We start from the raw sequence: 144,179 nt of genomic DNA on the forward strand, positions 1-144,179 counted from the left end.
GAGCATATCAGGAATAATATTCCCTATAAAGCATCTGACAGATACATACTAGTGACAGTTGTGCTGAAACTCTCTTGACAAATCCGGCAGACAGCTTCCCCAATTGCATTCTTCATATCACTGCAACCAAATGCAATTTTGCTCGTCACAATCAAAACATATTAAACTTACGACAAAGTCCGAGGACACAAATCACAAGCACATATGTCAGAAAACAAAATAGGGGGTGGAAAAATGGACTAGGTAGTAGCCATAAGGTTATCCTCCAGTGGAACCCACTTTACATACAGTTACAACATACTACTAACTCTTACTGGGACAAATACAGAGGTCAATAGACTCAATCACAGTCCCTGGGATTAAAAAAATCCAGAGATCAGAAACAGGCAACTTTTTAAGGCTCATTAAGGGGCATTAATGACCCCACCCCCCCTTCACCCCCACCCCCCCGCACGCGCGCGGGGGGTGACCCTAATAATAACTTTTAGGGCTGTTAACACAGCAAGAGTAAGGATTCAGAGTTCAATGAAAAATTACTGAGGCTCACTTGGCATTAAATGAGATTAACCTGTTTTACTGAAGTATTGAACACAGAGTCAACATAATTTTTTTTCCCCCAGCCAAAGTTGGCCTGTTTTCAAATATACAACGAATAGCTGAACCATCTAGTTAGTCCAATCTAAGGTTACACCATGAACAAGAGGCAGCCCAAACCTAGCAGACTCATGGTAGTTGGGCAGCATCTGTACCCTATGGTAAAGCCCAAAAGGCCAGTGGGTCTAGGTCAACTTCATGCTTTATATGCTGGAAAAAAAAAAAAGAAGAGGGGGGGAGGGGAGAGAATGGGCAATTGCATTTATTTTCAACTTACATTCGACACTCAACACTGCTTCCATGATTGCAGAAAGGACAGCTAAAGACAGTCTCAAGTTTGTCCATCCTCTTCTTCGGAGGTGGCTTCGCCCTTGACTTCCTTTTCCCCATGTTTCCACACAAGTTTTACCTTCAGTAGCACTGGTACAACTCACACGTTATCACCATGAATGGATTATCAAATGCACAAAATTCTTCAAGAACTTTTGGAATCAGAGAGAGCAAAATTACATGGTATGGATACACATATTGCAAAAAGAAATGGACCCAGTTTTCCTTCACCCACGGTGAAAGAGGAATCCCTTCAATTTAAAGCAAACTCTCTTCCCATTTCATCATGCAATGAATCATGTGCCTCCCATGAAAGGGCACATTTGGATCCAATTCTCATTCTCAATTCTGTCAATTCAGAGCAATTATCGGAATTGCAAATCTGGTTCCAATTAAAGTTTTGAGAATTGTGTTTGGATGCACTGTTCGCGTATCCAATTATTCTCCTCTCATTTGTTTGATAACAAAACCCTCTTCCCCTTCCCCACCCCCACCCCCACCCCCATTTCCTCTTGTTTCTTATGTTTTAATGCGAAGTGACAAGACGACCTTCACTAAAGCCTTCAAAGAAGAATTGGCAGATATTGCAATCCTTGCCTCCACAGAATTACTCACTTCTATGCCTTAAAATTGGAGAATTGAGCAGAAGGCCAATTCTCATTTCTAGCCTAATTGTAAGAATTGTCATACAAAATTGGAGCCAAACATGTTTGTCAACATACCAATTCTAATTCTAGGAAAGACTTGAGAGTTATAATTGAAACCATACACACACAAATCTTGAAGGTGAATTAAAACAGCAAGTACGTTGACAAGAATCACAAAATCATATCCCTAAAATATATATCCTTTATTTTTTTTTTCCAAAGAATGCCTCCAATTGATTTCACACTCAATGCTGGTTGAGGAATCCTAACTGGCATTTCATAGACAAATCACTAGTTTCTAAAATTTAATTTGCTCAACAATCACGTGGTGGAGACGTTCTTAAAAACGATTTTATAGATAAGATTACAATGATTATTTCCAGTAATAGACAGACTATATTCCATAACTCAGTTCACATTAGACTACCAAACAAACTGAAGTACAAAACAAACTGGCTTTTGCTGTGCTGGGCAATTTTATTTTTTTTTTGTCCTTTTTGTTTATGAACCTTTAGGTTATTAAGCTAGTAGACTACCTTCTTCCATACAGTCCCAACTCTTTCTCATAAACTGACAATCTATTCCATAACTTTGACTACACATTAGCATGACATTCAGATTTTTGAGAAAGAGTTGGGACTGTTTCTAATAAATCAAAATTTTGTAAGACAATTAAAACCACGAAAAAATTACCAAGCAAAAATCTGACACAAAATCGGGCGAGGGGAAGCAAAAATTCCTACCTCCAATTATAAAGAGTTTATATGAATAGAATATTAACCACAACACTAAGATCAGCACCACAAGTTCCCAGGGTTTTTGGCAACATTGTTTTTATTTGTTATGGACACACCCAAGTACTAGATAACTTAAATACGAGAAGTTGGCAATCTGGTAATAAAGCAGAATCTTAAAGGGCTACTTACATGATAGAATAGGAAGGGAGAAATAGGGGTTAAAAATAATGACGGAGGACAAACTTGGAAGTAAACAACTAAAGAGAATCTGATTAAGAAACAAAGAGGGGTTATATTCGGAAATTAAGAAATAAGGACTTTTGAACAAAGCCACAACTTGAGGTTGAGGTTGTATCCAACCTCAAGATAGACATGGCTATAGCGGTAGTGCAGAACCCCTTCAATTCGATCCGGTGACCTCAATACATAAAATTTTAACTGTAGGTTGCTAACTGGCTATACTATGAATCCCAACCAACAATCATCCCATTAAAAAATCTGGAAATCACAAAGAAATGTCTGAAACTTATCCTAGCAGTAAGAGCAGGTTCAGACTTGGTCTCAAGTTGGATATCCCACCACAAGAGAGGATTTTGGGTCCAAGACCATACTTTGGGTAGCCGTAGGGTGATAATCCAATCCCAAAGGTTTCAGGTCAATTATGGTTTTAAGTATCTCCGATACCGATACGATACCCTCCGATACGTATCTTAAATTTAGCCGATCGATACGATACACACCGATACGATACATGAAATTTTTTAAATCCTTTCGTATCGATATATATCCTACAATACATACCGATATGCATCAATACACCACCAATACACATCAATACGATACGATATGCCTCGATACGACTTTATGAAAAATATAAAATTGAGGTAAAATGTTCGTTTCGGTATATATTGGTACGTATCAGTGAATATCAGTATGTATATATCGGCACGTATCGGTGAGTATCAGTGAGTATCGGTATGTACCGATACAGTGCGCTACGGTCATATAATGGCCAAGATGGGTAATTTTTCAGAAAAACACGAATTTTTGAAGGGTTTTTGTTCCAAAGTTGCTGTCATTCATATTTCTCTCTAACTAAAGTGGAAATCAAGGTTGAGAACAATGATTTTACATTTGTGGACAATTACAAACCTTGAATTCTTAGTACGATATCCTCAATTTAGTGTTTATGCATAATATATGTTATTAATAGCTTTTTTTAACAAATTCTTTATGCAAAAGTGTTTAAAAAAATGTTTCTTATCCATTTATGTGTCTATCTTTAGCGTATCTTAGTGTATCTCCGATACGATACGATACCCTCCGATACGTATCTTAATTTTGGTCGACCGATACTGCAACCGATACCGATACTTTAATCCTTGAGGTCAAAAAAACTTCCGCCTAGAGAATTCGAATAACTCTTTATGACTGGTATTACCGCCAGTTGCAGAACAGGAGTAAATCGAGCAATTATACAACAGAAGGGATAGAATAAAAGAAGAATATGAAGTGATAGAATAAGGAAGAGTAAAGAGAAACCAGAGGGGAATGATGGAAGCACTCGTAAGAGAACTATTTCGAGGAAGGAGATGAGAAAAAAGGAGGAAGAAGGCCACTACTTGCCGTCAAATCCGTCACACCACACTGATAATAATAACCAAAACCCAACTTCTTTTCATTCCATTCTATGACTTCCCTCGTAGTAAATGTCAATATAAAGAAAACTCTTAACATATCAATAAAATCCCAACTCAATACGGAAACATACTCAACTAGGATATAACTCAAGTAAGAAAACTACCAAATAATTCGTTCGTAATGTACCCATCTCAAGAAAATAAACTATTGCTCCTATGTATATACCAGCCTCCTTTTGACCAAAAATTGGGTTGGGCCTTTGCTTCTTGGTTTGGGTCTCCAAAGTGGGTTATTCAGGTTCAACCATTCTAATGCAACTACATCAATAAGTGAAGAACAATAAGAAACTGAACCCCATATTTTTTCTTGCTCCAGATATTTAATTGGCATATATTGTTAGTCTGGTCAGATCCTCCAAATGACAACTGCCAGAAGATTTTACAGGCACTCTTTCCTTAAAAGGGGGGGGGGGGGAGCATGTTCTCTAGATCAAATCAAATGCCTGAAACTTTAGCGAGAGCATCTACCACATCGTTACCCACTATATATTTGTGAACTATTTACCTGTCATTGACTTTACCTCTCATGATTTAGATACAAGCCCAAACCAATCATAAACTGGTATTTCAACAATACAACCTGGAACATAAACCACATGCCTGGAGGCCTAAATTCTGAATTGCACATTCTGGGAAGAAACTAACAGCATATAACTTGGAAAAAGTAAACCATTAGACCCAGACCCAGTATAGCTTGATTTCTTACCGACCAGACCAAATCCTAAAATCAAAAATCCAAAGCGTCGAACAAAAAAGGCAATACCAGAACTAACCAGACAATGTTTCATACTTCTACTCCCATATCTAAAAGAAAATATTCGGAAAATATGCAAGGATCAAATCCCTGCAGATCAGTCATAGAAGTCTCTTAACAGTCAATGTTACCGAACCAGATACTAAGTGGCACCATTTGAACCAAAAATAACAGCAGATACCACATAGAAAGTGAACTCAATCCCCAACAACAACAAAAAAAAAGGGTAAAACCTAACTTAAAAGAATCCCCGTTTGATCGTGAGGGAGAGATCAACTGAAAACTTACTCACCCACCGACAACAAACAAATAAATAAATAAATAACTTAAAATATTCCCCATTTGATCATCAGAGAGATATTAACTAAAAAATTACGTCACACAAATTCAAGACACTGGAAATATTTAAGTGCGGAACCAACTTTTAAGTAACGTTAATTTTTCTTTCACACAAACGGAACCATAATCCAACGAAACCAAAGTCTGACAATCTAGAGCAGCATCTCAAAGCACACCAAACTAAGCTTCACTACTTAAACCCTAACAAAACCCTAAAATCACTAAACCAAAAGCCAATCAGACTGAAACAGCATAAAACCAATCAAACAAGATCCGACTCCAGTATTCAAAGCAGAAATATGAAAGCAACAAACGTAGAATGCAGAAGAAACGAAAGAAAAACGTCAGCCTACGAACAACCACTTCAAACTTTCTTGATCAAATTACAGAAGCCCTGAAGCTTAAGCTCTACTCATCAACCAAACAAGAAAAATAAAAAAGATTTGAAACGATTCACATCACAGAATTACGAAATACCTTACAGAACACTCGTCACGAGTCTCCCGACTTGCTGAAACGAGTCTAGATAGGTTAAAGTTAATCGATAACCTTATATACGGGAGGGTGAGGACCGAGGACTGACGGGTACCGGTACACGCGCGTGAGGTATTGCGAGTGGTTTTTGTCCAAACCTCGATGGTGGCGCTCTCTAACGAGGTTACGAGGGATATAATTTATTCAAGAACTTCGTGTGAAACTTATGGCAGGACTATATATCTCTAGAATCCATGGATCAGAATTAGCCAGATCACCATTACATGTCATTGACAGTATTTTCCTATTTTCAAGCTAAGGAATCAATTAAGTGGTTAATCTCTATTGGAATATAATTAAAAAATTATAAATTTAAAAGAAAAAGAAAAAAATACAATATCCACTAGAATAGAATTGATTATCGAAGAATAAAAAAAAAGGGGTTTACTCGATACACAAGGTTAACGTATGTGGGAGGTTTGAGAGGTGAGAACTACAGAGTACATCTTACCCCAAGAATGTTGAGAGATTATTTCGATAGAATTGTTTATCAGAGAACAAGATGATATTCTCTTTTCAAAATAGGACACAACATCTTTACGATCATATTCAATGTATATGTAGCCTCTATTAGTATTACATGCCAACTCATGCATTTCTGTTCATGATTTGGTTCCATAGTTCCATACATAATTATCCTTATGTAATTATAGTCTATTTACTATTACGTTTGTATGTGGATAGGAGTTATTGCCACGGTGAAGTGTTTATGGTTATGCAACTTAATATAATACATGGAGTGTAGAAGTTATATCCAGTTATATAACTTGTTAAGCCCATTTAATAATCATATGTTGAATAGAAGGAAGAACTTCAAAAAAGATAAACAATTGCTTAGTTGTTGAGTAGAACTAGCTACCTGCAAAATAGGCTGAGATGTTACGGCTTCATCTGTAAAGCCAATTATCATACTTATATGTATCTCTCTTCCATCCTTTTTTTTTTTTTTTCTTTTCCCATCTAATCTCCTATTTTCTTTCCATTATACCCACATTATCAAGATCCCAAGAGAGGAATCTCTTCTGCACACATCACATAGCCTTCAGAAATTGCTTCAAGCAAAGCAGATCAATTCACCAAAGCTTCACCTTCCACAGTTCTTGAATTGTAATAAGACTAGAAACAGTAACCAATGGATAACCATTCGAATCATGATAGACAAAGCTTCCACCTTAGTTGTACTCGGGTTCAAACTAACATTACAATTGACTTTGATAAACTCAGACGGTGGAACAGTCCCACTTCGGACCATAATTCATAGGAACCGACGCGTCTTGGAGTAGAGATAGTGTACCTTGGAATTCTAGGAAAGCATGTTTGCCAAAGATGTGTTCATTCCTCACCAACCAAAAGTACGAACATATAAAGGAACAATGGGATTTTAATTGTTTTCTCATAATCTTACCATGATCATTATATATATCCCATCCTTCAATCCAACACGAGAAGCAAGGATCGCCATATATAGATGTTGAGCATCTAAAATAAACTATTGGGGAAATTAACTTGATTCATTAGATAAGAAAATAATTACAATATATGTAGGTTTAAAATTTGTACTACAGTCATTAGTTTTGATTTTGAAAAATACTTACTTAATTCCCATTGCTCATGGTCCCAAGAAAAAAACAACACTGGACTTCCTAAAATACCCCCAACACTCTAAATTCTCTCTCCATAGTTTTTAATACATATACATGTGGGACCCACCGTCACCATTCCTCCTTCCTGGGGTCGCACTGTCTCCAACCGTTGCGCTTGGTGTGTCTTGGACTGCACGATCTCCGCCAGCCAAAACATTCTATTTTGATAGCTCAACCAGAAAAAAAAAATGGATTTTATTTGGGCCAAGGACAAAATGATAAATTTGGGAAATTTTTGCCAGTTAGGGTTTTTCGGAGTTGTCCCGAGTGATTTGATGGTTCAATTTTACATTCCATATATCTTCTTAATCATACTTCTGAGTACAATCCATTGGTGTAGGAATTGAGTTCATTTTTTTACTAAAAAAAAAAAATTCAACATTTGTGAAGAAGGGAACATGCTCTTTTGAAATGGGGGGAGGGAATTCCAACAACTATTTTTGTGTCATCGTCACACAATCACACACTACTTGAATTGATTCATCAATAAATGGCATGCCAATGCTAGATGTGGAAGGTTCGGCCATAATTTGGCAAGATCAAATAGCATTAGGCTGGAGTTAGGTGGCGTTACAGGTCATTTCAAAAATACTGAGTTTACTTTCGAAAAAGAATGTAGATCTCGTCCACTTTCTAAAAATCATCATTATCGATGGGTGACAAAATTGGGTGTTTAAACTTGGTTACAAATTGAGATGAAAGAAATTATAAGTAAGGAACCATACCATGTATCGTGTACTGTTGTTTTGAGTCACATGAGCTTCGGCAAGTACCCCTATAAGACGAGCACACAATCACAAGTAATAAATATTCAAAAAAAAAAAAAAAAAATGATGATTCTAGAGAATACATGCTTCAATTTGAGTTGCATATGTTGAAGAAGGCATAGTTATAATGGACATCTCCCAAATTTAGGGATAACTCGGACATCTCCCAAACTTTGGGATTGAGGAGTGTCATGCTCGATCAATTTGAGATTTAATCTGCAAGTTTATAGGGTTTGGGGTTAAATACCCAAACCAATAGTGAATTCTGTGTGTGTGTGTGAGAGAGAGAAAGAGAGAGAGAGAGAGAGAGAGAGAGAGAGAGAGTTACACATGCGCACACATACACATAACACAGGTGGAGGATGAAGGCCATAGTGGAGGCTTGTAGCTCTACACTCACAATCTTCACCAAAAAAAGGAGAGGGGGGGGGGGGGGGGGGGGGGGGAGGGTGACACACTAGTTGGTACCTAGGAACAAGTATGATAGCTTTGTTGACAGGTGTATTATAGTATTATACGTATATCCAACCTAAATAATATTATATGATTTAATATGAAATACCTGAGATGTCAACTTCTCTCTCTCTCTCTCTCTCTCTCTCTCTAAACTCCTATCGTCACTCTCCTCTGCTACAAAGACTACAACTCTGTATACAACGTCGTTGTAGTGGTTTTATTGTTGTTGCTGCTACTTATTTTGCTTCATCAGCTTCATCTTCAACCTTATCATCCTCCTTGGCATTACCCCGATTGTCTGCTACTTCATTGTCAATCTGATAATCTCCCCATCAAATGCTTCAATAATAACCCAAACTCTTTCCCCTGAATTCGGTCCTAAGTCCTAACTCATCTCTTATCCTTTGTTTTTGTACCATCCTTATCCTCATGTACAACTTTGATCTTCATTATTTGTTTAATTAATCCAATGGTTAAGCTGTCCTTGGCCCATCAATCATTCTCTACATTATCCCCCAGTTCTCTGAAGCAGGAGACGATGATATTGAGAAAACCCAAACTTCTTTTTATCCCCTGAATCTCTGAACTCCACAATAAGGGATAGTGACACAACAGGGTTGGCGAATACTTTGTACCAAATTTGTCAGAGTATCTAACTCCCTTAATGTACCTAACATTAAAATATGAATATGAATATAACAATTTAAACTAAATTGACCAAATCCAAAGGCTAATAAACACTAGCATGCTTTAATCATGGATAACCTGCTAGCATACCCAAACCCTTGCCCAAAAAAAAAAATAATTATAATAAATTCTTTTTAGGAGATTAATACCAAACGTAGCTTTATGGTTCTTGTGTAATTCTAATTTATTTTAATTAAAAAACAATGTTCATACTTGATACCAGTCACGTACAAAAATGAAAATATGTAAGATAAATAAAAATATAAATAATAACTGTCTACTACATTAATCGGAGAAAAAAACATGTTTTATTTTATTTTATTTTCTTTCTCTTTTGATAAAGAAAACAAGTTTTTAAATGAAAAGAATTTATTAGGATGAAACACTGAAGAATCATTAGCCATGCCCCGATATTACAGCAACCATTGGATCATCTCCACCACAAGTGTAAGCTAGAGAGGTATCATTGGGAGATCCACATCACACCCTTCCCCTTCGCTGGAGAGGATCTGTGTCATGCCCATGTTCACATAGAATTGGACCGGCGACTGGGTACCTTCAAGTAATCCGAAAACCACCAAGATCATCTGATGCAATAACCCACAACACAGCATGCAACATACGACTATGGAATTAAAATTTAATAATTCAGCGAAAGACTCGTCATATATATATAAATTTCCCCACTTACTCTTGATACCCAAATTGTTATACATAGTATATTTATATATATATATATATATGTGGGTCCGCAGGCATGATAATTACATAAGAAATAATAATTTAAATGTCTAGAGCACAAAAAGGGGAATACATCAAAAGATTAAAAAAGAAGAGTTGTGTTTGAAAATAGTTACTGTTGTTCCGCAACGCAGCCCTTGCATGGGCACCTGGCATCGTGCCAAAATCCCTCTGAACTCATGAATCTCCCATTGGAGATTTGTCAGTGGGCCCCGACTCTTGTTCTTCTACTGGAAAACCTATAAAATCATCTAAAAAGGTGTGTACATAAGGGGTGAGCTCACTAGCTTAATAAATGGAAAGAAAGATACATACAAGCAATCGTATTTCAAATTATCCTACGTACATGAGATTCATTTTATGCCTATTTACCTAAGCAACAATAGTAAGTCATAGGTTACGTGCTACTCACAACCACAGTGCGTGTATGCCCTAGGTACGAGACGCATTCTCCATCCCGCAATACACCCATAAGGTTGTCAGCGAGGGCCTACTGTGAGTACTCAAAAAAGTAAATTGCAGTCAAACCACAGCAGAAAAGTAAATCGTGACCAAACCACAACTGAAAGGTAAATTGTGGCTGAACCACAACAGAAAATAAATGTAGTACACTCGGCCCTTTGAATATATCATCAAGATTTCCAACTGTCCTAATAATCAACCAGACGTACTTCTAACAATCACAGTAGTCTGTGACCGACTTTTTCCCCTAGTGATAACTAATAACCCAACAACTAACCCCTATTGGGAAGGATCATAGCACGAAGGAATGTCAATCCTAAACCATATGCTCCTATATGAGATAGTACGACTACATAATGTTTTTGTGTCCCATTCCATGGCGCACCATTGCATTTGTTTTCAAGCCGACTACGACATCTAATCTAGCAATTCATCACATGTCTAACTAATCATCATCATCCAACAATTTAATCAATGATGCTCATAATTCAAAGCAAGTAACAAGTGTTTGAAAATTTAAAGATGCAATATAACCATTTCTAATGCATCCAGCAATAAACAAGCATATGCATGAAAATGGCATGCATAAATGGAAAGATAATGTAAGAAATGAAGATGATGCCATAAACACTCCAAAATAAAATCAACGCCCTCTCCCCACTTACCTATTCTCCTACAAGAATATGCACACACGGCACGAGTAAGATCCGACATGTGAAGATGAGAGTCTCGATCCTTACATAAAAAAGGAAGCTTAGAATACGTCTGTTCTGAGACCATAAAAACGATGAAAGACATGGTCACGACCATTTAATTACGCAAAGGAGGTTGTCGATGAATTTGAGCTTGAACAGAGCTCATTGGACCACATGACTGTTAGGTCCCGATTGACACTAAGAGAGGGATGAATCAGTGTGCCAAATATTTTTTCATTTTTTAGCTGTACCCCTGATGTGGCAATCACTATTTGCACTACAATAGCACAGTCTACTGATGCTGCCCAGAGCTGTCTCATAAACCTCACATGGTAATCACTGTCATATACATACACAGTCGTATGTACATCCACACTGCACCCCCAAGTGGTCAGGTCTACCAGATGTACACACCCATTCTGCAGCCAAGCACTCCAATCCACAATACAAATACGAGCATACACATCCACAATATAAGAAATATGTGCTTCGGCCAGTTGCCTACATGCACGGAGTAATGCCCACTATCGGGCTCAGTATTTACTCAATACTAATTATAACTGCACCCACAGCCAAGGGAACAAATTCCCAGTTTTCACCAATGACATACAATGGCTAGGTCTTCATCCTAGTTTTCTCATAATGATATGAGAGGCCGCACCCACGGAAAATAGGTTTAGGTAGTTGTAACTACCAAGGAACACACAGCCCTTGTGTCTAGCACCCACTGAACACCAAAAAAAATAAAGTTGGGCTTATAACAATGCCCTATAGTGAAGCACTCATACATACAAATTTTCTCCCAAATAGACTACAACTATCACTTAGGCATTTTATCAAACATCTTGCCTACAATGATTTATAATAATAAAAATTTGGCAAAAGTGAGGTTACTTTAGCAAGGAGTAACCGTCGGAGATGCAATAATATCGATCTCCACTTGATGCGGACCATAAGCATGTTGTCTCAGTGCCGCCAATGCTTCAAGCCCGGTTGGCACTTGGGTTTCTTGAAGCAACTCGCAAGAACCAAATTCTAGATTCTTGTTCTTCTTCTTTCTTTTCTCCTTATCTTTATTTTCATGGAGCAACAATGGCATTCACATTCACACACACACACACTCCTCTCTCTCTCGCTCTCTACTTCTCCTCTTCTAGTCTTCCTTAAGCTTTAATGGGGAAATAGTATTCTCAACAAGAACCATCAAACTCCATTAATTGGATTTGAGAAAATCTCTCTTGAGAGGCATTTAAGACACACATAAAGAGAGGGAAAAACTTCTTCTCTATTTTCCTCTTCTTCTCTTCTCTTCCATTTTCTTTTTCTTTCTCTTGGCAACAACCAATAGAGCTTACTACCTTGGTTTCCAGCAGCTTCCTAAGCCTCTAATGGGGGCTATGGATGAAGTGCAAGAGGATGGAAGTCTTTCATTTAAACCCTTAGCCTTCCATGAGTTTCAACTCATTTTTTCAACCACCTCAGCAACCCATCTTCCTGATTTCTTTCCTCTAGTATGTAGAGCTCGGAGAGATGAAGAATCTCCAACTTGAATCACCCAAATCCGAGTTAAAATGAGGGAGATATGACCATTTGAAGTTAGAGCAATGAGATAGCCTGAAATAGAATCTTCGTAGGGGTGGCGTAGGCTACACCGGCGGTGCGCACAAAAGGGGCGAAATCTGACCGCAGATCTCATATAAAAGATCTTATAATTTAAGCCGTCCGATTTAACCAATGGACAATAGATCCAAACCATTAGATTTGAATCTCGATGACGTCGGCTCTGACATCGTCAAAAGTGTTGTCGACCACAGATTAGCTACATCAGCGTATATTCTGGATCTATGTCGGCTTAACCCATAAAGGAGAATCATTTATAGACCATTAGATCTGGATCTATAAGATCTACTTGATCCAGATCTAAGGGATTGGAATCTAAGCTTCGGTGATGATGCACATGCGACACACACTAGTCAATGCAATATGGTGTAGTGCCAGACCATCATATCTATTACACTCCACCAATAAGAAGCCTCGAATAAGCATCTTCAGCGCAAGCTCTTGTACGAACCGTCAGATCGGAATCTGACCGATGTGGCTCAATTTAAGCCGTGTATTAAGGATCACTCTGATTCTCTTATATACACATAAGCCCCTGCTTCTATAAACTTTAATGCCAAAAACCCCTTATCAACTCAGACCTTTAAAACCTTGAAATTACACAAAAACCCCTGAAATTTCAAAATTAAAATCCAGAAAATCCACCCAATACCGAGAGCATTTGTTGATTTTCTAGTTCGGATTTTTGAACCGGTTTTATGGAAACAGTTATAACTTTTTCATACGATATCCGATTGAGATGAAATGAAGTGCGTTGGAACTGTAACTGGACGCTCTACGACTTTCCAGAAGACTTAATCATTTGAATCAGTCATGTAAAAAGACCAAAATGCCCCTATACCTTTCTAATGATGTAACTTTCTCATACAAAATCGAAACGCGATGAAATTAGAACCGTTGGAAAGATTGGATTTTTGTTGTATTGTTACATGGAGAACACTTCCTTTAAAAAAGTCATCTTTAATGGCGTAACTGCCCTCGACTGCCACAAATGTCGTAACTTCTTCATACGGTATCAGAATGTGATGAAATCAAATGCACTGGACTAGGTAAATTACAATCTATCTTTTTCATGAAGAACCAATCTTCCCAAAATATCATTTTAATACCGAAAATGCCCCGAAGCATTAATAGGCCAATTTTTCCAGTTTTGACCCAGAAACCCGCGCCACCTATTAATGGTGTATTAAACCACTCCATGCATACCAAACAGCTCTGTTATCTCATCGGTGACACTGGATACTGTCATGTCATTATTTTCATCCACGTCATCCAAATTGGCCATGTCATCACCGCCACGTGGCCAAGTTGCCAACAAAGACAACCATAAAACAACAATCTCCCCCTTTGGAGTTGTTGGCAACCACCTCATCACTAATACACTCTAAAGCTCCGATGAGTAACTCTCTTCCCCTTTGACAATAAGTACAAAGGGTGAAACCAATGGACTCCCCCTGAGTCCAATATGGGGGTAGCAACATCAAGCAACTTGCTCCCCTCTCCTGATGCTACTAGTGCTTTGGAAGAACCACCACTCCCAGCTTCTGTCTGAGGAACTCAAACTGATCTTTGGGAAGTGGTTTAGTGAAGATATCAGCCACCTGCTCTGCTATGGGAATAAACTCCATCCTTACTTCAACTTCCATCACCTTGTCTCTTAAGAAATGATATCGGATAACAATGTGCTTCATTTTAGAATGCATCACCGGGTTCTTGGAGATATTGATAGTACTAGTATTGTCACAATATAGTGGCACTGCCTGCTCAACCTCCACACTCAAATCCTTCAACATCTGCTTCATCCACAACACTTGTGTATAACAAGATGTAGCTGCAATGTATTCTGCCTCTGCAATTGAAAGAAAGACTGACTCTTGCTTCTTACTATGTCATGCCACCAGCTGCTCCCCAAATAGAATGCACCACCACTGGTGCTCTTTCTGTCATCTACACATCCAGCCCAATCTGTATCTGAAAAAGCTAACAAACTAAAGCTCTTGACTTTTGGATACCATAACCCAAACTCACTAGTCCCTTATAGATATCTAAAAATTCTCTTCACTGCTGCCACATGTGTCTCTTTTGGTCCTGCTTGGAATCTGGCTATCATGCACACAGCTTGTAAGATGTCAGGCCTACTAGCTGTCAGATATAATAGGCTACCAATCATTGACCTATACGAGGTGTGGTCAACTGATGGAGAGTCATCCTTGCTCAACTTACACCCAGTCATCATAGGTGTACTAACTGGCTTGCAATCCTCTATGGTGAATCTCTTTAACAGCTCCCTCACATATTTGGACTGAGATATGAAGATACCTTCTTTCTTTTGACTGATTTGCAAACCCAAGAAGAATGATAGTTCACCCAATATAGACATCTCAAACTCATCTTGCATCCTCATTGCAAAATCTTTGCACAACTCATCTTTGTGACCCCCAAAGATGATATCATCTACATACACAACCACCACAAGCTGACTGCTTTCTTCAGTTCTGATGTAGAGATTACTGTCCACTAAGCCTTTCTTGAAACCCAATTTGCACAAGTAAGAGTCCAATCTGGAGTACCATGCCCTTGGAGCTTGTTTTAAACCATACAATGCCTTCTTCAATCTGCACACAAGAGTGGGGTCCTCACTCAGCTAAAACCCATTAGGTTGCTCTATGTAAACCTCCTCTTCCAAGTTTCCATTTAGAAAAGCTAATTTGACATCCATCTGATAGACCTTGAACCCCTTGTACACTGACAAAGCCAAGAACATTCTGATAGCCTCAAGTCTTGCCACTGGAGCAAAAGTTTCCTCAAAATCAATACCTTCCACTTGAGCACTCTCCCTCTTTGACTTCAGTATCAAAGAACTATAACATCTCTCTAAAGCAATCTCTCCCAGTGTGAGATACAACCATCTATAGGAGTGCCCATACGCATCTTTCCAATCCTACAGATGAGAGAGTTCAAACTACATAGGAGTGCCCATACGCATCTTCCCTATCCTATGAGTTGAAATCTCAATTACTCAACTAACCTCATATCTACTTCAACACTGCTCATCAAATAAGTGTTGCCTCAACTAGATATACATCGTCAACAACAAATTATAGTACACAACTGCTCAACTCACCAGCTTCCTGTCATAAATCTCTACATCCAGTCAACATATCATTCTCTCTGTCACTAGTGCTGAAATATTTAACTCTGTCAAAGTCAAACAATCACTATGATCACACAAAATTGCACTCTGACAACTACCACTGAGATTGATACCAACTGAATCTCTGATCCATACTAATGCATACAAAAGTTAATTATTGGTTGTCATACTCACAACTGCATACGTCTGACCATCACTGACATCTTTAACTATTTTGCCCTCTGACTGACACTGAACTGCTCATCTAGTGATTGCTCCATCAAGATACAAATACTTAAGAGAACTACACTAAGTTTTAACTGATGTCTCCAACCCAAGCACTATCACAGGAACTTTACTGTCATAATCTGAGTCTTGCTGGGGGCACTAATATCCATCTAGTGAGCTCCCCCATTCTTGTGCACCTGAGTACACCTAGTGCCTGGGAGGTGTGCCCACTCCTATACCTTGTCTAGGTGGTGTGAGGGTGGTGACTGTGACTGCACACACCTTTATGTGCTTCTCTCTCGAAACTAACTGACCATTTGCCTTAGTCCTATGCATTTGCTTCTCACCAGAAACTTTCCTACTACTTTGTTTTCCTTTCTGCTCACTTACTGTCTTTTTCAGTCTCTGTCTCTGTCCAACCAACCAAATTGTAGACCTCTCTGTTACTTTCCCAACTGATGGTCTTCCCTTTCTGAATCTTTCCTGCACAACTGTAGAACTGACATCTCCCTTTGTTTTTTAGATTCCATTTACTGATATCTCGGCCTTTTATATATCCTTCACTTTCCATACACTATACAAAGCCACTTGAGACTCACCACTAGATTGTGACTGATGCTTTTTAGACTACCTTTCATTGACTTGCCTTCTACAACCACTTCTTAACTTTCTGGTTTTAGAGATTTAATAGTCTCTCTCCTCTTGTACAAGCTGAGGGGGGAGCATTACCTTGCAATGTTTGGCCCAATATCCATGATGGTGGCATCTAAGACATTCTACTAGTTGTCTACCCAATGATGCTATGGTAATCCTCCCTCCATAGCTAGAATCTAATCTAGATATACACTATGCTCTCCTATGCCCATACCCATTGCACCTATAGCAATACCCATGAAAATATGACTGTATCATTGGTAACTGCCTATGCAAGCTGGGTGACGCATTATATCTGTTGGTGGGAGCCATTTGACTCTGCTTGAGAATCATCTGCATAGGCCTCTGATAATTGAACTTGTTGAGCCTATCATGCTCAACTGGTCTCTGCTGGTAAACTCTGTCATAACCACCAACTCTGATTATATTCCCTATTTGGACTATTTGTTCGCCTTTACCTCTACTCTTTGTATCTTGTGGACTGCCTCCACATTGTGCCTGATGTGTAGGAGATCTCATCTTACTATTGTGTCTCTTCTCTCTCTTCCTCTATCTCCTTTGAGCTCTCTTCTGTGTTTTTCCTGTAGTCTGTCTCTGTGGTCTGATCTCAACTGTCTTTATAGCTTTCCCTGATGACACACCCTGCTCTGTTGTAGAACCAGAGCTAATAATGGGTAGTCTATGATATTCTATAGACTGAGCTAGATGTCTATCCATCTCTACAACCATAGGTGGAGTGGCTGAATGTCTACTGTGCAACTCAGCCAACTCTGTTTGTAGTGAAATGATCTCTGCTTCTAATTCTTTGTTTAACTTCTTAAAATCATTTGAAATTTCATTACCTTTTTTAATCACTCGAGATTGCACATCTATTTTCTCTCTCAAGGCTAAGGTCTCTGACTCAAGCTTAGTATACACCTCACTTTGCTTTCTCAATTGATCTTCAAGAGATTTTATAACCTGAGGGTCATTTCTAGACTCCATCATCTGTGAGATACAAGAAGCATCAAGCTCTGATAATTGTACTCTCAATACGGTGACTGCCTATTCAAGGATTCTACATCTCTCATCTCTATTGATGACTTGTGTTTTAAATGTTGCAATAATGAAGTTACACTCCTTCATATGTGTTCTCAAATCAATGTTGATCTCATCCTGAGTTGTAGTAATATGTGTCTCAACACACTCAGATCCACTAGTGTAACACTCATCTGAATATCTGCTTTCAATCTCTAATGTGGACTCTAATATAGCTGGCTCACCTCCATACAGGTTGTGTAATCTCTCCCACATCACTTTAGCTGATATGCATGAACTGACTTCGACACTCACACTATCTGTTAATCCATCCAAAATGATCTCTTTAACCCTAGAGTCAATACTAGAGTCTACACTCCCATTAACCACTGCACTCCATAGATCATACCCCAATGAATCGATATGTGACTTCATCAACTTTCTCCAAAAGATAAAATCAGATCCATTAAAAATAGAAGCTCCAGAAGTGGACTTACTGAACCAAACACCTGATGCCATCTTCAACCAACCGGATCACTCTACGCTGTTTAAGCTACCTCTAGAGCCCTAGCTCTAATACCAATTGTTGGGTCCCGATTGACACTGAGAGGGGGTGTGAATCAGTGTGTCAAATATTTTTTTATTTTTCAGCTGTACCCTTGATATGACAATCACTATTTGCACTTCAATAGCACAGTCTACTGATGCTGCCTAGAGCTGCTATCTATACTATTGACCATTCTTACTGTTGCACGGAATTTACTCATATAACCTGTATTGCTGCCCAGAGCTGTCTCATAAACCTCACACGATAATTACTGTCACATACATACACAGTCGTATGCACATCCACACTGCACCACCCAGTGGTCAGGTCTACCAGATGTACACACCCATTCTGTAGCCAAGCACTCCAATCCACAATACAAATACGAGCATACACATACACAACACAAGAAATACGTGCTTCGGTCAGTTGCCTACATGCACAGAGTAATGCCCACTGTCAGGCTCAGTATTTACTCAATACTAATTATGACTGCACCCACAACCAAGGGAACAGATTCCCAGTTTCCACTAATGACATACAATGGCTAGGTCTTCACACTAGTTTTCTCATAATGATATGAGAGGCCGCACCCACGGTAAATAGGTTTAGGTAGTTGTAACTACTAAGGAACACATAGTCCTTGTGTCCAGCACCCACTGAACACCAAAAAAAATAAAGTTGGGCTTATAACAATGCCCTATAGTGAAGCACTCTTACATGTAAATTTCCCCCCAAATAGACTACAACTTTCATTTAGGCATTTTATCAAACATCTTGCCTACAATGATTTATAATAATGAAAATTTGGCAAAAGTGAGGTTACCTTGGCAAGGAATGACCGTCGGAGATGCAATAATATCGATCTCCACTTGATGCGGACCACAATCACATTGTCTCGGTACCGCCAATGCTTCAACCCCGGTTGGCACTTAGGTTTCTTGAAGCAACTCGCAAGAACCAAATTCTAGGTTCTTGTTCTTCTTCTTTATTTTCTCCTTGTCTTTGTTTTCATGGAGCAACAATGGCATTCACATTCACACACACACTCCTCTCTCTCTCGCTCTCTACTTCTCCTCTTCTAGTCTTCCTTAAGCTTTAATGGGGAAATAGTATTCTTAACAAGAAACATCAAACTCCATTAATTGGATTTGAGAAAATATCTCTTGAGAGGCATTCAAGACACACACAAAGAGAGGGAAAAACTTCTTCTCTATTTCCCTCTTCTTCTCTTCTCTTCCATTTTCTTTTTCTTTCTCTTAACAACAACCAATAGAGCTTACTACCTTGGTTTCCAACAATTTCCTAAGTCTCTAATGGGGGCTATGGATGAAGTGCAAGAGGATAGAAGTCTTTCATTCAAACCCTTAGCCTTCCATGAGCTTTAACTCATTTTTCTGACCATCTCAGTAACCCCTCTACCTGATTTCTTTCCTCTGGTGTGTAGAGCTCGGAGAGATGAAGAATCTTCAACTTGAATCACCCAAATCCGAGTTAAAATGAGGGAGATATAACCATTTGAAGTTAGAGCAATGAGATAGCCTGAAATGGAATCTTCGTAGGGGTGGCGTAGGTTACACCGGCGGTGCGCGCAACAGGGGTGAAATCTGACCGTAGATCACATATAAAAGATCTTATAATCTAAGCCGTCCGGTTAAACCAATGGACAATAGATCCAAACCATTAGATTTGAATCTCGATGACGTTATCATGACGTAGGTGTTGACATCGTCAGAAGTGTTGTCGACCACGGATTGGCTATATCAGCATATATTCCGGATCTATATCGGCTTAACCCATAAAGGAGAATCATTTATAGACTATTTGATCTGGATCTATAAGATCTACTTGATCCAAATCTAAGGGATTGGAATCTAAGCTTCGGTGATGATGCACATGCGACACACACTGGTCGATGCAATATGGTGTAGCGTCAGACCATCATATCTATTACACTCCACCAATGAGAAGCCTCGGATAAGCATCTTCAACGCAAGCTCTTATACGAATCATCAGATCGGAATCTGACCGACATGGCTTAATCTGAGCCGTGTATTAAGGATCCCTCTGATTCTCTTATATACACATAAGCCCCTGCTTCTATAAACTTTAATGCCAAAAACCCCTTATCAACTCAGACCTTTAAAACCTTGAAATTACATAAAAACCCCCAAAATTTCAAAATTAAAATCCAGAAAATCCACCCAACACCGAGAGCATCTGTTGATTTTCTAGTTTGGATTTTCAAACCGGCTTTACGGAAACACTTATAACTTTTTCATACGATATCCGATTAAGATGAAACGAAGTGTGTTAGAACTGTAACTGGACGCTCTACGACTTTCCAGAAGACTTAATCATTTGACTCAGCTATGTAAAAAGACCAAAATGTCCCTAGACCTTTCCAATGATGCAACTTTCTCATACAAAATCGGAACGCAATGAAATCAGAACCATTGGAAAGATTGGATTTTTATCGTATTGTTACATGAGAACACTTCCTTTAAAAAAGTCATCTTCAATGCCGTAACTGCCCTCGATTGCCACAAATGCCGTAACTTCTTCATATGGTATCAAAATGTGACGAAATCAAATGCACTGGACTAGGTAAATTACAATCTATCTTTTTCATGAAGAACCAATCTTCCAAAAATGTCATTTTCAATATCGAAAATGCCCCCGAGCATAAATAGGCTAATTTTTCCAGTTTTGACCTAGAAACCTGCACCACCTATTAATAATGTATTAAACCACTCCATGCATACCAAGCGGCTCTGTTATCTCATCGGTAACACTGGACACTGTCATGTCATCCTTTTCATCCACGTCACCCGAATTGGCCACGTCATCACCACCACGTGGTCAGGTTGCCAACAAGGACAACCATAAAACAACAATGACCCACCTGTGCAAATTACCCAGGTAGACAGCACTCAGACCCACACTGATGGGTGCTACTGGCGGGTCTGGGTACTAGTCGGTCCTACCCCCTGGGAGGACCCTGGGGCTCACCCAAGACCGGTGGGTGCTATCGACGGGTAGGCTGGTATATACCCTCCGATAGGAATCCGAAGCCCAGCCAAGACTGATGGGTGATACACCCACCGGTGCTACCCACCAGTGTCCAGCGGGTTCTGCTGTCTAACTTCTCTTCTTCTTCCCACCTTTTGGAAATCCAAGGGAGTTGTTTCCATCACATTTTTCACACATTTTAGACTTCATCCACCTGAACATTATATAGATCAACGTTCAAATTAAGATTTTGGGAACAAACCATACCTTTAGCTCAAGAAACCCCAAAACCTAAAATCTTTCCCCTAACTCCAAATATAACAAAAATGCTTTCAAATCTTGGTTGCTCCTCCTTCAAAACCTATAAATAAATCACATAGATTCCCTCTTAATTTTTTATTTGACCACATAAGAGGGTTTCATCAAATTCAAGGGGTTATGGCACTTACCTATCTTAAATCATAGATCTCAAGGCGCCGATCACTTTTCCGATGACGAAATGACAATGTACAACTTCAGTGACAAGGGGGAAACACTTTCCTCGACTCTTTCTTCCCTTCTCTTCCTTCTTTTCTCCCTCTTCTCTACTCCTCTCTACCAACCCTTGCTGAAATAATAAATGGGAGAGAGGAGTAAATGCTATTTATAGTTTGGGTTATAAATATCTAATAGGATGTGTTTAGTTTGACATTCTATGACCCAAATCGTATTAAAACCGCGATACTGAATGAAGTAACCAGTAATACTAGACATACATGACTTCATTATGACGAGGAACCCGAAATACGTGTGCTCACCCAAGTTTGGTTTGCTGGGGCCCACATTTCCCCTACAAGTGAGTCGCACTAGAGGGTCGCACCCACCATTGACCACCCACCTGTTGGCCAGAACATGGCCAACCTTGCTAGATTTAGGTGGAAAATGGGTCTCAATGCGTATTTCACTCCCGTCACCTGTCGTGAACCAAGTTCTCACCATCAAATATGATAACATACCTTCCCTACTCGTACATAGCCCTATGATATGGGCAAGAGCATGGCTTAGGCGTGCAAACCACATTAGGTACCGGCTCTATTTTATCCAACCACCCCACATTTGATGTCACCCTTGTTGTCATACACCATAGGGCACCCACATCAACCCTTGCCAGTTTGGACCCTGCACGACCAAACCGAATCAACTGGTCAATAAACCGAGTTTAGGGAGCAGTGCTCTACAACCTGAATCCTTATGATTGAGTCTAAAATTTGACACATGATTCAGATCATTCCCTACACTTTTAATGGTTTTATTTACCACATCACATTTTCACTTGGTGCAGTTAGGTATATAACTAGAGATACCTTCCGAAGCACATAATCCAAACAAACTTTTACCTTTTAGTGTGAACATCAAAAGAAAAAAAATGAGGGGCGGGAGAGGAGAGGTTCCTATGATTCTTTATCAAAATGCCCTTTATAATTGCCACATGGCACATCAAGTAGGGACCCCTTTATATGCTAATTTTTTGATACCGTATTGAAGTTTAATGAACATGTTCGGGAAATCCTATGAGTGATTCTTAAGAAACTATTTTTCTAGGTTAAAAAATTTGTGGCTAGTAAATATGTAATAATCAAATCTTTACAGAGGCCCAAACAAACTGCCCTAAGCAGAATTTTGAGTTCTTGTATTGTTAATTATTCTAAATGTTTAATTTTATAGGACAAATGATTAAAAAAAAAAATTTAAGTTTAGAAACAAAAAATTTGATAAAATTTCTAACATGTCATTAATCATATCCTAAATTTCACACCATTTTGTTTTATCAAAGTTGTAATTCTCTCCCTTTTTAACAAAAGAAAAAGTTATTATAAAAACTACAGAGAATACTAACACGAAAGATTGTTAGTTCATCTCCATCCATTTGTCTACTTCTGGCGGTCATAGAATTTCCACACAAAAAAAAAATTCTCTTTGGTTTTGTTTAAGCAATTATCAAGACCTTTTCGAAAAGATCAAGGAAAAAATAAAATCAAACATTGTGAATTCATATGATTTAGATGGACAATCAGACGTAACACATAATATACCATTATTGTAACACTTGGATATTCAGAAAATAATTTGAATTAATCATATACCAAATTTTGTACTCAGATTTAGCAATGAAAAAACAGAAAACTGCTACATGATTGCTACGTCCAAACACAAGCACCTATGAAATTATTACCCATCTCTTGTGAAATAAATTCTTTTTTTATAATAAATAAATCAAAATTTCCATACATGTTGATGCCCAATGTCCGCCAATGTCTACCAATAGTATATTATACCCATTGATAGTTTCATGTACCATTGTAAAAACAAACCGTACATGAGAAACCCAAGGCACCGTTTGATAATGTTTCTGCGTCTAGAAACAACAAAAACGACTTTTCACATTTTCGGAAACAAAAACAAATTTTTTGGTGTTTGATAAATCTATTTCTTGAAACGTTTTCTGCAGATATAATGCCACTAAAAAATCCAATAGTATTATCGGATGCCCAAATGGGAGAGAAGGTTCTGTTTCCTCTTTTTAAGTTTAAATAGTTGAGAGATTTATTGGGTACAACAAATTTTTTTTTCTCTCAAATTCGTTTATAGAAACGACTTATTTCATCAAAATCGTTTCTATAATTATAAATAGGCATAAATTTTGATTTATATTTCTAAAAACGGATGAAACAAAACAACTTTATCAAATATTTTTTAAGCTATTTCTTTGTTTATGGGAACAAAAAATGCAGAACGTTGTCAAATGATGATTTGAATTCACGATTGCTTGACTTCTTTTCCAGTTGAAATTTTTGTTTTTTTTTGTTGAAGATGTTATTTCTGGAGTTATTCCATCTGTAATGGCGCATTATTCATTACTACGCCAAGGCCAGGCCTTCACCTATGCCAGGTTGGGCTGGGTGGGCTTAGGTGCCATTTGATAACACTCTGGGAGAATGTTTCTGGTGTTCTTCTATTCTGCGGGAATGCAAATAGAACAGAAATATGTTTGGCACGTCCGGTTCATTTTTGTATTCCCCCGGAATGAACCAATGAAAAAGAATGACTAAAGAATACATTGCAAGAGTACCAAAAAGTTACTTTTCTATTCTTTTACAAACTTAAAAGAACAAAACCATCCAAAACCCCACAACCCCTTTTCTGCATCTCACGATCAAGAACCCCCAAATCTGTCGCTTCCCTGCAATAGGTTTTCACTCTCTCGGTCGCCACTTCCCTGCGACGGTCGCAGCTTCCCTGCAATGGTCTCTCCTCTCGGTCGCGGATTCCCTGTCTCTCTCCGTCACTGATTCCCTGTCTCTCTCTTTCGCCGCTTCCCTACCTCTCTCTCAGTCATAGGCCGGTCGCCGCTTACCTGTCTCTCTCGGTCGCCGCTTCCCTGCCTCTCACGATCGTCACTTCCCTGCAACTCTCTCGGTCGCCGCTTCCCTGCAGCAGGTATTGTCTCTCTCTCTCTCTCGCTCTCTCGCTCTCTCGCTCTCTCACAATCTCGCTCTCTCAGTCTCAAGTATCGACACACTTTCGTACTTGGAAGAGACCTCTTCCTCTACATATGTATAAACTACAGAATAAAACAAGAATTAAAGTAGCAAAACAACAAAACAGCAAAACCGAACACAATAATGCTCCTCTGATTTATATACAGGGCAGGGCCAGAAACTTCCAAATTTGAGGACCCCACTTGCCCTATGTATTGTTTCCAAAGTCTTAGCAGATGGGTCAAACCAGAGACTCTCTAGTGGTGGTGGTGGTTACTATTGTTTAATTGCACCACCCAACAGAGAGAGAGACCATGGAGGGGACAGTGAGGGGGAAAGGGATCCGGTTAGCTCAATATGACAAATTCACTATTACAAATTCCTCCCTATGTTTAATACTTTACACTGATTGAAGATGATGGAATTCATGCATTGTCAACTTCCTCACACCTCACTTGGACTACTTGATCATCAATTTCAAGCTATCTGGAAATGTTAAAAGAGTGAAAAGGATCTAAGGCCAGACAGTGTCCCTAGCTCCTTTATTGCTTCAACAATTACATGTACCAGTCATTCCTTCTTTGTTCCCTTCTTCTTCTTTTGATGATGGAGGAGCATCATCATGAAAATTCTCTCTCTCTCTCTCTAGAGTGTGAGCTCGTGTGTAGAATTTGATAAAGTAGATGAATACTCAAAAGCATGGGTGCTTTGACCTGAGGATAGAATAGCATCATAAAGTGTCTTTCACTCTTTACTCATCTATCTTTAAGGACTAATTGAACAAAATACTGTGACCTTTGGGACCTTTAGAAAAGGGTTTTCTATTAAAACATTACTCTTTTCATGATAAAAGTTTTCTTTTTCTGTCTGGTTATGGTGATCTCTGTTCTTGACTGCTCAAGTTTCGTAGTTGATTACTTTGATCGATTGTGATGGGTTTCTGAAAAATACTCATTTGAGCATATTTCATCATCTCATCTTAAGATTCTTATTTATTTATCTGTTAAATTTTATCATCAGCAAAGATTGTCTATTTATATTAATGTGGCAAGGAAGAAAAATTTCAGTGCTTAATGAGATTGATATTTTGGATGAAGGTTGGTTGTGTAAATTTCAGTGCTTAATGATATTGATATTTTGGACCTGGAAGAGGGCTTTTATTATGATTAGAGTATTCTATTTTGATGAGAATGATGGAAAGATCAATTTGAAGTTCTTGAGCATGATGTAAACAAATACTAGAAAAGACATGTATTTCTATTTTTAGGCTATAATGAGATGTGTTTCTAATTTTAGAGTAATGGCATCCACTTTCAGAGCTAATAACGAGGTGGCAAAATGGACTCAAAGAGAACAAGATTATCTCCTGAAATTAATGGTTGAACAAGTGAAAGTTGGTAATAAGAGTTCCAGCACTTTCAATAAAGGTGGGTGGAACAATATCAAGAAGGGGCTTGAGGAAAAAACTAATCGGTCATTTACGATGGTTCAATTAAGGAATAAGATGAATAAAATGCGATTTGATTACAGCGCTTTCAAGAAACTACTGGATACTATAGGTTTTGGTTGGAATTCTGTGACGAGGACATGTACAGTTGAAGATGAGAGTGTTTGGGATGTACACATCAAGGTATACTATACTTTTATATGATTTTTTAATATTCGGTGTAATTTTATCTAATAGCTAGTTTGTAAAATTTTCGGGCAAATCGTGATTGGTCAAAGTTTAGGAGGAATGGGCTACCACATTGGCCTGAACTATGTATAATTTTTGGGGATTCATATGCTAGTGGGATAGGAGGATTTGGGAATGAATCTGATTTCAGGTTTGAAGAGGAATCGAGAGGTGTTGATGATGAGGTGGATGCAGATGTAGATGTAATTCCAACTACTCCATTGGCTAATACCTTGCCAACAGGTTATTATGAAAGCCAAGATCCAGGAACTGATCGTCCTAGAGTCAACAGAAGACTTGATAGGACACCTACAAGATATAGGAAGAAGAGTAGGACAACTGGTATTGAACGCGCCATACAGACCCTAGCCGAGTCAGTAGCAAACAAGAATACTTCAACCCCTAGCTCAACTCCAATGGGTCTCACTCCAAATACCACAGATTTCAGCACTTCTACTTGTGTTAGATTATTGGAAACCATGAATGATATCCCAAGAGAGTTGCATATTAAGGCGTGCAAGAGGATATTGGTGGATCGGGAATGGAGAGAATTATTCATTACTCTCAAGGATGAAACGAAACAATTGGCTTTTGATGTGTTAGATTGATGGATGATAATCTAACCTTTTTTTTTTAATATGGATGATTGTAATGAAATACATTTAAGACCTTTTGTAGTAGGATTGATATATTTTGTTAGGTACACTTGATGTAAAAGTGTAATATGGATATTTACACTTTATGCTACTTTTCTAAATATACCAGTTAAATTTTACTATTATTGTAGCAAAAATTATGTTGGATGTCTTTTGTTTTAAATACTTATTACATCATCTGATAATTATGCATGTTGGATGATTATAGTTTTATAGATCTTTTGGTACATTTATTAGAGGATAAACATTTGTTTGATATTAATAAGTTTAAAATTTATATTGAATCAGTTATGGCAAATGTCAATAATACTCCAATAATCTCCTCTACTGACGACGATGGATAAGAATTGACTCTCGCAACATTATTGATAGTACAATATCATTATTCCAGCAATTTATACACTAGAGAACCACGCAGGGATAGTGCATTCACAGGGGCAGCATGGGTACATGAGATGTTGCATGGGCATGCAAACCACTGTTATGAAGAATTTGGGTTGGAACGACATGTGTTTTTAAATTTATGCCTACTAATGAGACATCGTGGTTGGTTACAAGATAGTCGCAAAATTAGGGTAGATGAGCAATTGGCAATGTTCATGTTCAGAATAACAGGTGTAGGTCCTACTAATAGAGCAGTTGAGGAGAGATTCCAACATTCAGGACAGACTGTCAGCTATTACTTTGGCAAAGTATTGCAAGGAGTGCTTAAGCTTTCTAAGGAGTATATCAAAGCTCCATCGTTTGATGAGATTCCTATGGAAATAATTGCAAACAACAAATGGTGGCCATATTTTAAGGTAAAATGAAAATTTTCTTTCTAATAAGTTTACATCAATTTTTAACTTATGATCATTTTTTGTTTCACATAATAGTGCTTTTGGTTGGTTTTTTGTTTTATTTTAATTAGGATTGCATTGGTGCCATAGATGGTACACATGTTACTGCTATGGTTCCCAAGGGAAAACAGATCCCATATCGAGGACGGAAGGGGATAACAACCCAAAATGTGATGTGTGCCTGCTCGTTTGACATGAAATTCACTTTTGTATATGTGGGTTGGGAAGGCAGTGCAAATGATTGTCGTGTATTCAATAGAGCCCTAGAGGATCCTACCTTGCGATTTCCTCATCCTCCCCAAGGTATATCAATTCCCAAATTATCATGTATGCAAATGATTATTGTGTATGCTTTTAATGTCTTGCTTTATCATATTGTAGGGAAGTATTACGTTGTAGACTCAGGATATGCGAGTAGGAATGGATACTTGACACCATTCAAAGGAGAGAGATATCATATACTAGATTATAATGGAGGAAGAAGACAACCCAGAAGTACTAAGGAATTGTTTAATTATAGACATTCTTCTTTAAGGAATCATATTGAGCGTTGTTTTGGGATTTTAAAATCAAGATTCCCTATTTTAAAAAACATGCCTCAATTCTCACTTAGTTACCAAAGTTATATTGTGATAGCTTATTGTGGACTTCATAATTATATTAAATCTGAACAAATAGCAGATGTACTTTTTCAACAATATGGGGAAGATGACTACTATGATCCTAATGAAGAGAGAGTCAGGGTTGTCAACGCTCACGGAGAACAAGAAGATGGTGATATTGTTAGTACTTCTACTACAATTCATTAGGGCAGTCAACGTGTACAAGGAAGACAGATGAATGAGCTAAGGATACAAATTGCAAATCAGATGGCAATAGATAATGGTTATCCCCTGATTTGATTATTTATGTAATAAAATTTCAAGACACCTATTTGCAGCTATGATTTTTATTTTGTAATTCTTATAAACTTGAATAGTAGACTTTTGTTTTCTTATTAAGATAAATGTGGAAACTCTTTATGTTTATATTTTATTATTTCTTTTAAGTAATAGTATTTTAAAAGATAATTTCATAAACAAATTATTTCCTTATTTAAGTTAAATTTGACCATAATAGCATGTTTGTAATTATTGATTTCATTGTTCAAAAGTGAATTTTTATTATTGTACTATCCAGAAATAGAAGTGTTTGTCAAACGCTATTTCTGTTCTTTTCCTGTTCTAAGGACATTTCTGAAATAGTTTTACCAAACGCTGTTTCTATTCCGCCAGAATGTCTTCACAGCATGGAATCGAAAAAGAACACTCTCCAGGAAAGTGTTATCAAACGGCCTCTTAGTGCGGCCGGTTGACAGCTCCTCCCTTGTGTAACCTGGAGCAAGGAAGTGACAGACTAACAGTGTTTTAGCTGAAGCTCCAAGCGGCCAAGCGACAACACGGGAACAGAATAAACTCGAAGCAGCTAAGCACGAACCAGAAAAATCTAATCGACATTAAGCAGAGAACTCCGCAATTGTGTTTGCTAACTACAGCATTCGTTCTAATCGAAACCCTCATTCATGGCTTCGCTCGCGTCTCCTTGTACCCAGTCTACACGTCTTCCTGTCCCTCTTCCTCTCCCTCTTCCTCAATCCGTCTCTTCGCCGAGAGATTCAATACCTTTCTCCAGACAACGCTTCAGATTACCTAGAAAATCGATATATGTGGTAGCTTGTTTGCCTCCGAAAGCTCTTCCAACGACCGAGCAGGAAATTCTTGAGGCCGTCGCTCAGACTGATGGCGAGAAAGAGAAGAGCCTTCCTGCTGTGAGATCATACGAGAACGACTTGGCTCGGTTAACTTTGATTGGGGACGTATCTTTCGAGCAAGGGTTAACTGCGGCAGCTGCTGACGGTGGCGAAGCTGCAGACGAGCACATTACTGCTGGTATGCCCACCATGGTCGTTGAGACTATATTCCCTGGTCCTTCGGAAGAGAACAGCACAGTCTCGACTAGGCTGGTAAGTTCATTTTGCGTTGTTTCATTTCTTCATGTCTTTCTTTGGCGATTCATTTGAAATACCGTAACAGTAGTGGACTACCATTGGTACTTATTTCTTCCTCTGATTTATGTCTGGTATTAGAAACGACAGACTGAAATTTATTTTACACAGGAGGAGGGAAAAGGAAGAAAATTGTTGTATACAGAAATCTTGACACCTTATTTATACATTTAATTTGTGTCTGGTATAAGAAGAAGCTGCAGTTATGAAATCTGGTTTACACTGGAAAAATGAGAAAAGAAGTAGAAAACTGTTGTTTGCAGTAATGATCGTATCAAGGAATTTTTCTTCCTTCCAGAAGGTTGGCTTTAGATGTTGAGGTGATTCTAGTTTATTGCTGCATGTTGTATCTCTTGCCTTAATTCTTTAACTCCTAGTGTTAAATTTGGATGATAATCTAACCTATTCTGTCTCATTTTGTTGAGTTGCTTGAGGTTCCTATGGTTAAAGTCATTGAGGACATGGGTCTAGATGTGTTGTGATATCATAAAGCAGTGGTTGAGACCTTGAATCAGACATGGATTCAAGAAGGGGAAAAAAATTTGAAAATCACCATTCTGGTGGGTAGCCATAGAATGTGTATGTGTTGGGTTGAGGTATGATTCCTCGATTTGGTAGAAGGATCCATTATGTCCCAAATTCTCGTTGGGTTGACAGATGAGGACCACAGGCAGAAGTCCCCCTGCCTATCTACCTGAGGAGCAATTTGACCTACAAAAAAGACACCGGTCAACGCATATGCACTTAGAACTTTTTTTCAACCCAGTGATTATACTCATTAACTTATTGTTAATTTGTTATTGGGTGGTCATTTATTGGCTTCAAAAAATCTAGAGAGTTGTGATGGATGGAATGTTGTTTTTTGTGGGTTCATTTTTGCTTTAAAGAGTATGTTGTTTGATAATTTCTTGGCAGGATTCCCACTATGTTCAGATGTCTTTTAGCCTTCTTTTGCTAACTTTTTCTGCATTACCTTTCCTAATATTTATCTCTTATGTTGGGGATATTAAAAGATCTATTCAGCATACCAAAACTCACTAGTTATAACTAGCTTAATATGTGTATTTACAGTTTTTGCCTGCACGAAAAGTCAAAGAGAAAGCCAAGAAACTGAGATATGCTCTCACCCCAGAGATATTATCCAGTAATGCATCCAAAAATATACTTGCAATGACATTTAGGCAAGTAGTCTTACGCCACATCTGGAGTTTTGAGCTGGCATTATTCAGTCCAGGAAGTGAGAGAAATATGGGGGATCTTGAGAAACCAAGAGAGGTTAGGGACTTTTTTTTTTTTATCTTTTCCTTCCCTCTTTTTTTTGGAGCTAATATATGCCACTCTAGCACTGTGTCATATAAATCTCTTAGTCTTGCAGGTACCATGGTACTGATGGTTCAATTCTCTTGTACCTTTCCTATCAGCAGGTTCCATCATTTTGCACTCTTAGTTCATCAGATGAAAGGGTTCTTTCTGTCCTTGCTGAAGCTGTTTGTATCTCTGCTCTTGAAGACACTGAGAAGGATTTCCTTGGAAAGTCTTTGGGTAGAACGTCAAACAATATCTTCCATTGGGTTCAAAATCCCAGAAGGGTTGTTTCAAAGGATTCCTCAGTTTCCATATATAGAGTGTTTCAGGATGAGATGGTAGAAAATTCTAAGAGTCTCCTAGAAAAATTTAGTGCAGTAAAGGCTAATGTCTGGGATGCAAAAATGAAGAAACAGTGGTGGACATCATCAACATATTCAAAGTTGGAAAGATTTGGAGGTGCTGAGTTCAGTGCTTGGACAAGAGAGTTTATACCTGCTTACAATCTACAAATTGATGCCAATAAATTTAAGGACGTAAAGTTTGATGGCTGGAAAAAGTCTGTCGACAATAGGTGGGAAGCTCTTTTGACCCACTCCCAGATGGTATCTCATCCTTCCTTGGATAACTAGATTTCTATCACTTTGGGCCCATTATAATATTAATTAAACATTAGGTAGGTCATGATATTTACTGTACAATTGTATCTTAGTTTTAGCACTATCTATGCAGGTAACATAAATTTATACTTTTCTGCTTGACTGCATTTGACAATTCTAAGGTTATTTGTTGATTTTCTTCCAAGTTCAACTATCATTTCAATAAATGACTATCTGGAGCAATCATTCCAAATTCAACCATGTGTTATCTTTGTATGCCAAATTTATCCAAATGAGATATCTACGTGTATAAAGTCTTGTCTCTAGAGATCTGAAAATTTTGAGTGTGTAGGGAAGTGGGTAGAACTAAGAAGTTTAAAAATATATTGTTGTACTGAAAGTGTCTAAGAAGAGGTTGAAATGGGAAAGCGCATGGTGAATTTAAGAGCTGGAATCAATGGGGAAATGAAATCTAGATTTTTTTTTAGAAACTTAAAAGTTAAATAATGTAGGCTTTGATTATTCTTTGATTGTCAGGAAAACTAAATTATAAGCGCTGGAGTTTACTTGCACCCTACCCATTACGCCACCCATTCTTCCGTAAAAAAAGGGGGGGGGGAGTTATGGATCATCCGTGTGAAGTTGCATCTTAGAAAATGCCCCTACTTTCAGGAAGATGTTGCCAATTCTGATTATTGGATAGACAAGTCAAGGTCTGGATTGGTCACGTGTCAACTTTTAGCATCAAATTCAATCATTTACTATCCCATGAAGTAGCATACCCCCTCATTATGTCCAATTGTCCATGAACCCTCTTCATAGTCCTGGATATTTTAATGGTTTGTTTTGCCCATAGGATTAAAGTAGGGTGGATGAAATGGCGAGGTGCATCGGGGGAGTTATATGACAAAAGAATGGCTATTAAACTCAGGGGAAAATTATATAGGTCGGTTATATGACTAGCTATGAAGTATGGAGCAGAATGTTGGGCAGTCAAGAAGAGTACTTTGAATAAACTGAGTGTAGCGGAGATGAGAATGTTGAAAGGTATGTGCGGCTAGACCAGCAGAGATAGGGTAAGGAATGAGCGTATTAGAAATGATTTGGGGGTTGCACAAATCCAAAACAAACTCTGTGAGAGCCGATTGAGGTGGTATGGCCATGTTCAACAGAGACCTATGGAGGCCTAGTAAGGAAGAGTGACCAGATTCATTTGGAGAGAACTAGAAAAAGTAGGGGCAGGCCAAAGATGACTATTAGGTTAACGAAGTGGTCCGAAAAGATATGCAAAGAGTAGGGCTCGACCCTAGTATGACTTCGGATAGAGTTTTGTGGAGGACAAGGACCTGTGTTGCCAACCCCCTATAGGAGATATTTCCATGATGCATCTTTCTATACTGCTTTACCTTCTTCTATTATCCTCAAATTTTTTTTTTTTAACCTCTCTTTTATGCTTCTTTACGTTCTAATTTCCATATCGTATCCCTTTTGCCGACCCCATTTAGTTGGGATAAGGTTATGATTGTCGTTGTTGTTTTGCCACCTGGCCAACTTGGATTGAGCTGAAACGTGACTGTGGACAGGGGACCTTGGGTAAATGATCAATATAGCGCCAAAAATGCAAGATCTTTTAACCAGAGAAAACCCACATCAAAGCACATGGAAAGCTGAAGTAATTATATCTGAAACTAAAGTTGGAATGCAGGGAAACAAAAGAATTAAGTTATTGATGTTAGAGTTTAGGTGAGAACTCAAATTAGCCACTGAGATTGAATCACAAACTGAAATAAAAGGAAAACAGTGAACAGTGACAGAAATAAGATTAAACAGAACCTGTGTAGACAATCAGGGGTTGGGACTTGATTACTTATTGAAATAGGACTGAAATAATAAAGGAAACAGTACCTGAGATCAATAGGCAAATATTCAAAACAACCATTCGCTATCGATTCCAAAACTGGACAAAAAGCTGCAAACAGAATTGAGGAACAGAGGGGGAGGTTTCTTATAGCAACCAATCCACAGGTCTGATGGAGTGATGGACCTGACAACTGGATTGAACCAGCCTCTGTATGGGTATAGAACTTAATGTAAGACTAGATCATAAAGGACCTAATCCCAGGCAGGATCTGAAAAAACTGGCTGAATAGGGAGAAATATGTGATCTCACAAACCGTAGCTTAGATGGAGCTGAAACTTGGAGTAGATGAAGGTCCTATATGGTTCAACAAACCCTCAAAAGATAAGACAATTCTGATGGCTGTATATAGATTTATGTTGTCGACATGAAAAAGAAACTTTATGGAAGTTCTGTAGTAGCAGTAGCTACAGGCCTTGAATGGTCTTCAAACTGATCTTCTGATGGAGCTTATGAACTTCAACAAGATTATTTTGATCACTCAAACATTCTCTCACAGCAAACAAATAAAAGGAAAAGAAAGAAAATTGATGGAGGGTTAAGAAGGGTGGAAAAGAATTAGTGAGTGGGCATGTCACCACTTTGATTTAGGCATCTCACCCAAACTGTATCCCACAGCTCAATAGCATAATCTTTTTTTGTTTAATCTTTATTTTTTTTTATTATAATCAATGGCTTTAAATAGCCTTACTTGACTTGGATATAAAGCAATAACAGAAAAGGAAACTAATGGACTGAAATAGAACTTTCTAATTTGTGTCTAACTTGCTAACCAAGCTTAACAAAATTATAAACTAATAACTAAACACAAAAAGGAAACGACTAACTTACTTGACCACTAAGCTAGTCAAATAGGAAACAAAATACTAACTAAAAAAGGAAACAAATGTTCCTGAGTTACAAAGCTTGCTTGCCAAGATAAAACAAAGAAATGAAAATAGAAACTAATATCTAATATCCTAACAAGTGCTGGCAGCATCTTTCCCAAGCCAGTTGTACTCAATATTGAACCCAAGGTACTGTTCACATGAACAGTAACAGCAGGAACTGTTCATGCGTGAACAAACATCAGGTTGGCTGAACCGATTGGAGAAAAATAAGGCTGTTTCGACGGCTGAAACTGAACCAGAATTGGGCCAGCATTGGACTATCCTTTTGACAGCTTGATGTACATCAGAACTCGATCATGGAGGCAATCAGGTGGCTGGGTTGGTCTTGGGAGTGGTGGATTGGGGAACAAGAAATTAAGAAAACTTAGATTAGAAATTAGAAACTAACAGACTCAAGACAAATGGAGTGATAACGAAGAATTGAATGGGCGTAGAACAATAGAAGAGGAACACAAACATGAAGAACCACTTAGGCGTCTCACCGCAGAGCGTCGACCAGATTAAACACCACCATCATTCTTGATCAAATGCAAGACAAGAACTCCAAAGGAGAAAAGCAGCGACAACAACAATATGGTTTTGTCAAATTGTGGCTACACATTTGAGTTGCTTTTATAATTAAACAAGGGGGGGGGGCAAGGCCATAAGTTAGGAAAGTTTCCAAGTTGTAAAGTTTATTGATGGTTACTTGGTTAAAAAGAAATATATAAATACAAAAAAAAGGAAACTTATTTTCTTTTCTTAAGAATAAGACAAACGAATCAAACGAATATTACAATGAACCATAACTTAAATTGGACCAACTTGGTTCAAACAAGTGAACCAAACCAAATTAAAAAAAATAAATAAATCAGCAGCTCTTCTTCAAAATTGTGGACTGTCTCTAGCCCTCCTAATCGTGGGGCTGCTGGAGCCTCCTCTTCTTTCGACTATAGGTCTTCAATTCTGCATCAAACTGCCCACAAAATTAGGCCCGATCAATGCTGTCACGTGGGAAATATTTTATGTTGGATGTGATTTCGTACATCACCTATGTGGGTGTCCCATAACAAGCCCCCCCACCACACCCCCAAAAAAAAAAAAAAAAAATGAAATAGTTTGGTCTGAAACATGGTTTGTTGGGAATGGCATGTGTATGACACTACATTGGATGATATAGGAGGACTCCAACTGATGGAACAAGCATCATGCTAAAGTTATCTCCTTAGCAACCACATTATGGACAAAACTCTTGAACTACTAGTAACCGATGCTGTAAATTTCGTCAAAAGGAAAATAAGAAAGTGCAGCATTCCTTTCTGAAATTTCAGAATAGCAATTCTGCTCAAAGGCTTGGACTTTGGTGCATGGAACCTTGCAGGCTGGTGGTGCTCAAAAGATTTTCTTGGGTTTGAACTTCCATTATCTTGTTCTTAATTTTTATCATACTTAAAAGTCACATAGGACCAATTCATGCTGGATTCAATGACTGAGTTGTGTGTGCAAGTGACTTTATTTCTTTATGTTTAGTTTGCAAGATTGTCACGGTTTCATCCATGGTGGAAGCAATTCCAACATATTCTGTTGCCACCTCCCAAGCCTTTTAGAGAGAGTTGGATATGGTTGAAGCACACACTTCACCTTAAGAGAGAAACTTTCTCGTGGTGATCAGTTCAACAGAAATGGACAGATACATGCGAACAAAACATTGCTAATATGAAACCACCCCCTGTTGGAGGGGTCATTCTGACTGGGGCTCAAATTAGACTTCACACGAGCAATAATCAACTTGGGAACTTTGTATGACAATCTCTCTCTCTCTCTCTGTCTCTGTCTCTCTCTCTCTTTCTCTCTTGTTGGTCAGTATATCTGTCGTGGTAGTGCTGTCATGTCGTGCTATGCTGTGCTGTTCCAGTAGTGTTGGCGAATAAGTAGTTTTTAAGGGGGAGTGCTAAAAGGGGTTCTTAAGGATTGTAGACAAAAGCAAGGGATTACCGTGGCCTGAACGAAAGTGGAGGTGGCAGGGAAAGGCGGTAAGAATGAGAAGCTAATCTTTGATTTTTTGAATGTCAAACTTTCGATAAATAATTGTTGACCTTGGTTGCAAAATGAAAACACTGAGCCTATTAGTCTTAGCCCATACTGGACACAAGGAACTGTTGCAGAACCGAACAAACATACTAGTATCATCTAGGCATTGAGGGTCCATGATAGAGCTCAGTACGTGATGGTCTTGTCTTTGTTGGATTGCCACTTACCGTGTATGTTGAGATGGATGATGTTTGGACCTTCCCCCTGAAACACTGGCCTGATTCAATATTAATGGAGACCATCAAATAATTCAATACTAGGAAGTAGGTTCGAATTTTCAGTGGGCCTATGTGGGGCAACCTGTGTCTAGTCTACAAGTCCATCTGGATAGATTTTTTCTTTGGGGGGGGGGTGAAGTTAACCGTCTAATGTTTTTAAATACTTCTTTTCCTTCTTGGTTAGTAATTTTGCTAACTAAGTCTAGTAGTAGGGTTGGTGCAGGCCGAATTCTATTTTGTGTTTGGGTTCACTTATGAGTCAGCTTGCATTAGTTTGTCATAATTGCTGTCTGGAATAGGTGCATGGCCAAGTTTTCTGGTCTTTGAAGTGTAAGCTTTCTATTTACTGTAACACAAGTTTGGCTTTCCAAAACGGCCTTCTGTAAACTTGTAATTGCAGTTCTTTTTAAACTTAATAAGTGAAATATACTAATTCATTAGTTGCTGAATTGAGAATTACTGAGTTCAATCTTGATTCTACATACTTTTTTCTCAATATTTTTTTGTGGTTTTCTGCAACAGATCTTGGTTTCCTTGGTGTTATTTATATAATACTTTAGTTTTCCAGTTGAAGTATTGGCTAATCCTAATTAAAGCTCTTAGTCTGTCAGGATATTTTAGTTTTAACTTTTTTTTTTTCAATAACTTAGCCTAATGTTTTTTCTTCAAGACTTATCTCTAACATTTTCTTAATTTACTCAATTAGTACTAGTACTGACATCAAAGAGAGCCTATCCTGTTGTTGTTTTATAACCCAAATTGTACCTTACTGGATTGCACACAAAGTCCACATCTAAAATACCTCAGTTAGATTTTATTTTATTTTTCTTGGTTGGGCTAAGATCTTTGTGTGAAAGCTAGAACATTTGCTTAATTTATAGAGTTACCAATATGTAAACCCCATGGATGAGTTTGATGGATCCTCAAGGATTAAGATGCAAAGATTATTGACCACTTCAGAAAAGGGAATGGTTCCATTGTTAATATATAAATAACACAACACTCATCGGCCTCTGGCCTTTAGCCAACAAATGCAAACTGTTTCTTTATAAATAACACAAAAACACACACAAAAGAATTTCACCTAAATATGCTCCAGATGTTTAGAGCTTTTCAAATTTGACACTCCAATGAGTGAAACTTCCTCCTCACTCCCGAATCATTTCTAGCTAGCTCAAGCCAAATTCTTGGTTTAATTCTTTCACGTTACAACTGAATTAGAGACTCCCTCTTGTGGATTTAGATCAGCATCAATGTAAAAACCCTTGTACCTAGTTGTTATGGCAAGAAGGCTCCATGGTAAAGAGGATGAAAAGGGAGGATACATCTGAAGGAAAACTAAAATTTAAAAGGACTACTTGTGGGCCTTCATTTAATTTGTGAGGACAAAAGAGAGGGGGTGGTAAGTAGCTGATAGGACAAAAAAATGGATCATGATTTGAGCCCCAATCTGACTCTTCAACAGATTCCTAAAGCGCTACATACAGGTTTCATAAGTTGCATCAAGTTAACTAGTAAGGCATGGAGGCCTCAAGAGTTATGCTGGAGATTTCAAAGTCCTTACAAATTCAATGGAGCCCCACAAGAAGTCCTTTTAAATTTTAGTTTTCATTCAGATGTGTCCTCCCTTTCTCGTCCTCTTTACTGTGGAGCCTTCTTGCCATAACAAGTAGGTGCCAGGGTTTTTACATTGAAGCTGATCTAAATCCACAAGAGGGAGTCTCTAATTGAGTTGTGACGTGAAAGAATTAAACCAAGAATTTGGCTTGAGCTAGCTAGAAATGATTTGGGAGTGAGGAGCAAGTTTCACTCATTGGAGTGTCAAATTTGAAAAGCTCCAAACATCTGGAGCATATTTAGGTGAAATGCTTTTGTGCGTGTTTTTGTGTTATTTATAAAGAAACAATTTGCATTTGTTAGCGTATAATGTTGGCATCATATTATAATTTATCTATTGTTCTGTTAAAGTGTATAAGCTCTGCGTCCTTATTATGATTTTTGTGAGGGATGGAATTTCAATTATCATTTTCTTTTGGTGGTGCTCAAGTTGGGAACAATTTTATTTACTTTTGCCAATCTGCTAAGTTATGAGAAAGGATTATGTGGCTTAACCTTTCTGAATGTGTTTTTGTTATGTCCTCTCCTGTATATTTGAAGGTATATTGAGGTTGTTTATATTTTGTATTATTAATTCATTTTCTGTTGGAATGACTCTGATTCAAGGCTTTTGCAGGTTGGCCTAGCTAATATTTTAGATATGTACTACGAAGATGTGTACACTCTCCCAGATAAACAGCTGTCTTGTGGGGTAGTTAGAGATTTTACTAACATATCAATAGATAAGGTAAGCTAACTGCATATTTTATTTGTAGCTTTCTGGGTAACTGTAAGATAGAGTTGATATATTTGAGAATTCCTATTCTGCCCTTTATTTTGTTAACTGAATTTCTACTTATCTACTTTGTTAATCGAGCTACTGTTTCTATTGCATTAATATTGCTGAGATTGATGTCATAGGATCAGAATTGATGACTAATTTAACTCTTTTTTCTGATTATTATTCTGACTTGTAAATTGGCTGTTATACCCTTCTCTCAGTGCAACTAGAATTGATCCATAATTTCAGATCACCCGTTGGATTGACCTGAACTTTCAGCAAGGGTTCCTTACCCTTAAAATAAAACTTGATTGGAGTTCTGGTCCAATCTGACAACATTATTTTATCATCTCCCTATTCTGGAATTTATTCTCTGAAAAAAATTCTGTTTTGGTACGGTTTTGAGTCTTCAATTACAGTTCTACATTAGAAGGTTGCATTGACACTGCTTTTACTGTCACAGTTTACCATTAAGTTACTCTTGGGTTAGTTATTTCTAATAACATTTTCAGCTTAGGGTTGGTTTGCTATATCATGCTATTGGAAATGGTCATAGTTTGTACCAAAAAAAAAAGAAGAAGGAAATAGGCATGGTTAGTCAAGTAGCATTTGATCTGGATAATTGGCTCCATTTATTGCAGGAAAGATCTTTGTGGAAATTACTTTCTATCATTATTTCAAGTGGAGTTGTTCTATTCTCCATTGGTGTTCTAGCTCAACTTCAGTGGCCTCATATGGTCAGAAAGCGTCCTACAGTACATTTTCCAGCTCCAGTCTCTGAAGTTGGCTACTACCAGCATCAGTCTCTTGAAGCAACTAAGGTATAGAATGGCACCAGCATAGTTATTCATTACATTGCCTGTTAGTTTCTTATGTTGTAATGCAGGAATTAATAGGTGAAAGTCAAAGAACTAGAAAGATATTTTGATGTTGCATTTAACTAGGTTTAAACTGCAAGATATGTTTGTATATCTTTTTGCAACTTAACATTCCTTAAGTTTGTGCAATGTTTTCTTTCGCCCTTTTTTTTTTTTGTGAATAAAAAATTCATTACCAAAGAAGGGAAGGAGAAGAAGAATATACAAACCCTAGGGGAAAAATAAAATTATAAAAAAGGCAGAGAAAAGAGGGCCAGAAAATTACAAGGGGGGGAGTTCCTAGGAGACAACAATAAGCCTGTTCCTTGGGGAATCTCTAGTGGGGCGAGGAGGAAGCAACTTCAGTTTGGAACTAACTTCAAAGAAGATGGCTTTTCAAATCAAGTCAAAGGAGTGGGGAGCTGGAAATCCATCTTCGAAAGTTTTGTTCCCTCCAAATATTGGTTAATAGTGGTGCAAAAAGCAAGCTTGCCAGCAACGTCACAAATAGAGGGACCCCATAAGTCATATCAACTCAAATCCGTAAACATGGGAGGAGAAGAGATAGGCGAAGAACATATGCTCTACATCTTCGAACCCATTCCAGGAAAGGTAACATGAACGGGGAACTTGAATTTGGCGGTGGAGCAGAAATGATTGTTGGGTGAGAAGACAATTGGAGAGAGCTCTCCAGAAGGTGAAACTGTGACGGGGAATATGACCAGTAAACCGGACAATCTTCCGCCAGGGAGCAAGGGAATTATGAGATCGAATAAAATTCCAAGCTGAGGAGGAGCTGGCACCCTAAGGGGATGGCAACCAGATGACTTTGTCTCCTCTGCCACGTTGACTAGGGGGGATGGGACGGAGGGACAACCTAACGTAGAAGTAGGTTACACGAGGCAACAAACTCCCAATATGTTAAAGCCCAAACCAATTCAAATCTAACCCTCAAATCAGTCTTAACAGATTCCAGATATAGGAGTACACAACAAGGGAACAAGAACCAGAAAATAATCCCAAATAATTTCTTATAACAGCAGAGAATAAATCAGCAACAGAAACCAGTAGCAGACACTGATAACCTATATAGAACTGGGTCTCGGCCAAGCCAGAACTAGGGATACCTGCAGTTGGAAGTGGAAGGCTCAGAATGGGGCCAAACCTGGATCGAGTAGAGGGGTTAGGGTCTTGAACAAAACCCTAAAAGATCTCTGAAAACTGCTGGCTGGTTGGGGAGATTTGCACCTTATTGATTTCAGGTCCTTAAATAAGGAAGCTAGGATGTTCTTCAAGAACAGCAGCAAACTTCTCAGATGACCACCAAGCTTGGATCGAGTGATCCTCTTGAAGGCTGGAATAAAACCCTAAAAGGGTTTCCTGACCAGACTTCAATCTTGGGAGATGTGACCAATCGATGGACTTCAAAACCTTAGCTTCCTTGCTGATGGGGCCTTTAATAGGTGGGGATCGAACTCAGCCGAATGGCTGGTTCAATGGTTGCTTTGAAAGCTTCTTTCTCCTGCGATAATGTAGCCCATGATGGGGATCTACATCACAACCAAATGTCCAAGAGGGGAGGGGAGAACACAGGAGGAGACCAAAACCCATTGGTGATGATGGAGGCCACTGTAGAATCTCTGTTAAGACCCGAGGAGTAAACTGCTCTATGGCCGATCTTAAAGAGGAGCACACCAGAAGGGTGCCAATTGTCCAACCATAAGGAAGTGGTGAGCCCATCAGAATCGAGCTTCTAATGGCACAAATGGCCAAAGGGCGAAGGGTCGGAGGCTAAGGATGCTATGCTAAACCCAGGAAGAGTTAGGATTTGGGGGGACAGTCCAAAGGGATTCTTTACGAAGCAGCGAGGAGTAGACCCAGGAGACCCAAGTGCTTTTGTGTTTGGAAACAATTTTCCAGATGAGCTTAAGGATCCCTGCAAAGTTTACAATCCGGATCCTTCGAATCCCCAAACCTCCTTCTTGCTTAGGGAGGCAAACCTTGGCCCAATTGATAGGGTGGAGGAATTTGGAATATTTGCCCCCTTTCTAGAGGAACAAACACATGAGGGATTCAATAGTTTTGATAGTGGGTTGAGGGAGAAGAAAGATTCCAGACCAATAGATATCGCAGGATTGGAGGACAAATCTGATGAGGACAAGATGACCCACTTATGAGAGAATCTAGCCTTTCCAAAGCTGAAACTTTTTACGGATAAGATCAAGCATAGGGGTGCAGTGATGAGCAAAAAGTCTCGAGAGGATAAGAGGAGGACCAAGACATTTGATAGGTAAGGACACCTGGGAAAAGCCAGTGATGCCAAGAAGGGATTCTTTTTTAGCTTCAGAGACCCCGGCCAGGAATAGGTGAGATTTGAGAGATTTATGTGAAGAGCGGAAGTATTTTCAAAGAGGCTGACAGAGGAGACGATAGAATGGATGGAGAGCGGGTCAGCCTTAGAGAATATCATAAGGTCATTCGCAAAAGCGAGGTAGGTGAGTAAGGGCTTTACCCTTGAGGAGGGGACAGATGAGGCGGAGGCTAGTGGAGGATTGAATGGAACGGTAGAGTATTTCTAAGGCGAGGGAGAAAAGGTAGAGGGAAAGGGGGCAGCCTTGCCTAATGCCAATAGAAGAGGGAAAAAAAAACAGCGGGACTGCCATTGACTAAGACTGAGAAGCGGGGAGAAGAGATGTAGGAGTGAATCCAATGGATAAAATGGGGGGGGGGGAGTGCATCCATAATTGTCAAGGCGTTGCCAAGGCAACGACTTGGTGTCTAGGCGGTTTGCTTGGGGCCTAGGAGACAGTCGCTTTGTGCTTTGGCACTTACTTATGCCAAAAAACATTTAAGTAATGTTAGAAGTATTGCGTGAAATAGAGGAGTCATGGCCAGCTGTCCAGCGCAAGCCACTACTCTCCTTGATAGTATTCTATTCTAACTATAAGTGGTTAGTAGATTAGAATTAGGAGTAGATTTGTTTCCTATTTTATTACTTCCTATTCCTATTAGGAGTATATTTTCTATTCCTACTAGGAGAGTGTAATTTGCTAGTCTATATAATGAATGAAGCAGGGCAGCCCAATCTCATTGATTGGGACTCCTATTATCGAAATCGTCTCTCTCTCTCTCTCTCTCTCTCTGTTGTTTACAAGTACTACTTAAGATATTATTCATAAATAAGCAAATGCCCCTATTTAAATCCAATAAAAATCAAATTCCAAAAGGATAAAAAGTCAACCCCCCAGTCCAATAACAAAAATTGGATTTTGGTTATAGGGGCGATTTTCAACTTTTAAATGCTGGGGTTTTTCCGCAATTATGAAATTTTTTATAAATCCTATCAAGTGAAAACATTGCTAAAAATCAAAAGTCCACTAAAATAATCTTTTGTTTTGATATTCATTAAATTATTTTCATTCATGTGATTTTAACAGCATTCACGCACTTTAAAAAAGTTTGACCGGAGCATAACTTTGTTATTACAACTCAGATTTAAATAATCTTAGGCTTGTTGGAAAGCTGGTTTTATGTTATACCTAATACAAAAATTCTCATGTAAAATAGAATCATTTGACTAGTCAAACTTATTATAGAACAAGAGCATTTATTTAAATGTTAATTTTTTATGACTTAATGTGACTTAGTGTTGATTTTTTATGATTTGATGTGGCTAAATGTTGATTTTTAATGACTTGATGTGGCTTAATATTGAATTTTTATGATACAAGGTATTTGTAGTTTACTAAATAATGTTAGAAAATAGGAAGAATAAAAAATATACTTGGTTGCCTTATTCGCCTTAAACGGTGCCTTCTCGCCTAAGCGCTTAGACAACCCTCCAATGCCTTGGTTCGCCTTGGCGCCGTGACAACTATGAGTGCATCTCGAGAAAAATATTGGAAATGAAATCCCATTTGATAGAGTGAAAGGCTTTGTGGATGTTGATTTTCAGAGCGCAGCAAGAAAGTGGGATTTTCTTTCAAAGCCACGAATAATTTCTTGGCAAAGAATGATGTTATCAACAATGCTTCTCCCAACAATAAAGGCAGATTGGTTAGGGCTAATCGGAGAAGGAGACCATTTTCTCTTTCATGACTTAATTTTTTGTAAACAACCATACATGGAATATTATTTGTACATGTTGATACTTAACAATATTATGGGGACCATTTTTCTTGTCTTCGCCTATTAAATGAAAGACCATTTTTTGCCAAGACGACACCAACAAGGCGGCACCTAGGCGACCAAGGCACACTTCCATCGAAGGGCGCCTGTGCCTTGACAACCATAGTTGGGCCAATGGTCATGGTGCTCAGCTTGATCTAAGTGGAGGATGTAAAAAACTTTAACTGTATGGATCTATAGGGGCCACCTTGGATTAGCCATGCATCAAATTTGATGGTAACCCAATCATATAGGCCCTCTTGTAGTGGATTATTCTGTGTATTTTCTGGGTCAGTCTGTCTAGCTCATATCTTGGACTTTCAACCATATTCTGACCTTTTTTTTTCTCTTACATGTAAATTGGGCTGTAATTTTGCATGTTGGTAGGAGAATGGTAGGGTCTAGCTGTGCACCTACTCTGAGTTCCTGGTTGGCTGCCATGTGGCATGTATGAGTGAGCCTTTGTGCTAGATCAGTGCGTTAGTCCTGACACAGTTGCTATTGCATAACCACCTTCCCTAAACAGTGAGCATCAATGAGAACATGATTGGTTGAGTAAATTAATCTTTCATAATCAATCTTAACATCTCTATCAAAACATACATGTAAGCAACACTGGTTCTATCATCAATCCTTGTATTTTTGAAACAAATGTTTGGGAACTTTTTTCCTTCTAAAATAAAATTAAAGCCCTGCATTACTCTTAATCAGTATGTGAAAACTCCATGTGTCTCTTTCGTTTTGTTTTCCCTCACTACATAATTTTTTTCAGCTAATATTCAAATGTTCTGGTGGATGTAGTTGGGAGCTCTGTGCATCTCTATTGTCCAGAAGATCAAGGATGCATATGGCTGGCCTGGGGATATAACAATGGATGGAAACATTGGTGCCTGGACTGGGGAACTCCCAAAATACTTTCAGATGGACAAGAATGCTCTAGTTCAAGAGGATGTTTCCAGCGTTGCAGTAGATGATGTAGCTTCCTCTATTTCATCAGATACAAAAAATGATGAAGTAAAAACATCTGTACAAGATATTGCTAGTTATCAGGTAACTGAAATATATCTTTGCTCTTTTTCTTTTCTTCTTCATATAGTGCCAGGAAACATAGCTGTCAAGGCGTCAGGTGTCCAGGTTGCCTAGGTGGGCATCTAGGCACTTTGCATCCAGGCCCCCTCTAGCGCCTTGGGTTGCCTAGACACTTTTATATTCGGAATGACTTCCAAATGTTTTTAACTTCACTTTCCAGTCTGTAATCAATTTTAGTGTGGATATTACTGATTTGAATCAAACTTAATACACATTTTGTACCTAAAGTCTGTTGAGATGGTCCAGTCATGTGAAATAAAGCTCAATCACCACCCCCCACTTGAAGAACTGAAATGGGGCAAGCAAAGAATCTAAAAGAGCTAGGGAGAAAAGACATGAAGCCATGAAGGCCTATGATGTAAGACTGTAACTGGCGAGAAAAGATTTGATATGGGAAATATTTGGTTGAAGTAGTGAAAGAAGGCAGGAAGGCTAATGAACAACGATCCAAGATGTAAGAACCTACATGGGGTGTAATTGTGACAGTTTCCATCACGTAGTACTTTGAATCAGGCTTTATTTAATTTAGCATTTTGACCGAGACATATTTGACATCTATTTGTATATCTATATGTGTGCAAGAAAGGTTAATATACATTTCTTCTAGGCATGCAAGCATGGCGGGTGGGATGGCATCTGTTCTGTTTGTCTGACTGGTTTCAACACAAAAGCTGTTGATTTGATTACTAATATATTGTGTTTGTTTATGTACCTGTGTTCTTCCTATTTCTGTATTTATGCAAGAAATATTCCGGTACAACTCTTTTGTATTTCTTGACTTGGTTGCTTACCGAGTTGTAACTTGTGACAGGTGGTTTTATCAAAAGATGGTAAGATAGTCGGGTTTCAGCCTATGAGCCGAGCGGCTGTTAATCATTGGGGAAGCAATCCCTTAGCTAAGGAGTTGTACAATGGAAAAAAGCTTTCCCCTGGTGAGCACCGATTTCATGATATGATGCTTAGCTTGGATATAGTGCTGTGTGACTAGTTCTTTGTTTACTTATTGGCTTATCCCATGCCAGGTCTTATAGAACCTCGTCTAAAGATCCCTCGTCCAGATGAAGTTGTTGTGATTGAGTTGTTGATGTCGATCAATCCTGAATCCCGGTTTGCGCTTGCTAGGCCTGTACAATATTTGATGCGATCAGAATGACTCTGGTAACCACAAGTGATTGTAGATTTTGATGATTGAAAATTTCTTCACAGCTACTACATTCCCGTATTACATTACTTGTATAGTCATTTGATCTTCAATGGTACATGCCAATCAAATAACACCCCAGAAGGACTTCTCCATTTCACCCGTCCCATTCTGATCATTCTATGAGTAACATCTTTAATCAATTTCTCATTTTCTATTTATGACTGTATCTAGGTATAAAATTATCACATTAAGGTATCTCACTACCATAAATCTTAATAACTCCATTTTAACTGTGGATTTGTTTCGGCAACTCATCCATGAAAGAGTGTATTTATGTTGGGGAACTTCATCTTGAATGTGTTTTGTTAACTCATCCATTATTAATGCAAAGAGATGAATTTAGAGTTGATTCTGGATGTAAACCAAAATATAAGTTTTGAAGAAAATATAATATATATACATTCATTATCTACCTGATAGAGGATCCTTTGCAACAGTAATCTAATTAATAAATTAATCTCAAACAAACAATATAATGGGATAATGAGTTTCATCAAATTAACTTCAGACATAGCATCAGCAAACAATTTTCATCAAGGTCGGATTAAAGCCTGCAACTTCACTACAAACTCGTCCAGGTAATCTGACTCGAATCGTTCTCCCTGAAACACCTTCTTTAGCTTCAACCGGTTCTCTCGAACCTCCTTCCCTACTTTGTTATCTTCATCCATGACCATCTTCACAGCCTCACTCACACTCTCCTTGGTGAACCACCCATCCTCTTCTCTCCTTTCCACCTCCAAGCCAATCTTCAAGTCCCCGCTCATTAGCCTCGCGTGCACAAACTGGTCTCCGGAGTAAGGCAACAACACCAACTGAGCATCATTCACCAGTGACTCAGTCATGGAACCCAAACCACAATGGGTCAAAAAGCACCCAACAGAAGGGTGACCCAGTATCAATTGCTGCTGCACCCATCCACCCTCCACCACTCCTCTACCACTCACCCTCTCCTCGAAACCCTCTGGCAGCGCTTCCTGTGTTGTCTCTGCCCCGGCAGGTGGCTTCAGTGCCACCAAGAACGGCATCCCTGTAAGTTCAAAACCCAGCAACAGCTCTTGGTACTGGTCCTTCTTCATGAAGCACTCACTTCCAAAGGAGCAGAAAATCACTGATTTGGGTTTGAACTGGTCAAGCCACTTGGCCCACTTCTCATCCAACCCAACTGAAGGTGGCTCGGGTAGGATTGGACCGGATAACATAACCGGCTTGCCATACTTTTTCTCTATATATTCACAGTACATACCTTCTGTCTCTCTTGATGTTCTGAAGCTGATGGCATCACAGCCCCTTAGGCCTAATGTGATACGTTCTGAGAAGGAAACTCCACAACCGTACTCTCGGTACGTGATGAATGATAATACACGAGCTTCATGGAGATGTAGCTTCATTGATGAAGAAGGTGGGAAGTCTGGTGGTGGATGCATGAGATCCTCCGATGATAACTCACCACCATCATCTTGCTTACTACTTGCAGGAGCCAATAGGTAGGCAATGGTGGCTGCACTTGTGCAACAGTAGAGGACAGATTTGATGTCAAGTTGAGAAGCCATAGAGGGAACCCAATAAGTGAAGTCGAAGAAGATCATGTCAGGCTTGAGGTCATGTAGGGTAGATTTGAGTTCAGGTTCGGTGAGGTCCATGGCAGTCATTATGAGGGGTTGGAGATTGAAGGGGACGTCGGCGGTGGTCTCAGCGCCGGGCGGTAAGCCTTCGACATGTGGGACTTTAAGAGGGAAGAATTGAATGAGGTTAGGGTGGAGATTGAAGGACTGTAGCTTGGGAAGAGCAGTGGTGGGCAAGAAGAAGGAGATTTTGTGGCCTCTCTCAGCTAGTTTGTTTGAGAGTTGGATGAAGGGGCCTAGATGGCCAAAGGCAAACCATGGGTACATGGCTATGTGAAAGGGGGAGGAGGACTTGCTTTTGGTACCCATCTGATCCATTCTCTAGAGATTGAGAGGGAAACAACTAGCAATGGAAAGAAGAGGGAGGAGTAACTACTGATCAGAGAGATTTAGAATTTGATTAAGAGCTCCAGTGGATAGTGATTAATGTGGGAGTTGTTGGGCAGTAATTAATAACGGCTCTGTCAATAATTAGAAGAAGAAATGAAGGAGTCTATATAGGGTGTAAGAAGTTAAGGCTTAAAATAGAAGGAAACGTGTTGGTTAGTTAAGGATCTGATGATGAGATCATTTTGAAGAGAGACTTTGTCAAGGGAATGGAACTCGGGAAACTTGTGGTTATTAAGCTCCTTTTGATGAAGTTCCTGTAACCAGGGATCTAATCTAGCTAGGGAACAAGAAAAAGTCACCGACGCCACATATATAAGCTGTTGAGTTTTTATTCTTATTTTTATTTTTAAGAAAAAAAAGCTATGTGATCGTGCGCTCCTATGCCCAGACTAGGGGCAGAGAAATGGCCATTCCACCCCCATATCAGATGCTTTGATGCATGCTCCCATTGGCCCCACATTGATGCAGAAGCCACATGATTAGGTAGTATTCTCAATCACATCCCCACTCTCCTTCCCAGCACTAACACATCAGTGTTGGGATGGAGGGTGAGGATATGTACCCACCGAGGGGACGTGAGCCAAACTCTGCCCTCTTTATTGGATCAAAATCCTCTGTTTTTCTCATCCATGTTTTTCCTTGTTTTGCTACCTGCAGAACATGACACGTGGACAACAGAGGATCCAACGGTCAAGGTTGGGTGAGGATTATTACATCCGGTGCGTTGGTCTTAAAGTTATCCACGTGTCGTGTTTTGCAGGTAACAAAACAAGGAAAAACAGGGACGAGAAAAACAGAGAATTATTTTCCCTCTTTATTAGGGAGGGGTCACGGTAGTAGGGGACCATTGAATTTGAATTTAATAATTAAAAAAATAAAAATAAATAAATATCTCAACACCTTAATGTAATATGAATAGATAATATTCTTTTTCTTTATTATTAATGGCCTGGGTCCCCAAAAGCCATTGGAGTATCTTTAACCATTGAATACTTACAATAGGCATTCTACTAATTAGTCATTCTGGGGTTCAAATTCCTCTCTCTCTCTCTCTCTCTCTCTCTCTCTCTCTCTCTCTCTCTCTCTCTCTCTCTTATGTTGTGAACATGAGTGTGTATGAAGGATTTATATATAGCTTGCAAAATGCAGTTATTATTATTATTATTTTTTTCGTTTTTTACTTTAACTGTTATCCATTAACTAAATGTGGAAGTTTATAGTTTACCCAAAAAAAAAAAATGTGGAAGTTTATATAAAGTAATTATTTGAGCCTTTAAATGATAGTAATATCTTTGAATGTAGAAAATTTAACACACTTTAGCAGCCTTCTATGGCTGAGAATGTGGTAAGTGCCCAGGGCTCTAATGGTTTTACATATACTTTTTATTTGGTTTTGTTGGGATATCATCAAAAAGGATCTATTGCGGTGTGCAAGAAGTTTTTTAGGGTGGAGAAATTGCTAATAGGTGAATCTTACCATTTCTTTCCCCAAATTGCTAATTGGATTTTATTCACATTCACCCGATAACCTAATAATCTATATAAAGATTTTGCTAAGATTAATAATTTTATTTTTAAAAGTAGACATGATTCAATTTTTAGAATGTCTCGTGCGTTCATCTCCAAATTTTCTTTACATTTATCTTAGTCTGTACGGTTTTCTACTATGGTAGACATATAGTCGGAAGACTTCTTAAAAAAAAAAAAAAAAAAAAAAAAAAGTTGGAAGACTATGTTTTTCGCTTGGACGAATCACCTGAGTCGGGTAAAAAAAATTACAAAACTCGATAGAGTCATGAAGAAATGAATATACCAAGTGTCAGTCAGCTTAGATGTTCATTAATTCTAATGTTTTTGCCCTAGTCACATATAGTGAGTTGAAACTTGAAAGTGTCTTTATCAAAAAAGAAACTTGAATGTGTCAAGCAAAACTATATAGTCATAGGGAAAATTTCAATTTAATTGAACTTTGCCACCATCATCATGGGAATTTTTCCCGGGAAAAAAAAAAAGGTGTGCCAATTGTTGAATTACAGAACCTGAGACCGTGCGCCTAATCCACACACACTCACACAATGCGTATGACAGGGTTCGATCCCACAACCTCTTCCCCTGGGTGAGGACTCCACAAGCCGAAGCAACCACCACTAGGCTATCCTAGTGTTCGTGAATGAGTGAGTCTAAAACAACATTGCTAAGGAACTTCAATTTTCATCCGTTTTGGTCCAAAAAGGTTTTCCAACAATGATCTAATACTGGTTAGATCATTTTTTTTTTTCCGCTTGAACTGCGATGAAATCTTACATTCACAACTTGTAGCAAGGAAAGATTCGGTAATTTTTCTTTAATAAAGATTGGTAGTTTAGAAACATAGAAACATCAATGCAAGCTTCATTAGATTTGACGTCAACAAAGAGCCAGAATTAAGTGAGGTGTACTAGATTTTATATAGAGAAGTTATATGTAGACACTTATCAAGTAGGTCTAATTAACATCATCATGATTCCTGTTTCTTTGAAGGAATTTGGAAAGTCATCTACTTCGATGTTACCTCCAAGCTTAGATCTCTCTGTCACTGCCCGGTTCATGACACCCTAAGGAATATGCTAATTGTTGTCTCTTGGGGCCTCCCTACCTCTTACCATCTCCCCCTCCCCCCCAAATTGTTGTTCCCCCTGGTTAGCTAGTTTGGGGTTAGCTGCCCGTCCCCCTCTATGAGGGTTTTGCTCCTTTTTGGTCCCCCTCTTTCCCTTTATGTATTCTTCTCTTTGGTAATGAATTAGTTAATAATAATAATAATAATAATAATAAAAAATTCATCACGACCATAAACCCTTTGATAATTCTTGTACTATAGATTTCAACCATAAAAAAAGATGATGAATGGTTTACGCCGTTCCTTCAATTGAAACTTGATTATCTACTATTTACTAAATCCTATCCATAGAGAATTGAAGCAAATGATACCACATTACATCATTATCGGATCAGGATCTCTTATAACTGTTGGCCTACCATTCACTTGAGTTGGGAGAAATTGCCTATCTTTCATCTTTCAATGAGTATAAGTGATCTTAAATAAAATTATTTATGGTCTATGCATTGTACTCAAATTTTCTCTTAATCAAATTTCCATTCATTAAAAAAATATATATATAATAAATTTTTTTTATCGGTTTTATTCATTTATTTATTATTATTATTTTTTTCTTGCAGGAGGTATTGGTCAATTCGGTGCAGTTACGGTTTTTTACCGATTCCCTCATGCCACAGTCCAAAACCAAAATCATTCTGTTTCGGTCAGTTTGACCGGTTCAAGCTATTAGGTTCTGACACCGTTAGTTTTCAGGTAAGCTTATTTAGTTAATTTGGAAGCCATTTGCTTCATCCAATAATTTTCCCATTTGTTTCTCATGTGCATGAAGTTTTAAATTTCCCATCTATTCAATTATCAAACTTAGTTCCCAGATCATGTGGGAGAAATAAGCAACAACATAGGTGGAAAGGCTTTTGACGGTCACACACACAAGCAAGGATATTAATCAGTATCGGGCAGATCTGGCCGTATCGGTCCAGAATCCAGATCAGACAAATTTATCCTTGTTTTTTCTTTGAAAAATGGATTTTATTTTTAAAAATTTTACCCTTGGGCCGTACCAATCCCATGGAATCTTATCAGCCTCTGCTGATGCTGATACCGATTCATGACTGCCTTAACAGAGGAACAGAAAGATGAGGGACCATGCCTTGGCCACTGTAACGTTAAAGAGTCGCAGAGACAATCAGATGATCAGATCTCAAAGTTTTAAGGTACCAATCCCATGGAATCTTCCTTCCAATGTATAAAGCATCCTAAACTGTAGAATTTCTATGTTTCAACCCCTTTCAAAAAGAAAGGAAAGCTCTGATTGTCACCAAAGTTGATGGGAAAAAAAAGTTATAGTGGGCTGTTGGAGCTTCTAACAAGGTATATTTACTAAAAGTGCATAAGTTCTGGATGGAACATGGAGATTTTGAGCAGGTAGTTGCCACATCATGGGAAGAGTGGGTCTCAGGGAATCCGATATTTGTTCTCATGCTGAAACTCAAAAGGCTGAAGGGTGTGCTCCGTAATTGGGGGAGAGAGGCTTTCCCGAATTTCAATAAAGCCCTTGAGGAAGCCAAGGATAAGCTAGCGCAGGTGCAACAGACTATTGAAATAAATGGCATGGATGATCATTTGTTTGGGTTAGAAGCGGATGCGAAGACCTCTCTAATAAAAGCAATGGAAAACCATGAAAAACTTTGGGCCGAAAAAGCCAAAGTTAGATGGATGAAGCAAGGGGATCGCAATTCTAGGTTTTTTCATTTTTCTGTTAAAATGAGAAGACTCAGAAACTCTATAAGAAGCCTCAAAACTCCTGATGGGACTTTGGTGGAAGGTAACGACCAGATAGGGAATTATACAGTTCAGTCATATGAGCAATTTTACAAAGCTGTGCCTTTAGTGGAGCATGTGGAGCTTCTTGAATCTATACCTATGGTTCTTCATCAAGGTGATCACTATGTGCTTGATGTCTTACCAGGGAATGAAGAAATCAAAAGAGCTGTTTGGGACCTGGACCCAGATAGCTCTCCTGGTCCGGATGGATTTTCTGGAGCTTTCTTTAGAAGATGCTGGAATATTGTCGAGTTAGAGGTGTGTAATGCAGTTAAGTATTTCTTTAGTTCTAGTCAATTGCCCAATGGTGTGAACAACAATTTTTTGGTTCTTATTCCTAAGGAGGAGGGAGCATCTTCTATCGATAAATTCCGGCCACTGTGTATGGGGAATTTTTATTGTAAAATTCTTTCCAAAATAATGGCAATGAGGCTTGCTAATTTGCTCCCTAGGCTGATATCTGAAGAGCAGGGGGCATTTCAAAAAGGAAAGTTAATCCATGACAACATTAGTGTGGCCTCAGAACTGGCCAATATGATGTTTGCTTCTATGAGAGGGGGAGGTCTGGGATTAAAAATTGACATCAAGAAAGCATATGATACTCTTTCGTGGTCCTTTATGTTTCAGGTGTTGCGGCGCTTTGGATTCACAGAGAAGTGGATAACATGGCTGAACCAAATTTTGATATCCTCTAAGATATCGATTTTGATTAATGGAGGTCCACAGGGTTATTTTGGTGTGGAGAGAGGGCTGAGGCAAGGGGACCCAATATCTCCCATGCTTTTTATTATTGCGGAGGAAGTGCTATCGCGAGGTTTAAAGCATCTGATTGAGATAAATCAACTGAAGACAATTCATGGGCCTCGCGGTGTCAAAACTCCTGCCCATATTCTATTTGCAGATGACATATTCATCTTCTCCAATGCTTCTATGAGGTATGTGAGGACTCTTAAAGAATTTCTTCTAAAGTACCAAGAGTTTTCTGGGCAGGGCATCAGCTTAGAAAAAAGTAAACTTTTTTTGGGAAAAATATCACCTTCCAGGAAGCATCGAATATCTGAAACTTTAGGCATTCCCATGTGTTCCTTCCCTACAAGGTATCTAGGTGTGGAAATCTTCAAGGGAAGAATTAAAAAAGAAACTTTGTTGCCGATTATGGATAAGGTTAAGGGGAGACTGGCGGGTTGGAAAGGGAAATTGTTGTCAATGGCAGGAAGGGTGGAATTGGTTAAATCGGTGCTTTCGGGGATGCCGACTCATAGCTTCTCTGTTTATTGGTGGCCTGCATCTCTTGTGGCGATGATGGAGAAATGGATGCGAAATTTTATTTGGACAGGTGATGTAGATACGGTTAAGGCTGTCACAGTGAAGTGGGACTCTATGTGTAAGCCCAAGGATGAGGGAGGGCTGGGTCTTAGGAGACTGCGAGATTCCAATAAAGCAATGCTGTGCAAATTGATTTGGAGGATCAAAACGGGGAAGACAACAGCGTTAACCTTTCTCAGAGCTCGATTCCTAAAGAAGGATGGAAGATCCTTCAAAAATTGCAACACCTCCACTATTTTTGCAGGTCTCAGGAAAATGTGGTCCTTTGTGGATGACAAGGAGCGCTGGATCATAGGGAACGGTCAGCTTGCAAATTTCTGGAAGGATAAATGGTGGGGTCCAAAATCCATTATGGAACTTCTTTCGCTGGATAGTGACCATACTCTCTCTACGTCAGCAAAGGTGGGGGAGTTTGTCATAAATGGAGAATGGCGTCTACCTGAGGTAGTATCTCCTATGCTTAATGAAATTTTTGGACATATTAAAAGGATTGACATTCCGAGTTTGCAGATGGAGGATTTCAGGGTGTGGTCGCTAGTTCCTTCAGGGTATTTCTCCTCAAGGTCGGCTTGGGAGGCTGTTAGAGGGAAATCCTTGAAGGTGAACTGGTCTTCTTTGATTTGGCAGAAGAATCTTCCCCCAAGACACTCCATTTTTGGATGGAGAGTGGTGCATGGTAGAATCCCAACGGACGACCTGGTTTGCCAAAAAGGTGTTTATCTCCCATCCAGATGCAATCTGTGTGGAAAGGCTGAAGAAAGTGTGGTTCATATTTTTTTACACTGTTCATTCTCCATATCAATATGGAAGAGTTTTTTAGATTTTTTTGGAGTGGCGTGGGTAAATCATCCAAGCATTCAATCATTGTTCCAGTGGTGGAAGAGGAAATCTCAAGTGATGCAGCTAAAGAAGCCATGGAAGTTGGGCTTGATCATCACTATCAACCATATTTGGTGGGAAAGAAATAAAAGAAGGCAGGAAAATAAAGAAAGGGCAGGGCGGTATGTCTTTCAAAGTATTAGGCAAGAGGTTCAGCTTTGCTGTGACGGATCAAGTGAAGAAGTTCGTTCGATTTCAGACTTGATGACCTGCAGGAAGATAGGCTTAAGTATTAGAAATCCACCTTCCCCTTCACCTCTTGAGGTTCACTGGTGTAAGCCTTCCAGGGCGTGGATGAAGATCAATGTGGATGGAAGTTCGCTTGGTAACCCAGGTAATGCAGGTGCGGGTGGTGTCTTACGGGATGATAAAGGCAAGGTAATCGACTCTTTTAGCATTTTTCTGGGAGTCAAACAAATATATGAAGCTGAATTTGAGGCAGTCTTGGAGGGTATTCTGCTAGCTAGACACTATCATGCTAGGGGTGTTTGGATTGAGTCAGACTCAGCGTCCGTGGTCTCAGCAGTTCAGAGAAGGGAGATTCCATGGTTTGCCCTGCAGAAATGGAGATCTGTTATTTCCTTTTTGGAGTTGGTGCAATGGAAGATCACTCACTGTTTTCGTGAAGCTAATGTAGTCGCTGATTTTCTGGCTAGGAAAGCATCTAAATCTTGTACTTCAGAATTCTCAGTGGAGTTCCCGAGACATGTAGTTGATGAGTTAGCTTCTGATGCGTTGGACAGGCACCGTTTTCGATTTGGCTAAGCCCTTTGCTTGTTCCCTCTGCTGATGGCCATGCCGAAGGTGGAGGTTGCAAGTGGGTTTAGTGGGATCGGCCTGCCCTTTTGTATTTCTCTTTGTTTTGATTTGTTCTCTTTTAATAAAATGACCTTTTAGCAAAAAAAAAAATATTTACTAAAAGTGGCCAAATATTTCCTCACTTCAGGTTATGATGTGATTGCAGCTTCATATTCCATATGAACAATGTACAGAGAATAATAAATCAGATTTATATAGCATTTATTAATATGCGCCTAGTTTCATATGAGTTGTTCTAAAACAACTGTAGTGTGAATCCAAATAAAATTACCTTATTGAGATAGCATGAGTCTCCCAAGCAATCATTCATTCATTATCAGCCATTTGCTTAGGAGGTGTGGGATGGTAAGATGGAACATGAGCACAAAACTAATGATGAACTGAAGACCATGAATTTGCTTCCACCCAGTTGAAAGCTATGGGGCCGAGGAAAGCATCAGGAATGCCAAAGGAACTCACCAAGGAAAGTGCATGAGGTCTCAGTTCACTACAGAGCTTCACTACTTCTTTCCTCACTGCAGCAGCATTCTCTATTGACAGGTACCCATATCGAAGGAACGATGCATCCTCTTCAAGGCAGATCATAACGTACATGGACCTCAGAAGACCCAGGACATTCTGCAGAAACATTCAAATTTCCAAAACACAAAATGGTCTTTCAGTTTCCCCCTGAAATAACATGCAAATACAGATACATTCTGGTTGCGGAGGTATCCAATTTTTTAATAGACAAATTCATCCGTGAATTGGCCTTGTCTAGTACCAGAAAAATAAGGAAAACTGGCCTTGTCATACTGACATACTTAAATCCTAAATGTCACTGATATTTTCATAAACCTAAATAGATATTGAGTAGCAGCTAAACTCTGAATTTCGACGAGACATGTAGCACCATAATTTCCATTCAAACATTTTGTTTGAAATATTAATAGGTGGAGAGGATGCTTCTCATGATTCAACACACTTATGGGGGGTTGGGGAGGGAACATCACCACCTGGGAACGGCTGAAAGCACATTACCACTGTGAGAGGGACTACCATCCATGTTTTCAAGAACATCAAAAGGAACCATGTCAACTGATTGCTTCTAATTCATGTTGGTGCTGCAATTGCTAGCAAAAAATCAGCTAGGAAATTTTCTAATCAAGAACTTCAATGGTTGTTTATTGGTAACACAAGAAGAAGCAAACCCAAGAGTCCAAGACAGACCAGGAAGACTTTTGAACAACCTGCTGTCACAAGGGTAACAGAGAAAATCACAATCTGGCACCTCAGTGCTCTGAGATTGTAATAAGCTTATAATGAGTGCATCTCACTGGTTTTGCGTGTGAATATTAAAGCATGATCAGGGCTTGGCAGTATCACAACAGGAAAAACAGGGAAGAATTTTACCAGTTTCTAATTAGTTTGCTGGACAACACATATACACAATTAATCCACACAGCAATATTGATACACTATATCAAATAGCATATGGCACTATCCATTTCTCTTTGTTGGGTGCTTTAGCTGGCCCCACATGAAGTAACACTAGTCATAAATCACTGAGATAGCCAGTTGTTAGACGACAAAAGAAATTGCTTCATCTCCAACCAACATCCCTAAAAATTTTATTTTCCTAATTTTTCGTGAGAGTTTCTGATTGCATTTTACACTATGTTAAGCCACATGGTGCACAAATGAAATACTTCATAAGAAATAGTTCACATTGTTTATTTACCTTAAGTGGACCACTCGAAACGCATTTCTCAGAATCAAAAAATGTTTGTAGCACCGCACGTTCTGAGTATGCTCTAGCCAAGTCTTCTGCAAGTTGATAACTCTAGTGCACAAAAAGAAACAAAAAATGGTAAGAGTGTGTCGTGTGTAAGAAAAAGAAAAAGGGGGGGGGGGAGCAGGAGAAACTTACCAGGATGAATGCATAAGCTTTGCTTTCTCCTTGTACTACATGCTGTGATACTTCAGCTGCGAAACGCTTCAACAAATCTCGTTCTCTCAAGCAAAAGATATCCATCTGATGGAAACGGATAATGAAATAAACCCAACTACGAATACATGTCAGATCCAAAGAGCAGCCGTTAACCATGCATTACCTGGAACTTGGTGCTTCTGAGGACAGAGCTCGTAAGTTGAGCCAGAATTACAGGGGAAGGATCATTCATATGTTCCAATCCCAACCCTTTGATTGGCTTCTTCCTTTTCTGAGCTGATATATATTCTGCGAGGAGTGCCTTGCTGACCTGGTTTTACACAAAATTAAATGACATAGCTAAAACCAATTAAAAAGAAAGTTTAAGCTTCTATTATGTCTGAACATTCTGTTGCTTATTACCTATCTTCTTCTTCTTCTTCTTCCTTATCATTATTGAGTATATATTTAAGTTGGACAATGGAGACTTAATTTAGTGCATCTTCTAGGTTATGGTTTCCCCAATAGGTGAATAATTAGGTGGTTGCTCCAAGTTGATGGATCAGCGACCCATGTATATTTATAAATGTGAATCATCAAAATGAAATAAGTAACAAAGCATTACATTCTAAAAACAGCACAATATTGTCTCTTGTACCTGCTGCATCAAAACATTATTGTCTCCCTCAAAGGTCGTTTGCACATCAAATTCACCTTTCAGATGACCAACACGATTTTCTGTCTTTATACCTTGCCCCCCACAAGCCTCACGGCATTCCTGATAATGCATTGTAAGAAACAAGTCAGAAAATGGCTTCAGAAAATTGTGAACTATAAACTACATGTCTAATTTGCCACCTGAAGCGTCCTCATGTTATGCCAGGAGAACATAGCCTTGAATGCACTGGAAACAACGTGGAGGGTTTTGTTTGTCTCAGGGGTCCTTGTCACATATATCTTTTTCAAGTAATTTGCCGCAATACCCATAGCACAACTGCAGCAAGAATTGACACAAAATCTCAGAACGGCAACTCCATCCATATAAGCATGATTTATTATGTACAAACAAAGGAATGTAAGGTGCATGGTTAGGGTAGGTAGACATAGTCCATGCACAATATTTACATGATAAAAGATATTTGCCTATGACTATGAATCTGGGTATTTCTGCATTTGTGTGCATGTTTGACTGTACATTTTGTACCCTATTTATTAAGGCCCTGAATTTTCTTCCCTCACATCTATGTTACAGCATGTCATGTAGACCACCCTTCCTGTCTGCTATAGGTAATTCAATGAACATCTCACTTCTCATCCAGTATGGAGGAACCGATACCTGATTCTTAAGTGAATCAGAGCTTTAGTTAGTGTGGCCCCTCTAGAGGGAAACAGATGCTACTTTTTCATGTGAAGTGACCAAATATTTAAAGAGAGTAATAGGTTGGAGGTTTTTTGAATGACTTATTCTAGAATAATGAAGTTCTTTCAATTGGCCCCTTCATTAAACATACAACAAAGAGTCAACAAATTGTACTCTGGGATGAAAGTCCAAGGCCACTCAACAATAACAACAACATCCAAAACCTTATCCCAATTTAATGGGGTTGGCTACATGGAGGTTCTAGCAAGGACGAACGCAAGGCCACTCAAGTTGGCCTTAAATAGTTAAAGAATAATGCTTACAACATTAATAATCGAACAGAAAGACATTATACACATTTTGTATTACTTGTAACATGTATAAGCTATAAATCGGTTCTCATTTCAGAAGACTAAGCATAACATGTGCACAAATAAATCTGTTGAGCCATGAAGAGGTAATGCAACAGTTGTGCTGTCAGGAAAAGCACAACAGGCTACCTGATTTGAGCTAGGAGGACTGATGTGTCTGATACAAGGATTTAGTTATCGGCATCATATCGGTATCGGCTGCATCGGTCCGGATCGTTCAATTTTACCCCTACTTTTCATAAAAATTTAGGTTTTTTTTTCAACGATTTTACCCTTGATACTGCTACGGCACCCAATCCGGATGTGCCAGGTATCGGGATCGGTCTCAACTGATACTGATACCTAAAACCATGGTCCGATATGCACCATTGGTAGATAGGGTGCATGCTGGATTAGTCACATGCCCAAAAACTGGTGGTCCAAACCAACAACATATGTCACCCACCCTGTATGTGATATCTCCCCTTGCATATTCTTAGCCATTGAACCATTGCCCCTACCTCGAGACTCAAGTGTAGAAGAGATGAGGCTGTTGATGTGGATGAATGGCAAACCTAGGAAAGTCACAATAAGAAACAAACACATCAAGGTAATTTAGGAATGGCTCGATGTTGGTTCTCCAGTTATTAAATCCATTCATTCACTTTCTATTTTGGTTTGTCTTGCTATTCTACCTTCTAGTTTCTGCCACACTGATGTTTCTAAATCAAATTCCAATTTTCCTACAAGTTACTATTTAGTAATCTCCTAATATTCTCAAATCCGACTGTTGGTTCTATTTCAAACTTTTAAGGTTTATTCTCCTTCCCTATTAGCCCACTCCGTCAGAATTTTGGCTACATCAGACTTTTCTTTTCTCCTGTATAATTAAACTCAGTTTCTGGTTTTGGTTCATGTTGAGTTTCAAGGGTATTTTGGTCTAGTCGATAGTGCTTGTGTACTGTAGAGGGCACAGGGGTATTCCTATCCCTGGTTAATTATTTTATTGAAATAAAAATAAATAGAGAAATACCTGCAGCAGACTATTCTGGTCTGAGCCCCAGCCCCCAGGTTAGCTTCCCACTCTTTGGGACTACTGTGACTCTCGCCTCTCTCCTTTCTTCTCTCTTCTTCTTTTCTTCTTCTTTTCTCCTTCTTCCCTTGGGTTGATTACAGGATTCTGGAATTGTAACATGGTATCAGAGCTTTTATAATCAAAGCTAGGGTTCATCAATCCATCCCTGCTGATTTCCCTTTTCCGCTGAACCTCTCTGGTGTGCGGCCGCTATGGATTAGATCACTCCTTGATTCATTGATGGAGTGCTTGGTTCCTATTTGGATTACGATATTATGCTGCTGAACTAAAGATTGAAGACCTTGGATCGATGTCACCATCCTTCTGAACAAAATCGATTATTTGCATGTTTTTTTTCCTGGTTCATCATTATTTGTCCATGCGGTTCTGGTGATTGATTTGCTGATGTTGGATCAGGCATGGATACTATTGTCTTACGCTAGGATCCCCTATTCTATGGTGTTACAGAGATTTGCACACAGGTGATTCGATTGGTGCTTTTAAATCAAAACCCTGAAGTTATCGGTTTTTTGGTTCCTCATGGAGACCAAAACTACTACCCCTTCTTCTACTACATCTTCTTTGGACAATGTGAATGTCCAGATTACATCTATGAAGCGCAAAGGAAGTTCGAATTATCAACTTTGGGCTCAGTCTGTGAGGGTTTATCTTATAGGCAAAGACAAACTTCAATTTACTACCTCTGCTCCTCCTGCGTCATCTGATAAGGGATATAATGACTGGATGAAGGATAATGCACTAATATTGATCTGGTTGTGGAATAGTATGGAACTTGATGTCGCTGCCAATATCATATTTCACACTACTATGAAAGGTGTGCGGGATGATCTGAAGGAAACATATTTTCAGGAGAAGAATATGACTCGTATCTATGATCTCTATGAGAAGCTTTTCCAATTTCGTCAATCTGACAAGTCTCTACTAGAATACTACAATGCTTTCAAGGGAATGGTTGAAGAACTCAATATTTTCCAGCCTCTAACTACAAACATTGACAAGCTAAAATCTCAGTGCAATGAATTATTTGTTTCCAAATTCCTAGTTGGCTTGAATAATGACTTGAAGGCAGTGAAGGGCCACTTACTTGCTGGGGAAACTGCCCCTACACTGAATGACACTTACTCCACACTTCAGCATATTACATCTTCTACAAAATCTGATCAGTCCACCAAAGACAATTTTGCCTTCCTTGTTAACCATGGACGTGGCTGAGGTTATGGGGAGGCCGTATGTCTGGTGGTTGGGGTTCTAGTGGACAACAATCTAATCGCGGATAGAAATTTAACCGTTATTCTCGCTAATCATACTGTAGAGGGTTTATTTTTTTGGAAATAGACTACCGCATGTGTTAAGGTTGGTTTAGGTGTAGGGTTGGGTTAGTTGGTTTAGGAATAGGTTTTGTTTGGTCTAGTTGGTTCGGTTTAGGGATTCGGTTAGGATGAGGAGTCAAGAGAGAGAAGTCACGATGGAGGGGTCTTTTGGTTTTTGTTCTCAGAGGAGGTTGCAGGTAGAAGGAGCAGAGACGGTTGAAGGCTGATAGGTTGTAGGCGATAGGTTCAGGCAAGAGGTTGCAGGCGTTGGTAGAATGATTGGCAAGAGGTTTCAAGCAAGAGGTTGCAGGTGATGGGATCTTACAATCGCAGGGTGTAGCAGGTTGCAGCGAGAGGTTGGAGGGCGTAGGCGGTTGCAGAGATGGGTGCAGCAATGGTTTGCAGACAGAGGAGGCAGTGATGGAGGGTTCGGCAATGTGAGGTAGCGGCAGGAGGTTTCAGGGCTTGGGCGACGATATTGGCAATGATAGGAGGGCAATAGTGTGGGGCTTGGCAGCAACGGTAAGGCTAAAACGTGGAGGAGGAAGAAGAATAGAATGGACTGGGGTTTGGGATTTGGATCTGGTGATCAGACCTGCTCTGATCCCATGTAGAATTGGGGAAATATAGACTTGTACCTTAATGGGCACAGTCCCTCCTTTATTTATAGAAAAATAGTAGTCCTATTCTTTACATGAGTCCTATTCCTTTCATGAGTCTTAAGTATTCCTAGAGTAGTCCTAATTGAATTATCCAACGTTCTCATTTGCCCAGATTCCTATCATTGATAGCAATGTTCTGCCATTGTTTAACCTTGTGGCAACATCTTGCTTTGCCTCGTTTCTAGTATTTTTGTTCAGTTACTATTTTACACAGCACTTGATATTGCACTACTTTCTAATTCATTTCTCTAGTTTCTAATTTGGGTTCCAATTGCCATTTTTATGAGTTACTAAATCTGACTTTCTATTTCAGCTACTTGCTATTTTAGTAACTCCTTGATATTTCCAATTCTGACTTTCTAAATTCTAGTTTCTGGTTGCTATTTTCTTTTGGCTTCTAAATCTGAGTTTCTATTTTGGTTACCAAATGTTTTTTAGACTACCCCATATCTTCAATATGACCATTAGATCAACATATGATTTTACAGACTTATTCCCCTTGACAGCTAGACCATTTGACCATAATTCCATGCATATCTTAGTTTTCCCTGCACATGCGATCTTGTCACAGGCTGACCTCCCACTAGACTTCGCTGGTTCGAGATTAGTTCTGCATTAGAGACATGGATCCCTGTGCATTAACAACAAATATGGCCTTAGATAGAGTTGAATGGAAAAACAGGATTCACATAGATAATCCCATTTAGTTGGGATAAGGCTTTGTGGAGTTGCCTTGAGTTTATAAGAGTGAGCCCTACCGGTGCAACAAATTTTGTTTCCAGGAGCATTGCCACATGGCAATTATAAACAAGGATCTAACGATCGATATCAAAATCCATATCATTTATAGACGATACTGATCTAAACTAGAATTGATACAGGAAAATCACATAAATGGGCTAATTTTAGTGAAAATAAGCTTTGGGATTGGGTTACATATGTGTTGGGCCTTCGAAAGGGGTTTTCACTGTAATTGACCACTTTATGCGTGTCAAATACAGCTCTATTTTGGCTATTCCAAGTAGTAGTTTGAATTCCCAGTCAGTTTAGGATTGTAACACACACACACACACACACACACACACACACACACACACATATATATATATATATATATATAGAGAGAGAGAGAGAGAGAGATTGAGTGAAGCAATTCACTTCATTCTCCTTTTATTATCCCCTAAAGTTGTTTTGGTGAATTAAAGTACAGGGTAAAATTTGTAAATTCAATCATAATGGAATCTTGTAGGAGAACTATGCATTTCCGGCTCTCCCTCTCTCCTCCCACTCCAGCTCCGCTCTCCAGCTCCGCCTTCCCCTCTCGTTGAGCCTGAGCCCTATCCCATCCATGGTGAGGTGCTGAAGCTGCAAGAATGTTGGTTCTGGTGCAAACACTAAACTTAGGAACCACCGTCTGCCCTCAACTTGCCCCCGCACTTTGTTGTTCCAGCCCACCTCTGCCCACCCTAAGCAACTCCGTGCCTTCCCATACCTGCAACTACCTACCTCTCATTATTTTCTTCCTTTTTTTTCAGATTTTACTGAGTGTGCATGCATCATGGCTGGTCTTACACTATTACACGGTTACAATTGTAAGTAAACCTTAAAACAACGGGGTGAAAAAAAAATGAAATGAAAGGGAAATGATTCAGATCTGAAGACCTACATCCGTAGGAAGAAGGCCAACAAATAGTAACTAACATGTGGACTTACCTTGCTGATGGTTTTTAATTTTCATACTTAGTTTTTATTTCATGCTTTATGTCTTAGGCTTTATGTCTTAGTTTAGTCCAATTGAACCATGGTCCATGTTGGTCCAATGTCGGTTCAATTTAAGTGGTTAGAAGTTACTTTTGCTTTTATTTTTTACTTTTCTAAAAGGGGGGAATCAATTCACTTTTGTAAGTGATGATGGGTGAAGACTTTTCCACCTTTGATAGTTGGGAGGTGAAGACTTTCCCATTCCAACTTTAAGAGGTAAGGTTTTTTTCACTTTTGGTAGGTGGTAGGTGACGACTTTTCCAACTTTAGTAGTTGGAAGGTGAAGACTTTCCGACCCCAACTTTAACAAGTGAAGACTTTCTACTATTGTTAGTTGGAAGTTGGCTATGTAATGTTTTGTTGAGTTGGTCCTATAAATAGGGATCAATTGTAAGCATTTAAGGACAACTCAGAATTTGAAGTCAAAGAGTTTGCTTACGCAACTCTCTTCTTGTGTTAGATTAAGAATCTCTTATGTTTGATCAAGAAATCCTTTGTGTTTGATCAAGGTAGAGTGGTGTTTGATCCAGTCGATCAACCTTGCGGTGTGAAGCCCGGGTGTTACTTTTATTGTCTATTATCCTATTCTCTTTTTCTAACAACAGATTTTAGCAAGTACCTAGTTCAAAATCTGGATTCTTTATTCTCTAAGAAAAGATCCAATCTTGGTACTGTTTTGAGCTTCATCAATTACAGTATTACATCAATTGGTATCAGAGCATGGCAGAGAATGAGTCACAGTGGCCGCCGCTGCCTCCACCTAATCCAATGGCAAAAGTCATTGAAATATTTCAACAACTCTTTGCTGATCAAAAAGCTATTAGTGAGAGGTTACTGCGACTTGAGAACTAAAGTGTTACTCCAATACAAGGTAGCAATGTACCATTCGAAAGGGAGGACAGGTATCAACTATAATCTGCTGTGCATCGTCAACATAGGAGAAGTGCTGAAAGGGAAAAACAAGGAACCCCTACAGCACCACCTACCTTCGAGGAGTATAGGGGTGTCAAACCCAAGACCGACCGGACTAAACCGACCGGAACTGACAGTTTATAGACCGGCCCGGCCCAGACCGTTTATTAAATGTGTCAGGCTTGAGCCCGGCCCGTTTACAAACGGTCGGTCTTGATTTTGCCACTTGGACCGTCTGGCGCCCGACCGAGACCGACCAATAACACACAACCGAGACCGGCCTATTGTCCACCGACCTGGCCCGACCCTTTAATGAGTGTAGAATGCCTATTTTACCTCCCAAATTAAAGAGTAAAAAGTAAAGAAAGAAAGCTCAGTTAGTATATGTCAAACTGCCTAAAGGTTTTACAAATATTTGATTTCTCGTTTGCTTAAAGTGAAGAAAAAAAAAAAAAAAAAATGAAATGGTTGGGCTTGCAATTCTTGTCATTTTTTTGGGTTTGCATGAGTAGAATTAAGTGGGCTATAATATAAGAGCATATTTTAAAGAGGGCCCGTTTAAACACTAGTTAAAGCCCGTTTAACATTAAACATGTTCATAGCCCGGTTAAGGCCCGACTAAAGCCCGATTAAGGCTTATTTAGTAGCCCGATTATAGCCCGAGGCCGACCGACCAAATATAAAGTGTACCATGCCCTCACTAACTAAGCCCAATTAGTTAAATGGGCGGACACGGTGCAACCTTTGAAAGTCTTCAAGCCCGATTAAGCCCGACCGATTGACACCCCTAGAGGAACATATGAGATCTTATTTCAACGGTGATCTTAAAGCAACCCATCGACGTACTGATGATTTACAGAAGGTCAAGCTTGAATTAAAGGAGTTCAACGGCAAGCATGATCCACAGGTATTTTATGATTGGTTGGCTGCTTTAGATGACTACTTTGATAGGTTTGAGTTATCTGAGTAACGCAAGATGAGACTAGCACGTACTAAGCTAGTTGGTTCAGCCCGCGAATGGTGGAGAACTGAAGAAAGGGATCTAGAAGATCGTGGCAGAGCTCCCATTACTTGGGAAGAGATGAAAGATCTTAGTGCCAAATACTTACCCCGACACTTTAGATCGCAGTTGCAGGACAAGCTGAATACTCTTCGTCAAGGGAGTATATCCGTTGCAGAGTATATGGAGCAGTTTGATTCACTCTATTCACGCACTGGCATCAGGGAGAATGAATTACAGGTACTTTCCTGCTTTCGTTTAGGTTTGAGATCTGATATAAATCGTGCTATTGACGTAGTAGATGTATCCAATGTCAGAGAATGCTTCGAGAAGGCAGTACATGCAGAGGAGTTACTAGCTCCTACGGGTAGAAGGTTTGGATATCAAGCTAGAGAGATCACAAAAAAATTTTCAGCAAAAAATCCTACTTCTTATCCTCCACGTACCACACCTTCTCTACGTGCTGATCACAAAAGGAAAGCACCTATGCCTAGCACTTCCACAGTGCAATGCTTTCATAGTCAGGAAAGGGGACATTATGCCAAAAATTGTCCTACACGTAAAAAACTAGCAGTGATGGTTGACGCTGACGATACTCCTGATGAAGATAATTCCCATATCTTTCCAATTCCACTGGAAGAGAAAGACGAAAATATTGATTATTATGATGGGGCTGAAGCAAATGAAGATGAATCCTATGGAATTCATGTGGTTTCTCGCATATTGGTGGCTGAAACCAAAGGCGAGGATTGGCGATGTACTTGCGTTCAGCTGATGGAACTGTACAGGTGATAGTTGAAAATGGCAGCTACGTTAATGTTGTCTCTGAGTTGTTTGTGAAGAAGGCACATTTGAAGACAAAGAAACACCCGCAGCCTTACAAAGTATCCCTAGTCCCTACTGAATGGCAATACTTTGGAGGTCAATCAGCGATGTTCAATTCCACTACAACTTTCTCGATATGAAGAAAAGGTATGGTGTGATGTTATTCCTATGAAGCTAACTGATGTTCTTCTACGGAGGCCATGGATGTATGATAATGATGTCCTCACTGGTGGAAAGAAGAATTAGTGCATATTTATTTTTAAAGGGCAGCACACTATACTTGAGCTTATCAATGTACCAGAGGAGATGCACAAGAGACAGACATTAAGGACTAACCAGAAGGCCACCACTGATACCAACAAGATGCTGGTCCTTCTATAGAAGAAGATCTTAGCTGTCCCACAAAAGTAATTTGAGTGAACCAGCCATGATATAGGCATAATATTAGCCATGGTTACTAGAGAGGTCACTCCACCACTAACAGTTCAGCTCACACGGCCTAGTAGAGAGCTTCTATCAAACTTTTCTGATTTAGTACCTGATGAGCTACCTAATAAGCTCCCTCCTATGCACGATATTCAGCATGCTATTGACTCGGTACCTAGTTCTATGCTTCCCAACCTTCCAGCTTACCGTCTCAGTCCTATAGAACATACTGAGCTCAAAAGGCAAGTTGATGAACTACTACAGAAGGGGTTTATCATTGAGAGCCTTAGTCCTTGTGCTGTACTAGCATTGCTTACTCCAAAGAAGGACGGCTTATAGCGCATGTGTGTTGATAGCAAAGCAATCAACAAAATAACGGTCAAGTATAGGTTTCCCATACCACGGCTTGATGATATGCTAGACATGCTGTCCGATGCAAAGGTCTTTTCAAAATCGGACCTTCGAGGCGGCTACCATCAAATTTGTATTCGGCCAGGAGACGAATGGAAGACCACCTTTAAGACCAAGGATGGGCTGTTCCAGTGGAAGATCATGCCCTTTGGTCTGACAAATGCACCTAGCACCTTCATGAGAGTTATGACACAGGTACTTCGTCCATTTATTGGTCGATTTTTTGTTGTATACTTTGACGATATCTTAGTTTATAGCAATCATCTAGATGATCACATCAACCATTTGAAGCAAGTCTTGAGGGTGCTCCGTATGGAGAAGCTATACATTAATCTCAAGTGTTCCTTTATGCTGCCCAAGGTTGTATTCCTCGGTTTTATTGTCTCATCCAAAGGGGTTGAAGCTGATCCTGAGAAGATCAAGAGCATCACCAACTGGCCTACCCCGAAGACAATCACTGAAGTCTGTAGCTTCCCCGGTCTAGCCTCATTTTACAAGAGATTCATTCAAAATTTTAGTGCAGTCATGGCACCTATTACCGAATGTATGAAGCAGAGTAAAGGCAAGTTTGAGTGGACAACAGCGGCGACAAAAGCCCTCCATCTTATCAAGAAGAAGATGACGGAGGCCCCGGTATTACGCCTGCCAGATTTTAATCGTGTATTTGAGGTGGCAACTGATGCTTCGCATATTGGGTTGGGAGGTGTGCTGATACAAGAAGGGCACCCTATCGCTTTCTACAGCGAGAAACTCAATGATGCCAAGCGACGCTACTTGACTTATGATTTGGAGCTCTATGCTGTCATTCAAGTGTTATGCCACTAGAGATACTATCTTACTGGTAAGGAATTCATTCTTTACACTGATCATGAAGTACTCAAACATCTCCATTCTCAAAAGTCAATCAGTCAGAAGCATGCAAAGTGGGTTGCTTACATGCAAGAGTTCGTCTTTGCGATGAAATACAAGGCTAGTAAAGAGAACACGGTGGCTGATGCTTTAAGCCAAAAAGTTCTCACTATCAATACTTTTTCAGCACATGCCGTTAGTATTGATCAGATACGAGATGAGTACGCATCTGATAAGGATTTCAGAGTCATGTATGCAGAGTTACAATAAGGTGGGCAACACCCTAAATATTTTGTCCACGATGGTTATTTGTTCTTGGAATGCAATTATGCATTCCAGACTCCTCCATACGACATCACATCATAAGGGAGTTACATAGAGGAGGTTTGGGAGGCCACTTCGGCAAGGACAAGACCATCATACAAGTGATTGATCGGTACTACTGGCCACATATTGCAAAAGACGTAGATCATGTCATCAAAAGGTGTCGAGTTTGTCAACTTGCTAAGGGAACCAAGCAGAATACAGGCCTCTACTCCCCACTACCGGTTCCTCATGCACCTTGGCTCCACATTAGCATGGATTTTTTACTTGGGCTGCCACCTACAAGAGAACGATATGACTCCACTATGGTTGTAGTAGATCGCTTCTCTAAGATGGCTCACTTTTTGCCATGTCGAAAGCAAGGATTAAAGTATCGGTATCGGTCACCGTATCGGTCGGCCAAAATTAAGATACGTATCGGAGGGTATCGTGTCGTATCGTATCGTATCAGAGATACACTAAGATACGCTAAAGTTACACATATAAATGGATAGAAAATATTTTTTTAAACACTTTTGCATAAATAATTTGTTAAAAAAAAGCTAATGATAACATGTATTATGCATAAACACTAAATTGAGGGTATCGAACTAAGAATTCAAGGTTTGTATTTGTCCCATAAATGTAAAATCCTTGTTCCCAACCTTGATTTCCACTTTAGTTAGAGAGAAATATGGCTAGCAGCAACTTTGGAACAAAAACCCTTCAAAAAATCGTGTTTTTCTGAAAAATTACCCATCTTGGCCCTTATATGACCATAGCGCACTGTATCGGTACATACCAATATGTACTGACCGATACATACCGATACGCACCTATACATACCGATCGATACATGCCGATACTCACCATTACGTATCGAAACATACCAAAATGTACATTTCACCTCGATTTTATATTTTTCATAGAGTCGTATCGGTGCATATCGTATCGTATCGATGTGTATCGGTGGTGTATTGATGTATATCGTTATGTATCGTAGGATATTTATCGATATAAAAGGATTTTAAAAATTACATGTATCGTATCGGTCGGTTAAATTTAAGATACGTATTGGAGGGTATCGTATTGGTATCGGAGATACTTTAAACCATGGTCGAAAGACCTTTGATGCCTATCATATTGCAAAGCTCTTCTTCAAAGAGGTTGTTCAACTGTATGGGCTGCCAAGTACTATTGTCTCTGATCATGACATCAAGCTTATGAGCTATTTCTGGAAGACATTGTGGCTGAAAACTAACACAAAGCTACAGTTTTCAACTGCATTCCATCCACAAACTGATGGTCAGACAGAGGTTGTTAATAGAAGTTTGGGGAACTTGTTGAGGTGCTTAGTCCGAGATTATGAGAAGACATGGCCAGAAATCCTCGACATAGCTGAGTTTGCCTACAATAGCTCAGTGAACAAGACAACGGGGCGCACACCATTTGAGATATTACTTGGAATTCAGCCGCAACGCCCAATTGATCTTGTTCCACTCCCACCCCAGGCTCGAATCAGCCTTGAAGCTGATGAATTCTTGCGCCACATCATAGAGGTGCATGCAACCGTGCGACAACATATCACCTTAAGTAATGATGTCTACAAGACTATAGCTGATCATCATAGACGTTATGTGGAGTTTAAACCAGGAGACATGGTTATGGTTCACATAAATCTTGAGAGGTTCCAACCTGGTGTTAACACAAAGCTCCATCCAAAGAAGATGGGTCCCTATAAGGTGCTGAAACGTGTAGGACCAAACGCTTATGTGCTCAAATTGCCTGAGGAAATAACCATAAGCAATGTCTTCAATGTAGCTGACCTACATCTTTATGTGGGACATCATTTAGATGATGGTGACATGGAACAAATGCTAAGGCTGCCCCAACTTACACCACCTCTTGAAGATGTTATTGAAGAGGTTTTGGATGATACTTACAAAACCACTCGTCGTGGCACCGGTTATCACACTTTTCTTGTCAAATGGAAGGGACGACCACGGACTGATTGCACTTGGATTCATGCTGATGACTTCAAGCGACTCGATCCTGACTTATATGAGCGCTACATGTCTTTCACCCATTCGTCGGAGACAAATGTTTTCAAGTCGGGAGGAGTTGATGCAGATTTGAAGACCTACATCCATAGGAAGAAGGCCAACAAGAATAACTAGCATATGGCCTTACCTTGTTAATGGTTTTTAATTTCCATAATTAGTTTTTATTTCATGTTTTATGTCTTAGTTTAGTCCATACCTAGTTTTTATTTCTTGCTTTATGTCTTAGTTTAGTCCAATTGAACCATGGTCCATGTTGGTCCAATGTCGGTTCAATTGAAGTTGTTAGAAGTTACTTTTACTTTTACTTTTACTTTTACTTTTACTTTTTACTTTTCTAATTTACTTTTGTAAGTGATGATGGGTGAAGACTTTTTTACCTTTGGTAGTTGGGCAGTGAAGACTTTCCCATTCCAACTTTAAGAGGTGAGGATTTTTCCACTTTTGGTAGGTGGTAGGTGGTAGGTGAAGACTTTTCCAACTTTAGTAGTTAGAAGGTGAAGACTTTCCTACCCCAACTTTAATAAGTGAAGATTTTCTACTATTGTTTGTTGGAAGTTGGGTATGTAATGTTTTGTTGAGTTGGTCCTATAAATAGGGATCAATTGTAGTAAGTATTCAAGGACAACTTAGAATTTGAAGTCAAAGTTTGCTTATGCAACTCTCTTTTTGTGTTGGATCAAGAATCTCTTGTGTTTGATCAAGAAATCCCTTGTGTTTGATCAAGGTAGGTTGGTGTTTGATCCAGTCGATCCACCTTGCGGTGTGAAGCCCGGGTGTTATATTATTGTTTATTATCCTATTCTCTTTTTCTAACAACAGATTCTAGCAAGCACCTACTTCAAAATCTGAATTTCTTTATTCTCTGAGAAAAGATCCTATCGAGCTTCCTCAATTACAGTATTACATCAGGAAGAAACGAACAGACAGAGAGAATTAGCTTCTTCACCAACTGTCAAAGGCAGTGATGACATGTTGAACTTAGTTTCACCAATTTTTTTTTTTTTTTAATTTTAGTCAAAAAAAAAGAAAGGAAAACAGTTGGCTATAACAACTGGAAACAGAAGCAAAATTCCGCTGCCAGAATTGAACTCTTTGGCCAGTTTCAAAGTGAGTTCTTCGTCTGCAAAGTCCCAATACACAAAACCAAGAAGATTTTTTTTATTAAAAGAAAGAAATGAAGTGATAAAATAAATGAAATGACAGATTCAAAGAATCAGCTATTATAGAAAGTAACAACACTTAAAAAAAATTGAAGGAATGAATTAAAAGAAACAAAGAAGAAACAGGAAAAAGAACGACTGTTTGATAGAAGAGGGGAAAAAGTATGAATTTTGATAAGAGAAATAAAAAAAAATTGGATAATTACAGGATTACACAAAATCAGGTTTGTTCTTAGAAAACTACCCATTCTTTGTTTCAGTTAACAAAAATACACTGTTTTGAGTTTGGATATACAAAACTACCCGAAACAGTATTCCTACATCAACTAAGGACCTATTTTGACTGTTTTACCCCGCTTCTCCTTTTTTTCCCTTCTATCACTGGATCCTCTGACCTTCCGACAAGAACACCCGTTCCTACCCCCTTTTTCCTCTTGCCACCCACCCGTTGTTGCACCCTAACCCAACCCAACCCACCTGACCCTACCATTTTCTCCTTCACTTTCCTCTTCACCCACGCTCCACTCACTGCCTACACAGATCCGTCTGCCATTAAAGAGATTAGGAAACCTCATGCCCTAACTTCTTTCATCCAGCATCCTCCATGGCACCGGCGATTGGTTTCAACAGACTGACCTCACCTTTTGATGGGTTCCCAAGATTCTGGACTGACTGATTTGTTCAAAATATGACGACCACTCATTTCTCCATTCACATTTTGTTCATGAGAAGCATACGTTGCTGCTCAAATCACGTAATAAAACCCTCACTTACCTTCAGATTAATAATAATAAAAAAAAAAAAAAAAACTGGAAGATAAAAGAGAAGATCAACAGTGATCGGATTTGTAATTGGAAATAAAATTCTAAGGGGTGAATAAAAAGAGATTTTGTAGACTACGAACCAGAGAAAGGTTAGGTTGTAAAGAAGGCAGTTCATCCCAAGATCTAATTTTAACTGATACTTTTATTTTTGGCGATAATTTGAAATCATTCCATACATTTTAAGGAAATCCAGATGGGATAGCTAATTGGGAAGGGGAAGAAAGAAAATCTAATCATATCTGAAAAATAAAAATTAGGAAAAATAGTAATCTTTCATGAACTAAAACATGATTCAAAATGGTCGCAGCAAACCCTTATCATTGCTGTTGCACCAATTGCACCAAATTCAACACTGTGAAAAGAGGGTAGTGAGTTGGGGGGGATCGGGTTGCAGGGAAAGAAGAAGAAGGCATGGGTGGGTTGCAAGGAAAGATGAAATAGACAGGGGTAAGGGAGGGTTGGACGATTACAAGTGGACGAATGAAAATGGGTTACAAGGTGGGGGCGTTTGCAGCGTGGTCGGAGGGGATAGGGTCGTCGTCATCGAGTCTACTGGCAGACAAGAAGTAGGGGCAGGGTTGCTGGAAGGCAAAACAAGGACAGGGGTAAAAATGTCAAACAATTAGGTAAGAGAGAGAGAGACACACTATAGTGGGTAGTTTTGTAAACTTGAACTCAATGTTGTATAATTTTTAAGTGAAACATGTAGTGGATAATTTTGTAAAGGAAAACTCAAAAGTGAGTAATCCTGTAATTTTCCCTATAAAGTTTATGTAAATACAAAGACCAATTTACTCCAATAGCCAACCAACCTGAAAATAATCACAGATTGCAAAAGCACCAAGGTTTTAGATTTCTCTTTACTTCCCAATCACGTTGAGAGCTCAGAGTTTCCACTGTAATCCCATCCAATGACCCATAATCCGATCTCCACTATCCGTCATTTGGTCGGTTCAACGAATTCTACATCCAAGACTGTAGAGAGCTCAACTTTGTCTCATATTGTCTTCACTAACTGAAGCAGGGAGGTTAAGATCTATCAAATTGTCCCAAAATTTTGCATTATATGTAGTGTAGAAGAAGCAGGGAGACCGAGTGGACACCGGAGCAAGTGGGCTTTAATGCAACTGGGGTTTTAACTTTTAAGAGCAAGGTTTCTAACAAGGAGTCGCACAAAAGGACATGGACCCATGTGTCCTTCTGGTGAGTGGTGGGGGAGGGGTACTATTGGGGCATATAGAGAGATAATTGTAGGCAAGAGAGAGAGACACACTGTAGTGGGTAGCTTTGTAAACTTAAACTCAATGTTGTATAATTTTTAAGTGAAACATGTAGTGGATAATTTGGTAAAGGAAAACTCAAAAGTGAGTAATCCAGTAATTTTCCCTATAAAGTTTATGTAAAGACAAAGACCAATTTGCTCCAATAGCCAACCAACCTGAAAATAATCACAGATTGCAAAAGCACCAAGGTTTTGGATTTCTCTTTACTTCCCAATCACGAGCTCAGAGTTTCCACTGTAATCCCATCCAGTGACCCATAATCCGCTCTCCACTATCCGTCATTTGGTCGGTTCAACGAATTCTACATCCAAGACTGTAGAGAGCTCAACTTTGTCTCATATTGTCATCACTAACCAGAGCACGGAGGTTAAGATCTATCAAATTGTCCCAAAATTTAGCATTATATGTAGTGTAGAAGAAGCAGGGAGGCCAGGGTGGACGCCGGAACAAGTGGGCTTCGATGTGACTAGGGTTTTAACTTTTAAAAGCAAGGTTTCCAACAAGTGGTCGCACAAAAGGACATGGATCCATGTGTCCTGGTGAGTGGTGGGGTAGGGGTACCATTGGGGCATAGAGAAAGAGAGTTGGGGGTCGGGGTGGACAGGATAGCTGGAGCCGGAGAGGGAGAGGGAGGGCAGCAGTAGAGATTAGGTACAGTTCTTCAGTGTGTGAATTCTTATCTACCCTCAACCCATTGAACAAAATGAATTGAAATGTGTGGACATAGAAGTCATAGTGAAACAATTTACTTCACTCCCCGTAGTGATGGGAAAGATTATATATATATTATATACTGGACTATGACCTAAGCCAAGAATTTATGAGTAACATTAGTGAAGTTCTCTTCAAGAATTGGGTTGTATGGAGTCATAGTGCTCTTAAGTGAATACCTAAGCTGCTTGGTGGATTTAAAGGGACACCACAGGTGGATTCCTGCCCTCTTATCTTCTTTTAACTCTCTATCTTAATTCCTACAATTCTACTGGTCAGATTTCTCTCATCTCCTAAGTATGTGGCACCCCCTGTTTCCAGCTGAGTTTTCATTTTGCTCCTTCTAGTCATATAACTTCATCAATACTGTTCTAAATTGCTTTAAATTTGATATCTAAGATTCTAATTTGTTCTACTGAATTCTATCCAGCACCACCGTCCAGGATCTCAGATCCCTGAGATCTTCCCTGAGATCTCCACAGGTAGGTTCTGATATCTGCGAACTACACTCAACCTGAACATCATGTCTATCTAGTCATTCTGTCAATAGTAATAGTCTTTCTCTTGTGTCTTTAATATTATGTAGTTTGGAGATCTTGTGTCACAACTTGCAAGTCTCTACTAGTTTCCTAGTTTGGGACTGGTTATTGCATCCAATACAGCCATATATAGATTACATAAACTAAATGTCTAATAATCCTAAACTATTCATCCCCAAAAAAAAAAAAAAAAAAAAAATTCCTAAACTGACATGGAATTCAAACTACTACATAGAGTAGCCATAATAGACATGCAATTGACACTCCTACTCACATTCTAAACCCATTAAAGATGTCAATCACAATGAAAACCCAAAGGCCAACACATAACCTAACCCAAAGGCTTTTCTCATTAAATAAGTCTTGTTTATGTAATTTCCCTGCATCAAGGTTGGATTTTATGATCCAAACAAAGGATTAGAAGATCCAGTGACCAATAGATAGATATTGACATAAAATCAACCAGTCCCCCCATATGTGGAAGATCCAGTTTGTCCCATCCAATACAACTATGGACTAGATCATCCAACCAATCTAATCTTTAAAACAATGGCTACAAATTTCCTGTAGCACTGGATACAGCACAAACAGCCATTCTGCTAATATCTTCCCATGGACAGATAAAATATTTTGGATTGACGGACATTGCATAAAAGAAAAACTTAATACATGCTATACAATCTCATGTAAGAAGTGAGGTTTATAGTTCTAGCGAAGTGACAATAAAATTTTAATCCAACGTAAATCAGCTCAGTGAGATAATTACGTCTTTGCAAGAAGAGGTAAGAGTCTCTGTTGATGACTCGGGTAATCAAGCAATAGGATTTCAGGCCCATTTGGTGACACAGAGAAGGCCCTCCTTGTCAATGAATACCTTATGGCAATAGCTAAGCTAATCTGGAAACAGAAAATATTAAAGAAATTATAAGAAGCTGAGTCCTAATAAAAGGAAAGATCAAATTATTAGTAGAAAGACCATGTACCTTTGAAGTGTAAATTGCACTAACAGCAATGGTCACCCGACCTGATGTCAATGGGGCTAGGAATGCTGCAAATCTCTGAAATATCAAGTATAAACACAGAAGTCTATCTTCAAAATGCTGAGAAAGGAAAAATCATGCCTGTATACCTTCAACATGTGTGTGAAACTGTGAATCAAGAAAAGAAATATAATAGCCCCTCACACCTGATCCGTGTCTTTTATTGCACTCTGATATTGCCCATCTGGTGATACATCAGCAACCGAATTCAGCAAGTTCTCTCGAGGGATCCGTACATTGTCAAACCTGAAGACAAGAAGTGGAACACCATTTGAATTCATGGACCTCAAACATATTAAAAGGCACTAACTATTCTGTACAAAGTGCAAAAGAAAGTGGACTAAAGGCAGAAAAAAAATCTACACTTACCAAATTCGACCATTATCTACACCATTCAGACCAATTTTATGACCACAATCAGCTATACGGATGTTTGGACATATATTTCCATCTAAATCTCTAATCTGGGCTATGAATGCATGGACCCCCTGATTACTCCCATTTATATTGAGTTGAGAAAAAACTATCGTATGTGTAGCATGCTACAACAGCAGAAAGAAATATTTGTCAGTTTAAGTCCACATATAAATTGTGCACTAGAATGTCCATCTTGCAAAATTTACTTTCATACATCAGCAGCTCCACCAATCCAGTACTTCTGAGCTGATTCACAAGGGGTGTTAATGACAAACTCTCCAGTGTTTGAGTCATAGGTGGTGATTGTTTCAATCCCTCGAACCTGAAAACAATGAACCAAAAAGTAATTGTTGATAACAGCAGGGGAAAAAAAGCTAAATCAAACGACCAAATAAATTCCCCATACATTACTTCCATGTCCTAGTTCGGTCATTGCGAAGCAACCCTTAACCAGATAATCCTCAGTGTCTTCAACCACTTCTCATGATGTCGCTTTGTCCCAAAAAATTGAATGGCACCACCCCTGTAGTCAATTTGGGAAGAAAGGTTAATTAACACCATCCAATAGCTTGAAGAGAGTTTCGATTCTGCCAAGTACTCGTAACTTAAAATGCTGACTTGGTGTAACATTGATTTGCTAGTGAATACCAAGTTAAGGAAATAAATCTACCGTTTTCTCAGTGAACTTTCTTCTCATCAAATTAGCACAATCCTTTAAGATGTATGCCATTTGCGGCTTGGCATTGCAATTAACCATAGCAAACATCAACATAAAGCACATGAAGATCATCAGACAATAGTTCCAAAAAAAAAAAGAAAAAAAAAGAATGAACTGATAACAGTTTCTCATTCTTGTTCTTTCTTTTGAGTGAAGGAGATGAAGTAACCCAAATGAGGAAACACATGAAAATTGCAAATAATGTACAAAAAAATAAGTATCAACTCACAACAGCACTCACCTGTGTATTTCATTAAAGTGAAGGCAATGAGGTACCCAAAATCAGAATTTTTCAATATCTGACAATATACCTTCCTGGTAAGTGGAAAACAAATTCCCTTTATTTCCTAGAATCACCAAATAATTTCCCTCTCTTTGTGCATCTTACGGCATAGTACACATTGTGTATTACTATGTTAATTGCCTGAGTTTCATGATAGATTGTCGACAAAGAGACAGTATGGCTCTGCCATACAGCTTAAGAATTTATGAACAAAGAGGCTGTGCCTCTACAATTTCCAAACTCTCAGAAAAGCACATTAATCAGTCAAATATGGATGAAACAAAACCTTTCATTTTGATTTTTGGTTAAGTCAGACAAAGCAAGTTCGTAAAATGTTCTTAATAAAAAAAAAGGCGCGGGGGGGGGGGGGCAGGGAGAGAGGGTATGGACGATACACAATTCTGAAAGCCACAGTCAATCAATCTAGGAATACCAGTAGTACAATAGGTAGGTAAGGAAACTCATACCAAGCAAATCTAAATGCTTCATTAGAAAATGTATCATGGTTGACATATTCAAAATTATAATTTCTTCAGATAGATGAAGTCTCTGAAATGCTTTTTCTACGAAAGTAGTAAGAAAACAAATAGAAATAAGAATTTCGAAGGCTAAAGGGAAAGAATAGCTTAAGTTAAAAAGCTCAATTAAACATAAGCGAAGAAGCCCACGGAAGTACCAGAGCATAAAATGAACGCCGAGCTTAATAGCAAGCGAGTGATCGTAGATACCCATAACATCCAACAAAGCCAACTTCCGCAACTCCCCTTCAGGGCTTCTATCAGTCAACCATCCCTTGAAAACTCCTTGATCCAAAAGATACGAAATTCTCTTCATAGTCATCTCCCTTTGCTGCTCCTTAGACTGATTATAATCCGGCGAAACTAAAATCTTGCCTCCAGAATTTCTGGGGCAAAACAGATTACTTTGCATTATCAATCCAAACAACCAATCTCGTTCTTCAAAATTGTGCCCGTCCATCAATCTACGCATCTCTCTGACATCGAATTCGAATTTCTCAGAAAGTTCTGGAGGAGAGTAGTGAAGACAAACAGAGGACTCGAGAGATTGACAAGGGGAATCCATCGGTTGCTGAAGATGTCTGGATAGAACCGAAGCTCGCCATGAGACTCGTTCGGTAGAGGAAGAAGACGAGGACGCCATTGATTGATTAGACAAAGCAATATGGGATTCGAAAAAAGTGAGGACTCGTCCGAGAGATTGAAACAGAGAGAAGAAGCAAATAAAGAGAAGGGATAGGCCGTTAGCTCGAATCTACCTCTGCAACATCACGTTTGGAACAGAGTCCAACTTCCAAATTCCAAATAAAGACAACGAACGAACTGATGGGAAGGATGGTCTCCCTTCGTTTTCTTGCACGCATACATCTATGTATGACGTGGCAGGAAACAGGTAGGGAGGGGGTACGCACTTGTGTTGATTTTAGTAACCATATTTGGTCAATTATTAGGACAACGTTAATATGCTCTTTAGTTTTCTGTGATTGGTCCAGTAGAGGTATGGGGATAACGTTACATTGGCTTGCGTGCATGCTTGCAGTTATCCGATAACGACTCATATCGTCAGATGTTGCTATGGATGGGATCCGGTCAAGCGATACTCGCGCTTGGGATTCACGTTTAGAATTCTAGATTACGACAGAGCTCCTATCAGTATGGGATGTCAATCGGTCCGCTCAGGTCGGATCGGGTCAGGCTGAATTGGGCCGGTTTTGATCCAGCTATTCAAGCTTCCACATTTTATATTATACAGTATACACTGAGATCGGGTTGTTGAAGGAATCAATCCTCATATATTAGCTATGGTCCACTTTATAAATAGTCAATAGTACCGATCTTTAATTAGGCAACTAATACTTGGGCTAAATTGGCATTAGACAGGGCTTAAAGGGTTAATTACACATATTTCTCTAAACAGACTATAATCGGATTTAAATTCAAATTAAAGGTATTGATTGCATGAAAATTTTAAAAGAATGTTACAATTTCGTAGTTGACCACATAGGTGGCAACAAGTTGTTTCATTCTTTGTTGTATGTTGTATTAATCTTCAACGTTATTTAATGTAGTATTTAAAAGTTAGGTGAGGGTTGGGCACGTTAGTGGGTTTTCCAAGAATAAGGTAAACTAGCGTTTGTTGACCATTGGGTTTTGTCAATTTGATTGGATTCGTTGGATTAACATTCATTATTCTAATCTTAAGTATATATAAAAGGAGAGAGAAATACTCAGCTTATACACTACAACTTTCTTGGGAAATTGTACTGTCTTCTCATCCATCCCTGTTGTGTCACTATCCTTTGTTGCAGAGTTCAAGGTTTCACAAGTTGAGGAAGAATATGGTGTTGCCGCAAATGACGTTGAAGGGGAGGCTTCTGTTGAGATGGATTCCTTAGTTGTTGAGACCATAGTTAACAAATTCAGATTCGGGAATTATTCGGGCGGAGAATTATTCGGAATAATTCGATTGATTCGGTCAAAAAAGCGGTCAAAAAAACGGACAAAATAAAAATCGGAGTCGGATTCGGATTCGAGAATTATTCGATTAAAAAAACAAAAGTCGGGCAAAAAATTCGGATATTATTTTTATAGTTTATTGTATATTTTTTATTTATCAAGTTATTAACTTGATTTGTATACTTAGAAAGAGCAAATTACTTTATACAATAAAGTAAAAAACTATGAAAAAATTATCATTGAACGATGGAAGCAATGGTTATTGTAATCCAATTTCTACTCATGAAATAGATTAGGCCCCAAAAGAGTGAATGCAAGATTACAACTACAATAAAACAAATAAATAAATTGACCACAAAAAATTTTCACTATCATTTTGCTTGGGTTCACAAGACCCATATTGCACTAAGATGCACTAATTTTTCAAAATTAAAGCAACAATATAAAAGAAGATTGATTGATACGGCGATATGAATCTGTCCTGGTCCCCCGGAACCTCAAATTATCCATCAAGGCTTGATATCTCCCCTATCTTAGGATGAATTGATGAAGTTATGAGAAGAAATGAAACAAAGAGTAGATTCGTACGATTGTTACAGAAGAATTAGGTGGAGAAAAAAGATGGGAAGAATGAGGTGGAAATTTGTGGGAGAAGAAGATGAAAAAAAAAATTATTTCGGTGGTGGGTACCGTGGGTTTCATATATGACGTTTTGTTTTTTTTTTTTTTTTAAATACTGTTTAAGTGTACCGAATAATTCGGTTTAATTCGGTTCGGTCCGAATTATTCGCGTCTTAAATTCAAATTAGTAAAAAGCGCGTTTTTTACCAAATTTTATTTTTAATTCGGATTTGGTCCGAATTTTTTATTTAATTCGGAAAAATTCGGTTCGGCCGAATAATTCGTGAAGTATTCGGCCGAATTGATAGCTAGGGTTGAGACTGATGCTGATGCAAGTATCACCGGTGAAGCTGGCTAGGCATATCACGAATTGTTGATAGACAGATTCGATAGGATAGATGGAGTTAAGGGCATCTGTAGGGAAATTATTGTCAGAATATTGAGAGAGCAAACTTAAGTGTCACCTTTGTGTGGGAGAACTTTCAATATATCAGATGTATGAAATTATCATAGACCTATAATAGAAATTATTAGAAAATTTGGTGGGAAGAGTCGTGTTACTTGACACTGTCCTTAAGACCGTAGATGCCCCCTATGGTGCAACCGGGAATATTGCAAATCGACCTCCAAGATAATACAGCCCAATGGCGCCTCTAGTAATCGTGTACCCAACTACTAGACCCCTTCGAATGCTATAGGGATGTGCTCAGATTAAAAACAAACACTTACAAAATGGACATGTAAATCCAACAAAATCCAAAAGAAGCAAAATTAGGAACACACTTGAATGACTCAAAGGACTTGTTCCATGTTACAAATGCTAAAACTCCTCTTTATTTATAAGACATTTGAGAAAAAGAATTAAGGGACTAGGAGACTTTAAAACTAAAGCTGAGACTACATAAATCTTTAACAACTGAAGAGATAATAAGCCTTAAAGAGGAGAATAAAATGTTTCAAAAACTGAATTGATAAGTAAACGATGAGGTATAAGAATCTTGTAAAAATTATTTTGTATTTAAACAACTATTAAAAGCTATTTTGAATCTTCATTTATTTTAAATACTTGTTTTAAAACCAACAACATCAAACTAGAGTGTGCCAGCGATTGGGTTAAAAAATTGATGTGTTGCCATAGATACCAAGGGTCGTGCGACATCAGAACACCTGATGCAAAGTAGTAGCAATGCCACCGTGAGTAGTAGGAGAAGGGAAGACATTATTCTTCTTCGGTGGAAAGTAGTAGACGATTTTACAATGAACAAAGGGACGGGCAGAGAAAAATAAAATAAAAATAAAAACATACTTGTCAAATAAGTATTCCGTCTATTATTTTTACACCATTTACTTTGGACATATTATGCATATTGCCATTTTTCATCTAAGGGCATTGCACCTTTATTATCTAACGACTAGTAGATGCTAGTATGCTTTATTCCTAGGTAACCCGCTAGCATGCCCAGCCTTTTCCCTTAAAGTTTAAAGTAATTTAATTGGGCTAATACAATTTTTATGTGAAATGAAAGGATTTACATCTATATATATAATACTAAAAAGGCAAAAAGTAAGAAGGGAGATGGTTCCCTACGAGGCAATGTGGCCCTATGCCAGTGCGGGAGCCAATGGGAACACACCTAGAAAAATTAATGGGGTGGAATTACTACATTTCATGAGAGGTAGGAATGTCATTTCACCCTCTATGTTTGGGTGCAGCGCCTCACTGCCTTTCAAGCTTCTTTTTCCTTTACAATAAATAAGATTTTCCCTAAAATATATCATTACTGACTCTTTTATGGGTGAATTTTTTTCTTCCTTCCTTCAAATTGTCAATTAATCAAGGATTGAGTTGCAGTTTTAATGTTTGATAAAATCTTGAACACCTATTAAGTTACACAAATTAGAAAAGACGATAGATGGAACTCACATCGGTAGGATCAATTTTATAGATATCCACCAAGCCTAGCCTGGATCTCAAATCACTAAATACAGCCCGACCTAGCCCATTCACATGGTAGGAATTCAAAATCAAATCCTGGCTTCCACGGTCTCATTATAACAACAACAACAACAACAATAAAAAAAATTAAGTCTTATCCCAACTTAATGAGGTTGGCTACATGGATCCAAACATATGAATAATGGGACATGACAAATGAAAGATAAATTATATAATATGAAAAATGAGAGGTGAAAGATGAAAGTAACTAAGTAAGAGGAAAGAGGACACAACACAACAAGTCCGGAGAATCAGTTAAATGGGGTCGGCCACATGGATCCTTGCTGTCTAATAGCTTTATCTAAGATCATACTTGGTATGATGCCTAAATTGTGCATGTCATTGATTGATGTCGCGAACGAATCAAAATAAACCCTAACTAAACTATGAGATAATGGTAAGAAAGGGGTCAAACCCACAGGGAACTAGAAAGCTAAATTTACTAAGATTGAGGTAAATGTGCTTTGTAAATCAATTTATAAAATCCAGAATTAAAGCTAAACTAAGTAAGTCAATTAACAAGGACAAGAATTAATGAGAAGAAGCTATCCTCAGGTTTCGAATTTGTTTTGGTATTATTACCAATCTCTAGTTCATACTTCGGTTCACTGAAACTACAAGTTCCAATGCAACCACAAAAATATAATCTTTAGCTACCCTAAACATAATCTATCCTATCAAGCACTACCGTCTATCGCCTTTGCCTAGCATGCTTAGTTTGATTGGTTAAAGGCTATCATTAGTGTATTGTAAAAATCAACATAAAATACCATTGTCTGGATAGAATAACTGAATCACAGAGACAAACATTCTAAATTAATTTAACTATTGAAAATAATCTATAATGGGAAGGGGTCTTTAACATCAAACAATCAAGTATGAATTTCAACCAGAAATTAAATAACAATAAATCAAAACTTCATCTAAACCTAAGGATAGAGAGGGGACTTAGCCGCGCTCATGGTGCGAATGAACGAAGGGTAGCAATGATAATGGCGGTGATGGAACCTCGGCGCAATGGCAATGACCTCTGTGCAATGTTGACCAGGAAAATCCATCCCAATGAAGGTGTGACCCAAGAAGAAAGGAGAACTATGAGAACCAAGAAAGAAAAATCAGCAAGCTATCTTGTGTGTGAGGAATGATATGGGTAGCCTATATCCTCGAGAATGAGTATGAAGAGAGTCCCAAGAGAAGACCAAAACAGAGATGTATGAGGAGAAAGAGGGGTGCATGTGATGGTAGAGAGGTAGCATTCAATTATGAGATAAGGAGAAAACGAGTGTAATGTAGGAAACCATGGGAAATGTGAGAAAAAATAGGAGAAAACAGAGAGAGAGAGAGAGAGAGAGAGAGAGAGAGAGAGAGAGAGAAACCGCGGGCATGGGAGAAAAAATAGGGAAGAGAGACATTGTAGGAGAGAGAAATTGTGGGTAGGGTGGTGACCGTATGAGATTAGGAAAGAAAGAGATAGATATTGGCTCGATTAGGACAAAGGGGAGAGAGAGAGAGAGGGAGAGAGAGATGTGGGAGAGATATGAACAAAGAGGGGAGCAAAATCGTGTAGAGGAGTAGTAGAAGAGGGGAATTTTAGGACAAAAAGGAATCCTATTCTAATTATGACAAGGAGAGAGAAATTATGATAGAAAATAGGAGAGGGAAGAGGAGAGAAGGAGAACTGTGGGGTTCTCTCTCTCTCTCCTCAATTTCCCCTATTTTTTTTTTATTTTTTATTCTCTTCTTCTCTTGGAAATTCTAACTCTACCCTTAATCATTTGCCCTTGCTTCTAGACTAAACCATCTCCATCCATTTAGCATCAAACCTGTGCACATCACTTGAAAACTCTACAATCAAAGATCATCACAATATGTGGTCAAATTAATCATGAAAACCTAATTAAAATTAACAATTGAATAGAAATTTCATAAATAATTACAACATGATCACATCATTCCTCACAATTTCTCCTATGGCCATTTAAGGTCTGCCCTTAGTTCTTGTAGCCCCTTCAATCTGATTCCTATTACTCCTAAGTCTCGTTAAACATGACCATACCACCTCAAATGGCTTTCTCGGAGCTTTTCATTGATCGGAGCAACTCCCAAATCAGTTCGAATATGTTCATTCCTTACTTTATCCTTCATAATTTTGTCATATATCCATCTTAACATCCTTATCTCTGTCATACATCTTCTTTATATGACACTTCTTAACTACCCAACATTCTGCTCCGTACATCATGGCCGGACACACAACAGTCCTATAAAGTTTTCCCTTAAGTTTTAAAGGGATACGTCGGTTACATAACACTCCAGACGCACCTCTCTACTTCATCCATCCCACTTTAATTCTTTGAGAGACAACATCATCTATGTCACCTTGTTTATTTATGATCAACCCATGATATCTAAAATAGTAATTTTGTGGAATTTCCCTCTCCTCAATCTTAACCATTTCATTATCCATCATAAAGTGACTGAAGTTACACATCATATATTGCATCTTCGATCTACTAATTTTAAAACTTCTTATTTCTAAAATTAATCTCCATAACTCCAGCTTAGTGTTAATCTCTGCTTTAGTCTCATTCACTAAACGATGTCATTGGCTAAAAGCATACACCAAGATACTTCATCTAAAATATTCTTGTTTAGTTCATCCATGATAAGAGCAAACAAGTAAGGGCTCAAGGCCAATCATTGATGTAACACAATCGTATTTGGGAATTCCTTGCCTTGGCCTCCCATAGATCTCAACTAATCATCATGCCCTCATATATGTCCTTAATTAACCTATGGTCTCATTATCATGGTTAAAAAACTCAGTGAAATTTTGCTAAATTTTTTATCTTGTAGAAGTGAAATAATAGGTGGAATTTCAAAATGCAATATTTCTGCAAAATTTCACTAAATTCGTTAATTTCGATTAATTTTGCTAATTTCGGTCCAAAAAATACATTGTTTCGTTGAAATTTCGATCATTTTGATTATTTCTATTTGCTCATTTCACCCATTTCAGTCATTTTGTCCATTAACCCCCCTCCCCCAATGCAAAATTCTTGGAAAAAAAAATACACTACTTCGATGAAATTTATGCATTTTGGTATCGTTTAAAAAAATGTTTTTGCCGTTTTTTCATTTTAATAGAACAAAAAAATGGAATCTTCTGTTTGGTGTGTGTGTGTGTGTGTGTGTGTGTGTATATGTGTCATTTCTGTTTTTTTGAAACGAAAAGTGAGAAAAAAAAATGATATTTCGCCAATTTGACAAAACACCCAAGAGGTGTTCTGTCAGACTTGTTTTGTTTCAATTTAAAGGCATTCGGAACTATCATTCTTGATAGTTGCTATCTCCAAAACTGGGTTCTGCACATTGACAGTGAAGGATAGTTGCTATCTCCAAAACTGGGTTCTGCAGGCTGTTCTAAACGCTTCTCCTTCTTCTTCATCTACTGTAATCACAAAGCAAACAGGAAGGTATTTAGGGCTTTTTTCGAGCGATTAGAGATAGAAATATATTCTAGCTTGACGAAGATCAAGCTTCAACGTTTTGAGGAGAAATTTCTTGTAACTCACATAACAGCTACAAGAAGGCTTCAAATATTCTCCTAATCACTTCAAATAGGTAAATCACATAGCAGGTAACATCTTCTTCTCTTCTATTTCTTCTTCTTCTCTTTTGAACCTCTTTTCTTTCTTCTTCTTCTATGGGTAAATCGCTTCATTTTTCTCTTCCATATGAAACACTAAACAAGTTTGTGTGTGTGTGTGTGTGTGTGTGTGTGTGTGTGAGAGAGAGAGAGAGAGAGAGAGAGAGAGAGAGAGAGAGAGAGAGAGAGAGAGAGAGAGAGAGAGAGAGGATAAATATTTTGAAAAGCGTATCATATTTTGAAACTCATCAACTAAACCTTCCTTTTTTCCAGTGGTTAAAACTATATCTTCTTAATAAATCCTCTAACTCTCATCAACTTAATGAGACCAAGAAGGTAACAACCACTTATGTCTCAAAGGACGGAATAGAAATTGAATCTTTTCATCCTCCATTTCAAGCCTAAAAAATATGTGGAAACAAGATGGTTATTCCTCTTAAAACTTCAAGCCATACCTATTCTCCTCTGATTGAATTTCATCTTAGTCAAGTTGTTGAATAAAATAACTTTACTAATCTATGTCTTCAATCAATTGGAAACCAAACTGATCGTATTGAGACGATCGTAGACTCATTGAAAACTTCTACTCCGTCCACTTCTCATGCTAAAATTGAGCATGTTTGGCCAACCTTTGCTTCTCAACCTAGAAGCACTCCAAAGGAATCTGCTTTGCAACCAAGAAGCAACCAGTCTGTCTTATTTAAACCTCCTCCAACTTTAGATATCCCAAAGAAGAAAATTGAGAAAACCGAGTCTAACATTCTTGATGAGATTGTGACCCAACTCCAAAAGATCTAGGTAGATCTAAAGGTAAATTAGAAGACAGCCAGGCCCTAACTCTTTCTCTTGCCGACCTTTCTGATTCAAAAATCGAAATGGTAGAAAGAGAATTCCAGTCTATGCTACCTCAACAGGCAGCAGTTCCTGAGTCTCTTCCTCAGCTTAATCAAGTTATGAGGAAAGCTTGAAAAGTTATGCCTACCGCTCCAACAAACTATTATTACCCTCGACCCTCTCCTGTCGACCTTCAATTTGAAGTAGAAGGAGAACCTGCTAATTTTTCAATCGATGTTAATACTATCTTTGAGTGGAATATTAATGTTTTATTTGAATATCAAATCATCAATCTTTTGAAACAGATGTTGATGTATGCCACAACAGCTAAATTAAATCATTCATCTGATTCTGACGTTGCTAAAATGATAGCAACTGGATTTTCTAGCCAACTCCGTGGTTGGTGGGATTTCTATCTGTTTGAAGAAGTTAGACAACAAATTATAAATGTTGTGACCCGTATACCACAACAACTTACTGAACAACTAGTTGATGGTAATTTTTTCCAGCGAACTGTTTATGTCAATCAAGAAGATACGGTTTATACCTTGGTCTACACTATAACTCTTCATTTTATTGGACCAGCTGAAATTTTAGCTGATCGAACAAGAGAACAACTTATGAATCTTCGTTGTCCTACACTATCTCATTATAGATGGTATAGAGACGTCTTTTTTGCTAAAGTCTTTTTCTAGAGAGGGATGTAATAATTCCATATGGAAAGAAAAGTTCATCTCAGGTCTACCTCCTTTATTTGCTCAAAAGGTAAGGTACATAATTAAAGCAAAGCATAATGGCACTATTCCCTTCGAGCAATACACTTACGGGGAATTAGCTGCTGAGATATACAATGAAAAGGTCTTCAACTCTGCACAGACCTCAAACTCAAGAAACAACTGTCTAAAGAGAGACAAGCTGGATTTTGAGAACTTGGAGATTTCTATGAACAATTTGGGTTTGAAAAGGTTCATCTTTCAGGCTCCAAGAAAACCCATAGGAAACTCTTTAAGTTTTTCAAGCCTAAATATCATGCTAAACACTATAAAACAAAACCTAAGCGCTTCTTTAAGAAAAGCTTTTCAAAATCTTGTCCTCAACATACTTTTCCAAATAAACCTCGTGTTTGCTATAAATGTGGAAAGGTAGGAATTATAAGAATAACTGTCGAACTAAAGCCAGAATCAATGCTTTAAAAATTGATGGCTCTCAGAAGCAAAATCTTGAAAAGGTCTTGCTATACAGTTCTTCTGACCCTGAGCCAGACTCTGAGTCTAACTCAGATCAAGATATTGCTCAACTAGAGTTCGATAGTGATTCTTCTAAGTCTAAATCTCAGACTCCCCATTGCAGTTGTGATCCTTACCAGGCTATGCTAAAGGAGAATGGTTTAATGGTTCTCTCTTCAGAATAATCATTCCTTTTAAAAACCATTGACCAAGTCAATGATCCTAAAACTAAGGCTCAACTCTTACAAGAGTATATCACCTTAGTTAAGGATAATTTTAGGCCTAGCCTAGTTCCTATTAAACCTACGGTTCAAGATTACAATTTTAAAACTATAATCAATCAGGTTAAAGCTACATCTCTTACCTGAGAACCAACTATTCAGGAACTTCGTAAGGACCTCAATGATGTTAAGACTGAAGTTCAAGATCTTAAACAGAGAATTCAGATTCTTGAACTTTATAATACTCAATAGGTTATGAAGCAAGATTCTGATGAAGAAGCTTCCTTCAAGGATTTACTAGCAACTCAAAATATAGTAGCTAGTACCTCTGCGACTCCTACTGCAATTTCTTCTGAAGAAGCTCAGATCTTAACCATCTAACAGGTTCAAACTCATAGATGGCATGTAATGATTGACATCGTTGTTAATCATGAGTTTAGCCTAAAGACTATCGCCTTAATCGATTCAGGCGCAGATATAAATTGTATTAATGAAAGACTTGTACCTTCCAAATACTTTGAGAAGACTGCTCAAAAATTGGTTACTGCTGATGGATATAGAATGCAGGTCGAATATAAACTCCCCTCTGCTTCTATTTGTACTAATGGATACTGCCTGAAGACTCCTTTTATAATGGTAAAGGGGCTCTCTCAATTTGTACTTCTTGGTACTCAATTTCTATCCCAGCTGTATCCATTACAAATTGACCCCGTCGGTCTTCACTCGGTGATTCAAAATCACCCTCTTACTTTTCATTTCATCGAACCTCCCAAGGTTCATACGGTGAATGAAATCAGGACTCAAATACAGTCCAAAGAAAAATTTCTATGCTCTTTATCATTTGAAATTCAACAAAAGAGCATACAACAGAAAATTGATGACCTTAGTTTTCAAGTTAGAATTAAAAACTTTCAAGCTCAACTTGAAAAGGAATTTTGTTCAAGAATTCCCACATCATTCTGGTCTAGGAAAACTCATATTGTTACTCTTCCATATGAAGACACCTTTTCCAAAAACCAGATTCCTACTAAAGCTCGAGCTGCTCAAATGCCTGATCTTTTAAGGGAAACTTATCAAAAGGAAATTTCTGAACTACTTGCTAAAGGTCTTATTAGACCAAGTAAGTCTCCTTGGAGTTGCACTGCATTTTATGTCAATAATAATGCTGAAATTGAAAGAGGTGCACCCAGACTTGTCATCAACTATAAACCTTTAAATAAGGTTCTTAAATGGATTCAATATCCTATCCCTAATAAGAGGAATCTTCTCAATCAATTATATGCCTCCCGCGTATTTTCTAAGTTTGATATGAAGTCCGAATATTGGCAAATTCAGATAGCAGAGAAAGATAGGTATAAGACAACTTCATTGACCCATTCGGCCAATACGAATGAATGTTATGCCTTTTGGTCTTAAAAATGCTCCATCTGAATTTCAAAATATTATGAATCAGATCTTCAATCAATATTCACAATTTATAATTGTGTATATTGATGATGTCCTTATATATTCTCAAGACATTTCTCAACACTGGAAACATTTAAATCTCTTCTTTTCTGTTATTCGACAAGCAGGACTTGTTGTTTCTGCAAAGAAAATCAATTTATTTCAAACTAATGTTCGATTCTTAGGACATTACATCTCTTTTGGATCAATCATTCCCATAGAACGAGCTATTCGGTTTGCAAATAAATTTCCTGAATATAAAATTCTATATATGCATATGAAATATCTATCAAATTATCTAGCAAAACAAGCTCTTCTTTTAACTTTCTAATTGCAAACATGATACATGAAATCAAAAGTGAGGAAGATAAACTTACATGGGAAACGTCAATTTGTAGACTCGAAATGTTTGCAGAAGACTTGATTACAGGATACTCAGAAACTCACAAAACACTCTGAAAAATGTTTACAGAACACTCAGAAATCTTACAAACACTTCTTAACTAAACACTCTAGTTCTTCTATATTTTCGTGGTGTCCTCTAAGGATGAGGAGTTCTCCTTTTATAAAGGGTAAACACCAAACTGCAACAAACTATGGTTGAGAGATGCTGATGGGCCTTGATGGAGATGACGTCGAATAGGCATCAACCAACCGATCATGACAACTGAACATCTTTAAGATAAGGTGTTCTTGTCATAAAGATGGTACACCTAATAAGGTGTGGGGTATGTGTCAGAAACTGATAAGCTTCAGCCGAAAGTTATATTGTTTGTAGTCCCAGTGTGTGACTATGATTAAGCCACGAAAAGATTCTCTAGCATTCCACGTGGAAGGACCCACTGTTTTCTAGAAGAGTCTTAGTGAGTTGAATTATTAAAGTGTCTACCTGTGACACTCACTATAATTCGCAGATAGTGCTGTGTGATGCATGCCAAGACGTCAGTCTGACTAAGGTGGCACTAAGTGTGGATGCTTGACACTTGGCAAGAATCAGAATAGCATGTCTGATTATCACGACATTGGGTCATGGTGCAATGAGACCTCTTGTCTTTACAACCAGGATTCGGATTTCAGAACTTAAGCAGCGAGGGAAGCTATTAGGCTAAGAATATGTCTTTTCTTAGAATGAAGCCTGGATAATTCAAGGGTTCCTAACTGATGCAGTACAGAGAAATGGCTAGGATTTTCAGGAAACAAATGAATATAAAATTCTATATATGCATATGAAATATCAATCAAATTATTTGGCAAAACAAGCTCTTCTTTTAACTTTCTAATTGCAAACATAGTACATGAAATCAAAAGTGAGGAAGACAAACTTACATGAAGAACAATGATTTATAGACTTGAAATGTTTACAGAAGACTTGATTACAGGATACTCAGAAACTCACAAAACACTCTGAAAAATGTTTACAGAACACTCAGAAATCTTACAAACACTTTTTACAGAACACTCAAAAATCTTATTAACACTTCTTAACTAAAAACTCTAGTTCTTCTATATTTTTGTGGTGTCCTCTAAGGATGAGGAATTCTCCTTTTATAGAGGGCGGACACCAAACTGCAACAAACTATGATTGAGAGATGCTGATGGGCCTTGATGGAGATGACGTCGAATAGTCATCAACCAACCAATCATGACAACTGAACAGCTTCAAGATAAGGTGTTCTTGTCATAAAGATGGTACACCTAATAAGGTGTGGGGTATGTGTTAGAAATTGATAAGCTTCAGCCAAAAGTTATATTGTCTGTAGTCTCGGTGTGTGACTATGATTAAGCCACGAAAAGATTCTCTAGCATTCCACGTGGGAGGACCCACTGTTCTCTAGAAGAGTCTTAGTGATGTGAATTATTAAAATGTCCACCCATGACACTCACTATAATTCGCTTATAGTGCTGCGTGATGCATACCAAGACGTCAGTCTGACTAAGGTGGCACTAAGTGTGGATGCTTGACACCCAACAAGAATCAGAATAGCGTGTCTGATTATCACGGCACTAGGACATGGTGCAATGAGACCTCTTGTTCCCTCTCAGGGTTTTTTTTTTTTAAGAGGCCTTAGTATTGAGGCCGTTAAGCGCATTGACTAGCATCATCCGAAGGAGGAAGAGTGGAGGAGGAAGATGAGGATGCTGTAAGGTCTGCGGCTTGTGGATTAAATCCAATAGCGGTGAGGATGTGCTCTTGGATCTGCTCATCAGATAAATATGGGAGGCGACGTCAAGTAGCCTGAAAAATATTATAAAAAGGCGTCTGAGTCGCTATTGAAGAAGAAGGTGAAAGGGGCAGATCGGCACCAATGCCTCTTTTAGGAACAAAACGAGAGCCTGTTAATGGTGAAATATCGAATTTATCCCACCATTTAACCGATAAATGTCGCTCCAAATGAGGAACATAGTTTCATTCTTCAAACTCATCAGTAGTCATTTGATACTTCCATTGAAGGATCCAGGGTACTTCGTAAAGTATAAAAAACTAAACGAAGAGAGCCCGAGAATCCAGAGGTTGATTGAATTCCTTGAACTTAGTTATGGACTACTGAAGAGATGTTGGGAGAAACTCAACTGGAGGTCCCCAAGTGAAGAACCAATGGAGGAACCAGTTTGGCACACCCAATAAGGTGTGTTGAAGTCGAAACTTCACAGACCAGGAATGGGTCTCATGATCGTTCTGATATAAGAAGATCATGTCCCAAGCTTTAACATAATCAGCATAATCATAAGACCTGAGTTTAAGGCCGGAGACATCATGGAATTCGTGTTTAAATGAGGGTGAAGATCCCCATTCGCGATCATGAATGATGTTTATTATATTGAGCTTAGAATAAGCCCGAACATGTGCAAATCTATAACTATGCTGAATTTGAGCACTTTGAGTTTTCTCAAGAATTCTTTCATAGAAGAAACGAGTTTTATCACCAGTAGAAGGATGACGGTGATCATGGAGGTAAATGGTGGCTATTTCAGAGGGAGTGTGGCGAAGATGGATGGATTCGATGGGAATAATCGGGATAAAATTTGTTGCTATGAAAGGTGAGTTGTTGGCAGCCTTTAGGATTGGGGCAGGTGATGGAGACTGAGAGGAGATAGGAGAAGGATGTTCTTGTAGTTGCCTAGAGGATGAGGAGGCAACAACTTTATTAGGAATGACAGGGATGACAGCCTTCTGCTTTGGAGCCCTGCAAAAATTCTTGAGTTAAGAAGTCAGGTAAGCTGTTAGTATTACCTTTAATGAATTCAATATGAAAATAAAAAACAGAGAGTAGAGACTGCCATCGAGTGAAGATTTGTTTTGAGGCAAGATTTTTGACATCTTTCTCAAGGACATCCTTTGCTGCTTTACAGTCGACTTGTACTAAAAATTGTTGATTTAGAAGATCACTCTCAAATTTGGTTATACATAAAACAAGTGAAAGAATCTCCTTCTTTATTGTTGAATATTTTTTTTGAGTGGGATTCTAAGTACCAGAAGTGAAACGTACTAAAACTTCATTGGGAAGATTATGATATTTTTGCTTCAAGATACCACCATATCCAATTTTGGATGCATCGGTCTCAACAATTTTGAAACAATCTGGTCGTGCTAGGCTTAAGCACAGGAGTGTTTTAGCTTTAAGCTTGATTTTTCTGACATAATTAGTATGTACAGTTGTCCATGGTTTAAGCCACTGTTTAAGCCGATTAGACAAAGGTTTGGCATCCTTTGCTAAGTCATGGTAGAACTCAGCAATATAATTTAGGCTACCCAAAAACCTTTGGAGTTGAGTCTTGTCTGTTATTTCATCAGGAAATTTATTTGCAAACTGAATATCTCATTCTATGGGAATGATTGATCCAAAAGAGATGTAATGTCCCAAGAATAGAACATTAGTTCGAAATAAATTGATTTTCTTTGCAGAAACAACAAGTCCTGCTTGTCAAATAATAGAAAAGAAAAGATTTAAATGTTTTCAATGTTGGGAAATGTCCGGAGAATATATAAGGACATCATCAATATATACAATTATAAACTGTGAATATTGATTGAAGATCTGATTCATAATATTTTGAAATTCAGAGGGAGCATTTTTAAGACCAAAAGGCATAACATTCCATTCGTATTGCCCGAACGGGACAACAAAAGCTGTCTTATACCTATCTTTCTCTGTTATCTGAATTTTCCAGTGTCTGGACTTCATATCAAACTTAGAAAATACACTGGTGGCGTATAATCGGTTGAGAAGATCCCTCTTATTAGGGATAGGATACCGAATTTAAGAACCTTATTTTTAAGAACCTTATTTAAAGGTTTATAGTTGATGACAAGTCTGGGTGCACCTCTTTCAATTTCAACATTATTATTGACATAAAATGCAGTACAACTCTAGGGAGACTTACTTGGTCTAATAAGACCTTTAGCAAGAAGTTCAAAAATTTCCTTTTGACAAGTTTCCCTCAAAAGATCAGGCATTTGAGCAGCTCGAGCTTTAGTAGGAATCTGGTTTTCGGAAAAGGTGTCTTCATATGGAAGAGTAACAATATGAGTTTTCCTAGATCAGAATGCTATGGGAATTTCTAAATAAACTTCCTTTTTAAGTTGAGCTTGAAAGTTTTTAACTCTAACTTGAAAACTAGGGTCATCAATTTTCTGTTGTATGCTCTTTTGTTGAATTTCAGATGATAAAGAGCATAGAAATTTTTCTTTGGACTGTATTTGAGTCTTGATTTCATTCACCGTATGAACCTTGAGAGGTTCGATGAAATGAAAAGTAATAGGGTGATTTTGAATCACCGAGTGAAGACCGACAGTGTCAGCTTGTAATGGATATAGCTGGGATAGAAATGGAGTACCAAGAAGTACAAATTGAGAGAGCCCCTTTACCATTATAAAAGGAGTCTTCAGGCAGTATCCATTAGTACAGATAGAAGCAGAGGGGAGTTTATATTCGACCTGCATTCTATATCCATCAATAGTAACCAATTTTTAAGTAGTCTTCTCAAAGTATTTGGAAGGTACAAGTCTTTCATTAATACAATTTATATCTGCGCCTGAATCGATTAAGGCAATAGTCTTTAGGCTAAACTCATGATTAACAACGATGTCAATCATTACATGCCATCTATGAGTTTGAACCTATTGGATGGTTAAGATCTGAGTGTCTTCAGAAGAAACTGCAGCAGGAGTCGCAGAGGTACTAGCTACTATATTTTGAGTTGCTAGTAAATCCTTGAAGGAAGCTTCTTCATCAGAATCTTGCTCCATAACCTGTTGAGTATTATAAAGTTCAAAAATCTGAATTCTCTGTTTAAGATCTCGAACTTCAGTCTTAACATCATTGAGGTCCTTACGAAGTTCATGAATAGTTGGTTCTCAGGTAAGAGATGTAGCTTTAACCCGATTGATTATAGTTTTAAAACTGTAATCTTGAACCATAGGTTTAATAGGAACTGGGCTAGGCCTAGAATTATCCTTAACTAAGGTGATATACTCTTGTAAGAGTTGAGCCTTAGTTGTAGGATCATTGACTTGGTCAATGGTTTTCAAAATGAATGCTTCTTCTGAAGAGAGAACCATTAAACCATTTTCCTTTAGCATAGCCTGGTAAGGATCACAACTGCAATGGGGAGTCTGAGATTTAGACTTAGAAGAATCACAGTCGACCTCTAGTTGAGCAATATCTTGCTCTGAGTTAGACTCAGAGTCTGGCTCAAGGTCAAAAGAACTGTATAGCAAGACCTTTTTATGATTTTGCTTTTGAGAGTCATCAATTTCTAAAGCATTGATTCTGGCTTTAGTTCGACAGTTATTCTTATAATTCCTACCTTTTCACATTTGTAGCAAACAGATGGTTTATTTGGAAAAGTATATTGAGGACGAGATTTTGAAAAGCCTCTCTCTCTCTCTCTCTCTCTCTCTCTCTCTCTCTCTCTCTCTCTCTCTCTCTCTCTCTCTCTCTCTGTTTTCCATATTTTGGCGGAGAGCTCCAAGTCACAACAGTGTTTTTTATGCAGAGCGAGTTTCTTTTTTTCATGCTGTGCGCTAGCTGTTGATATATTTGAATGGATTTGCTTGCTAATGCGGATGCTTTTTTTGGATATGATATTCTGCTGATTTTCAACAATGTTGTTATCATCTGGTTTTATGCTTTAAGCAAGTTGAACTTGCTTGGATATGATATTCTGCTATCCCTTATTTTAGGGTTGAGTAGTTGGAAGTTTCTATGCTTGATGGTTTTCTACTTTATTGCATGATTTTAGTCCCCTCGTTTGTGTTGTTCAACTTGAGATAAGTGTTCTTCATCAACTAGGATAGTTAATGGTGAGAGACTTTGGGTTAGATTGCCATTCCCGTACGCCATTTCTTTTACGGTTCTTCTCACCCCTACTCTTCTTTATTTTTCTGTTTACTATTATTTAGTGATGAAATAAGGAGAACAATTCTCTCTTTTGGAACCTACAAAGCTCCAAGATCTGATGGTTTTCAGGCAATTTTTTACCAAAACTTCTGGGACCTTATCAAACCAGATGTCTGTGACCTTGTATCCAGTGTTTTTAGAGAAATTTCCCTTCCCTTTGGAGTAAATCATACTCTTGTGTGCCTAATTCCCCAAAAGGAAAATGCCTAGAAGGTTGATGAATGCAGATCGATCGGTCTTTGCAATATATCCTATAAAATTATTACAAAAATTCTACACAAAATTATTTCCCCTTTCCAATCAGCTTTTGTCCCTGGAAGACAAATCTCTGACAATATTATTATTACTACTCAAGAGATTTTTCACTTCATCAAACATATTAAAGGAAGAACTGGTTTTGTGGCTATCAAGTTAGACATGGCTAAGGCCTATGATAGATTAAAATGGGGGTACAAGCTCTTTTTGACTATCTTGGCTTTGGAAACAAATGGAGAGACTCGATTAGCTATCTTATTAGCTCTTCATCTTTTTCTATTAAACTTCGTGGTTCTGCATTTAATTTTTTTTAGCCTTCCAGAGGAATTAGACAAGGGTGTCCTCTTAGCCCTTTCCTTTTTATTGTTGCTATGGAAGCTTTATCTAGACTACTCGCCATTTATAGAGACCTTAATTTGTTCAAGGGAATCAAGGTTGCCAGAAAGGCACCTGAAATATCTCATATGTTCTTTGCTGATGATACCTTCTTATTCTATCGGGCTACCCTTGAGGATATTTCCACTATTAAATGCATTTTGGATTTATTCTCGGATCTTTTTGGCCTTGCCATTAACTATGTTAAACCTGGTTTAGCTTTCAATTCTAATGTTGATGCCATTACCAAAGATTCTCTGTGCCGCACATTGGGTATTAGTGAAATGAAGAATGATTCTCTTAATCTTGGCACTAATTTATTTCATCATAGAACAAGAACTAAGGGTTTATCTCATATTGTTCACAGAGTGTAAAACAATCTCTCTTTTTGGAAAGTTAACCTCTTGTCTTATGCAGGCAAAACAGTTCTGATCCAATCAGCTTGTCCACTATTCTTTCATATCTCATGTCCTGTTTTGCTTTTCCTAAGACTATTTGCAAGAAAATTGGATTCAATTTATTTACAATTCTGGAATGGAGACCAGGATCAATCAAAGAAAACTCATCTTATTGTGTATCAGAACTTCTGAAACCCAAAATGAAGCTCTCCTATTGAAGTTGGGATGGCATCTCATCACAGAACAAGATTCCCTATGGGCCCAAATAATTATAAAGAAGTACTTCCCAAACATGTCAGTTTTTTACTTGACTGCCTAAAAGAGGGTCTATCACTTGGAATAACATTGTAAGTATCCTCCCTACCCTTTAAAAAAAAGTCTATATTAGAATTGGGAATGGTAAGAACACTAATTTTTAGACCGATCCATGGATACCCACTATCCCCAATTTTAACCTAAAAAGCATCAACAATAACATACCAAGAGAATCTTGTCTAACTTATGTTAGTGATTTCATGTGTAGTAATCGGTGGAATTCTAGTTTACTCTCTGCAATGCTCCCTCTCCCCATTGTTAAGCATATCTTAAAAAATTCCAGTTTCTTTAAGTAGTGATTCTTGGAGGTGTAAATTTTCCAAGACAGGGGTTCTTACCACCAAACTAGCTGCGAAATTCTTAACTATTGGCTCATCTACTAACCAGTTTGGATTATTAAACAGGTGTACTTGCTTATCTCTTTGCCAACATTGGTGGCGGTTTCTTTAGAAAACCAAACTCCATCCAAAATTCAAGATTTTTTTTCTAGAGGTTAGTGCATGGTGGAATTCCGACCAAAGATATCCTAAGAAAATGGATGGATGTGGATCCTATATGTGGATTCTGTCAAAATCAATAGGAATCTATTGGTCATATTTTCATCTCATGCGAATTTTCAAAAAGGATTTGGGCAACTGACCATTGAGACTAAGAATTGAATTTCTTTCTGCTCTTCCTTTTAAGCATGTTATTTTGTATTTCTTTACCTCTGTCCCAGAGAACCATCTAAATTCCTTCTTTAATATTTTTATTGTCACATGCTACTTCATATGGTCACATAGGAATAAGATTATTTACAATCAAGATAATCAAAATTCCCACATGATTCTTCATCATGTGATGCAATGGACGACACAAGCTTTCACCCTATACCCCCCAGGTGAATCAAACCAATGTTCCTTTGCCAGTTATCTTTAATTTTCTTAATGTGGATCCACCAATCCTTTTTGTGTGGGAGTCACTGATGCAACAAATAACATTTCTGGATGGGCTACATGTATTATACACAAAGAAAATTTTGTCTCATAAGTGCTGATTATTTGATGACAGGTAATACCATTGAAGCATGCACTCGGGGACTTCTTATTAGTATGAAGTAGGCGAGGGACGATGGATGGAGAATCGGGGAGATTTGGAGCCATTCAAAAGATCTTGGAGAATTAATTTCTAATTACAATACAACCTCATGGCCTTGGAGTGTAATTCCCTTGGTTTTGGATGTGTATAAGTTTCTGTCTAGCATTACTTTTTGTTATAGACCCAATAGCCAAGTGATACTAGGATTGCGTATGATCGCACATATAATTATAGCAAGACGATGTCAGTTTTACAACTTCAGGTTGTACAATGATGTAACTCACTTTCTCTCTACTTAATAAAGTTTTCTTTTCTTATCAAAAAAAAAAAAAAAAGTTATTTAATATAGACTTTGAAATTTAAAATTATATTAAAAAAATTGTTATATTAAAAGGTACGAAAAAAAAAAAAAGATTTTTTCTAAAAAATATATTATCCCTTGTACAAAAGATGACATTTTTTATATTATTAAAAACATAATGTAACCAACACTATTTTTCGGGCAAAGGATAATAGCAGAGTAGTTGACGATTTCCTTTTAGGTAACATTGTCTGAGTGCCAACGATGCCAACGAGTAACACACCTTTAAGTAGCCATCTTAGTTTGACACGCCTTCTCCTCTCTCAAACATCTCTTGTTCCTTGTGCTTGCTATGTTTGCAATATGAACTAAAATGGCAAAAAATAAAAAGGAAATACAATCGGAAGAATTAACAGGATGGAATTTCCATCTTTCATGAGGGATAGAGAGTCCATTTTACCCTCCTATGTGTTTGGGTGTATAGAAGCCACACTATCTTTTAGGCTTCTCTTTCCTTTACAATAAACAAGATTTTCCCAAAAAGATATCATTTTTGACACTTTCGTGGGTGGATTTGGTCATGGACATACAAAACTAATAATTTAAGACTCATTACTGTATTGCATTTTGTTCTTATTGTCATTTTTTATTTTGGTAGAGTTTTTCTTGTTCCTAAAAATATTCATTTTGAAAGATTCAATTGTCCCTTGCTGGCTGGTCCCCCTTCCTTCCTTCAATTTGTCAATTAATCAAGGACTGGGTTGCAATTTAACCTTTTTGATAGAAAATCTTGAACACCTATTTACAAAAAAAGTAGAATAGACAAGGGGTGAAACTCTCGTGGGTTGGATCAATTTTATGAATATCCAGGCCTAGCATGGATCATAAATCACTAAATATAGCCCGACCCAGCCCATTCACAAGGTAGGAATTGAAAATCAAAATCATGGCTCCCACTGTCTCATTAGAATAACAACAATAACAACAAAAAATTAAGCCTTATCTTAACTTAACGATATCGACTACATGGATTCAAACATATGAATAGTGGGGCATGACAAATGAAAGATAAAAAACACAATATAAAAACTGAGAGGTAAAAGATGAAAGTAGCTAAGTAAGAGGAAAGAGGACACAACCAACAAGTCAAGAGAATCTCAATTAAATGGGGTTGGCCACATGGATCCTTGCTCTCCAATAGGCTTTATTCGAGATCATACTTGGTATGATGCCTAAACCGTGCATGTCATCTCTCACAACTTCTCCTAGGGTCATTTTTGGGCCTGCCTCTAGCTTTTGTAACCCCTTCAATCTGAATCCTATCATTTCTCCTTACTAAGACGTCGCTAGACCTCCGTTAAAAATGACCATACCACCTCAAACGGCTTTCTCGGAGCTTGTCATTGATCTGGGCAATTCTCAAATCAGTTCCAATATGCTCATTCCTTACTTTATCGTTTCTAGTTTTGATGCACATCCATTTTTAACATCCTCATCCCTATCACGCACATCTTCTCTATATGACACTTCTTAACGGCCTAACATTCTACTCCGTATATCATGGCCAAACACACAGCAGTCCTATTGAATTTACCCTTAAGCTTTAAGGAAATAAGTCGATTACGTAACACTCTAGTCGCACCTCTCCACTTCATCCATCCTACTTTAATTCTTTGAAAGACATCATCATCTATGTCGCTTTCTTTATTTATGATCGTCCCAAGATATCCAAAATAGTCGTTTTGCAGAATTTCCCTCTCCTCAATCTTCACAGTTTCATTATCCATCATAAAGTAATTGAAGTTACACATCATATATATATATATATATATATATTCCATCTTCAATCTACTAATTTTAAAACCTCTTGGTTTTAAGGATGATCTTCATAGCTCCAATTTAGTGTTAATCCTTGCTTTAGTCTCATCCACTAAAACAATGTCATAGGTGAAAAGCATACACCAAGGTACCTCATCCAAAATGTTCTTGGTTAACTCATCCATAATAAGAGCAAACAAGTAAAAGCTTAAGGCTGATGGTTGATGTAACCCAATCGTAATCAAGAATTCCTTACCTTGGCCTCCCACAGATCTCACACCAGCCATGCCCTTATACTTGTCCTTAATTAACACATGGTCTCATTACCATGGTTAGAAAACTTGGCGAAATTTAACTAAATTTTTTTCATGTAGACGTGAAATAATAGGTGAAATCTCAAAATACAAGATTTCAAGAAATTTCACTCATTTTGTTATTTTGATTAATTTTGTGAATTTCGATCCAAAAAATACATTGTTTCTAAATTTTTATCATTCCAATTATTTCATGAGTAATTTATAACGTCACCACCTAGAGAATGCCACTATTATAAGAACATCCTTTCTGTTTCACCAAATTAGACTCAGACCCCCCTACTGTCAGTCACTGTTAAGGGATATACTTATATGTTGATATTAGTTACTATATTTTATTTTAAATATCAAAATGCCCTTACTAAATGTGAAGTACCTAAAATACCCATGTAATAACCCCCTTGCGTTTCTTCTCTGCAGGCGAAACCCTCGTCATCCTCTCATTCCCGGTTTTGGTTGTTGCCGGAATCAGAAGAAGAATGATGGATCCACATATAGGTTGGCAATCTCCATGTCCCTAATCTTCTCGGACGGCTCAATGAACGTTTCTCCTGACATAGTGTGACCTTATCTTTAATCGAAGTTCCGCAATTATGGTCTTGGATACCTGGATTTGAATTATTGATTCATTCGTTTTGGAGTGAAGATGGTGGAGAGAAGCCTGCTTTGGCCGGTGGGGTTCCGGCACGGTTGAGATTAATCAGAAATGGATCAAACAAGTCCGATTGATATATTGAGTGAAGTCACTGAGAAAGATATTATTCAATGACTTTCCTTCTTCTTCTTCTTCTAATTAAAACCCTCTTCATGAGTTGCAGAGGCGAATCATGAAGAAAGAAATCAGAAAAAATTATGGGGAAGAGGAAGAAAAGGAAGGAGAAAAAACTACCAGATCGCCATTGTTCCAGAAAAGGAAGTCCCTCACTGATGACGAGAGCAGCGATTTGATATTTGTCTTCTCTCCTTATTCTGTGTACCACCGATCTTCCCATTCACCCATTCGATCTGAAGCTTTTTTCACAGCAAGTGTCCTTAGAGATCAAAGCTGAGGTGAAGGAATCTCTGCTGCCGCCATCAAAGTCATCGCCGTCAAGGAGCTCATACTGAATATCGACATATACGAGCTCTTCTTCTGTGATTCCGACGATGGCGGAACACCATTAATAAACCTTGGGTTAAAACTCTAAAACATGAGTTACATGAATTTTAGATAATAAAGAGGATATATTGGTCATTTTAATTCTTTATTTAACCGTGATCAACGTAAGGGATTTGAGTCTAATTTGATGAAACAAAAAGAGAATTCTTATAATAGTGACATTCTCTAAGGGGTGGCGTTACAAATTACCCTTATTTGATTTTGCTCATTTCAACCGTTTCAGTCATTTTGGCCATTATTTCAGTCATTTTGGCCATTAACTCCCTCCCCTCAATGCAAAATTCATGGAAAATATACATTATTTCAATGAAATTTCTGTATTTTCGTAGTTTTGGATTGACCCAAACAATAAGACGGAAAAGAGTTTTTGAACCTTACTCATTATAGCCCAAGTACAGCCTAGAAAGAATTCTCTCAACAGAATCTGACTCTTCGATATTTTGGACTGGTCCGACACACAGAAAAAACAAATCCAGTTCTCGTTCTAAGAATCACATTTTCATTTTCTCAAAAGGATCATAGAGTCAAATTAGTGCTTCCAGAAGATTCTACAAAAATTCTAGGCTAAAAATCCAAGTGTGCCCTATACATGCACGAACTTTAGCTGAATCTACAAAAATTCTACGTTTCAAAATCCAAGTGTGCCCTTCATACATGCACTAACTTGAGCTAAACCAACCTATCAGGGTTGGAGATGAGCCCAATAAGCATGATTTTTGTTCAGGTTCTTCCTCCAACTGAGGTCTGGCTGGTTAAATAACAATTGGATGGTTCCCTAGGTTTGGCTAAGACCAGCAGCAGTTGAGTTCATGCCATTCATCATGAGCAAGTGACATCATTAAGGATTGTTCTGCAGTACAGATGGTTAAGTGACTGCAATTGCTAGAACATTTTGAGCTTCTAAAAATGTGAATTCACTACAAGTGGCCTCATATTTCCTCACTTCAGGTTATGATGTGATCACAGTTTCACATTCCATACAAGACAATGTACAGAGATTAATAAATCAGATTTCTATAGTAATTATTTATTTATTTATTTTTATAATAACTTCAGTACCAAGAGGACGAAAGAAAGAAGGAATATATATACACACACTCCCCGAGGGGAAAAGAAAATTAAAAACCTCAAGAAAACTGTGGTACAGCCCTATTAAAGGAAGGTGGGGCAAAGTATGTGTGGGGGGAGCCCCAATATTGTCTGGTTGCATATGAGTTGATATCCAACGATTGTAAGGGGAATCCAAATGAAATTACCTTATTGAGATAGCATCAATCTCCCAAACAATCATTCTTTCACTATCATCCATTTGCTAGGAGTCATGGTGTGGTAAGACAGAACATGGGCACAAAACTACTGATGAACTGAAGACCATGAATTTGCTTCCACCCAGTTGAAAGCTATGGGGCCAAGGAAAGCATCAGGAATGCCAAAGGAACTCACCAAGGAAAGTGCATGAGGTCTCAGTTCACTACAGAGCTTCATTACTTCTTTCCTCACTGCAGCAGCATTCTCTATTGACAGGTACCCATATCGAAGGAACGATGCATCCTCTTCCAGACAAATCATAACGTACATGGACCTCAGTAGACCCAGCACATTCTGCAAAAACATTCAAATTTCCAAAACACAAAATAGTCCTTTAGTTTCCCCCTGAAACAACGTGCACTGTACGGACACATTGTGATTGCGGAGGCAACCCTATTTTTGAATAGACAATTCATCTGTCTTATTTCACCAAATATATATATACACTAAATTGACCTTGTTTAGTACCAGAAGATAAAGGAAAATTGGCCTTGTCATACTGATGTACTTAAAATCCTAAATGCCCTTGATATTTTCATAATCCTAAACAGATATTCAGTTGTAGCTAAACTCTGAATTTCGACGAGACTTGTAGCACCATAATTTCCATTCAAACATTTTTCATGAGAGGATGCTTCTCATGATTAGAGTCATTAGACACTCATAAGGGGGGGGGGAGGAGGAACAGCAGCACCTCGGAACATCTGAAAGCACACTACCAAAGTGAGACGGACTATCATCCATGTTTTCAAGAACAAAGGGAACCATGAAATTTGGTTGCTTCTAATTCAAGTTATAGCCGCAAGTATTAGCAGAAAATCAGCTAGGAAATTTTTTAATTAAGAAATTCAATATTGCACACAAAAATAAGCAAACCCAAGACAGACCAGGTTGACTTTTGAACAGCCTGCTCTCACAAGGGTCAGTGATAGAGAATATCACCATCCAGTACCTTTTTCTTTTAGAAGGATTATGGAATTTGGAGGAGGAAGTTAATAAGCATAGTGCTCTGAGATTTTAATAAGATTATAATGAGTGCATCTCACTGGTTTTGTGTGTGAATATTAAAGCACGATCAGGGCCTCGTAGTATCACGACAGAAAATACAGGAAAGAATTTTACCTGTTTCTAATCAGTTTTCTGGACAACACAAGTAGTCCACACAGCAATATTGCTATAGTATATCAAATAGCACATGGCAGTATTCTCTTTGTTGGGAGCTTTTTTCTGGCCCCACATGAAGAAGCAACATTAGTTATAACTCACTGAGATTGCCAGTTGTTAGAGAGACAAAAGAATTGCTTCATCTCCAACCTCTATCCCTAACATGTTTGCTTTTCCCAATTTCTCATGAGAGTTATTCTCTGGTCACATTTTATACTATGTTAAGCCACATGGCACTTGTTTACTGTTTAGAACAACTGGACAATCAGGCATTTGTATCAAATGTTTAGGAACTACATGAAACACAGGAGTCTTGCCACAAATGAAATACTTCATAAGAAATAGTTCATATTGTTTACCTTTAGTGGACCACTTGAAACACGTGTCTCAGAATCAAAAAAGGTTTGTAGTACCACACGTTCTGAGTATGCTCTAGCCAAGTCTTCTGCAAGTTGATAACTCTAGTGCACAAAAAGAAAAAAAAAATGATATAGAGTGTCTTGTGTGTAAGAAAAAGAAATGGTGTGTGTGTGCGTGTGAGAGAGAGAGAGAGAGGGAAAGAATGAAAAAAAACTCACCAGGATGAATGCAAAAGCTTTGCTTTCTCCTTGTGCTTCATGCTGTGATACATCAGCTGCGAAACGCTTCAATAAATCTCGTTCTCTCAAGCAAAATATATCCATCTGATACAGACAGATGATGAAATAAGTCCATCTACCAAGACATGTCAGATCCAAAGAGCACCCAGAAAAGTTACCATGCATTACCTGGAACTTGGCGCTTCTGAGGACAGAGCTTGTAAGTTGAGCTGGAATTACAGGGCAAGGATCATTCATATGTTCCAATCCCAACCCTTTGATTGGTTTCTTCCTTTTCTGAGCTGATATATATTCTGCAAAGAGTGCCTTGCTCACCTGATTTTACACATAAAATAAAATGACATAGCTAAAACCAATTAAAAAGAAGCTTTAAGCTTTCTCTTATGTCTGAGCAATCTGTTGCTTTTTACATAGCATTATTGAGTATATATTTAAGTTGGAACATGGACTTAATTTAGTGCATCTTCTGGGTTTGGTTTCTACAGTAGATGAATAGTTAAGTAGTTGCTCGAAGTAGATGGATCAGTGACCCAAGTATATTTATAAATGTGGATCATGAGAATGAAATAAGTACCCAAGCATTACATGCTCAAACCCGCACAAAATTGTATCTATTACCTGCTGCATCAAAACATTGTTGTCTCCCTCAAAGGTAGTCTGCACATCATATTCACCTTTCAGATGACCAACACGGTTTTCTGTCTTTATACCTTGCCCCCCACAAGCCTCACGGCATTCCTGATAATGCATTGTATGAAACAGAGTGAGGAAATGGCTTCGGCAAATTGTGTACTATAAAACTACATGTCTAATTTGCCACCTGAAGTGTCCTCATGTTATGCCAGGAGAACATAGCCTTGAATGCACTGGAAACAATGTGGAGGGTTTTGCTTGTCTCAGGGGTCCTCGTCACATATATCCCTTTCAAGTAATTTCCTGCAATACTCATGGCATAACTGCAGCGAGAATTGAAGCAAAATATCATAACATCAACTCCATCCATATTAAGCATGATTTGTTATGTACAAACAAAGAAGTGCAAGGTGCATGGTTTGGGTGGGTAGTAAACATAGTCCATGCAGGCATGCACAATATTTACAAGATAAAAGATATTTGCTTATGACTATGACTCGAGTATTTCCGCAATTGTGTGCATGTTTTCCTGTACTTTTCCTACTCTATTCATGTGGCCACTGAATTTTCTTCTCACATCTATATTACAGCATGTCATGTAGGGCGCCGTTCCTGTCTGCTATTGATAATTCAATGTACATCGCAGTTCTCATCCAGTATGGTGGAACTGATACCTAATTCTCAAGTGCATCAGAATTCTAGACACTGTGGCTTGCTCTAGAGGGAAACATATGCTATTTTTTTAAGTGAAGTGACCAAACATTTAGAGACAGAAACAGGTTGGAGGTTTTTCTGAATGATTTATTCTAGGACAAGAAAGTTCTTTCAATTGGTCCTTTCAATTAACATAAAGCAAAGAGTCAACAAATTGTAATTTGAGCTCAAAGTCCAAGGCCACTCAAGTTGGCATTAAATAGTTAAAGAATAATGCTTACAACATTAAGCATGGAACAAAAAGAAATTATATGTTTTTTTTTTATTACTTGTAACATGTATAAGCTAAATACTGGTTCTCACTTCAGAAGATTAAGCATAACATGTGCACAAATAAATCAGTCGAGACATGAAGAGGTAATGCAACAGTTGTGCTGTCAGGCAAAGCAAAACAGGCTACCTGATTCGAGTCAAGTGGAGGAATGATGTGTCCAATGTGCACCATTGATAGATAGTGTTCATGCTGGATTGGTCACATGCCCAAAAACTGGTGGTTTAAACCAACATATGTCACCCACCCTGTATGGGATATCTACCCTTGCATATTTTTGGCCATAAAACCATTGCCCCTACCTTAAGTGTAGAGGAGATGAGGCTGTTGACATGGATTAATGGTAAAATAGGATAGTTACAATAAGAAACAAACACAATCAAGGTAATTTAGAAATAGCTCCAATAGGCAATAAGTTGAGGGGCAGTTGTTTTAAGTGATTTGGGCATTGTACAATGCAGGCCATTGAATGCACTATTAAGAAAGAGTAATATGGTGTAGATGTGGGGAATTAAAAGAACTGTGGGTTGATTAAAAACAACCTTGGGAGAGGTAGTGAGAAGAGTGATGCAGATGCACGATGGATTTAGGAAAAAAAAAATCTTTTTGATTTGATTTTCTTTTGTTTTAGAAACAATTTCTTTGAAATTAGTTAGTTTCTAATTTTAGATTAGTTTCCATTTTAAATTAGTTGCCATTAATTTTCTATTTTTTTCTTTATATTGGACATGTAAACGATGAAGAAGTTCAGTTTTAGATTTTGGCGAATAGAAGTACGATTAAGAGTTGTTGGATTTGAAACCATGGCTGCCGATTCCCCCTTCTTCTCCCTCTAAAATTTTCCAGTTTCTTCTCTTCTTTCTCTTTTCATTCTCTTCTTCCTTTTTATTATTCTGGTTTCTTTCCCTTTCCCTGTTTTGGGCGATCATCTCAGGCTTACGAGAAGTGTTGCTGAATCAATAAATCCCATCGACTGCATCTGGGATTTGGATCGAAGGTTTGGGTGCCATATGCGAACCAAACCCTTGAGCTCTTTCCTTCAAAGCCCTCTTCCATAGTGAGCAGGTCAATGAGTTGCAGATCATACCTGCAACTATCGCTGTTCCAAGTTTCAGACTCAATACTCCATGTATTGCTTAAATCTGTGAATTATACTGGTTAGGGTTGATCCAGCAAGCCTAGGCGACAGTAAATCTGGAATTTCTGAGCTGTTGAAGGAGTTTCCTGTGGCTGAAGCTGATTTCCTCTTGGGTGTTCCACCGCCTCCTGCTTTGGCTGTCTAGAAGTTGAAGACAACCCCTAATATCACAATCATGGGTTTCTTTATTCAACAAGGTGATTTCTCTTATCTATTATTCTTTTGTCCTTTGTGTTTTCAAAATACCCCTACTTTTCTTCTTTTTTACCCTCTAACATTTGCCTTACTTTTGCTTCCTAATTCATCCCTCCATAATAATTCTAATCCCCTTCATATCCCATCAGTTACTTTAACCTCCTTTCATCCTTTTAAGATCCCTTTTATTTACAAGTCTGCCACTCTTTTCTAGGTTTCTTGTAATTACTAAACTGCCACCTCCCTTGAGTTTCAGTTAATTACAAAACTGTCATTACTCTTTATATTTTGAATTTACTACTTTATTGTGGGCCCTAAGCGATCTGATTCCTGTTATTGGAACCGAGATCCGCATCAAGTGGTATCAGAGCAAAATTTCCTGCACTTCCCTAACCATGACAGGTAACGTTACCAATGCTGAGTTGAACAAATTGTATCGCGAGTTAGCCGAGAACCAACAGAATACTGATGCTAGGCTTGAGAGGACTGAAGCCAAGTTTGACAAGTTTATGGAAGAGATGACTGCCTTTATGAAGAGGGCCGACAAGCGAGCTGAAGAAGGATCCTCTACATTACCTCCTCAGCTCAACACTTTACGGATCAAAGATACAGCTCAGAGGCAGCAACTTGATCTAGTTGTTCCACAGGATGTTACCCCGGCAATTTTCTGACAGAGATTATGGCATCAAAGTTGAGGTTCCCGAGTTCAATGGTGAAAGTTGAGGTTCCCGAGTTCAATGGTGAAAAGGGACCTGAGGAATTTCTTGATTGGCTTACCAAAGTGGAGAGAATTTTTGCGTATAAGTCTCTTCCAAACGTGAAGAAGTGTGAACTCATCATCACCAAGTTTATTGGGTATGCATGTTCATGGTGGGATGATGTACTACATGCAAGGTTTGTCAGAAGACTTGGACCCGTTACCAATTGGGAGGTCATGAAGCAAATCCTGACTGAAAAATTTGTTCCCCTTAATTATGAAAAGGTAATGTTTCATAAATTACTTAACTTGCAACAAGAGAACAAAGATGTGGATTCCTACACCCTCGAATTCTACAAACTGTCTTCAAGGTGTCGACTTCAGGAAACAGACCAGCAACGGGTGATGCGATATATCAGTGGGTTAAGTACTGAGATTCGACTTGAGTTGGCTAACACTGATTTCAGGTCTGTTGATGTGGCAGCAGCTCATGCCAAGACAGCTGAAGAGAAGTCCATTTATTGGAAGGGTATGCTCAAGACTCCTTCAGTTCATAGACCTCCACCACGTATGGAGGAAAAGAAGCCTGAAGCTCGCAGAGGTGAAGAAAAAAGGTCAGAGTTCAACAAGGATAGTGTTGGGGTGAAGAATATCATATGCCATAGTTGTGGCGAGAAGGGTCACTATTCCAACAAGTGTCCCAACAGGACTCGTTCTGTGAACGTAGTAGAGAAGCAGCCGACAGAGAAGAGTGAAGATGAATCTCATTTATATCCTTATCCGCTCGAGGACGATGATATTGTCGATGATGAAGATGAGGATGTAGAAGCTCATTCAGCTAGCCTTTCATCCTTTTTCGAATAGACTAGTTGATAAGGCTCTTCTCTTCAGACAGAAGGGTCCTTTCCTGCACGTCTCCGACCATACTGATGTTCATGCAGTTGTTGATACTGGGGCAGAAGCAAATTTTATAGCTGCTGAATTTGTTCGAGCACACAACCTTCCACAGAAGCAGCTTTTCAAGAAGATTCACGTGCGAGGTTTTGGACCCACAGCTCGAGAAGAGGCCACTGCAGTTGTTCGAGTACACTTACAGTTTGGGCCACTACAGTACCATGTGACTTGCTTGGTCACCCCATTGGCATACTGTGACATTCTTCTAGGGCGACCTTGGCAGCGACATGTAGGCATTCTCTACAATGGCGCACGGAACACCATCAAGGTGAAGCAAGGAGGTCGTATGTAGTTAATGAGGCCACAAGCATTATCAGACATGCCACGTCGTCGACTGACTCCTGCTCCAGTGACATGTCAGCCTACTCTCCCTCCTCTTGGAGTTATATTCCCATCTTCTGTTTCGAAATACATGCCACCTCATTGGCGAGCGATTTACAAAGGAGTCTTGGGAGCACGACCTAAACTCGACTCTTTTAAGACCGGGAGAGCTGATGCAGATGCACGATGGATTTAGGAAAAAAAAACTTTTTGATTTGATTTTCTTTTGTTTTAGAAACAATTTCTTTGAAATAAGTTAGTTTCTAATTTTAGATTAGTTTCCATTTTAAATTAGTTGCCATTAATTTTCTATTTTTTTCTTTATATTGGACATGTAAACGATGAAGAAGTTCAGTTTTAGATTTTGGCGAATAGAAGTACGATTAAGAGTTGTTGGATTTGAAACCATGGCTGCCGATTCCCCCTTCTTCTCCCTCTAAAATTTTCCAATTTCTTCTCTTCTTTCTCTTTTCATTCTCTTCTTTTTATTATTCTGGTTTCTTTCCCTTCCCCTGTTCTGAGCGATCATCTCAGGCTTACGAGAAGTGTTGCTGAATCAATAAATCCCATCGACTGCATCTGGGATTTGGATCAAAGGTTTGGGTGCCATATGCAAACCAAACCCTTGAGCTCTTTCCTTCAAAGCCCTCTTCCATAGTGAGCAGGTCAATGAGTTGCAGATCATACCTGCAACTATCGTTGTTCCAAGTTTCAGATTCAATACTCCATGTATTGCTTAAATCTGTGAATTATACTGATACTGGTTAGGGTTGATCCAGCAAGCCTAGGTGACAGTAAATCTGGAATTTCTGAGCTGTTGAAGGAGTTTCCTGTGGCTGAAGCTGATTTCCTCTTGGGTGTTCCATCGCCTCCTGCTTTGGTTGTCTAGAGATTGAAGACAACCCCTAATATCACAATCGTGGGTTTCTTTATTCAAAAAGGTGATTTCTCTTATCTATTATTCTTTTGTCCTTTGTGTTTTCAAAATACCCCTACTTGTCTTCTTTTTTACCCTCTAACATTTGCCTTACTTTTGCTTCCTAATTTATCCCTCCATAATAATTCTAATCCCCTTCATATCCCACCAGTTACTTTAACCTCCTTTCATCCTTTTAAGATACGCACCGATACTTAAAACCTGCTGCCACTCCTTTCTAGGTTTCTTGTAATTACTAAACTGCCACCTCCCTTGAGTTTCAGTTAATTAAAGAACTATCATTACTCTTTATATTTGGAATTTACTACTTTATTGTGGGCCCTAAGCGATCCGATTCCTGTTCTTGGAACCGGGATCCGCATCAAAGAGACTGATGCAGTTCATAAGAACATGAAAGGCAGCAGCAAACCAGGCCATTGAACCGAACCAAGAATGGACCAATATGTTTAATTTTGAATGTCCAATGGGTTATATGGGTCATGAGCTCAGTATTTTGGTATTATAATGGTACAAACATTTGGATTTGAGTCCTTTACGGGATTAAGTAGCTAGGCTCTATTTTGTTAAGATTCTATATATCTTCTCCTTTGAAGAAAACTCTAGTTGTAAGGGATTTTCCTAACCATACAAGTTTCCAAATTTCCTTCTTTCCATTAAGTTATAAATAAGGAATAGGGGATCATACCCCCTAGCAATGATTTGAAAATTTTTATTTTTTATTTTTTATGCTTATGCTTGTTGATTTCTGTGAGATTCAGAACTCCTTTGCTGTGAGGAGTAGTGAAGTCCTTGGTGGGATGGCAAGTTGGACTGGTGAGTGGTGAGATGCTAGCCAAGTTCTAGGTAGGAAGCATAGTTCATATCCTTCATCTTCTATCTTGTATCTTTTTCTTGTTCTCTTTTCCAATCACTTTCTATTATTGATAGCAGTATTCTGTCATAGTTTGAACCTTGGGGCAGCACCATTCTTTGCCTCGTTTCTGGCATTCCTTTTGGTTACTATTTTACACAACACTTGCTATTATGTTTGAACTACTCTCTCTAGTTGCTAATCTGTGAGTTATGATTCTGTTCTCTAATTTCTAATTTGGTAGTTTCCATTTTCTATATTCACTTTCTGTGTTGGTTTTCCAGTTATTAAATCCATCCACTCACTTTCTATTTCTGTTTCTCTTGGTATTCTACCTTCTAGTTGCTGCCACAATGATGTTTCTAACTCTGATTCCAATTTTCCTGCAAGTAATTATTTTAGTAATCTCCTAATATGCTCAAATCTGAAAGTTGGTTCTAGTTCAAATTTTAAGGGTATATTATGTGTCCTTATTAACCCACTCGATCAGAATTTTGGCCACGTCAGACTTGTCTTTTCTCTGTTTAATTAAATCCCAGTTGCTGGTTTTGGTTCATATACTCCCTCCGATTCTGGAGTTACATGAGGTTTTCTAACCCTAATCCTTAAGTGATATACCCCATTCAAGGATTAATGTTTCGGTCGCTGTGTCGATTGGGTAATTTTAAGAGACATACTGGAGCATATCGTATCATATTGGAGATACACAAGATACACTAAAGATACGCATATAAATGGATATGATACACATGGAAATACAAATTTGCATAAAAAAACTGTATAAATAAGTAATATATAACATTTATCATGCATAAACACTAAAATGGAAAGCACCATATTGAGAGATAAGTGCAACAAAAACAACAACAACAGAGCCTGATCCCAACTAAATGGGGTTGCCTACATGGATCCGCAAGAGGGCAAGATAAAAAGTAAAAGAAAGAAAAAGAGAAAAGAAACATAGCAAAGCAACACCTCCGGGACATGCCACCTAAATGCGATCGGCAACATGGATCTTTTTCCTCCAAACTGCTCTATTCGATGTCATACTATGATACAGACATAATTTTTGCATGTCTTTCCTTACCAACTCACCAATGGTCATTTTAGGCTTGCTCCTAGCTCTTTTAGCTCATTCTATCTGGATTTGATCCTCCTTACAGGTGCATTCAACAAAGGCGCTAAACATGGCCAACTACCTCAAGCAGGATCCTCTGAGTTTGTCCTGAATCGGAGCAACTCCCAAATCAGCTCTAACCCGGTCATTCCTCACTCTATCACTCCTATTTGTGCCGCACATCCATCTCAACATCCTCACCTCTGCTACACTAAACCTATGTTACGCTTATTTACTGCCCAACATTTTACCCCATACATCATAGCCGGTCTTACGACTGTCTTGTAGAATTTTTCTTTAAGATTTAGAGATATATGCTGATCACACAACACTCTCGATGCACCTCTCCACTTCATCTATCCTACTTTAATCCTGTGAGACACATCATCGTCTATCTCACCTTCTTTGTTTATGATTGACCCCAAATATCTGAAGTAGTCACTTTATGGGATCTCTCCTCAAGTTTCACCACATTGTTATCCATCCTTAAGTGACTAAAGTTACACACCATATACTCTGTCTTTGTTCTACTTATCTTAAGACCCTTAGATTCCAGGGTAGATCACCATAACTCCAACTTATTGTTGATCTTTGCCATTGTCTCAGCCACTAGCACAATATCATCGGCAAAAAGCATACACCTCGGAACCTCCTTTTGAATGTTTTTGGTTAAATTATCCATTATAAACGTAAACAACTAAGGACTTAAAGCAGATCCCTAAGGGGGTGTTTGGTTCGGTAAATCTAATGTTGTGTGTATCGGATATGAATGTCAATCTTTTGATAGACATTCTTCTGAATTATGTTTCTTTTTGAAAAATCGTTTGGTTGCCTTAAGGCCAGTACATGTTTCTCACGGGTTGAGATATTGGCTTCCGTAGAGAACGTCTTTTCGCTTTCTCCTTTTATACTAGGTGGTAAAAATGTTACTCAAATCTGAGTTTAAGTGTTGAGGTAAACTCAAATTTGGAACACATCCTTTGTAATATGGTCATTCATGGGAAGTAGGATGCTCACTTATGAGGGTCATCCTAGTGGAACCAAACAACTCCAAAAATTTTGAATTATCATTCTAAAGAATGTCATCCCAAAGATTTACTGAACAAACACCCCCTAATGTAACCCAATAGTGATTGGAATCTCATTGCTCGAACCTCCCATAGTTCTCACACTCATCACGACGCCCTCATACATGTTTTTAATAATATCTACATATTTACATGACACCCCCTTCGTCTTCAATACATGCCATATAAGCTCTCTGGGGACTCCATCATACGCATTTTCTATGTCAATGAAGAACACATGGAGATTCTTCTTATAGGTTCTAAACCTTTCCATAAGCCTCCTAAGAGGGTAAATCGCTTCATCGTGGATCTCCCAAGTATAAAACTGAATTAGTTCCTTGAGATATTGGTTTCTCTTCTTATGTGGACTTCGATAACCTTTTCCCTAATTTCATGGTATGACTCATGAGTTTTACGCCTCTATAGTTGTTGTAACTCTGAATATCACCTTTATTTTTATAGATTCTGACAATAATGCTTATCCTCCATTCATCAAGCATCTTTCTCGTGCTTATAATCTTGTTAAACAACTTGGTAAGCCCGGCAACCCCACATAGTCTCAGACTCTTCCACACTTCAATTAGGACCTCATCCAAGCCTAGTGTCTTACCTACTTTCATCTTTCTTACGGCTTCTTTCTCCTCGGTCACTCTTATATTCCCTACATATCTATGACCTGATTTGTCATGTTAGATACTCATCTCACTCCTACTTGAGTTGTCCCATTCAATAATTCATACAAATACTTACCCCATATCTTGTTAATATCTTCATCCTTAACAAGCACTCTACCATCATCACTTTTAATACAACGAACATGATCGAGATCTCTACTATTCCTTTCCCGTATTTTGGCTATTTTATAGATAGAATTTTCCCCTTCCTTGGTATCTAGATTTGTACAAGTCATCATTTTTATTCGCTTATAATTTCCCCACAATCTTCCTAGCCTCATTTCTAGCAACCTTATATTTCTCTTTATCTTCCACCTCCCTTGTCCTTTGCCAAACCTTAAGATTATCCTTCTTAGCTTTGATAACTATCTGTACTTCCTCATCCCAAAACAAAGTCTCCCTAGGAGCTATTAGAGAACCCTTAGACATCCTTAGTACCTCTTTAGCAACTTTCTTAATGCGATCCGTCATATCTGTCCACATCGTGTTGGTGTCTCCTTCAAAATCCCACTTCCCTTGCTTCACCATTTTATCTGTAAAAGATGCAACGGAATAATTTTTCAATCTCCACTACCTTACCTTTGGGCAAACATATTTTCCTGGTTAACACTTCGGCAAACTAAGGCACATATCCAAGATCAGTAATCTACGTTGTGTTGTTAAGCTCTCTCCAGATATAATCTTACAGTCCTTACACTGCACCATGTCAAACCGTTGTGTAAGGAAGAAGTTAATTTGGCTAGCATGTTGTCCACTCTTCTAGGTATTCAAGTGCTCTTCTCTCTTGGGGTCATAGGAAAGGTCATAGGCAATAGCAAAGTCTAAAATTGAGGTCCCCTCCTCATTCCTCTCCCCAACTCCATATCCTCCGTGAACCTTTCCATAACCTCTCCTATCCCTACCAATGTGTTCGTTCAAATCCCCTCCCAAAATAATCTTTTCACCCGAACCAAAACCATGCATTAAATAATCCATGTATTCTCAAAACAGTAGCATACTACTTTCATCCATCCCTGCTTGGGGTGCACACACGCTAATGATGTTGACAGCGTCTTTTTCTAACACGAGATTTATGGAAAAGATCATGTCTCCAACTCTTTTAACATCTATAATATCATTGTTTAGATCTTTATCCACCACTATACCGACTCCATCTCTACCACTATGGTCTTCCGAGTACTAGAGTTTGAAATCATCCAACATCTTGGCTTTATTACCCTTCCTTCTAGTCTCTTGAATGCAAGCAATGTTAATTCTTCAAAGGATGAGGTTTCTTACATGTAGTAATAGTTTGTTGTTAACTTTCTGAGAAGTTTTAAAATATGTGAAAAAATTGATGCAACAATTCATCTTTGATGCAATGTTTAGTTTTAAAAAAAAAAATCGAGTTTTTTCAACTTACTTGTTTTGTGCTATCTTTAGGTTCAATGGATGAAATTTTTATGATTCAATCCTCTAACATCAATTTGATTGTAGATTTTGGTCGTTTTCTATGAATGATTCAAAGCCCCAAGCCTATGAAATGAAAGGGAGATCGACTCTGCAATTGTGCTTTAAATTTTGGAAACTTAAGTACCACCAGCAAGAAGAACATACTTTGTTTGAAAAGTGAAATAGATTCTATATATACGTATCAGTGTATCGGTTGTGTATCGATGCGTATCAGTATGTATCGGTTGCGTATCGATGCATATCATATCGAGAGACCTTATTACATGTTATACAATCTCATGTAAGAAGTGAGGTTTATAGTTCTAGAGAAGTGACAATAAAATTTTAATCCAATAAAAATCAGCTCAGTGAGATAATTACGTCTTTGCAAGAAGAGGTAAGAGTCTCTTTTGATGACTCGGGTAATCAAGCAACAGGATTTCAGGCCCATTTGGTGACACAGAGAAGGCCCTCCTTGTCAATGAATACCTTATGGCAATAGCTAAGCTAATCTGGAAACAAAAAATATGAAAGAAATTATAAGAAGCTGAGTCCTAATAAAAGGAAAGATCAAATTATTAGTAGAAAGACCATGTACCTTTGAAGTGTAAATTGCACTAAGAGAAATGGTCACCCGACCTGATGTCAATGGGGCTAGGAATGCTGCAAATCTCTGAAATATCAAGTATAAACACAGAAGTCTATCTTCAAAATGCTGAGAAAGGAAAACTCGTGCCCGTATATCTTCAACATGTGTGGAAACTGTGAATCAAGAAAAGAAATATAATAGCCCTTCACACCTGATCTGCGTTTTTTATTGCACTCTGATATTGACCATCCGGTGATACATCAGCAACCGAATTCAGCAAGTTCTCTCGAGGGATCCGTACATTGTCAAACCTGAAGGCAAGAATAGGAACACCATTAGAAGTCACGAATCTCAAACTTATTGAAAGTCACCAACTATTATTCAGTACAAACTAGAAAAGGAAAATGGATTAAAGGTAGAAAAAATCTACAATTACCAGATTCGACCATTATCCACACCATTCAGACCAATTTTATGACCACAATCAGCTATACGGATGTTTGGACATATATTTCCATCTAAATCTCTGATCTGGGCTATGAATGCATGGACCCCTTGATTACTCCCATTTATATTGAGTTGAGAAAAAACTATCGCATGTGTGGCATGCTACAACAGCAGAAAGAAAATATTTGTCAGTATAAATTCAAGTATGAATTGCACAATAGAATGACCATCTTGCAAAATTACTTTCATACATCAGCAGCTCCACCAATCCAGTACTTCTGAGCTGATTCACAAGGGGTATTAATGACAAACTCTCCAGTGTTTGAGTCATAGGTGGTGATTGTTTCAATCCCTCGAACCTGAAAACAATAAGCCAAAAAGTAATTGGTGATAACAGCAGGAAAAAGAAGAAGAACAAGGAAACATAACTAAATCAAACGACCAAATAAGCTCCCCATACATTACTTCCATGTCCTAGTTCGGTCATTGCGAAGCAACCCTTAACCAGATAATCCTCAGTGTCCTTCAACCACTTCTCATGATGTCGCTTTGTCCCAAGAAATTGGATGGCACCACCCCTGTAGTCGATTAGGGAAGAAATTTTAATTAACACCATCCAATAGCTTGAAGAGGGAGCCGATTCTGCCAAGTATTGGTAACTTAAAATGCTGACTTGGTGTATCATTTTGCAAATTTGCTAGTGAATACCAAGTTAAACTTATAAATCAACCACTTCCTAAGTGAATTTTGTTCTCATCAAATCAGCACAATCCTTTTGGATTTATGCCATTTTGACATTGCAATTAACCATAACAAAAACACCAATAGAAAGCACATGAAGATCATCAGACAGAAGCAAGGAAAGAAAAGAAACGAACTAATGACAGTATCTCATTCCCGGTCTTTTGTTTGAATGAAGGTGATGAAGTAACCCAAATGAGGAAACACATGAAAGTTGCAAATAATGTATAAAAAATAAGTATCAACTCATAAAATTGGATGGCACCACCCCTGTAGTCCATTAGGGAAGGCAATGAAGTACCCAAAATCAGAATTTTCAGTATCTGACTATTTACTTTCCTGGTAAATGGAAAATAATTCCCTTTATTTCCTAGATTCATCAAATCATTCCCCTCTCCTTGTGCATCTTACCGCATGGTACACAATGTGTTTTACTTTTTTTTTTTCTTTTACTATGTTAATTACTCGAGTTCCATGATAGTGTATGGACAAGAAGAAAGTATGCCTCTGCTATACAGCTTATGGATTTATGAACAAGGTGGCTGTGCCTCTGCAATTTCCAAACCCTCAGAAAAGCACGTGAATCAGTCAAATATGGATGAAACAAAACCTTTCACTTTGATTTCTGGTTTAAGTTAGACAAAGCAAGCACTTCTGTAAATTGTTACCCCGGGGGGGGGGGGGGGGGGGGGGGGAGGGTGGATGGACCACAGTCGATCAATCTGGGAATACCTGTAGGACAGTAGGTAGGTAAGGAAACTCATACCACGCGAATCTAAATGCTTCATTAGAAAATGTATCATGGTTGATAAATTCAAAATTATAATTGCTTCAGATAGATGAGGTCTCTGAAATGCTTTTTCTATGAAAGTAGTAAGAAACAAAATAGATACAAGAATTTCGGAGGCCAAATCAATATTGCAAAGGGGAGCAATTGGGTTAAAGGGAAAAAAGAGATAAGTTAAAAAGCTCAATTAATCATAAGCAAAGAAGCCAACGGAAGTACCAGAGGTTTAAATGAACCCCGAGCTTAGTAGCAAGTGAGTGATCGTAGATAGCCAAAACTTCAAACAAAGCCAACTTCCGCCACTCCCCTTCAAGGCTTCTGGCAGTCCAGAAGCCCTTGAAAACTCCTCGATCAAGAAGATGCGCAATTCTCTTCATAGTCATCTCCCTCTGCTGCTCCATCGACTGGTTATAATCCGGCGAAACTAAAATCTTGCCGCCAGAATTTCTGCGACAAAATAGATCGCTTTGCATCATTAATCCGAACAACCAATCTCGATCTTCAAAATTGTGCCCGTCCATCAATCTACGCATCTCTCTGACATCGAATTCGAACTTCTCAGAAAGTTCAGGAGGAGAGTATTGAAGACAGATATTGGACTCGAGAGATTGAAAAGGGGAATCCATCGGTGGTTGAAGGTGTCTGGATAGAACCGAAGCTCGCCATGAGACTCGATCCGTCATGGAAGAAGACGGGGACGCCATAGGTTGATCTGAAAAAGTTCCAGAATCAGGGATTCGAGGGAGGCGAAGCAAAGTAAAGAAGAGAAGGGATAGGCCGTTAGCTCGAAGCTACCTCTGCAATCACGTTGGTAACAGTCTCTGTTCCAAAGTCCAAATAAAGAATCAAAGACAACGCCATGGTCTCGCTTCTCTTTCTCGCAAGCAGACATCTATATATGACGTGGCAGGAAACAGGATATGAGGATGCTCGCGATTGGGATTCACTTTTAGAATTTTTTCATTGGTGTGTCTTTGTACTCGCGCGTGGTCATGCTAAACTCCACTAGTCAACCCTTCTAGATGGTCAACAATTAGGAAGGATTATACTCAATGTCGTCTGGTGAGATCAAGTTGTTCTGTTTATTGTGACTTATCTTATTCTTCAAAATTATTTAATATAAATTTTAAAATATAAAACTATTTAATACAATTTTTCTGCAGAATGACAGGATATACCCTTAATTGGAAAAAAAAAAAAATTTGTCATATTAAAGGAAAAAATAAAAAGATTTTCCCTAAAATAATATTATCCCTCGTACAAAAGATGTCACTTTTGATATTATTAAAAGCATAATGTAACCAATACTATTTTTTGGGCAAAAGATAATAGGGGAGCAGTTGACGATATCCTTTTAGGTGACATTTGTTGCAATCCGGTGTGACCAGCAAGAAATCCAACCCCTCCCCCTTACAATCTTTATTTCAAACTCAAGGCCTCCAAACCACTACTTAGATGGTGCTTGGTGTGAGTCATCTTTCTTGAGCAGGAGGAGATAGTTATTTGGGACCCAGGTGATTTCTTTTTACAATAAAATTTAAGTCAGGAACTGGTTTCTCAGCTACTGCAATAGAACTAGAAGCTATTCGTAATAGAGCTCTGCTAGCACATGCACTTCACTTCAATAGATCACATTTTTTTGGGACTCTTACAATGTGATAGTTGCTCTTATTTGGATTACTGCTTATTTAGATTGGGTATCTTTTGATTTTGTAGATAATGTTTTGTGCATCTGTTCTTCTTTTTCTTCTTGTTTTTTCATTTTCACACACAAGACAAATAATGTCCTTGTTGACTATCTTACCACTGGTTCATCCAAACTCCGGCTATCTCGAGTGTGGTGGCATCGACCCCCTCCTTTCATTGTTACCCTTCGGTTGTTGCATCAATGTGTTTTACCTTGGATGCTTTCTCTTGATGAATTTTTCTTTGTTCAAAAAAAAAAAAAAATGTGTCCGAGCGCAAGTGATGCCATCGAGTGACACACCTTTAAGTGGCCATCTTAGTCTAGCACACCTTCTTCTCTCTTAAACATCTTTGGTTCTTTGTGCTTGCTATCTCGCAATATGAAGAGCACAATTGGACTTTGTAGGGTTGATTATCATGACTCACTCTCCTAATCTGCATATGAATGGGAAAGATAGAGTTTGCACTATTTTGGATAGTTTTGTAATGTCTAATAAAGTAAAGGTTAAGCAGTTTTTTTTTTTTTTTTCCATCTTTTTTGTAAAATAAAAGTCATTTATCAGTAATACCATAATTACAAATCAAAGTTCAAGGAACTGAATTTTCCTTCACCCATGTTGAAAGAGGAACTGTTTTGTCATGAACATCTATACAACCGATGCCTAAGGCGAGAGATAGTTATGATCCCAAGCAACAAGGGATGAGAGGTGTGATAGGACAAGAATCTCATCACATAATTAGGTCACTAGTGATGAGGGAATTCTTTCTACAGCTCCACTGAAGAAGAAAAACTTTGGCCCGAAAATAAATGTATACAATATCAAAATTTTCTTTTCTATAGACAATATCAAAATGGTACACTATGGAAATACCCAACCTGACTTCCTCCTCCAACCATAAATAAGAGTCGGGTTCATCCGGGCTGAGCTTAACTAAAGGCCTTAGCTTGAACCCAACCCAAGTGTAACCTAAAGCGGTTGATAAAAAGCGCCTCGGACCACTTGTGAATTGTGAAGAGATGCATGGCTTCCTATCTTTTCATGGAAAATTGGTTTCTTTCTCTTGTTTATTGTATTTTAGTAATGTGATGCTACACTAAACAAATAAATAAGGAATTTTTCATATTGACACCTCTGTATTAAATAAATATATAATATTATTCTTATATATTTTTTTAATGAAGATAAATATTGTCATTTTGCTTGGGTATTAAAAAAAAATGTGCATGACAATAGGAACTTTTGATAATTACAAATAGTAAATCATTTTCAAATTATTTTTGAAGACTCTTTTATACACTTTAGTTTAAAGAACTTTTTAGGTATATGAGAAGGAACAATTAAAAGAAAAGGATAAGTTTTCCCAAGTTTTAAGGGAGAGGGATAGGTATGCCACCGATATCAAGTATGCTAGCGTATAGCACCAATAGGAACACATGATGGAGTATCATTCAGGAAGGATATGAGGGTCATTTCAGAAAAAGGGAAAAGAGAGATATACACAATGGGTGCTAGCATACTTGATATCGACAGCATACCCAACATTTTCCCAAGTTTTAAATATACCTATATAGAGGTGTCATTTTGACGCTAAAAAAAAAAAAAAAGGGAAACCAAGATTGAACAAAAAAAAGAACAAGCTCACTTATAAGAAAAGAAAGAACAAGCTCACTTATTATTATTATTTTGAATGAAAAAAAAAAACTATATTAATAAAAACCTTTTGATATTACATTATAAATATCCTAAAGATTCGAATACGTAACTATATCGCACATCCATAAACACATCATCACCTGATTCTCCGATTTACATTTATACAAAAATGGAATAGACCAAAATCTAGAACATAATTCTCAAAAGACTGCGAAAGAAATAAATGGCTAACTTTTGCTGGAAGGCTTTGGAATAACATGCATGAAGTAAATGACCCCTCTATAAGTGAACTTGTTTCAGTGTCCTCTTTTTTTTTTTTTTTTTGAAATATACAACATTTATTCCAAAAGAATAAAGTACATTACTGATGGAGAATAGAATCTAACTCTTTGAGATTGAAAATCAATATTCTATTGTACTTACTTTCTATCTACATTGTCAAGATGTACCTTTGGTAAAAAAAAAAAAAAAAAAAAAAGATGTACCTTTGGTCCACAAAACTTTTTTAAAACAAAAGTACAATGTCAGGAGAATGCCCTCTTACCTAATTGGGCTATCAAATAAAATGTACATGAATAAATACTAATGTAAGAATAAATAAAGAGAGGGAGATCGTTGCTAAGATGTGTGGCCCCTAGACTAGCATGGGGGTATTCAACAAGGTGAGATTTTATTTTGAAGGGTAGAACAATCATTTCACACTTACTATGTTTGAGCATAGACACCATGCATCCTAACAGCCTTCTTATTTTCATCAATAAAATACTTTGGTATGTCAATTAGTCAATATATATATTGGGAAGGCTCAAATAGAACTCATTTTACATTTTTTCTCTTCTAGTATAATAGATTTTTTTTTAATGAGGGTAAACCTCGTCATTTCAAATGCCTATTCGAAAAAAATGTGCAGTTTTTAATATAACATAATGATACGACTTTGAAATTATTTTTTATTGTAAAGACATTTTCAAATTATTTTGAAAACCATTTTTTATCCTTACATTAAATAAATTATTGGAATAAAAAATTAGATAATAAAAAATTTATAGAAATTGTTTTACATCCATCCAATAATTAAAAAGATAAGATAAATTATCCACAAGGCAAACATAGTACTTTTGATTTAAATTTTCTCATAATTTTCTTTGTTGGAAAAGGATTGCATCTCCATTAGGACCTAAGCTAGAGAGGCATTTTAGGGGTAATTTTTGTAATAATGTCTAGGCTCCCTATCTATTATCACAATAGAACTGTTGGCCGATTCAGTGGACCCATGGATGATGCAGGTCTAAGATCGGAAAAATTATACATAATCATTTTTGGGAAAAATTATTATACCGGAAAAAAAAAAAAAGGATTTTAGTTTACTAAATTTACCCACAAAGTCTTTAGTAGACTTTAAACTATTTAAATTTTCTTGGGGAGTCTCGCTTTGAAAAATAAGGTTCTAATGAATCCAAGGAAAACAACACATTATGGCCATGACCAGCTAAAAAGATCACTACCATCTCATGAATTGGATTCGAACCAATCATTCCTCCTGGTTATTCATGCATGAAGATCGTCGTATGTATGCTCGACTTCGGTTGTCAATGCTATAGGTAGGAGTACATTATGGCAAGATTAGTCACCCGGGCAAACCAACCCTCCTCCAAGAAGAATTGTAACTAAATTATTAAAAAGAAGACGTGTCCTTGAAATGCTCTAAAGGGTACTTGCTCTATGATAACTACTCACTTGTATGTATTTAAGGGCATTATTTAGAGCATTTTCAGTAGTACACATTTATTTTAGAATTTAGTTAAAAGAAAGATTAGGTAAATAAGTTGGTAAATTGAATTCCATTTATGGATAATATGGTATGTTAGAAATTCATTTGATGATGGCCCCCTAACTTTCTCAAATTATAGCAGTCATTGCACACTGTACGTAGTTTAGAAAAGGGAGTACCTTGTTGCAACCAAAGTGGTGAACAAATTGTGTTATTCTTTTGATTGCCAATTGTCTTATTTTTAAATTTCTTTTAAGTTACTGATAAAAAAAAGAAATTCAAAATAGTTTGAAAAATGACTTTCCATTATATGATTCTCAAAGTTATAGTAGTCATGCATGCATGCTTTTCTAGTACATATGTTAAATGATAAGATTTTACCTTCATTAAAATTAAAACTATTATACTAAAAAAGGTTAAAAAAAGAAAAAAGAAAAAAGAGAAGCTGATGTAAATATCAGCGATGTGGTATCTTATTGATCATTGGATTTGCATCTCGACCATTAAATCCATTAGTGGTTGCAACCTTTTATCTTATTGATCATTGGATCCACATCTCAACAATAACTATGGATTGCCGGTGGTGTAACAAGTAACAACAACAATAATGAATGGCAGCAATTTAAATTACCTTATCTAATGGTAACTAGAGTGCTTGTGTGTTAGATTTCATTATGTGTTGCCAGCATGTCTATCCCCTGCCAAAAACGTAAAGTTACAACTTTAGTTTTTTTTTTTTTTTTTGGAGAGGGATCACTCTGACACCAAATTATTGTTTCCCACCAAGGACGTGATGTAAAAATCAAATGGTAGGTTTTAATATGAGAGAGAGAGAGAGAGAGAGAGAGAGAGAGAGAGAGAGAGAGAGAGAGAGAGAGAGAGAGAGAGAGAGACACTAACATCATGGTAAATTATCCACAAAAAGTTTTGGTTAACAAAAATACCTAAAATTGGGTTTGGTTTTACAAAACTATCCACCCAAAGTTTCAGTTAACAAAAATACTCAAAATCGGGTTCGGGTTTACAAAACTACCCAAAATAGTGAGTCTTCATCTTCCACATATAATCATTTTTTTTTTATTACTGAAACTTTGAGTGGGTAGTTTTGTAAACCCAAACTCAATTTTAGGAATTTTTGTTAACTTAAAATTTAAGTGGGTAATTTTGTATAGAAAAACCTAATTTTGGGTATTTTTGTTAACTGAAACTTTTAGTGGATAATTTTGTAAAGGAAAACCCGTAAGTGGGTAATCAAGTAATTTTCTCTTTTTTTTTTTTACCACCTTTGATTTAGGGATGTAAAATGGATAGTAGAAAATCTGTATTTTTTTGTTTATGGAAATTCAAAAAATCGATTTTTTGGAAACTACCTAGTTCAGTTTGAAAGCTAATCGGATATGTGAAGCACATATTTCAGTTTCAGATCAGATATTTATCTGACCTTTTTAGGTCCGACTATAATAATATGATTGAATACTAGTTTTATGAAGGTAAATAAAACAAAAAGGTATATTATAAATATTTAAACAAGAATAAAAGAAAGAGGAAAACACTCATGAAGACATTTATGTAATTTGAGATATGATATTTCAGCATCAACCCTAGAGTGGAGTAGTTTATTGGGCCTTTCACCTTCTGGTCTTCCTGAATTTTTGTCTTCTATAACCCTCCACCACTCAATGAGATAGTGAGATTGGAGCCCCACTCTCTGGAGACTCATGACTCCATTCTCTGGTTACCAAAAAAGAATGTACATATTAAAAATATATATTTTATATATATATATATATATATAAAATATATATACATAGTAAAAAATAAATCACAATAAAAAAATGATTTCCAGAAATTATTCAAATCCGTTCGAAAATTAATCGAATACTAATACAAAAATATTCGATTCCTGTTGCTGCCAAAACACCCCGCTAGTCGAACCTACACAAACACAGACGACGGAGGCCCGGAGCTTTGTCCGGGGTTAGTCCTCCGACGCTCAAGTCAGGGTCGGCCGCACAGTTCAATAAGGGAGTAATGGTGAGGGTCTCAGAGCTTACCTTCTTCCTTCTTCTCGGCCCCCCTTATATAGCTCATAGGGTTTAGGGTTTTCCCTTTTCTTCCCAGCGTCCTTCTCGGGTCCACCTTCTTCCCTCTTAGAGTCCCACTCGAATACGTCCATCCTTCTGGGGGGGAATATTCCCTTCATGCAGACGACATGATCCCGCGTGATTTTGTGAGCGTGCCTCAGTGATTGAGCGTGCTTGAGCGTGAGTGATTTCTTGGAACCTTCGTCTGGTGGAGGACACGTGTCTCAGAGGCGACACGTGTCATTGCCCCCACCGAGACGTCAATTTGGCTATATCAGGAGCCCCCTTACTCTCACTAGGAGCTTCTTCCTGTGGGAGTAACCAACATCTTCTTCTTCTTCTTTTTCTCTTTTTTTTTTTTTTTGGTTGACTTGTTCCTTCGGCCTTGGCATTACTAGCGACCGAGGCTTGGGGTCAACCGAGAGAAAGACCTTCGGTCGATTCTGATCGGCCTTACCGAGCCCCCTGTCGAGGCAAGGGACCCTCGGTGAGGTCCGCTCGGCTTTGGCCGAACTCCCCACCGAAGGAAGGACCCTCGGTCAGGTCCGTTCGGCTTTGGCCGAACCCCCCACCGAAGGAGGGACCCTCGGTCAGGTCAGTTCAGCTTTGGCCGAACTCCCATCCGACGTGAGGACCCTTGGTCAGATCCGCTCGGCTTTGGCCGAACTCCCATCCGAAGGAGGGACCCTCGGTCAGGTCCGCTCGGCTTTGGCCGAACTCCCAACCGAAGGTGGGACCCTCGGTCAGGTCCGTTCGGCTTTGGCCGAACTCCCATCCAAAGGAGGGACCCTCGGTCAGGTTAGCTCGGCTTTGGCCGAACTCCCTACCGAAGGGGGGACCCTCGGTCAAGTCCGCTCGGCTTTGGCCGAACTCCCATCCGAAGGAGGGACCCTCGGTCAGGTCTGCTCGGCTTTAGCCGAACTCCCTACCAAAGGAGGGACCCTCAATCAGGTCCGCTCGGCTTTGGCCAAACTCCCCACCGAAGGAGGGACCCTCGGTCAGGTCCGTTCGGCTTTGGCTGAACTCCCAACCGAAGGTGGGACCCTCGGTCAGGTCCGTTCAGCTTTGGCCAAACTCCCAACCGAAGGGGGGACCCTCGGTCAGGTCCGTTCGGCTTTGGCCGAACTCCCATCCGAAAGAGGGACCCTCGGTCAGGTCCGTTTGGCTTTGGCTGAACTCCCCACCGAAGGAGGGACCCTCGGTCAGGTCCGTTCGGCTTTGGCCGAACTCCCCACCGAGGGAGGGACCCTCGGTCAGGTCCGTTCGGCTTTGGCCGAACTCCCCACCGAAGGAGGGACCCTCGGTCTGGTCTGTTTGGCTTTGGCCGAACTCCCAGCCGAGGGGAGGCCTTCTGTTAGGTCCGTTCGGCTTTGGCCGAACTCCCCACCGAAGGAGGGACCCTCGGTCAGGTCTGTTCGGCTTTGGCCGAACTCCCAGCCGAGGGGAGGCCTTCTGTTAGGTCCGTTCGGGTGCAAACCTCGAGGCTTCGTATCCTGACGTGGCGGTGCCATTAATGCTCGGGAAGTCGTACCGCCTTTCCCCCATCTATATAGTGTGGGGGGCCATTTGTGGGGCATTTTTCTTTTCCCTTCGGAGAGCTGACCTTCAGCCTCGGTGTCCCTTTGAACCTTCGCCTTCATCTTCCCTTAGTTTAGCAACACCCACAAGTAAGTGATGTCTTCCTCGTCGGGCTACAGCCCATCGTCCCGAGAGAGGTCAAGGCCGAAACGTAGGCATAGGAGTCCTGGGGAAGTCCGAGGGATGTCCTCGGATTCCACCGACTCTCCCTCCTCCTGCGACTCATCGTCCGCGGCCTCACCGTCGGGGTCCAGGGGTGGCTCCAAAGACGAGGGGTTCAGGGAGAGGGTGCTCGATTCCCGAGCCCAGACCCAGGAGCCCCTAGAAGTGGAGGCTCTCAACATCGTCTCTACGATGGACGAACCAGAACTGGAGGAGCTGAGGGCCTCCTTCAGTGTTTCGGATGCTTTCGAGCTCCGTCTGCCCAGACCCTCCGATTGAGCCAGCTATCGGAACTTCGAGGAGCTGTGCTTGTACAAGGAGGCCTTTAAGGCCGGTCTTTGGCTGCCCCTCCACCCCTTCTTTACCAAAGTGTTTCGGCACTATGGGGTATGCCCAACCCAGCTAACGCCGAACGGGTGGCGACAAGCGTTAAGCTTCGTCATCTTCTTCGTACGGCACAAGAGGCCCCTCTCCCTTCCCCTCTTCATCAACTGTTTCCTTCTTCAGGCCTGCAAGGGGCTTACGGGTTGGTACTATTTTTGCCCCCGAAAGGACCTTCGGCTACTGAAGGGTTACCAGACTTCCATCCACGGATGGAAGGAAAAGTTTTTCTTCATGAAGTCGACCGAGGGGGTGCCCTTCGGCACGGTCTGGGATATCTCGGACCTTAGGGGTGTGAACTCCACCCCTGCCCTATTCGGGGCAGACGCAGAGTCGTTGGCAATGGCGAGGCAGCAAGAAGACTGTTCTCCAGTCGAGGCCGACTGCCTCAAGTCCGACGCCATACTCTTCAAGTTCGGGCTTAGCCCGGGTGAGTTAGGCTAGCCCCCGTCTGCTTCCTTCGAGTGTCGGTTCTTCATGCTAATTCCTTTCTTCTTCTTGCAGTGCAAGTCACCAGGGCCGAGGCTAAGGCAGCTGCCGCGGCGAGGCAGGCACAGATCTAGGAGGCCAAGGCACGTGACGCCCAACAACAGCCGAGGCCGAAGAGGAAGGAGAAGAAAGGACCGTCCTCCGAGACCCCGAAGAAGAGGCCCAGAGTAGAGGGGTCGAGTGCCGAGGCTGTTCAGGCCCTTGCAGCCTCCTGGCCGAGACGGGCCTGCTCAAGACCCCTCCCCTGCTGCTGTCTCCCGAGGCCCGAGGGTTGCGACGATGAGGGCTGAGGTGGGGTTCGTCCCCCAATGGTCAGTGAAGGAGGATGACACGCTGGCCGTCGGACGGGTCGCTCGCAAGTTGGTGATGAAGGGGAGTCTTCCCCGAGATGCCACCGAGGCCCAGAAGCAAGGGACGGCGGCCATGATCACGTCTGCATGCATCTACATGGCAGGGGTAAGCTTCGGTGCCCCCTGCCTTCTTTTACTTATGGTTTTTTTTTTGCATTCTGACCTTCGGTATTTCGTGCAGGCTCAGAATCAGATGGGTCAGCTGGTGGCTCGAGCCGAGGCTATGTGCCGAGACCTTGAGGTCGTCTAAGAGGGAGAAGGTCTCCCTGGACAACGAGCGCACCCTCCTCCTCGAGAAGGTGGAGCACTTGGAGAAAGAGCTAGTCTTCGAGCATCGAGAGTGCGATCGGAAGCTCTCGGAGCTGAAGTCGCAGGTGAAGGCCCGAATTCAGGAAGCCGAGGCCCGAGGGGTTGAGAAGTATCGGTCCTCTGAGGACTTCAGGGAGGAGATCAAGCACGCCATCGCCCCGGGGTACACAATGGGCGCTACCGAGGTCCGAGATTGGGTCCTCGAGCGCTACCCCGGGGTCTCCTTCGAGGACAGCGGCCTCATCTTCGAGGACGACGACGTGGAGGCGGTTCCATCGGCCACCGAGGTTGCTGCATCGAGAAGTCCCCCCGACTCCCGGCCATGGAGGTTTGGATCAGGAGACTCTCCCAGCCGAAGACGAGGCTACGAACCCGACGGATGCCCCTTGAGGTCACCTCGGGCCTCAGCTCAGACCGCCCCCCCCCTTTTGTTATGTAATCAGCCTTCGGGCTTCTTGTAGTTTCAGGCTTTAGGCCTTATGTAATTAGCCTTCGAGCTTTCAATGTAACTACGGCCTTCGGACCTGTTTTGTAATCTTTGCCTTCGGGCTTTATAAATGCATAGATCCTTTTTCATCTCGCTTCTGTCCCTTTAATGTTGTCTTTAATTCGTAGATAGGTGCAAAGGGCCGAAACCCTAGTTGACCTTAGGCGCATGGCCCCGAGACTTGGCCGAAGGCCGACCTTTCAGAAGTCAGAAGAAAGGCCTACCCTTCGAAAGTCCGACGGAGGCCGACCCTGCAATCACCAAGCAATTTTATCAAGTGTTTTCCCTCTTGGCTCCATCCGAAGGGTCTGTCAGACGCATGGATCTAGGTCTTGGCCGAAGGCCGACCCTTCGATAGTCAGACGGAGGTCGACCCTACAATCACCAAGCAATTTTTTACCAAGTGTGCACCCTCGGCTCCAGCTGAAGGGTATGTTCCTTTGGTAAGTTCCCTCGACCCCGAGTCAGGTCTCAGGTCGACGGTGACCCTCGGTCAGGTCCGTTCGGCTTTGGCCGAACTCCCAATCGATTCGGTCAGGTCCGTTCGGCTTTGGCCGAACTCCCAACCGAAGGAGGGGCCCTCGGTCAGGTCCGTTCGGCTTTGGCCGAACTCCCAACCGAAGGAGGGGCCTAGGCCAGGTCAGCCTAGCCTTGTTTGTGCCTCGACCGAGGTGTGGACCTTCAGTCATCCGTTCAGCAGGGTTAAAGGTTATCAGCCTGGAGAATGTCTCAATTGCCGTAAACCAGCTCTCGTATTATCCATGAATGAAATCTTTCGGATTTTAAGATGAATTACAACTTAAAGGTGCACAAGGGCGATAATTGCAAAGAACTACAAACGGAAAAACTACAAACGACAAGAGTGCGTGCCCGCCACTTCACTACTGGTGGAATTTTCTTAAATTCTGAGAGTTCCACGATCGGGGTACCCTTCCTCCCCCCGTAGTCTCTAGGTGATAGGACCCTGGTCGTATTACCCTCGAGACTCTGTAGGGACCTTCCCAGTTTGGATCTAGCTTCCCTTGATGTCTTGGGTCCAACACCTCCGCCCTTCTCAGGACAAGGTCGCCCTGCCTGAACTCGTTCTTCCGAACTTTGGTGTTGTAGTGCCTCGCGACCCTCTGCTGGTAGGCGGCGATCCTTTCTTGCGAAGCCTCTCTGGTTTCTGCCAAGAGGTCTAGATTCGCCCGGAGCCCTCCTTCGTTTTCGTCTTCGTTGTAGTACCGAATCCGATGGGTAATGGCCCTTATCTCCACTAGGAGTACAGCTTCAGTGCCGTATGTTAACATGAAGGGTGTCTCTCCGGTAGCTAACCTCTCAGTAGTGCGGTAAGCCCAGAGGATGTGGTGCAACTCGTCTGCCCATAGTCCTTTGGCATCATCTAGCCTCTTTTTTATCCCTTGGAGTAGCGTACGGTTGGTTACTTCTGTTTGCCCGTTGGTCGGTGGATACCCGACGGAGGTTTTCCTGTGGTTGATGCCGAGGGCCTCACAGAACGCGTCGAAGGTTGGATTGGCAAACTGAGTTCCATTGTCCGTTACCACAACCTGGGGGATTCCAAATCTGTATACTACCGCCCTTTGGAAGAAGTCCCTTATGTTCTTTTCGGTTATCGTCGCTAGGGCTTCGGCTTCCGCCCACTTCGTGAAGTAGTCGACTGCCACCACGAAAAACTTCCTTTGTCTCGTGGCCAGGGGGAACGGGCCTATGATGTCCATCCCCCACATGGCGAACGGTACTGGGCTAGATAAGGACGAGAGCTCGGTAGAATGTAGCCTAGGCACAGGGGCGAACATCTGGCACTTGACACATTTCCTGACCAGTGATTCTGCGTCCTTCCTCATTGTCGGCCAGTACAGGCCCTGCCTTAGTACTTTATGCGCCAGGGCCTGGGCGCCAAGGTGTTGGCCATATATCCCTTCATGCACTTCCCGGAGTGCGTACTCGCAGTCGGAAGAATCCTGGCACTTGAGGTATGGCGAGGTGAACCCTATCTTGTATAGCGTGTCGTCCTTCAGGAAGAAGCGCGCTGACCTCATTCTTACTTTTCTTGCTTCGTCCCTATTCTCTGGGAGCTTTCCCTCCTTGAGGTATTCTGTTATGGCGTCCATCCAGCTTTGGCCGTTTTCACCTACGGGTAATACCTCGTGGGGTTTTTCGATGCTTGGTTGTGGTAGTACTTCAAAATACACCGCTCGTCCAAGTTCTGCAAAGTCAGAGGTGGCCAGCTGTGATAGTGCGTCTGCGCTAGCATTCTCTTCTCGTGACACCTGCTTTACCTCAAATTCCTTGAAAGCCGCTGACCTGTCTAGCACTGTGTTCAAGTATTCGGCCATCCTTTGCCCTTTGGCCTCGTATTCTCCATTCACCTGTCGCACCACGAGTTGGGAGTCGCTATGCATTACCAGTTCCTTCACCATCAAGGCCCGAGCCAGATTAATTTTGACTATTACGACGATTATCGCTTCGTATTCCGCTTCGTTGTTGGAGGCATCGAAGTCGAACCGTAGGGCGTATTCCACTTTGAAGCCTTCGGGGCTTACCAACACGATTCCTGCGCCGCTTCCATCACTGTTGGAAGCCCCATCCACGTACAATGTCCAAGCCTCATCTCCTCGTTCCTCGGCAGATTCCTGTGGGTCATCAGGGATCGTCGTCTCCGCTATGAAGTCTGCGAGGGCCTGTGCTTTAATTGCGGTTCTTAGCTTGTACTGGATGTCGAACTCTCCCAACTCTATGGCCCAATTTACCAGGATACCGGACATATCTGGTCGCTGCAGTATCTTCTTCAGGGGCTGGTCAGTGAGTACGCATATCGTATGTGACTGAAAATATGGTCTCAGCTTTCTTGCCACCGTCACAAGGGCGTACGCCACTTTCTCCGCCTTTCGGTATCTTGTCTCGGCATCTAGAAGGGTTTGGCTGACGTAGTATATTGGTCGTTGTTGCCTTCCTTCCTCTTTCGTCAGTACGGTGCTTACCGCTACTGCCGATACAGTCAGGTACAGATGCAAGGTATCCCCGGTGTTCGGCTTCGTCAGCAGCGGGGGTGCGGCCAAGTATTCCTTCAATTGTTCAAAAGACTTTTCGCACTCCTCCGTCCACTCGAACTTTTTGGTGCCTTTCAGCGCTTTGAAGAAGGGGAGGCATCTATCTGCAGACCAAGACATGAATCTTCTGAGGGCGGCGACTCGACCCGTCAGCTCCTGGACTTGCTTCACATTCTGGGGTGACCTCATGTCCCGAATGGCTTGTATTTTGACTGGGTTGGCTTCAATTCCTCTCTCCGAGACGATGAAGCCGAGGACTTTTCCGAGGCTACTCCGAATGCACATTTTACTGGGTTCAGCTTCATGCCGTACCGTCGCAGCACCTGGAACGCCTCTTCCAAGTCTTGGATGTGTCTTTCCGCCTTCAGGCTTTTCACGAGCATGTCGTCCACATATACTTCCATGGTTTTGCCGATCATCCCTTTGAAAATTTTATTCACCAACCTTTGATAGGTGGCCCCTGCATTCTTTAGTCCGAAAGGCATGACCTCATAGCAGTACAGCCCACCCTCGGTTATGAAGGATGTTTTCGGGACATCGGCCTCAGACATTTTGATTTGGTTGTACCCCGAGTATGCATCTATAAAACTCAGTGCCTCGTATCCCGCCATGGCGTCGATGAGGAGGTCTATCTTCGGCAGGGGGTATGCATCCTTCGGGCAGGCCTTATTTAGGTCGGTGAAGTCGATGTAGATCCTCCACTTTTCGTTTGCCTTCGGGACCATTACCACGTTAGATATCCACTCCGGGTATTGGATCTCGCGGATGAACTGGGCCTTCAGTAACTTCTCCACTTCCTCGTCTATCTTCTTCTGTCTTTCGGGGGCAAACGTCATCTTCTTCTGCTTCACCGGCTTCTTCATTGGGCTAACATTCAGATGATGCTTTATCACCTCTCGATCTATCCCGGGCATGTCCGAAGCCGACCAGGCGAATACGTCAACGTTGTTCCGTAGGAATGAGACGAATCTTTCTCGCTGCAACCTTGGCATGGTAGCCCCAATCTGGAATTGCCGGGTGTTATCCCCTTCTTCAGCTCCAACTTGCACCAAATCTTCGGCCGGCTCCCCCTGTTGATAACTGGCATCATCTCGTAGATCCTCTATCGGGAGTGCCTCGCCCGCCTTTTCTTTTCCCCATAGAGTTGTGGCGTAACACCTCCGGGATGTCTCTTGATCGCCCCGACACTCCCCGACACCATTCTTGGTAGGGAATTTCATTTTGAGATGGGGAGTGGAGACGACAGCCTTTAACAGGTTCAACCCGACCCTTCCTAGTATGACATTGTACGCCGATGTAATGCTCACCACCAGGAAGTTGATCATGACCGTCGCCTGGCGATCTCCGATGCCAGCTCTTACCGGCAACTCAATCGACCCTTCCACCTTCACTGGGACGCCAGAGAATCCCTGCAGCGGGTGTTCGACCTTCTTTAATTTTCCCTCGTCTAGGCCCATCTTCCAGAAAGCTTCAAGGAACAGGATATCAGCTGAACTGCCGTTATCCACTAAGATCCTCTTCACTTTGCAATCTGCTATGGTCATGGTGATAACCAAGGCATCGTCATGCGGGGTCTGTACCCCTTCCAGATCATCATCTGAGAAGGAGATAACCGTCCCCGTCTTCGCCTTCTTGCTTGGCCATTCTGCCACATGAACGCTCCTCGCGTAGGCCTTCACCTTCCTGGCAGAGACCGAAATCTCTCCTGCGGTTGGGCCTCCACAGATGGTCGCTATAACTCTGGTCAGGCTCTTATTCTCTTCTCGAGGTCGGCGCTCATCTTCCTCGGGTGTCTGGTTCCTTCGTTGTTCTTGATTGCCTCTGCGGGTGAGCCCCCTTCTCTCAAAACGACCTCCGCCATCTCTTCGACGGTTTTCCCTCCGGCCATTGCCATCTGGAGCCACCTCTTTTTCCCGGTCTACAAATCTGCCTAGGTATCCCCTTCTGATCATTCCTTCTATCTCCCCCTTGAGATGCCAACAGTCCTCGGTATCATGGCCATGGTCTCTGTGGAAGTGGCAATATCTGTCCACATTGCGTCTCTCGGGGTGTCGCCCCATCTTTCCTGGCCACTTCAACGCTCTGGCATCTGGGGAATCTTTTATCTGCATTAACACCTCTGTTCGCCATCGGTTCAGGGGTGCATACTTCTCAAACTTCCTTGGTGGGCTGGGGGCCCGACTGCACTCAGACTTTCGTCTTTTTCCTTCTTCGACGGGTTTATCATCAACCCTTGAGGGCCTCTTCCTCGTCGCCTTCCTTTCGGCGGTAGGCACTAACTTGTCTCCTCAAGGCCTCATTCTCCCTCTCCTAGTAGAACACATGGAATGATCAAGAAAAGAAGCAATAAAAGAGGAAAGAGATTAAAGATAGGAGAGTACCCTCTCAACCATGACCTACCCTGATGCATCCTTCTAAGTTCGGCATAGAACTCCGGAGACACTTGAAAACAAGCATGTCAGTCAAAAGGAATCAAGAATCAATCAAACAAAAAGTGTTTTGATTACTCACATAGTCATATGGGATAGGAATTCCAGAAGAGGCGTCTCTATCCACTCTACACTCCAAGAGCTGAGGAATGCCCGGACGGGTCGCACTGGGATAAGACCAGCCCAGGAAACCACTTAAGGGACTGATGGCCATCCAAAGAGGTCCCCTCATAACAATGGAAGACTCAATCTGAGATGAGGAGGCAGCACCCGCTCATGACCAAGCAGGAGGGGGAGCCACATGTCATGCCCTCCACTGAAAGAACATCAATAAAAAAAAAAAAGAAGAATTTGAAATATGGAAAAAATGTTTAAGAGAGGAAACATACTAGTGCCCTCCCTGGGGCCAAAATGAGCGCAAACTGTCTCCTCCTTGAGAAAGGCTTGTAATCTCTGTTCAGATCCAGTAGAGAGTCATCCCACACCCCTTCAACCTAGATCTCCATCTCACTCTCGGGGAGACGCTCCGGGTTAAGCATCATCGATGGAGGATAACAGGGAGGAGAACTCACAGTGGGATCGGACCACTGAGGAGTGATATGCTCCCCTAGATACTAGGCATAGCCCCAAATACCTCTGAATAATGCCCAACTCCCTGTCAAGTGTTTGGCTCGAGCAATCTCATCGAGGTTAAAGAATTTGAGATCCCGGAATGGCCTCTAGTTGACCTGCAAAGTTAAGAAGAAGTGAGTACAACACAAGGCAAAGGAAAAACTTGACACCAGATATGGCTTACCTCTGTAAGGTCGTCCAGAAGAGAGTGGGGAGTGGTCTCAATGGGATAACGTTGGTTTCTCGATACCCAACTATCCCCCCATCTGTTAGCCATAGGGAAGGGCAAACTCAGAGGGTCCTTAAGCACGGGGGCTAAGATCTCTAGGTGTTCGTAACACCAAGGCTGAATTGAAATATCAAGATAAGGATGTGCAATCAAAAAAGAAAAAAGAAAAGAACAAAAGGAAATGCAAAGTCACTTGGAGAATATAGCCTGCCCCCTTGAGGCCCTGATCCCCATATGCCAGTAGGTCCAGGGTCCGCAGAAGGTATGCAAAGGTGGCCCCGCCCCAATCCCAAGAATCGACCTCATGAATATTCCAGAAGAGGGTAGCCATGCGGATGTCCACTCCGCCTCGGAGGTCACTAAAAAGACATTGTGCCATAGCAAACAAAAGAAAGGAGTGAGTTACCTATACAAGGTTACCCGGGTTCACCCTTAGATCTTTCCTCATCCAATGGGCACTGATCACACCCAAGCAGATATGCGTCTCATCATCTAGAATCCCAATACCTGACAACTCTGTGAACTCCTGCGCTGACAAAGTCTTAGGAATAGATAGAGGCCTCCCCCCGAAGGGTATGCTAGTCATGGCATAGAAACACAAAGGTGTGATGGTGATCTCACTGATAGGAAGATGAAAAGAATGAGTGCTCGGCCACCGCCGCTCCACCAAAGCTCCCGCCACTGTTGAGCTGAATTTCTTGGTCTTCAATGACGCCAGGCGGCACAGGTAAGTCGAATCTACTTCCCTCTTTGCCCTATGGGGAAGCATCTCATACCATTCCCGAACTGCATTGGGATGGTCATACCTGGCCAAAGTAGGGGGTGTTCCCTCACCATGTTCCTAAAATAAATGCAAAAAATGAACAAAAATAAAATAAATGCAAAAATGAACAAAAAAACAAATAAATGCAAAAAATGAAAAAAATAAAATAAAATAAGTGCAAAAATGAACAAAATAAGCAAAATTGAATAATAATAATAAAATGAAAAGGAAAAAACTTACCCATTTTCCCCACGCCGCATTACAGATGTGGTCTCGAGTCCGGGAAAGTGTCCGCCCGATGTACCAATCTGTGGGACAGTCATCCCCCTAGGAGGATGTGCTATATCTCTCTCCACTAGCCAACCGGATCTCTCTTGGAGTCCTTCTCTTTCTCCTTTCGGCCATACTTATCCAAAAAAGCAAAGAACCCCAAAGAAGTTTCATAATTTGTAAAGAACCCCAAGAAGTTTCACAATTTGCGAAGGACCCCAAGAAGCCTCACAAATTGTAAAAATGCCCAAAAAGACTTCAAATTCTCCAAATGGCCCCCTCCTCAAGAACTATGAAGAAGTTCAAGGAGAAGATGAAGAACTTCAAGAAAAACTTGAAGATCTTCGAAGAAATTTGAGAAAACTTGAAGAAACGCGAAAGACTTCGAATCTTCAAAGAAACTCAAAAACCCGAGCTCACTCACTCACGAATTGTTCCAAACTCAAGAAACTCAAAATAGTGAGTGAATAGGAGGGGGGTCCATTTTATGGTTAAAAATTCATCCGCCAAAAAAAATTGAAAATCTAATTCCAGGGTGCAAATCAAGAGTTCTTACCACAAAAACAAAATTCAAACTAATTTCTTGTGGTAGGTAAAAAATTTTAAATCACATGGAAAGTGAAATCTACTTGGTAGATAAAATCACATGCAAATGGGAAATTGGAATCTACTTGGTAGATAAAAACACATGAAAGTGGAAGGTAAAATTGGTAGAAGGTGAAATCAAAAGCCAAAATTCAAAGTTCAAAGATTCCAAATCAAAAGTCAAAATTCAAAGATTCCAAATCAAAGACCAAAATTCAAAGAATCAAGATTCCAAATCAAAAGTCAAGAATCAAAGTTCAAATCAAGAATCAAAGTTCAAGATCAAGAGCTAAATTTCTAAGAATCAATGGCTTAAATCCAAGGTCCCAATCTCATTGACCCACCCCCAGAGGACCCAATCTCATTGACCCGGCCCCAAAGGGCCCAATCTCTTTGACCCGGCCCCAGGTGGCCCAATCTCATTAACCCGGCCCTAGGTGGCCCAATCCCATTAAATCGGCCCCAAGAGGCTCAATTTCTTTGAATCGGCTCCGAGTGACCCAATCTCATTCCAGATTGGTTCGAAAGACCCAGCCTGGAGACCAAACTCCCTAAACTGGCATATGGAAAGCCCAGCTAAGGAAAATCCAAGAATCGAATGTTTTTGCATGTTACAATATTTGAAGAGTAGGGAATTTCTCTCTTGTAACCATTGGTCTCAGATAGTCCAGATTGGTTTGAAAGACCTAGCCTGGAGACCAAACTCCCTAAACTAGCATATGGAAAGCCCAGCTAAGGAAAATCCAAGGATCAAATATTTTTGTCTATTGTAATATTGGAAGAGCAACGAATTTCTTTCTTGTAACCAATGGTCCTAGATAGTCCAGATTGATTCGAAAGACCTAGCCTAGAGACCAAATTTCCTAAGATGGCACATGGAAGCCCAGCCTAGGAAAAGTCAAAGATCAAATGTTACAATATTTGAAGAGTATGGAATTTCTCTCTTGTAACCATTGGTCTCAGATAGTCCAGATTGGTTTGAAAGACCTAGCCTGGAGACCAAACTCCCTAAACTAGCATATGGAAAGCCCAGCTAAGGAAAATCCAAGGATCAAATATTTTTGTCTATTGTAATATTGGAAGAGCAACGAATTTCTTTCTTGTAACCAATGGTCCTAGATAGTCCAGATTGATTCGAAAGACCTAGCCTAGAGACCAAATTTCCTAAGATGGCACATGGAAGCCCAGCCTAGGAAAAGTCAAAGATCAAAATACTAACATCTTTTGCAATATTGGAAGAGCAACAAATTTATTTCCTACAATCGACAGCCCAAGTAAGTCCTAAACTTCAAAGAAGGTAAGAAATGACGGCATTACATGCTCCAGGTGACAAAATGTGCCAGTTCTTTTATTTGCCCTTCGATGTTGGCACAGGCCTCGGCCAAAGAGGGGCATTTTGGAGACAACCAATTTTGTCACCCTCCCCTAGCTATGATGACATACAGATCTTGGACACAACCTTTCGCCTCCAATCGATAGAGATGGTAACTGACTGAGGTAACTATTCCCAGAAGCATTCCATACTCACCCAAAATTCCCAAAAAACCTGTGCAAGAGAAAAGAAGGGTCCAATTATGACATTTCATTTATGAAGGAATCCGGTCAAAGTGATAGAACAAACGCATAGTACTCAGAATCACGATTCCAACGATATATGGAACCTCAAAATTGGACCATCGGATCTTCCACAATCACTCCCAAAAATTGCCCCTTGAGTGCCCAAACCCTGCCCATGAGAGCCTCGTGTGTACTCGGCCAAGCCCCGCGTGGACCCAACCAAGCCCCACTCATCCAAGCCACGCGTGCACCCAACCATCAAATCTGTCAGTTGCCATTTAAACTTCTCAGGAATCCTTGCGCCGAAAAAGAAACTCATTTCATCAGAATCCACTATTTTGCTTTTCGAGCCTTTTCTCCCTCGAATAATATTCTCAAACTTCTCTAATTGCTCTCTGAGTTTCATTTCTTTCTCCATCTCTGGAGGCTTCATTTGAACATGTGCGGCAAACTCTTCTTCCTCATCTTTAATCACTACCCTGGGAGGAGGGACCCTAGAATAGGACCCTCGTTGACCATTTAGACGGGTAGGTGAAGCTCCTCTCTGACCGGTTGGCCGACTTGCTCTGTTTCTCCTGAGTCAACTCAGGAAGAATTTCCATGATGACCCGTAGGTCCGTTCTAATCCAACTCTACTGTAGCTTGTGCTGGTTCAGCCCTGTCAGGGTTTTGGAGTGCATGCAATATCTAAACTATTCCTCTTTTGACCTCGGCCATTTCTGTCTGCAAGGTCTCTACGGGGTGGACCCAGGCTTGCTCAGGTGATTCAAGGTCGTGGGGATCCATGTGAACTGGGTTATAATCACTTGGATGTAGACAATCTCAGAGAGACGATGGAGGTGACACTAAATTTAAGCGAGTCAACCGACTACCCTGACGTGCCCAAACAGACCGCAGAGAATACTTGAGGTGTGGAATTGTGCCTAAACCGAAAGTGGCTTATTTTAGGATTCTTGTATTTTCAACCCCTTATTCATTCATCTACTCAATCATCAACCAATGATCCATCCACAGTTAGTCTGCTTGATGATAGGGAGTGGGTAGGGGTCCATGCCCCTAGTCTACTCAATGTCATAAGTAGGAGATTCATACAAAGGGTTTCACGAGAATACTCCTATTAAGACATTCTTCATTGAAAAGTCATGCTTTGCTTAATCTTACCCCACTAGGTGTCCTTTCTCCTAGTTTCCTCGGGTCATTTGGATAATTTGACATTTTGCGGGGCTTTGACAGAAATAAGCCCAGATCTCGTATACCAAATCATCCATATTTCATTTCTAAGGAGAAAGGACACCTTTTATCCGAAACCCACTTAGGAGAGCATTTCTTTACGACTATAATATATCATAGGAAAATTCATTTTCAAGACCACAAACAAATTCTACAGATCAGCTTGTGGCGTTCCTAGCATTCTCCGTCTATTTCTTACATGAGCGAGCATGCAGTGGATGCAATAGGATCGATAAGGCTTCCTTGACAGGATCTATATACGTAAGGTACGTGATCCTTTTGATATACCCAGAGGTACAAGATTAAGGGGGTGACTTCCTTGCCCATTACCTGTGACTACACAAAGGTTAAGCAACTGGCCATGGGGTGGTGGAACCATGAATGGTTGTGTGCAAAAATGTAATACGAGAATATCATTATTTGATCTCAAAATGTCATAAAGTGCATGGACCTCCCCGAGGGTGCTGGCACAATTACGAACATCCTCACTATTTAACAATACTCCACACCCTTATACAGGAAGCGGGTACCATTTGCCCTCAGGGTACTCTCCATGACATGCACTGACCTCCCTGAGGGTGCGGGCATGACAAGGAGTCCCTCTCCAAATGATTTCACTTTGAGCATGATGCATGATGCGGTTAGCGAGTACAAATACAAACATGGGATTAGCCAAACATGTTTTCAAACAAATGTGGTGGAAAATATTCCTGCATTTAATGGTAACATCTAGTGTCGAAAGCTTGACATCTATCCCTAGTAGAGTTGCCACTGTGAGGGTAGCGGCCAGAAGATGCATTGCGTTCCTCCTTTGTGGGGAGGAAAAAGGCTTGCATTGATTTCATCCTCTCTCCTCTCTTTCTCTTTCATGAGGGAGGGGTGTGTCGTGTGTGCTTACACTCTGGCCCGAACCGTCTTATCGCCACTCGAAGGTACGTGGAGGCCTATTTCGTAAGAGTGTAAAGTTCATCATTCGAGATGGGGATTTGATGATGGTCCAATACGGGAATCGGGATCATGCAAAAGGGTTTGGAGTCACCACCTAGGATTATGGGCCTAGGACCTAGGGGTGGGCCAAATTCCTGAAAAAAGGGCTCGAAAGTTGGTATTGTCTAGAGATTTAAGGTAAGTATCAGGTTGTAGAATTGGGAAGGTGTTAGGCATCCAATCTACCCAATTCAACCGGTCTTCCTTCTAGATGCTTAAGAACGAACATTTGCCACAATTATTCTTATTCCGTATGCATGGCTAAGTTATCACTCATATATACATTGACTGAATTTAAATAACTATGTACACTAAAACAAGGTCAATATAAATTCTACATTGTGCTAATTCTGTTGAGAAATTATACCTAAGCTTGATCCCTGTTTCGAGTCAAGAGGGTGGGACCCCCTGGTTGATGCTAGTACAAACTTTCCTGCGGATTCTCCCGGCTCAAGGGAAGATGGTCTTGACCTCCAACTTCCTTTCTCGAGAGATGCTGATTGTGATAATATTTGGACAAAGTTTCGGCTAGGAATGGTTACTTTCAGATTTGGGATAGGCTATGGGAGGGCTAGGCTGAGATGGCACTCGGACAGAGCTTCCCTAGGGATAGGCTATGGAAGGGCTAGGATGAGGTGGCACTCCTGCAAAGCTTTCACTAGGGATAGGCTATGGGAGGGCTAGGCTGAGATGGCACTCGGACAGAGCTTCCCTAGGGATAGGCTATGGAAGGGCTAGGTTGAGATGGCACTCAGACAGAGCTTCTGCTGGGAATGGGCTGAAACCTAAATGGTTGAAGAACTTCGAAGGCCCCAAAAACACTTTGAAGATTCGAAGGAATCTTACGACGATCTCTCCGTAGACTGGAAGAACCTCAAAAGGCGGGGTGGGAGACTAAGGGGAAACTTTTCCTACACAAAAATCTCACTCAAAGAAGGCAAAGGATTGAAGAGTTCCGAAGGCCCGAAGAACACTTCGGATCTTATGAAGATCTCTCCAAAGACTTAGCAAACCTCAAAGGGGGAGGGGAGGAGAGAGGGCAGAGCTCTGCTACCATGGGTTGCTTCTAAGAGAGTTAGGTTGTTGTGGGTTGTGTTGGTGTCTAAAATCAAAGCGAGGGGGTATTTATAGAAATTTTGGACCAATAGGGAGGAAAGAGAAAATTCCTTAACCAATGGTAGTAAAAAGTAATTTTTCTAAACCAATGGGGTGAAAGTAAGAAATGTTGGACCAATGGGGTGGAGGGTAATTTTTTATCGCTAATGGGGTGAAAGATAATTTTTTTGGACCAATAAGGTAAAACGATTCCTTTTTGGACCAATGGGAGGCCGCAGTGTAGGGTATGCTAGCAGGGCAGTATAGGGTACATAGGCGGGTGAAGAGGGAATTCCTTCTCCAAATAGGTCACCGGAAGAGGGATTTCGATTGTTGACGGGAGTGTCGAAGGTTTCTGCAGGGGTGCGGGAGGTTCAATAGAGGTGCTGGAGGTCCAGCAAGGGTGCTGGAACTCTAGCAGGGGTGTTAGGGCTTAGGTATGGGCACTGGAACTCCATCATGGGTGTGGGAACTCCAGCATGGGTGCTGGAACTCTGACATGGGTGCTAGAA

General features: G+C 39.5%; 5 protein-coding genes across 8 annotated transcripts in view; 1 reads left to right on the plus strand and 4 right to left on the minus strand.

Annotated features, from left to right (window-relative positions):
• The window catches only part of LOC122090528 (transcription elongation factor 1 homolog), a 7,032-nt gene extending 1,262 nt beyond the window's left edge, over positions 1-5,770 (minus strand). The window contains exons 1-3 of the mRNA XM_042660151.1: positions 5,579-5,770; positions 872-1,014; positions 50-120 (exon numbers count right to left, since the gene is read on the minus strand). Of these exons, the coding sequence (XP_042516085.1) occupies positions 50-120; positions 872-984 (184 nt within the window). The 5' untranslated portion in view covers positions 985-1,014; positions 5,579-5,770. The remainder of the gene's footprint in view (positions 1-49; positions 121-871; positions 1,015-5,578) is intronic.
• Positions 5,771-29,298: 23,528 nt separating this feature from the next.
• On the plus strand, positions 29,299-46,823 carry LOC122091923. Of its 4 annotated transcripts, none has more exons than XM_042662169.1 (8): positions 29,299-29,987; positions 31,101-31,304; positions 31,451-31,908; positions 39,253-39,373; positions 40,048-40,227; positions 45,232-45,480; positions 46,331-46,451; positions 46,542-46,823. In XM_042662169.1, exons 1-8 carry the CDS (start codon positions 29,547-29,549, stop codon positions 46,670-46,672), a joined length of 1,905 nt encoding a protein of 634 aa, XP_042518103.1. In that variant the 5' UTR covers positions 29,299-29,546; the 3' UTR covers positions 46,673-46,823. The 4 variants fall into 4 exon arrangements, with proteins under 4 accessions (XP_042518103.1, XP_042518104.1, XP_042518100.1 ...); XM_042662166.1 differs by having other exon boundaries at positions 29,300-29,987; positions 31,451-31,939; positions 39,263-39,373; XM_042662168.1 differs by having other exon boundaries at positions 29,300-29,987; positions 31,454-31,939; positions 39,263-39,373.
• A 327-nt stretch (positions 46,824-47,150) lies between these two features.
• Positions 47,151-48,821, minus strand: LOC122090475 (cyanidin 3-O-galactoside 2''-O-xylosyltransferase FGGT1-like). Its single transcript, XM_042660075.1, has one exon. It carries the CDS (start codon positions 48,664-48,666, stop codon positions 47,257-47,259), a length of 1,410 nt encoding a protein of 469 aa, XP_042516009.1. The 5' UTR covers positions 48,667-48,821; the 3' UTR covers positions 47,151-47,256.
• A 7,529-nt stretch (positions 48,822-56,350) lies between these two features.
• LOC122092068 (acyl-coenzyme A oxidase 3, peroxisomal-like) lies at positions 56,351-79,744 on the minus strand. The gene is given in 14 exon segments (XM_042662378.1): positions 56,351-56,800; positions 57,903-58,004; positions 58,092-58,196; positions 58,276-58,422; positions 58,750-58,869; positions 58,950-59,085; positions 76,703-76,833; positions 76,920-76,994; positions 77,123-77,222; positions 77,346-77,518; positions 77,608-77,715; positions 77,800-77,861; positions 77,864-77,916; positions 79,071-79,744. Coding segments are annotated over 14 exon segments (2,046 nt in total). The 5' UTR covers positions 79,556-79,744; the 3' UTR covers positions 56,351-56,551.
• Positions 79,745-104,264: 24,520 nt separating this feature from the next.
• LOC122092067 (acyl-coenzyme A oxidase 3, peroxisomal-like) lies at positions 104,265-120,789 on the minus strand. Its single transcript, XM_042662377.1, has 13 exons — positions 120,128-120,789; positions 118,841-118,958; positions 118,632-118,739; positions 118,370-118,542; positions 118,145-118,244; positions 117,943-118,017; positions 117,726-117,856; positions 107,166-107,301; positions 106,964-107,083; positions 106,514-106,660; positions 106,325-106,429; positions 106,106-106,207; positions 104,265-104,876 (listed from the first exon to the last, which is right to left on the minus strand). The coding sequence occupies exons 1-13, from the start codon at positions 120,610-120,612 to the stop codon at positions 104,628-104,630; spliced, it is 2,049 nt and encodes a 682-aa protein (XP_042518311.1). The 5' UTR covers positions 120,613-120,789; the 3' UTR covers positions 104,265-104,627.
• Positions 120,790-144,179: the final 23,390 nt, after the last annotated feature.

The sequence above is a fragment of the Macadamia integrifolia genome, chromosome 10 (assembly GCF_013358625.1).
Source record: "Macadamia integrifolia cultivar HAES 741 chromosome 10, SCU_Mint_v3, whole genome shotgun sequence".
Lineage (NCBI taxonomy): Eukaryota > Viridiplantae > Streptophyta > Magnoliopsida > Proteales > Proteaceae > Macadamia > Macadamia integrifolia.

Bases quoted from the DNA above. Each gene is read 5' to 3' on its own strand.
- LOC122091923 (XM_042662166.1), top strand. From the start codon at position 29,547: ATGGCTTCGCTCGCGTCTCCTTGTACCCAGTCTACACGTCTTCCTGTC. The intron at 39,374-40,047 runs GTAAGCTAACTG...CATTTATTGCAG, and splicing joins CTAACATATCAATAGATAAG to GAAAGATCTTTGTGGAAATT. The intron at 40,228-45,231 runs GTATAGAATGGC...TGGTGGATGTAG, and splicing joins AGTCTCTTGAAGCAACTAAG to TTGGGAGCTCTGTGCATCTC.
- LOC122090475 (XM_042660075.1), bottom strand. From the start codon at position 48,666: ATGGATCAGATGGGTACCAAAAGCAAGTCCTCCTCCCCCTTTCACATA.
- LOC122092067 (XM_042662377.1), bottom strand. From the start codon at position 120,612: ATGGCGTCCCCGTCTTCTTCCATGACGGATCGAGTCTCATGGCGAGCT. The intron at 118,543-118,631 runs GTATGAAAGTAA...CTGCTGTTGTAG, and splicing joins GGATTGGTGGAGCTGCTGAT to CATGCCACACATGCGATAGT. The intron at 117,857-117,942 runs GTACATGGTCTT...TTTTGTTTCCAG, and splicing joins GTGCAATTTACACTTCAAAG to ATTAGCTTAGCTATTGCCAT.